The 144179-nt window shown below is 36.3% G+C and overlaps 5 protein-coding genes across 7 annotated transcripts; 3 read left to right on the top strand and 2 right to left on the bottom strand.

Annotated features, from left to right (window-relative positions):
- The first annotated feature begins 28823 nt into the window (after positions 1-28823).
- LOC147406014 (uncharacterized) lies at positions 28824-59667 on the top strand. Its single transcript, XM_086433938.1, has 7 exons — positions 28824-29538; positions 31680-31814; positions 38220-38590; positions 54607-55351; positions 55468-55564; positions 55668-55722; positions 59186-59667. The coding sequence occupies exons 1-7, from the start codon at positions 29046-29048 to the stop codon at positions 59246-59248; spliced, it is 1959 nt and encodes a 652-aa protein (XP_086290064.1). The 5' UTR covers positions 28824-29045; the 3' UTR covers positions 59249-59667.
- A 3479-nt stretch (positions 59668-63146) lies between these two features.
- On the top strand, positions 63147-88189 carry GEX3 (gamete-expressed 3). 3 transcript variants are annotated; one of them, XM_086433935.1, is made up of 10 exons: positions 63147-63299; positions 83850-84037; positions 84546-84875; positions 84978-85224; positions 85336-85620; positions 86027-86113; positions 86686-86718; positions 86798-86857; positions 86930-87072; positions 87154-88188. In XM_086433935.1, the coding sequence occupies exons 1-10, from the start codon at positions 63290-63292 to the stop codon at positions 87805-87807; spliced, it is 2037 nt and encodes a 678-aa protein (XP_086290061.1). In that variant the 5' UTR covers positions 63147-63289; the 3' UTR covers positions 87808-88188. The 3 variants fall into 3 exon arrangements, with proteins under 3 accessions (XP_086290061.1, XP_086290060.1, XP_086290059.1); XM_086433933.1 differs by lacking the exon at positions 63147-63299 and adding an exon at positions 80963-81258 and having other exon boundaries at positions 87154-88187; XM_086433934.1 differs by lacking the exons at positions 63147-63299; positions 86686-86718 and adding an exon at positions 80960-81258 and having other exon boundaries at positions 87154-88189.
- Positions 88190-88935: 746 nt separating this feature from the next.
- On the bottom strand, positions 88936-90274 carry LOC147406012 (Cyclophilin-like peptidyl-prolyl cis-trans isomerase family protein). Its single transcript, XM_086433937.1, has 2 exons — positions 89308-90274; positions 88936-89200 (listed from the first exon to the last, which is right to left on the bottom strand). The coding sequence occupies exons 1-2, from the start codon at positions 90168-90170 to the stop codon at positions 89098-89100; spliced, it is 966 nt and encodes a 321-aa protein (XP_086290063.1). The 5' UTR covers positions 90171-90274; the 3' UTR covers positions 88936-89097.
- A 1458-nt stretch (positions 90275-91732) lies between these two features.
- LOC147406011 (uncharacterized) lies at positions 91733-108299 on the top strand. The gene is made up of 4 exons (XM_086432466.1): positions 91733-92203; positions 107661-107737; positions 107933-108068; positions 108163-108299. The coding sequence occupies exons 2-4, from the start codon at positions 107678-107680 to the stop codon at positions 108297-108299; spliced, it is 333 nt and encodes a 110-aa protein (XP_086288592.1). The 5' UTR covers positions 91733-92203; positions 107661-107677.
- Positions 108300-112567: 4268 nt separating this feature from the next.
- Positions 112568-119585, bottom strand: LOC147406010 (methylcrotonoyl-CoA carboxylase beta chain, mitochondrial-like). Its single transcript, XM_086433932.1, has 10 exons — positions 118857-119585; positions 118663-118782; positions 117032-117466; positions 116834-116924; positions 115137-115378; positions 114887-115051; positions 114665-114739; positions 113364-113495; positions 113016-113072; positions 112568-112924 (listed from the first exon to the last, which is right to left on the bottom strand). Exons 1-10 carry the CDS (start codon positions 119064-119066, stop codon positions 112721-112723), a joined length of 1731 nt encoding a protein of 576 aa, XP_086290058.1. The 5' UTR covers positions 119067-119585; the 3' UTR covers positions 112568-112720.
- Between the last annotated feature and the right edge of the window lie 24594 nt (positions 119586-144179).

The following is a 144179-nucleotide window of genomic DNA, read 5'->3' as shown; positions in this document are numbered from 1 at the left end:
TCTAAATAGATTCAAATAGAAACCATCTTATCTTTAGAGGAACACAAGGGGATAATGAATTTTCTCAGAAATTTCAAAAGACTTGTTCGCGTGGGCCTATGAGGATATGTTAGGTGCAAGCTTGGGTGTTGTCTTACACGGATTAGATATTGAATAGATAGAATGATATCAAAGAAGATCTTACAAAATGTATCAGTGCTAGACTTCTCAACATGGTAGAGCTCCCAGAATAGATTACCATTATTAGATTAATGAAACAGTTGAAGCAATAATGATCTCTAATAATGGGTCGTACATCAAAGCTTAGGTTATCACTTTGTATTCAAAGTTCGAGATTCGACATCACATTATCTCTCTACCATCCTCAGATTAATGAAAAGGTTCAAGCAGCCAATAAAATATCTCAAAACAATCATCAAGGAAATATGTCAATCACACCAGGATTAGTTAGAGAAGTTACCATTCACACTAGGGGCACATCATACTTCAATACAGTCTTCCACTGGAGCTATTCCCTACTTTCTAGTGTATGATATGGAAGCAATCTTACCAGTTGAAATGTAAATCTCGTATCTCAAGGCCTTCAAGGAAAGTCAATTGTCAGAAACAGATTGGGTTCGTCAACGGTATGAAGAATTAAGTTTGATCGAAGAAAAATGACTAAGAGCTTTGTATCACATGCAAGCTTATCAAAGAAGAGTTGCCCGTGCGTTCGACAAAAAGATCAAGGCCCGTCACTTACAAGTCAGGGATTTAGTACTCAAAGAGAATCGAGCACCTATCTTTGACCCTAAAGGGAAGTTCAACCAAATTGGGGGGATCTGTTCATCGTCAATGAAATATTAACCGAAAAAAACTGTCAGACTTCAAGATCATGATGAAATCGAATTACCAAAGCCAACCAACCTTGACCAGATCAAACGATACTACATTTAAGGAGGCCATCTTTGACCGAATCAATTTTCCTGCTACCCAGTTCAATATCTCCGTTCTCAGTCCCTTGCAGTCTTTTAAAAAAAATGTTGCCTTTTTCTTTCTCAGCCCGTTCACCTAACCTAGGGGAGGGAAAAATTCGAACTATGTTTTTGTCTAATTCAAAGATTTTGGGGTACGTAGGCAACCTGAGAAGTTACTTCAGGCCCGACCACATCAAAATAAAAAAATAAATTCCCCGATAAAGAAAAAAATCTAAAAAAAAAAATTCAAAAGAAAAAGAAATATCATCCAAAATGGGGAAGAAAATTCAAGAAAAAATTTTAAATGAAATGCCACACAAGGGGCATTTGGATTTTTGAGCCTCAAAATTCCTTTCTTTTTATACCCAGTCCTAAGCTTACCTATAAAAGTCCTCCTAAGTACCGTACGAAAAGTCAAGGAAGATAGCAAAGCATGATCAGACAGTAACTCTAAAAGTTCAGTGAAGAAGAAAAAGATTAAAAAATGATGAAGCCTGCTAAGTTGAAAATCCGAAAAGGGCGACTTAGGCAAAAATTAAGGCAAGCTCACAAGGTTGAAAATCTGAAAGGACAACTTTGACAACAATCAGAGCCAAGAAAAAAAAAGCTCGCTAGATCGAAAACCTGAAAAGGCGATCTAGGCAAAAGCTAAAACAAGCTCGATAGATTGAAAACCTAAAAAGGCGATCTAGGCAAAAGTTAGAACAATAAAGAAAAACAGAAGAAGATCCCAAGCTGAGAGCTATCCGAGCTAAAACATCATAAGTCCGAATAATCAAGTTCAATACTTAGCTTAAACCAGGCATAGACTCAGAAGCCACAAGTATCTTGTCTACGATCGATCTGAAAATTCTTACTTTCCCAAGTGAACCAAGGGAGATAAGAGTGAATTCTATGATGAGTCTCGAAAGGAAATAATTTTGTTTTCTTGAGCCTACTCAAAACCTTCAATAAAATTAATCAAAATTAAAAGTTGAGTCTTTACTGCGCTTGTGGTAATCAAATATTTCAAACCTTTATACAAGGGGCATTTTCTTTCCTCTTTATACTAGGGACATTTTTTTTTAATTTTTGCATGATGTGTTCAATTATCTTCAATGTCATCTTCATTGTCAAACCAGGGGCATTTTATGTTTGAGCAATGTTAATCCTAAAAGAGAACCCCAAACTTAAGGTTACCCTCTTGATAACAGTTTTTCAAAAAAACTCATGAGATTCAAACTCAGGTTTTAAATTCATAAAACTTTTAGATAAAACCTTGAGGTTCAAACAAAAGCATTTTGGATCTCACATAGGAGATAGGACATTCATTCTGTCTCAGATCTCTTCATTTCCAGATCCAACCCCTCTTTTCCAGATTCATTTTCAATCGTTCTTTCCTAGATTTATTCCTTTAGTCTAAGTTTTACTCAATCAATTACCACCGAGGGTTTTCTTGAAACTATGCTCAGTTACTGCCGAGGGTTTTCTCGGAACTATGCTCAGATGCCGCGAAGGATTTTCTTGGAATTATGTTCAGATGCCGCCAAGGGTTTTCTTGAAATTATGCTCAGATACCGCCGAGGGTTTTCTCAGAATTATGCTCAGATACCGTCGAGGGTTTTCTCAGAACTATGCTCAGATGTCGTCGACGGTTTTCTTAGAATTATGCTCAGATGCCGCCAAGGGTTTTCTTGGAATTACGTTCAGTTGCCACCGAGTGTTTTCTTGGAACTATGCTCAGATACCGCCAAGGGTTTTCTTGGAATTATGCTCAGATGCCGCTGAGGGTTTTCTCGGAACTATGCTCAGTTACCGCCGAGGGTTTTCTCGGAATTATGCTCAGATGCCGCCAAAGGTATTCTTGAAATTATGCTCAGATGCCGCCGAGGGTTTTCTCGGAACTATGCTCAGACGCCGCCAAGGGTTTTCTTGGAATTATGCTTACATGCCGCCGAGGGTTTTCTCGGAACTATGCTCAGATGCCGCCAAGGGTTTTCTTGGAATTATGCTCAGATACCGCCAAGGATTTTTTTGGAATTATGCTCAGATACAGCTAAGGGTTTTCTCGAAACTATGTTCAGATGCCGCAAAGGGTTTTCTTGGAATTATGCTCAGATGCCGCCGAGAGTTTTCTCGGAACTATGCTCAGATGCCACCAACGATTTTCTTAGAATTATGCTTAGATGCCGCCGAGGGTTTTCTCGGAACTATGCTCAGTTACCGCCAAGGATTTTCTTGGAATTATGCTCAGTTACCGTCGAGGGTTTTCTCGGAACTATGTTCAGTTACCGCCAAGGGTTTTCTTGGAATTATGCTCAGATACCGCCGAGGGTTTTCTCGAAACTATGCTTAGTTACCGTCGAGGATTTTCTCTGAATTATGCTCAGTTAGCACCGAGGGTTTTCTCGGAATTATGCTCAAATGCCGTCGAGGGTTTTCTCGGAATTATGCTCAGTTACCGCCGAGGGTATTCTCAAAATTATGCTCAGTTACCGCCGAGGGTTTTCTCGGAATTATGCTCAGTTTATACTCAAATTATGCTCGGATTTTAAATCACACACTTGTACAGTTGTTACATAATTCAAGGAGAATTTTCTAAAATTCAAGGATCTGACACTGTCAATGAGAGTTTGCACTCAAGGACCTGATAATTTTTTAATTCGGGGAGAGCTTTACCTCAAGGATCCGAACCACTTGATGAATTGTAAAATCAGGCTGCAAAATGAACTGCCATTAGCTTTGGCATTCAGATATCGTACTATCTACCAAAATAGATTTGCTATCTAGTTTGCTTCAACCCTCTGCAAAAGAGGGGCATCTGTAGACACCCCATTTTTGCATCCGCCTAATTAATCAACTCGTCCACCCGATCGCAATGATTCCTAATGATGGATGTGTATTCCATTGTTTTATTTTGTTACCAGATGTGTTTCAGAAATCCGAATGAGGTATCTCGAACTGACGAAATCTTAAAAACCACGCTACGCTAGGAAAATACGACCCAGAAACATAGAAATCATCATCTTGCAGACCAAAAAGAAGCTTCACGATAAAAATTACTAAAAAATTATCAAATTACTAAAATACCCCTAACCTCAAAACAACCCTAGAGCCTACGTTACGCTTAGGAAAACTCTTGCAAACACATAAAACAACAAATCGAAACCAAATAAATCATTTCGTCAATTTTAACAGAATTCGATAAAATTATGAAAATGCCCCTCATAAAGTTCATGACCATTTCACACAAAAAATTTTATAAATGACACAAACTAATATTTCCATTGAATTCCTTACAAAAAATCGATTCTAAAACATCCTAAAACATTAAAAACCGACTTAAAATGTGAAAAGTCCTCTCCGGGGGTAAAACGATAATTTCACAATTTTCATAATTAAAAAATTTAAAATTAATGAATAAAATATTAAATAATTAAAGTAAAATATTAATGAATTAATTTAAAATTTTGAACCAAAGAAATCGATTAATCGGGCTCTGAGGTAAAATTGTTGAGGGTTCGTGAGATATTTCTTTAAGGACCCCTCCATTTGGGGGTCCAAAGAATTACAGATATAATAAAGGGGGGTTCTCCAAAAATTAAAGTCAATCAAGCAAGATTGAAGTCAAAATTAAAGTCAATTAAGCAAGACTGAAGTCAAAATTAAAGTCAATTAAGCAAGACTGAAGTCAAGATATTAAAAGTCAATCAATTAAGACTAAAGTCAAAATATTAAAAGTCAATCAAATAAGACCAAAAGTCAAAATCATAATAGAGTTCTAATTAAATAATAACTCTATCTAATAGAGTTCTAATTAAAATACAATTCTACCTAAAACAATTCTAATTAAAACAAACTCTACTTAAAACAATTCTAACTAAAACACAACTCTAACTAAAAGAACTCTAATTAAACACTAACTCTATCCAAATCAACCCTTAAAAAAAATCTATAAATAGAGGTCGTCACACCCTATTTTCGTATAAAATCATAAATCTTAAGAGAAGTAGGTCTAAAAGCCCCCCTAGCCTCCCATAAACCCTAGTTTTGGAGTCCCAATTCCTTATCTAACATCCCTCCTTCGATTTTAGCCTAAAGAACATCTAAAAGCCCTCCAAAAATACCCCAAAACCCATAACAAACTTGAAAAATCCAGATAAAAAAAGGAGATACTTAGCCTCGGAGATCAGAAATCAAATCCGGAGACAAAACGAAGCAAGGGAGTACGGTACAAGGAGTAATTTTTGTCAGATCTGAGGGAACAAAGTCTTTGCTATCGGAAATGTATAATCTCTTATTTTTTTATTTTTTTATTATTATCTAGGTTTTTTAACAATGTAATTTATTTGGGAAGTTAGTAGAGACCGGCTTTGGCCGGGCGGGGTTGGTGCCTAAGACCTTCCAACCCCGTAACATGATCCCCGAATTCAGTTTTTTCTGTTCTAGATTAGTCCTTTATCTGTTTAAAGTCATGGATCGGTTCCTAGATCGTAATAATTAGGTGGCGACTCCCAAACCTCAAGGGTCAAAAGCGGATCCGCGTACCCCGCGGATCGAAGGCGCTTTCAGCTGCCACAAGTAAATGAAAGTCTGATGGCCCAAAAAAAGTCATACATAGAAATGAGAATAATCATGTCATCGTAATTGCATACCCTTTAGCATATAAAGTACTTGTTTAAAATGTTTTAAAAATTGTAGAATTTAGTAGAATTTTATATTGGATTCTTTTGAAGATTGTTAATGGTGCTCTAAAAATTTGGGTGTGATGAAAATAAAAGCTATTAGTCAATTATAGTTAGATTGGTCAAGTGAAAATTAGATTCTTATGTTTAGGATTATGAGGGAATTATGTTAGATGGACATTTGTTCTGTGCCAAAATTAGATTATTAAATTAAGGATTAAGGTTTTTAGTTTGAATAAATATCATTTTTTTATTACAATGTCATTGTGTTTTATGATGTGTCGTCATTCATGGGCCCAAATTAGAATTAAAAAGAAGGAGAGTTTTCAAAACATGCTTAATTTAAACTCTTGAAGCTCAAGCATAAACAGAATAAAAGACATCTTACACAATAAAGACTTGATATGCTAAAGAAAGCAAGTACAGTTGGAGTGTTTGAAAATAAAAACGCTTATCTGTGTCCTATTGTAAAATCTTGAGTTTTTTATTCGTATCTCGAGAAAAAAAAAAGTTAAATTTTGAAAAAATCCTGAAAGTGGGACTTATGTAAAATTATAGGATTTTGATCTTATCATTTTTAATGAAATTTGACCTTACCATTTGATTCAAAATGGTCGAAAAACATATTTTAGCCTATAAGCACGCTCAAATGCGAGTCCGAATAGAAAAGTTACAAAATCATTGATTTTTTAGTCGAACTAGGCTAAAATAATGATTTTTTCTAGAGTAAGAATTTTTAAAATTCGATCACACCATTGGATTCGTAATGAAAAATTATAGAAGAATCGACTATTTACTAGTCATTTTTGAAGTCCAAAAAATTAAATTATCGTCAAAAACGAAAACGACGTCAATTTTAAGGTCCAATTGGGCTGAAATAGTAATTTTTTGCTAGAGACATAATTTGTTAAATTTAACCACACCATTAGATATGGATTGAAAAATAAAATAAAATAAAGTATTCATTCGTCACTTTTGGAGTCCGGACGGTTAAATATCGTCGAACAAAACAATAGATAAAATATCAATTTCATCCCGTACTTATATAAATATTTTTTTTTAATCAAAAATACTATTCACCATCATCTAATTTCGTCCAAAATCAGCCGTGACATTTAAAAAGAAATTTTTTTTCGACTTTTAAATTCTGATTCGCCGCGAATGGTACGCCTTCGACTTTCGACGCAAAATGAAAAATTATCCGCAGTCTCGTTCTCTACCACACACCCAATTTTCTTTCATTTTCTCTCATTTGTCACCTTGTATCGTCAAAAATCAGTCGTATATATATATACGAGGGTTTCGAAACTTCGACACTAGATTTCATTTATTTTGAGGTCAAACTATTATCCGTCGTAGAAGGGAGAAAGGACGACGACATCGAAATCTTTAAAATCATCGGGTTAAATTTAAAAATTAGTCATCCAATCCGTTTCGATTTCTGCATACGTGCTTCAATTCTGTAATCTAGAGATTTGTAAGGGCTTTCAATTTCTATTGATAACCGTAGATTGTGAAAACTGTATTTAAGATTTTTATCAAAAATTCGTATTGGCGAAGTAGGTGTAGAAAATGAGTGAGGACTATCCGGTAGGTCAAATAGACGTCTGGAGTTCGTTACTTAGTGAGTATTGGGGTTTTACCCCCTAGTAGTGTTAGTTCGTTCATGTAGTATTATAGGTCTTATATTGAGCATTATGACTTTTATTAGAGTGAAGAATGTTTGTATAATCTTGTATTTTATTTATCCTTTCTTACTCTGATCTATCGTATATTATTAAATGTATATAGGCTTTCGCTAATTATTATATTTTGTATGTATATACAGGATATTATGAATGTTGTTTATCAGGTTGAACGCCTTGGAATGCTAACATAAACAAAACAGACCATGCTGAAATTTTGAGGCGCTACCTAGCGTCTCAAGATCTGACATGGGATTTTGTGTTAGCTTTTGGTGAGACACCACAAATGGTATCAGAGCATAGCGTTAAATCCGTATGGGATACAGATATGCTATGTTTATAGGTGTTAGTTGATACCACAGATATTATAGCGATAATTATAGAGTGTCACTAAGAATTTGGTATCCGAGCTCGTTAGTAGTTCCGTATTGAAATTATGAGTTCTTCCGTGTCTAGAAGTCTATAGAGCCTCATAAGTCTATAATAGGATTATAGGTTTGTTATGTTATTAATGGAAATGGAGTCTAGTACTAAGTTCCAGGCTATAGTAGCAATTCATAGTTACGTAAGAATGATTTTGGTCTTATTCTGATAAGTGCCTTGTTACGAATAAACACAAGTGAGATGAATGGACTAGGTTGATGCTGAAACGTAATAGAGACAAGACAAATTCTAGATCAGACAATTGACCCGATAGCACAACTAATGTCATTTATGGGACATATGGTTGAGTCTCATGTCAAGTTTAGGGAGGAAATATGAATAATACAACCACCACCACCTCAAAACGAAATGGAAGAAAGACAATTAATATCTAATAAGAGATAAACAATAATGAAACTAGCAAATTCATAGGAACCATACGTGAGGAGTGAGATGATAGACATACCAACTCAATGGATGGAAGAATTTTATAAGAAACAATAACATATACTACTAAATCAGTCGAAAGAAAGAGTTGTGGTATATTATGAATGTGGCAAATCGGGACACAAAGGAGAGTAATATTTGGGTCGATGTCAACCGATTAAGGATGTGTGGCTCAAAAAGATGTTAGACAAACAAATTCAAGGAACAATAAGGTCACCAAATTTTAATAAAGTTGATATAACGTACTCGTGCCCCCAAACAGACAAGACTGACGATCGGAAACGAAAAATGGTACAAGACTTACCACAATTGCAAGGTGCACCACTAAATCCAAGAAATGATGGAACGTTGCACTTCTTCGTAAAAGACATATACTATTCTACCTCAAGGACCACTATCACATATCGTGCCTTTGAAGAATGAGATAATTTCCCAGCCCTAAAGATAGGTAAATCCAGATATGTGATTGTAGAATTTTTAACAATTACGTTCATTAAGATTTGGAGGCTTTTCTTATCCAGTTGAGGTCAATGAGTAGGTTTTGAAACCTGAGAGATTTTGAGTGTCATGTAGTACCCGAGAGATCAGTGGGTGGCGGTGACTACATTCTAGTTGGATAGGGATGTCAGTCATTAGTAACGTTTTGAAAAAAATGTATTGAGAGATGGATCGTTTGAGTCGGTGGACTTCGAGAAGATGTTTGTTGATAGATTTATATCTGAGACTGCTCGAGAAATCAAGTACTATGAATTTTTGAGATTAATGCAGAGTAATCTATCAATTACAGACTATGATATGATGTTCACTAGGTTGTTACGATATGCGCCCGAGCTTATCTTGACAAATCTGCAGAAGGTTGTAGATTCTTTAGAGGACTATAACCCTACCTAAGAGCCAAGAGGTCAACGATTGAAACTACCAATTATAGAGATACGATGAATCGAGCTTAAAGGGTAAAGCGAGAGGAGATGGAATTACAGACTTCTAGAGGGCAAATCAGTCGACCTTAGATTTATTTTCTTCCCAAATCAGATTTGGACAAGATGCCAATATATTCGAAGTCAATCTCCCCCGTATCAATGTATCCACAATATAGAACTCCTCCACTACCGAGTTGTAAAATTCCCCCATTACTGAGTTATAAAGTACTTGGAACTCTAATGATGCCAATAGGGTCAAAGGAACCAACAAGGTAGGTTAAGAGCCTACATACTCCAGTCCACCAACTACTCACTTCACAAAAATCTATGAAGACAGGATCGTTGACATGTTACACGTGTGGTCAAGTGGGACATATCAGGATAGAGTGCCCTCTATCACAGTCGCGAGCAAAGGTGTGACCCAATAGAAAATACCTATCTCCGACAAAGTTTTAGAAAGTACAGTTTCTAATTATAATGTTAGAACGTGGAGTTCTATTCAATACTGGTTCATCTAGATCACATAATTCTATTGCGATTTTGAACACTTGCTAGAGCTAGAAACTATTTACATAGGTCGAGTAATGTAATTATTTACACCACAGGGAGACTATGATTGATAGAAAGTTATTAAGGTGGTATGGGCAAAGAATGTTGATGAAATATGTACGATACGGTAGAATAGAAAATGGAATATTGTATTGAATATAAAAATAGTGGCGTATTGAGAAACTTTAAGATGTTTCTGATCATTTTTAATAAATAATAGAATTTTGAGAAAATCTTGAAAGTTGGACTTAGGGATAAAACTTTAAGATATTTCTAATCATTTTTAATGGAATCTGACCTCACCATTAGATTCAAAATAATTGAAAAACATATTTTATCTTGTAAGCAAGCTCAAATACGAATCCGAACAGAAAAGTTGTAAAATCCTCGATTATCGAGTCGAATGAGGTTAAAATAATGACTTTTTACTATAGTAAAATTTTTTTAAATTTGATCATACCATTTGGTTCGTAACGAAAAATTATAGAAAATAGACTACTTGTCATTTTTGATGATCAAAAAGTCGAATTATCATCAAAAATAAAAATGACGTCAGTTATAGAGTCACATCAGACTAAAAATGTAAATTTTTGCTAGAGATAGAATTTGTATAAATTGACAACACCATTAAATTCGAAACAAAAAATTAGACAAAATAAAATATTCATTTGTTACTTTTGAAGTTCGGACGGTCAAGTAATCGTCGATCAAAATAATTTCATCCAAGACTTTATATAAATAAAAATTTTAATTTTTTTCACTATTCATCTTCCAAAGTCGTCCAAAACCAATCAATGGTTTTTTCAAAAAATATTCATTTTTTCTGATTTTCTATCACAGAATCGTCGCAAACAGCTCGTCGTCGACTTCCGACGCAGAATGGAGAAACGTCCACAGTCTTGTTCTCTACAAAACTCACCCATGTTCCTTTCGTTTTCTCACCTTTTTCACCTCGTATCGTCAAAAATCAGTCGTATATATATACGAGAGTTTCGCAACTTTGACCATGGATTTCATCCATTTTGGAATCAAACTGTCCTCCGTAGTAGAAGGAAGAAATGATGATGGCGTCGAGATCTTCGAAACCATCGGGTTAGATTTGAAAATCAACCGTCTTGAAATTCAAGTCACCTCGATTTTCATGCCGTTTGCTTGGATTTCCACTCACGTGATTCAATTTCATCGCCTAGAGATTCTAAGGAACTCTCAATTTCTATTACTAATCGTAGATTGTAAAAATTGTATTTAGGATTTTATCGAAAATTTGTTATAGATCTAAAAAATATAGAATTTTATTTCTTTATTTCAAATTCAAGTCAGAACTTGCATATTTGATATGTTTAATTATATTTTATAACAAATTATATGTGGGTAGGATATTTCACTAGGTTATTTTCGTCAGTTGAGTCTTGTGCACCGTTCGGACCCTATTTTAATATAAATTTTGTAAATTTTTAATTTAAATGATAAAAATAAATTTTATAGTTGAAAAAAAATATTTAATATTCAATTAACTCAAATTGAGTTGATGAATATTAGAAAGTGGATATTTTGTTTGAGAGATTGAAAACTATAAAAAAAAAAAGGAAAAAGGATATGAAATGAGTCACACCAAAGTGGTGATGTCTGCATTTACATTGTTGTGTTGTGTGTAGGTTGGTGAACGGATAACCAGAGATAATGTTACTGGTTGCATGTTTATTTACTTTCTGTTACCGTGAGGCGCTGTTTAATTTTCCATTATGTTATTTATTTTAGGTCGGGTGACCACAATTGCATGGTAAGAAACTGGCTATCCATTATCAACCTTGTATTGTTAATTTCTCTTTTATTTTTAAATAAAAATTTTATATATATGTAACTATTTTGTAAGTTGTTAAAGAGTCTATGAATGTCTGAAGGGATAGTGCGTCATATCATCCTGAGTGGTGTACTATCGTAGGATGTATGGTATGGACCACCAAACTTATACGTGGTATAAGATGCGTATGAGAATGGAGTCACAATTAGAATCCAAGTTTATTCCTCTCTATCTTTAATAGTGAACTTGTAATGTAAAAGTGGTCGTATACGAATGATTTGTATATTTGGGAATCACATGCACGCCGGATAGGCATGAACGAAGATGATGAGTCAATGATCACTAACAATCTATAGTAGTCGAATGTTCTTACATATAAAAAAGAAACCCATTGCTTACGGTTACGTCAAACGGCCAGCCTGAACCGGATAAATGGTCCCACAAGTGAGGTAAACAGCGACCATCCACAAAATCAGGAACTAATACTTATTATGAAACATCATATCCTGACTACAAGCGATCCAGTCCTGAATTCCAACTCTCTAATTCCACTACTCTACCATTGTGTATTATGTATATGTTATCTTATTTTGATATATAAAATAAAATGTATATTTAATGTTTCCATTTGATCAATTAGATTTATATAAAATGAAAATGTTATAGTAAGTACTGTTGATTGATGTAATGTGAGTTTTAACATGTTTAGTAGTTCATCCATGGCTTTATATGTATCAGTTAATCATAGTTTCTTCTGTAAAACTTTACATATTTTAAAATAATTCAGTATGTTTATTCGTTAATGTTAGGAGAGGTTAGTAACATAAATTGTTTGCTTCTTTACTAAGAAATCATTAATGCTCACCCTTTAATTATCCATTTTTTTAATTTCAGAAAAGTTGCAAAATCATCGATTTTTTAGTCGGAACAAGCTAAAATAATGATTTTTTTCTAGAGTAAGAATTTTTAAAATTAGAACACACAATTAGATTTTTAATGAAAATTATAAAAAATAGACTATTTACTTGTTATTTTTAGAGTAAAAAAAGTTGAATTATCGTTAAAAATGAAAACGACATCAATTTTAGAGTCCCACTAGGCCGAATAGTAAATTTTTGCTAGAAACATAATTTGTAAAATTTTATCACACCATTAAATCTAGAATGAAAAATTAGACAAAATAGAATATTCATTTGTCACTTTTGGAATCCGGACGTTTAAGTTATCGTCGAATGAAACAATATGTAAAATATCGATTTCGTCGCGCACTTATATAATTAATTTTTTTAATCAAAAACACTATTTATCATCATCTAATTTCGTCAAAAACCAGCCATGACATTTTAAAAGAAAATTTTATTTTTTTTCGAACTTTCAAACTCCGATTCGCCGCGAACTGTCCGTCTTCGACATTTAACGTAAAAGGAAAAAATCGTCTGCAGCCTCGTTCTCTACCAAACCCACCTAATTTCCTTTCGTTTTTTTTTTCCACCTTTTATCATAAAAAATCAGTCATATATATATATATGGGGATTTTAAAATTTTGACCATAGATTTCATCTATTTTAAGGTCAAATCGTCCTCCATCGAAAAAAGGAGAAATGACGATGGCATCAAGATCTTTGAAATCACCGGGTTATATTCAAAAATCAGCCGTCTCGACATCTAATCTGTCTCGATTTTCGTATACATATTTCAATTATGTCGCCTAGAGATTTGTAAGTACTATCAATTTCTATTGATAACCATAGATTGTGAAAATTGCATTTAGGATTTTTATCAAAATTTTGTATTAGGATTAAAAACTATAGAATTATTTTAGTTATTTCAAATTCACGTCAAAATTTGTGTATTTGATATGTTTAATTGTATTTTATAACAAATTATACGTGGATAAGATACTTCACCGGGTTATTTTCGCTAGTTGGGTTCTGTGTACGGTTCAGACCCTGTTTTGATGTAAGTTTAGTAAATTTTCAATTGAAATGATAAAAATAAATTTCAAAGTGTGAAAAAGGATTTAATATCGAAAAATGAATATTTGAGTGAATGAATTCAAAAAATGGATGTTTCATTTGAAAACGTAAAAAGATGCAAGAATAAAAAAAAAAAAAAAAGGGGGATGAAATGGTAAAATGTAAGAGTCACACCCGAGGGGTGATGTCTGTATTTTACATTATAATATTGTGTGTAAGTTAGTGAAGGGATATCAAGGGATAATGATTAATTGCATGTTTATTTAAATTTTATTGGCGCAGAGGCTCCGAGTTTTGTTATTTATTTTAAGTCGGGTGACTACAGTTGCATGGTAAGAAACTGAATATCCATTCTCAACCTTATATTGTTAATTTCTCTTTTATTTCAAATAAAAATTATATATATAGCTATTTTGTGAATTTTTAAAGAGCTTGCAATATATTATCCTACGATGTACGGTGAGGACAAACCAAACTCATATGTAGTATGTGATGCGTATGAGAATGGAATCACAACTGGAATCCGGGTTTATTTTTCTCTATCTTAACTAGTAAATTTGTAATGTAACGGTAGTCGTATACGAATGGTTTGTATATTTGTGAATCAAATGCACGTCTAATAGGCATAGACGAAGATGATTAGTCAGTGATTACTAATAATCTATAGTAGTCGAATGTTTTGACACATCGAAAAGAGACCCATTACTTACGGTCACGTAAAATGTCTAGCCTAAACCGGATAAATGGTCTCGTATATGTGGTAACAACGACCAACAACAAAATCAAGAACTAATACTTTATTATAAAAACATCATATCTGATTGGGAGTGATCCAGTCGTAAATCCCAACTCTTTAATTCTACTACTCCACCATTGTGTTTTATGTATATGTTGTCTTATTTTTTATATATAAAATGAAATGCATGTTTAATGTTTCTATTTGGTCAATTAGATGTATAAAAAAAATGTTATAGTGGGTACTGTTGATTGATATAATGTGAGTTTTAAAATATTTATGTGCTAATCCCTGGTTATATGTACTAGTTAATCATAGTTTATTCTGTAAAACTTTGTATATTTTAAAATAATTGAGTATGTTTATTTGTTAATATTACGAGAGATTATTGGTAGAAATTATTTACTTTCCTTCTATGTAACCATTGTTACTTACCATTTTCTTCTTCATTTTTTAGTTTAAGATTTGGAACTTGGCAAGACAGGTGTAGAAAACGAGTAAGAATTATCGTATATGTCAGATAGACGATCAGAGTTCATTATCTGGTGAGTATTAGGATTATATCTCCTAGTAGTATTAGTTCGTTTTGGTATTTATCCGTAACAAGGCATTTCTCAGAACCATGCTAACATCATTCTCATAGAAGCATTAACTACTAGTACAACAAAAAATCTAGCAATGAACACCATTTTTATTACTAACAGAATGAATCTAGAATACTATCCTACATTATTAGGTTCTGTAGACATCTAGACACGAAAGAACTCGTAATTCCAATATGGAACTACTGGTGAGCTCGGATACCGAATTCCTAGTGCACTCTATGATTATCGATCTAATATCGATGGTATCAGCCAATTCTCTAAAATACTACAGATCTGTATCTCATACGTATATAATACTATGCTCTGATACCATCTGTGGAGCCCAGCCAAACGCTAACACAAATCCCCATATCAGATCTCGAGGTAATAGGTGGCACCTCGAAATTTCAGCATGATCTCCTCTGTTTATGCTAGCATTCCAAGGCGTTCAACATACACCTGATAAACGACATACAATCCTACATATATATGCAAAATATAATACTAGCGAAAGCCTATATACGTTTAATAACATATGAAATATTAGAGTGCGAAAGAATAACCAGAATACAGGATTATACAAAATTCCTCACTCTAACAGAAGTCCTGAAACTCAAGATAGAATCCATAAGACTATCTGGAGGAACTGACACCACTAGGGGGTATAGCCCTAATACTTACTAGGTGACGGACTCTGGTTATCTATCTGACCAACCAGATGATCATCATTCGTGCTTTATACTTACCTCGCCAAGCTCTCTGAATCTAAAACTAAAAAATAGATAAATAAAGTGTGAGTAACAATGGTTACCCAGTAAGGAAACAAACAATTTCTGCCAATAACCCCTCCTAGCATGAACAAATAAGCATACTAAATCATTTTAACAATATAAATTTTACAGAATAAACTACGATTAACTAGTACATATAGCTAGAGATGAGTAACTAAACATTTTAAAACTGACATTACATCAATCAACAGTACTCATTATAATATTTTCTTTCTGTACAAATCTAATTGATCAAATAGAAACATTAAACATGCATTTCATTTTATATATCAAAGTAAGGCAACATATACAAAATACACTATGGTGGAATATTGGAATTAGAGAGTTGGGATTCACGACTGGATCGCTCCCAGTCAGGACATGATGTTATAGTTCTTTTCTAGATTTTAGTTCCTGATTTTGTAGCCGGTCGCTGCACTTACCACGTTTGGTTGACCATTTATCCGATTCAGGCTGGCCGTTTGACGTGACCGTAAGCAATGGGTCTTTTTTCAATGTGTCAGAACGTTCAACTACTATGGATTATTAGTGATCACTGACTAATCATCTTCGTCTATGCCTATCAGATGTGCATTGATTCTCAAATATACAAATCATTCGTATACGATCACCTTTACATTACAAGTTCACTGGTAAAGATAGAGAGGAATATCCTGGATTCTAGTTGTGACTCCACTCTCATACATGTCTCATACCACGTATGAGCTTGGTGGTCCCTACTGTACATCCTAAGATAGTACACCACTCCGGATGATATTACGCACTATCCCTTCAAGCATTCACAAACTCTTTAACAACTCACAAAATAGTTATATATATATATATATATATATATATATATATATATATATATATATATATATATATATTACTTTCATTTGAAAATAAAAGAGAAATTAACAATACAAGGTTGAGAATGGATATCCAGTTTCCTACTATGCAAGTGTGGCCACCCGGCCTAAAATAAATAACAAAATGGAAACATAAACAACGCCTCGCGCTAACAGAAAGTAAATAAACATGCAACCAGTAATATTATCCATGGATACCCGTTTACCAACCTACACACAACACAACAATGTAAAATGCAAACATCACCTCTCGGGTGTGATTCTGACATTTTACTGTTTTCATACCATTTTTTTCCTTTTTCGATTTTTTTATAGTTTTCAATATCTTCAATAAAATATCCATTTTCTGATATTCATCAACTCAATATGAGTTCATTGAATATTAAATCACATTTACCAACTATAAAATTTATTTTTATCAATAATATTGAAAAAGAATACAAATTTTATATCTAAACGAGTTCGAACAATGCACAAGACCCAATTGATGGAAATAACCCGTTAAAATACCCTACCCACATATAATTTGTTAAAAAATAAAATTAAACATATCAAACATGCAATTTCTGACGTGAATTTTTAAATAACAAAAGAATTCTATATTTTGGAAATACTAATAGAAATTGAAAGTTCCTTACAATCACTATGCGAAGGAATTGAAACACGTGCGTGAAAATCGAGACAGATCAAACTTCGAAGCAATTGATTTTTGAATCTGTCATAGTAATTTTGAAGATCTCGATGCCGTTGTCCTTTCTCTCTTCTGCGACGGAGGACGGTTTGACCTTGAAATAGATGAAATCTGAGGTCGAAGTTTCGAAATCCCCGTATATAAATACAACTGATTTTTGACGATATCGGATGAAAAAGAAAGTGAAACGAAAAAATGTTGGGTGGATTTTGTAGATGTCAAAGTTACGAACGTTTCTCCCTTTCGTATTGATCGTCAATGGCTAGTCGTTTACGAGAGATCTGAGGTGGAAGTTTAAAAAAAAATAATTTTTTTTATATAACGCGTTGGCTGTTGGATGAGTTGGAGAAGACGAAGTGTAAAAAAATTATTAAAATTTTATTTATATAAAATTTGGGACAAAATTGGTTCAGACTCCAAAAATGATGAATGAATACTCTAATTCACCTAATTTTTCGTTCCGAATATAATGGTGTGGTCAATTTCTACAAATTTTATATCTAACAAAAATTTACATTTTTGGTCTGAGATAATCCCTAAAATTGATATCGTTTTCATTATTGACGATAATTAGACTTTCTGATCTCCAAAAATGACAAATAAATAGTCCATGTTCAATAATTTTTCGTTACAAATCTAATGGTGTAATCGAATCTTAATAATTCTTACTCTAGCAAAAAGTCACTATTTTAGCTTGATCCGACTCGGTAATCGAGAATTTTGCAATTTTTATATTTGGACTCGCATTTAAGCGTGCTTACAGGGTAAAGTATATTTTTTAATCATTTTGAATCCAATGGTGAGGTTAGATTCCATTAAAAATGATCAAAAACATCCTAAAATTTTACCCTTAAGTCCCACTTTCAAGATTTTCTTAAAATTATATTATTTATTTTTCCTTGAGATACGAATCGAAAATTTGGGATTTTACACGTCAACCAACGATGATATGTCCAATAATGATGAAGTTCATGACGTAGATACTGTAGATAATGATTTATTGTTAGATATTTTGGTAACATGTTTCATTGTTGTAATACATCAATACGTTGACACCTTTATTTATAAGTAACCACATAGGAATTCTTGTTATACTGTAGCAGATTATGTGTGTGAGATCATTGAAGGACTTGGTAACAGATGCAATGATTTATTTAGGATGGAACGTCATGTTTTTCTAAATTTTTATGACATTTTAGAAGGGAGGAGTTTGATAAAAGGCGAAAAAAAGATCTTAATCCAATAACAAATTGCAATGTTTGTCTATACCGTGGGTCACAATGAAAAGCATAGGGTACTGAGTGCTACTTTTAAACATTAATTGGATATTATTAATAAATATTTTCATGTAATTCTTAGAGGCTTAATTATAATTTCAAAGTTTTTTATCGTTTCTCCTAATCTCAACGAAGTCTCTATGCATATACGAACCAATGATAGATATTAGCCATATTTCAAGGTATTTTCTCAATAATTTCCTTCATTTATCATTATTTATAATAACATTAAATATAATTATTTATATTTGAATTATGTAAATATAAAGACTGTGTTAAGACGATTGATGGGACTCACATTAGTGCACATATCTCGTTCGTGTATCAAAATAGATTTCGAAGACACAAATGTATAACACAAAATGTTATAGCCATTTGTGTTTTTGATATAACATTTACACATGTTGTAACTAGATGGAAAGGACCAGCTAATAATTCTCGTATGTTACTGGATACTATTGTGAAGCCATAATTATAATTTTCACATCTTTCTTTAGTTTAATTTTTTTAACTAAAGATAAAATACAATATTGAAAATGTCATTATTAATAAGTTGTTTTTTTTTTCAAAGCAAATATTATTTGGTTGATTCTGGATATCTATTGATAGAAGACAACATTGCACGTTACCAGGGCACAAGATATCATTTATAAGATATTAGAATAGAGTCAAGGTCAAAAACAGATAAAGAATTATTTAATTATATGCATTTTTCACTTAGGAATGTCATTGAGCGATGTTTTAGAGTTTTAAAAGTCAAATGAACAATTTTGAAATAAATGTCACGTTACAAATTCTAATACACAATGAGATATTACATAGACTTGTATAGTACTCCATAACTTCATAAGGAAGCATGTAATTGCAGATAAAGAATTCTTACGTTTCGAGGACGGACAAATTATGGAAGATGAAGGTGGTGCACTTGAGCATGATAATAATAATAAGCTTGTAGATCGTTGATCTCCTATTATCATAGAGAAGACAAGGAGTTGAATAACTAATGCATTATATGATGTTTATGATAGAACTTACGAACTTTGATCTATTTTGGATTTGTTATTAATGAAAATTATATTTATCTTTTTGTATGGCATTATAACACTTTTGATTTCCGTATAATATGTATTTGTTTGAATGTTAATATATATGGGATGTGATATGGATGTTGGATTGTGTATGGGATGTTATGTAAATGTCGGATTGTGTATGAGATATTATGTAAATATTAGATTGTGTATTATGCAAATATTTTTTTTATCAGAAAAATTTCATATGTCCATTTCGATAGAATTATAAAATTTATACATTTATTTAAATTAAAAATAATGAGCTTGTAGATCATCGATTTCATATTATCATGGAGAGGGCAATGAGTGAAATAACTAATGTATTATATGCTGCTTATGATATAACTTAAAAATTTTGATCTATTTTTTAATTGAATATTAATGAAAATTATATATATATTTTTGTATGACATTGCAATACTTTTGATTTCCATATAATATGTATTTGTTTGAATGTTAATGTGTATGTGATGTTATGTGGATATCAGATTGTGTATGTGATGTTATGTGAATATCAGATTGTATATAAGATGTTATGTGAATGTCGAATTATGTATGGGATGTTATGTGGATATTAGATTGTATATTATACATTTATTTTCTTTATTAGGAAAATTTCATATGTCTATTTTTAAGAGGAGATGCTGCCAAAATTCCGATAAAATCATAAAATTTATATATTTATTTAAATTAAAAATAATTATTTTAATATAAATTTATTATATATATATATATAGTGTAATTATATATTTATTGTATTCTAGTCTTTTTTTGTGCATTCTGGGTGCATTACCAACATTAAGGGTATTATGATCATTTTACCAGAATCTAGCAATAAAAAGCTGTAAAACGAATACGTTTTCCTGACTTCTATGCTTTTGTAACGAACAAGCTTCTATCGAATATGCCTTTTTAGGCTATAAGCTTCTGCTTTTTCCAGAAGTCTGCTTTTAGAGCTAAAGCTGACTTCTGTAAAAAACAAACCCTTAAATATAATGTCAAAAGGATCATTTTGACATTATATTAAAATGTCTTTTATAAAATATCAGAAAGATCCTTCTAACATTAGATTAAAATGTATTGTATACAATGTCAGAAGGAGTCTTTTAATATTGAGTTTCTTCATTATATTGAAGTGTTCATAAGATCAAATATATAAATGAATCCTTCTTGACAAATGTTGATTCTTGTAATAATGAGTCCATAGGATGAAAACATACACTTGAATCTTTTTTAAATAATAATTTTTTTTTTAAATTGAATGTCAGAAAGATTTTCTGATATTGTATAAAACACATTTCAATCTCATGTCAAAAGAAGCCTTTTGACATTAAGTTTTTTTTATTATATTCAAGTGTCCAAAGACTTAAATGTACAAAGAAATTTTTTATGACAAATGTTGATTATTGTAATCATGACTCAATATGATGAAAGTATACATTGGATGCTACTTATATGTTTTTAGGGATGTTAATGTATATGATTAAACCCAAAATCTAATGTGATAGCTTCATGTTTGGATCGACTTTTTTTTTCTTTTTTATCATAAACACAAAATACTTAGAATTTTAAGAAAATTGTCCGAGTAAAAGGTTAATCATGAAATATTGTAACAATTTTTTCCTCCACCTCAAGTTTTATTTCTTCGACATTCAAAGAATAAGATTTCGAGATTTATTTAAGAAACTTTCTCGAATTAATTAAATTGATTATTTTCATTAAAATTGATAAAATAAAAAATAGGAGATGAGAATCCCATGATTTTCTTAATTAAAATATGTAAAAAAAAAATCCTTAATTAACAATACCGAAAGAATGTAATTAAGCTATTAATCAATAAAAATAAATAAAATATATAAAAAAATATATAATTAACCTTAAAATAACATAGAATTTAGTTGAATTATTACAATGTAGCTAAAAATCTCATGATTTTGTTGATTTAAATATATAAAAAATAAAAAAAATGGTCTAAACCAATGTGAAAGGATTTAATTGAGTCATCAACAAGTAAAAATGTATGTTAAAATATAAAAAAATAAAACATAATAAAGAATTTAATTGAGTTATTAATCAATAAAAAATAGTTTTAAATATATAAAAAATAAAAATAATTTTAAACAAAATGAAATTTAGTTGAAATATTAATCAATCACAATGTATACAAAAATAACCCTAAAACAAAAAATAATGAAATTGAACTACTAGCCAAATAAATGAAAGTTTAAATATGTAAAAAAAAGATTACTTAAGAGAGGAGATCAATTTAGAGAGTCACTAGAGTAAGAGTGAATTGATCAAGAGAGAAGATGAAGACGTGATCTTAGATTTGGGGATATGGACTTTGGTGTTGTTGAAGATCCATTCAAGCAAGAGAGTAGATGAAAATGTCTCAGATTTGGAAAGATGAGAGGAGACGACGACGTCTCAGATTTGAGAAGATGGAGAAGACGAAGAGCAGGTTTTTGTTAGTGTTGGGAAGATTAAAAAGAATCCAAAGATTTAGTTGGATTTTGATTTATTGTTAAGGTTAAAATAATAAATGCATATGTAAAACAAAAAAAAGGTATTTTCGATAAATAAATTTTATTTTTATTATTTTTATCGTTTTGGTAAAAAATATTAATTTCGAAAAAGGTAAATTATCATTTTCGGAATTAATTGCTACAATTTACAATTTTGGTAAATGATTATGAAAATTTTACTATTTTGGTAAATTTCTCTAACAATAATATTGACATTGTGGAGATTATATTTATTTATAGACAGTTTTTAGTTTTCAATTTATTGTTGAACCTTAATAGTACTACCATCGAACCTCTATTTAATATACAACCATTGAGGTTTGATATTGCAGGCTTTTTTCTCTACTTATGGAAATATTCTGTTATAAATTTATCGGCAAACCTATACAATACTACACCCGAACCTCTACTTGATATATAATCATTGAGGTTTGATGCTGCAGAGATTATTTATTTAAAGAAACATTTTGTTGTAGTAATTCTTTGAGGTTCGACGATAGGTAATGTTGAGCCTCAACTGTAAGTTAGATTCCAGTGTCAAGTTTCAACATTGGGTAACTTTTATAATCTAAGACCTAAAAAATATGAAATCATTGAGATTTTTGCTACCATTTTCCATTTATATAACTATGAAGGATACATATCATCAAGGTCTACAAGATTATATAACCGATTTTAAAAGAAATAAAGAAAATAATGATTATGAAAATCTCCAATGGATCATGAATTGAACACGAGGTCCATAAGATTAATGATAGATTTATAAGATTAACGATCTTTCCTCAAAGCTAAATCATCATTGGTGAACTTTAATAACTGTTTGGTGGGCTTTGGAGTGAGAATGAAGAGATCTCTCCCTTGTTCAATTGTGAAAATGGTTAGGAGAGAGAAAGTTGTTGTGGCGCCCCGCCAAACGCTAACACAAATCCCAATGCCAAACCTCAAAGTACTAGGTGGCACCTCGAAATTTCTGCATGGTCTCCTCTGTTTATGTTAACGTTTCACGGAACTCAAACCTGATAAACCAATTTATAACAAAACCTGTATATAAAGCTGTAAATACAGGAAATGAACAGCGAAAGACTAATTACATCTAACATGTAAGTAGATCAGAGTGCGGAAGATTTAATCATATACAGGCTTACAAAATACTCTCACTCTAACATAGGCCTAAACTCTCAATCCAAAAACTAAATACATCCTGGGTGAAACTGACAACGCTAAGGGATGTGGCCCTAGTGCTCACCAGGCAAAAGACTCTAGTCGTCGATCTGACCGACCAAATGCTCCTCAATTTCTGACTCTGCGCCTGTCTCGATAACTGCAAGTGTTGAAACTAAAAAAAAATAGGAAGGAAAGGGTGAGTAACGAAAGTTACCCAGCAAGTCCACAGCCAATTCCTACCAATAACCCTTCCTAAGCATGATCGAATAAAGCATACTGAATATTTTTAATACATGCAAGGTTTTACAAGATAAAATACGATCAACTGGTACATATAGCCAGGGATGAGCAACTAAACAGTTTAAAAATTACACATAACATCAATTATCCATACTCATTATACATTTTCCATTTTATGCAAATAATGTTGACAACATTAAAATAATAGACATGCTTCTCAGTTTGTAATTCGAAATATAACAACAGATACATAATACAAGTGGTGGAGTATTGGAATTAAAGAGTTGGGATTCACGACTGGATCGCTTCCAGTCAGGACATGATATTCCCCAATAACATCGTAGTTCCTGATTTTGTGGCTGGTCGTGTCTACCACGCTTGCGGAACCATTTATCCGGCTCAGGCTGGCCGTTTGACGTGACCGTAAGCAATGGGTCTCTTTTCGATGTGTCAGAACGTTCGACTACTACTAGATTGTTAGTGATCACTGACTAATCATCTTCGTCTATGCCTATCAGGCGTGCATGTGATTCCCAAATGACACTCCACTCGTATACGACCACCTTTACAATACACGTTCACTGGTAAAGATAAGAAAGGAATGGACCCGGATTCCAGTTGTGACTCCACTCTCATACGCGTCCCATACCACGTATGAGTTTGGTGGTCCCTACCGTACATCCCAGGATAGTGTACCCCTCCGGATGATGTGACGCACTATCCCTTCAGGCATTCGCAAACCCTTTAACAGCTCACAAAATAGCTACGTATATATATATGATTTTTCATTTAAAATAAAAGAGAAATTAACATAACAGGGTTGAGAACGGATATCCAGTTCCTACCATGCAACCGTGGCCAATCGGCCTAAAATAAATAACAGTACTCAGCGCAAGCGCTAACATAATCGGAAATAAACATGCAACCCTTTCATTAATAACCTGGATATCCTTCACCAACCTACACACAACATACAATGTAAAATGCAGACATCACCCCTCGGGTGTGATTCTGACATTTTACCGTTCATTCTCTTTTCCCATTCTCTCAACGTTCTCATTTTTCATCATTTCAAATCAACCATTCATTTTCAATCTTTCAAAGTCATTCTTTTGATCTTTCCATTGAAAACCACCGAAGTTTATTAAAAAACAAGGTCCCAGCAATGCTCGGGACCAAAGCTGTTAAAAATAGAGAAAGCTGGTGAAAATTTGGCTAAGTGTCAGAAACTCAATTTTTCAAAGTTCTCGAAATTAAAAACGGGTTTTTCGAAATGAAAGTCTCGATCATGAGATTCGACACCATATAGTTTTTGAAATCTAATTCAAAGTTACGCGAAAGTTATTACACTTTGAAAACTTGTCGAAAACGTCGAAAATTACGTTTTGTTCTTGAAACCAAAATTCAGATTTTGATCCTTTGAGATTTGGATTTTAAAACCATTCCCATTGTTCCGAAATGGGGGGTAAAACCTTAATTTCATTAAAGAACTTAAAGTAAATGGAAAGTAAAAATTAAATGGAAAGTAAAAATTAAAGAGGACATTTACTTAAATGTTTTTAATGAAATGAAGGGTGAGAAATAGTGTATAAGGTGTGAGGAAGTCAAGCCAAGAGTCAGAACACTGTTCTGATCAAAACTGTGTCTGTCGGTGGCTGAATCAGGATTCTGTCGGTGGAACCAACAGAATACACATCGGCAGATGTCGGTGGGACCGACGGTCCTGCCGACAGTGTAAAATTTCTCGCGCTGTTTAGCTTCGTCGGTGGCAGAAGCTCCATTCTGTCGGTGGGACCGACAGAATGCCTTCGGTAGGTGCCGGTGGCACCGACCCTTCCCACCTACAGCCTGAACCTCACTCGCGATTTTTGGGTTTTTCAATCCCTTTTTCGATTTCTTCTTCCATTTTTCGAACCATTCGACCCACCCACGATTTTGTTATCAAAATTCGATAAAGCATAAACAAAACACCTACTTCTACCATGAATTTGAAATCAAACACCAATTTCTACGATTTAAATGCAAACAATAAGTTTTGTTTCAAAACCCTAAGTGCACATTTCGGAAATCTAAAGCTACCAATAAGAATTGGAAGTCCCTTACTTGCTTGTGGACGCCAATGGTGATGAATCAACACTAAGGATCAATGTTAGGCGGCTCAAAGTTCCGAAAGTGGTTGAACTCGGGTGCCAACGGAGTGGTTGGTTGTGAAACCCTCTTTGAAGGTGTTCTCCCCGCTTCCTAATGACCAACAACGACTCTCCTATGATATGGATGAGGTTCCAAGTGATTATATAAAAACCCACTTGCTGATTCTTGTGGGAGACCAATAGAAAAGAAGAGGAAATGGAGGTTGGATGGGGTGAGGACGTAGAGCTCGACAACGCCGACGACTTTGCCTTCTTCGTCGAGGTTCAACTCGGGCTTGATTGGGATAGATCTTGATAGGAATGGGTTCAAACCCTAGGTCAAAATAAATGGCTGAGTTGAGTTCTTTAGAGAAGAAGAGGAAAGAATGAAATAAAAGAAATCAGATTCCTTTTTATAATAAAGTTGAGGGCATACTTGTAATTTCCCCCTTATTTCTAGTTTCGATCGTAACTTAACTATTCGGACTCGGAAAACGACAAACGAATATACCATTTCGAATAATTTTTCGATTCGGATCTAATGGTGTCATCAAATCTTTTCGATTCTCGCTCTAACGAAATTCCACTGTTTTGGGTCCCACTTAACACGAAATTCGAGGATTCTATAACTTCTCTATCCGAGTTCGAATTCGGACTTGCTTACAGGCTAATGTATATATTTCGATCCTTTTGAATCTAATGGCGAAGTCGGTTTCCTTCGAAATTAATCATAACAAGATCCGAGTATTTTACTCCAAGTCTCTCCTTCGATATTTTCTTCCAAATCTCACCATTTACTTTCCTCGAGATATGAGTTGAAAATCCGGGGTGTTACAGTTGTAATTTACAAAATATTTTAGAAATGTCTAATAAAGAAATGTAAGCGAATGACATTTTTGTTAAAAAAACACATTAGTTATTGTAGCATATGTAACTTTTTTGAGTGTTAAAAAAAGTTGGCCCTTTGTATCCATTGCCATAAGTGAAACACTTTCTTTATTAGAATGTAAAGATTTTAAGCTTTATCAAGGGTTGTTTTTCTCAGATGGATTACCACGTCACCACTCCAACACCACAACCCAATAAATTTCATTAAAAAACTCAAATCCAAAAAGCAAATTAAAAAATAAATAAAAATCATTTGAGCTTGTTCCAAGGTATTGAAAATGGATGGCTACTCACCTACCCCATAACTCCCAAGCTTAAAATTAAAATTAATGGTAGAAAATAATGTGTTTTGAAATTTTTTTAGCAAGTTCACAGAATTTTGTTCTCTACAACACGAAAGCTTTGGATTATGTTTTTGGATGCCACAAGGTGAGTCCAAGGACCCGTAGTAAGGGTGAAATCCTTACTTATTACACCCCAAGTTCTTAAATTATTGATCATACCCGAGTGAATGATTAAAAAACAATGTCAAAACATCATAAAGGTTAATTTATTATCTTAATATTACAAAACATGATAAAATTCATTCAAATAATTTCAGTTGTTGTTTATAATTAGGATTAGGCTTATATAAAATCCAAAGCCTAAAAATAAAAATCTAATAAAAAAATGAGATAATTTCTAATGACACCCCAATGTTTACTTATTTTCAACCATTCATTTATTTTTTAATTCAGTGAATCTCTATTTCATGCGTTGAATATGATGAAATTCTGATTTCGATACACAATTCATTTTAATTACCAAAACATACCAATACAGTGAATTCGTTACTTTTATAATCTATGAATTTGTTAATAAAATATCAACGATTTTGCCCTATTAATATCTCACTAGTAATTTATCAACAAATTCATTGATTATAAAAGTGACAAATTCACTGGAAAAGCATATTTTGGGAATTAAAATGAATAGTGTATCAAAATCAGAATTTAGACATAAGTTGCCCATGTTTTTGGGGGAAAATCCTTTGTTTATTTGTAATTGGAGTATAATAAGTAAAAGTGGGGGTGCCAATAACAGATCTCATTATTAATTTTTTATTGTGGTAAATCTAAGATTTTTGAAAGCTTCTATTGCCACACCAATTTTTGCTAATGCCGCTCTTTCAATAATTGAAAAAGACATGAAAAAAGGGAATAAAGATTATCACTACCCATTTAATCGAAACCGGAACCGAATACTCCAATTTCAGATCCCTTCTTATTGGAACCGTTTAGAGTTGGGTCTAAAATGGAATCGAACAGATAGGAACCAAAATTGTTAGGTTCTATCCAATGGGTACCTCGTAGGTACCCGGAACCGATTTATTTTATCATTTCTTTCCATATTACAGATGATTTAAGGTATTTAAAAAATAAATAAAAATAAATGTATGTTATATAAAATTCTTCAATTTTTATATAAATTATCAATTGAAACTTTAAAGAGTTACTCTTCTAAAAAATTATTACTTTTAACAAAGATAAAAATTAATTTTCGAAAAAAATAATTAATTCGTATCTTAAGTATAACAAATTATAACTAAGTTAACCATTTTGTTGATGATATGTTAAATTTTTGAAAGAAATTTGTTTTTATAATAATTTAAAATACTTTTTTTTGTCATTCGATTCTTGAGAATCAGAACTGATGGGTACCTGTGATTGTTGGTGATTCTGATTTCGATTCCATTTATTTTGAAATCGAACCTGCAACCAACAAGAGCTTGAATCAAACTAATATGATGGTTATGGCTCTAACTAGGGGTGCAACTTAATTCGGTTTAAACTGAGAATCGAACCAAACCATGAAATTTAGATTGGTTTGGTTCGGTTTAGACTTATACTGGTTTGGTTTCAGGTTAAAAAAATGAAAAATCGATGAATTTGATTCGGTTCTCGATTCAAACAATATAAAAAATCGAACCAATATTTATTTAAAATAAAATATTAAATATATATTTGATTTTTAATTTTTAGCAAAACCCTTATATCTCTCTTGTCTCGTCTTTGTGACCTGTTGCCAACGGCAAATCTCTCTCTCTCTCTCTCGCTGCGGTTGTGACCTGCGTCTTGCGTCTTGCGATCTACGATTGTGACCTGTGACAGGTTCCCCCCTCTCTCTCTCTCACTGCGGCTACGGTTACGATTTATGATCAAATCGTAAATCTCTTGAAAGAAATGAGAAAATCTCTTAGCAACCCATAGAACCGAATCGAACCGAACCAAATTAAAGTAAGGTCGGTTTCGGTTGGATCACTTCTATAACAATTCAATTCAGTTATGATTCTCATATGATGGAGCCGATTTTTATCGGTTGGATTCTGATTTCGCTCTAACCCGAACCAAGTTGCACCCGTAAGTCCGAACCGAACCGGAACCGAACGATTGACACCCCAAATTATCACGTATTTTTTTTTCCATCATTGAATCATCGTTCTTCGGTTTCTACTCTGCAACTTTTAAGCCCTTGCTTCTCAGATTCTCGCTTTCTCTGCAACACTACGACACTCTTAGAATAGATTCTTTGCAACTCAAACGAAACCCTGGACTCTTCACATTCCAGACCAGAAGCTTTAATGGAAGAAAATGCCATTTTCATATTAGAATCGAAACCCTAGCGGTACCCCTCCATTAATGGATGCGCGCCGAGCTTCGAGGATGGTGATCGACCCTAAAGTGCGTCAGGTCGGATTCTTTGCACCTCCCGATCGGATGCAGTCCGTTCCGGCAGAGTCCACTTCTCCGCCGGTGGCCTCCGACGTATCTCCTTCCGGGAACTCTCTCTCACCTGTCATGATACCTCCTCCACGTCACGCTTCTGATAATTCTTCTTCATCTCAGGCTTTTCAGTCGTCACGTGCAATGCCTCCCATGTCGCCTCTCCGTAGGGTTTCGATTCGAGATAACAATCCTTTGTTGGAATCACCATTATTGGAGACGTCTCCATCTTCATCCTCAAGAAGTAAGATCGAAGATGATGGAGAGTTCTCTGAGGATATTTCGTCATCAGGTTGGCTCAGGGCAGGCAAAGTTACTTCATCCTTACCGAGCAGTGGATTTGATAGGACCGAAGAACCAAGCAATTTGACGACTGTTTCGGTGGTGAAAATGCCGCCTGGTGTGTCTGGTAAGTAAGAACTTTTCTGTATATTCATTATTTAATTGCGATTGTCATCTTAAATAAATATTTTGATCAAAGTTTACTATTCAACGAAATATTTCCACCGAATTCTTACATTCTATATCTAAAATTTAATCACCAAGTTGTTTCGTTAAATGAATAGTGATTTTCTATGGAAAGATAAACATAAAGAAACCCTCGGTTAAGCTTCATGTCAGAACTTGTGGCAATGAAAATATTTTGGTATATTTTGTGGAACTGTGTCAAAATTTAATACCATATCTCCGTAATGACAGGTATTGTAGAATTTTTTAAATCGGTTCAAGAGGTTATCTTTAGTATCTTGGGTTTTGTGTGTTTGTGTAAGATGTTTGCTGCTAGTAGAAATTCTTTTCTCTCTCTCTCTCTCTCTCATTTAAAATTGAAGGCAATTGACGGAAGGGTTTTCAGGCATTTGGTTTGCATTGGCAGTTGTGGAGCACACCATTTGTATACTCAGTGCTTTCCTCTTGTTGGAGCAAAACACAATGCTACTAGCCTCACAAGTGGGTATGGTCACATAAAGGATTGTAGTATGAAATTACATGGAAAAAAATTATAACGTGGTGCCCTGTTTTCGAAATGGTTGAGTTAGGGATGATGTCTCTGATTAGCCATCAATGTGACTACAAATGCACCAACAAGCTCAGCTTTTGAGATGGCTTGTGCAGCTTGTTCTCCCAAAGTATACACTATACTTTTAATTATGAATGAAGGATCCATCTGGGGATTGTTACCATTCGTTGTTTGCTTGGAAGGAAAGGAATAGAAGAACTTTGGGAAAAGAGGAGAGCTTTCACGATATATAATGTCAGTTAAAAGATACCAATTTGGTCTAAGAATCATGAGGATTTGAAGAAGTATTTTATCCAGTTTTCTTTTAATTCAAGTGGGAGTCATTATTTAGGGGATGATGGTTTTTTGTAGTCTTTGGCTTTGGTTAAGTCTTATTTGTATTTTGTTTTTCCCTTTTATCAGGTATCCTTGACCTTTGTCTTTTTGTTTGTTTCCTTGGGGCTTTGGTCATGTATTATTTTTTTGGCACCTATACAAAAAATTATTAGACCTTTTTGTTTTCCAGATTGATATTAAGGTTTCAAATGTGACAAGAGTTTGCCATTACAGGTGATTGTGAAAATGGGATAACAAATATATTATGACGTTTCAAGATATTCCATAGATCCCTGTCAAGTAAGACTGTCGAATTTGGTTACAAAGTTAAGATGGTTGTTCACTTCAGTCATATCCTTTTAGGAGTCCTTAGCTTTTCCCTTGTTCAATTTTCTGGCATCTGCCATTTAAGGTCGTTGTTTTCCTTTAAAGGTGCATTTCTTTATTTGGTTGGCACCTTTAGATTGGATTCTAACAGGTTGAAGTGATGAGTATGGACAAAAGAGATTGAAGATGGCGTATTTTGGAAAAACAAATTCAAGTTTTTTTTTTAAACTTATTAGTTGGAGGTGAGGGTATTTGGTCATTTTTCATCATTCTATTGAGAAAGACCATAGTCAAAGGGGCATGCTATTAATTTGAAATTTTAGGAAGGTATCTCTAGTATTATAAAATATTTGGAGGGGCTGTAAAAAAACAAAAGGTAAAGCAGTTTGCTTTTAAATTCGTTGCATTCGCTGTATTTTACGAACCGAGAGCGAACGGCAACGCGAATTGGTTCTGTTCTCTACCAACGAATTAGGTAACCCAGTTCTGAACTTCCTATATTCCTCTTTTGGTAATATATATATATATATTCTTATATTCATAAAAGAAAGTGATATTCCATCACCTTGTTATCGGTATGATGTGGTTTAGGAGAAGACTGTCGATTTTCACACTGCTTGTTGAATCATAATAATTTTTTATTGTACTTCACGGAAATTATTGTCTAACTTTTGAATCTGATGTCTACACCAAAAATCTTCAATTCTTTCTAGATTTTCATCCAAAAGAAAGACAAGCTGTAGTTATTTCGTGTTTCTGGTCAAAAGTAAAAAATGCCTGAAAAAATTCCATATAAATTTTTTTTGCGTGGCTATCTTCTTCCCATTTTTAGGGCCTTCCATTTATCTCATAATGAATTGAAGCATTTGATGATAAAAATAATTTTGTAGGAAAAGGTCGAGGGGGATCAGCAGAAGTCCAAAATGAATGTCCATCAAGTTCAAAGCCATTGAAAGACAAAACCTCCAAAGCTGAAAGGCGTGCCCTTCAGGAGGCTCAGCGAGCTGCAAAAGCTGCTGTTAAAGGTACAAATAGATCCTTTCCTTTATTCTTTTTTTAAATAAAAATAAAAATTATTGCATCGGAAGTAATTTCTGTTAGATATATTTTTTTTTTGAAAAGTATAATATATTTCAAGGAGAAAGAAAAAACAGCATACAAAGAGGCCGAGAAAGCCTCATAGAAAGTAACAAAGAAGAAGAGCAAACAACATCAATGATTACATAAAGAGTTCCATCTAAAAACAAAATCATCAAACGAAGTTCCCACGAATTCTATATTTTGTTTGGACCAAAGGTATAAGAAGCCCAAAATCTCTAAAAAACTTGTGTGAGAGCTTCTAATCTTGCCATTAAACACCCTGTTATTCCTTTCATTCCAAATCCCCCAAGCAATAGCTGAAGGTAGCATAGCCCACAGGTAACGTTTTCTGGTGTGAAAGACATTACTGGTCCACTCTTTCAACAACGATGAAAACTTATGAGGGAAAACCCAAGTCATACGGAATAAACCAAGGAAACTTGACCATAAATTATAGGAAAAAGGGCAATGAATTAAAATGTGATCAACAGATTCCCCTTCCATCAAGCAAAGGGGACAACAATTAGGAGTGATCCAACCCCGAGCAATCAAGTTATCCATCGTAAGAATTCTACCAAGGGAAGCCAACCAGACAAAGAAAGAGATTTTAGAAGGCACTGACCTAAACCAAATGATGGAAGCCGAGATGGTACTCTCAGCACTAGGAGTGAGCCATTTATGGAAGGATCTGACAGAGAATCTCGAATCCTTCGCTCTAATCCATTCCCACCTATCCTGTTCACTTTCGTTGCGATGAAGCGTATGCAAGAGATCGAGGAAAGATGTAACCTCGGTTAGCTCCCAATCATTAAAATTTCTCCTGAACCCCAAATCCCAAGTAGGATCGGACTCGTTGTGAATCAAACATTGCTGGATTGAATGATTCTTCTTAACAGAACAGACGTATAAAGATGGAAATTGAGAAGCTAGCGACGAAGGTCCGCACCAACAATCTTCCCAAAATCTAATTCTGTCCCCCACACCTGCTTTGAATCTAATCCCTTGCTCAAAATCCTTGCTAACTTTCAAAATTCCTTTCCATAGGCTACACCCATACGAGGTTTTAGACTCACCGCTATACCAACCTAGACTCCTCTCCCCATATTTAGCCATAATAACTTTCCTCCACAAACTACCCCTCTCCTCGCCAAACCTCCAAAGCCATTTTCCTAGAAGCGCTCTATTAGCTAATCTAAGACCCCTAATGCCTAGTCCTCCATTCGTCTTGGGCATGCAAATCACCTTCCATCTAACCAAATGATACTTCTTCCTACCACTCTTGTCATTCACAAAAAGTTCTTCATAAGTCTTTCCAATCTAATTTCAACGGACCTCGGAAGCGTGAAAAGAGAGAGAAAGTAGACCGGAATGCTCGTTAAGGTACTTTTGATCAAAGTCACTTTCCCTCCTTTCGAAAGATACTTAGCCTTCCACGTACTCAACCTTTTTTCCAATCTTTCAATCACACCATCCCAAATTTTGATACTATTGTAGGGTGCTCCCAGCGGTAAGCCCAAATAGGAAGTGGGCAAAGTATCATACCCACAACCCAAAGTTGAAGCCATTAAATGAACATCATTAACTTCTCCTACCCCAAAAAGTTTGCTTTTCTGCAGGTTAGTATGTAAACCTGACATAGCCTCGAAGCAACACAATAACACTCGGAGCACCCTCACTTGATCCCTCGAATCCTCCAAAAAAGTTAAGGTGTCATCCGCAAATTGAAGGTGAGAAATTAAAGGGCCGTCATTAATCCTAAAACCCGAAAGCTTACCTAAGTCAACCGCTCTTCTAAACAATCTCCCCAAGGCTTCAGCTACAATCAAAAACAAAAATGGAGATAAAGGGTCCCCTTCTGTTAGATATATAGTGTCTAACTAACTTTAAGATCACCTTTTGAGCATCTGTTTTCTTTGGTATGTATTTTTTAATTTTGTTCTGGATTTTTTAAAAGTGCTGAATTTTATTCTGTGCTTAATTTTGTTTCTATTAGCTAACCAATTTGTTTGTTGGAAAGTTTTTTATTTGATAAGAGTGCTAAAAAATAATTCAGAGCCCACACACACATTTTGATTTAATCATATTTAGGACCTTTTCTGTGTTCTTTTTTTTTTGCTAATCAAGCAAGAGATTTTAGAAATAAAAAAAGTATATATGAAGGGTAAATGCTCCCAATTACAAAGACATAATGTTAGGAAATTCCATCAGATCTCCAACATAAGTAGATTTCACCACAGAGGGTAGTTCAGAAGCTGAGGAAAAGAATTTTGTAAGTCCACTACATGACTCTAATGATGCAAGAAAGTATGCTACTGTATTGCTGGCCTATATTTATGGACAATGCTCCAAGAGATACATTAAAAGAACCATTAGAACCATTAATAACTTATTGGGTACTGTCCGGAGTATTTGAAATAACTGGAAAAAAATACCATTCAGATAATATTTCCAAAGGAGTTGCAAATGGATCCGCTAGTTCACCAATCATTGACGGTTCTAGAACCGCTAAACCTACGTTATATATGATGTGGACATCAAAGCTTGAAGAGTAGATTTTAATTTTTATTTAGATTTCTGTTTTAGGGCTTTGATTTTATGTTTTTTGAGCTTATTTTGATATATATTGGCCCATGATTTTAATATAATATTTAGGGACAGGTTGGTAACTTTAGTTTGTCTTTTATTTAAGTTTATTAGGGTTGGAAAATTTGGAGAGAGAAAGTTACGAAAATTAGGTTATTTATCTGGTGTTTTAGTTTGATTAAGACTCTTAGATTTATTTTCTTTATATAGATTGTATTAGGTTTTATTTTTTTTATAAAACAAAGATTTTGATGAATCAAGAATGAGTTTCTTTCATAGAGTGAAGTGAGTTCTCCATTTTTGATGTAATTCCAAGAACCCTTCATGTGATTCCAAGGTTTTATCTTTCTATCCCTTCTCTTTTTTCTTCTAATATTTATTTTTCTTTTTATTATTTTCTCTAACTTTATTAAATTCTTGATTTTTGAAACTTACAAACCTCAAATCTTAATACTTTTCATATTTCTTTAACCTTTAATCCTTCCCCTATAAACCTTAACCTGTAACCCTTTTCATCTATCCTACTGAATGTCGTAATTGCAAAAAAAATTATTTTACTTTTGGGTTTACTTTATCCTAGCTCAAATCCTTAACCCAATTTCCAACCAAATTTTCCTAAACCCCCATATTTTCCCCCTATCTTACCAAAATCCTTAACTCAATCCTAAAGCCAATTATCTAATTTCCCAAATTTCTTTTCTTCCCTTACCGTCCTGCATCAGATTTGGTATCAGAGCATGTTCTCAGTTTGTTCTCAGATGAACTAAACTCAAGGCAAGTAATGAAGATATCTATGAGCCTAATCTAAGCAATAGTGAGATTGACGAGTGTGAGGCCTCATTATTGTTCTTGAAGAAGAATTTAAGCTTGAAGAATTTGATCAACTGACACAGGAAATTGTGGAGACTACATTCTTTGATTTTGATACTGATTTTATCTCATAAAAAAGAAAATGCAGATAATGTTTTGGATAAATCAGTGAGTTATGCAAGTTTTGTTTCCTATAAAAAAATGAGAGTCCAAATTTGGTTCGATGATTTCAACATTTGGGAAGAGTTCAAATTGAAGACTCAGCTTCAGGATAAATTAAAGTGGAAGACCCTACCTTGGAATGCATTGATTGAAAAGCAAGTTAGGATCATATTACATGTGGATTATAGATACTTCATATGCTAGGGAATTACTACAATTTTATTTTGCCAGTGGCGTAATCTTCCTAGTCAAGGAGAATTGATGGGGACATCAAAACTTGAAGAGTAGATTTTAATTTTTATTTAGATTTCTGTTTTAGTGTTTTAATTTTATGTTTTTTAGGCTTATTTTAATGTTTTATTAGCCTATGATCTTAGTATAATATTTAAGGGCAGTTTAGTAACTTTAGTTTGTCTTTTATTTAAGTTTATTAGGGTTGAAACATTATGAGCGAAGTTACGAAAATTAGGTTATTTATTTGGTGTTTTAGTTTGATTAGGATTCTTAGATTTATTTTCTTTATATAAGATTGTATTAGGTTTTTTTAAGGAGTGAAGAATTTTGATGAATAAAAAGAGAGTTTGAACTTGATCTTTCCAGCAAATGGTGTAGTGTGAGGCCATTTTGGAGTGAATCTAATATAATGTTCTTTTCTTCTAATCTTTATTTTTCTTTTTTGTTTTTTATTTTATTTTCTTTTAGTTCCTTGTTCTTATATATATGTAGCATAGCAAGAAGTCCCAAATCCTTTATTTGGTTAGGAAACAAACTCTGCACTGCTTTGGGCCCAAGAAGTGAAGGGAATGAGCATGATTGCTTGATTTTCTAGAATTCTTGATTCTTGAAACCTACAAAACTCGACCCTTAATCCTTTCTTCATTCTCTTAGCCTTTAATCATTACCCTATAAGCCTTAACCTTTAATCTTTTCCTTACCCTACAAACCGTAACCATAACTCTTTTCTCTATTCAAAATCGAATGTCTTGGGAAAACATTCTGAAACTTCAATAATGGGATATTTCCCACACCAAATAATTTCATACATTCAACGTTACTATTGTAATTTGCAATCTTAGATTCTCAAGTGAGATATTTCCCTCACCAACAATTCTTGGATGATTCAGATGTGGTCAATAACTTTTGTATTACTACTAGTAGCCATTGATTCGACAAATCTCACACCACATTGGGGAAAAAAAAGCATACATGCTGTAGAAGTCAAGGAACAATCCCAAACACCACTAAATGCACAATATTACTATTGATTTATATAAGTCAGCCTCAATTGACCCTTAAAAGGCTTCTAAATGAGCCTCAATTGATTTATATAAATCATCCTTGGTGTGATTCCATGATTCTATCATTTTATCCATTTTCTAATCTTCTTTTTGCTTTTGTAACCTTTCTTGTATTTTTCTAGTTCTTTATTTTCTTGAATGCAAGGACTCTTGAATTCTTGAAACCCCTAACCTATTTGTTTTGTTTTCTTTACACAAAATTTTTTACCCTATAAACCTAAACCCCTAAATGCAAAATGTCTTAATTAAATCCCTCCCAAACCCTTTTGAGTTTACCTTAAACTTTTATGATAACCTATTGTAGCTCATATTGTGTAGTTATTTTCTTCAATACGTCTATGGTTTTAAATTTCGATTTCAATATCAATTTTATTCAATTAGGAAATGAAATAGTTTATAGAGATGCTTCAACCCATAAGGAAGTGTATTCAAATTTGAAAACGGTTGAAACATAGCGGAAATGATGCATTGAATTTGTAGAAAATGCGTAAAAAAATATGGAAACACTATAAATCATCTTACTAGTATAAACAACAATTTGAGTAAGAAAAGTATGATCACTGGCTTTGAGACTTGCTATAGTCAATCCAAGACACTTCCAAGCTAATAAATGGCTGGACTTGCACATTTAACTCTTCATAATTGATGTCAAGTAAGTACACAAAGAAAAATAAATAAATAAATGCTCTATGATAGAAAAAGCTCATAAGCATGTTCCCACTTTATTCATATCATGTGGATACCTTTTGAAGAATTTTGTGAGGACAGTGCACTCAAATTTGTTTAACAAATTATGTCAGCAAGAAAAAAAAATGTAAATACTTATTTGATATGATTACATCTAAACCATTACATTCATAAGGGCTTAGGTGCATAATGGCTTCCCTATCCTACCTTCTTACTTCAGAGCTTTAAAAGGTGTTTGACACATGTACCTTGAGGTTTCTTCGTGATGGGGGCTTTATCGAAACTTCTTGCACCTTATTAATTAACATGAAGCATATTGATAATCTACTGAGAATTTGATAATTATGGATGCCTCCTGCCTTGCGTACCTTTAAAAAAAAATACCTTGTTTCAAAGGTGTGCACCTTATGTGCATATGTTGATGTTGGCAGGTTGTAGTAAGTTAAAAAGTTCAATTATGTTTTATGTAAGTAGACCCTCTAATAGCCCCAAATAATAATAAGCTATTCTAGATAAATAAGATGAACAAGAACATCTCTTTCTTCCATATTAAACGGATCTGTGTGTGCTTGTGTTTCATATTTTCCATTTTTAATAAATTTATCCCATTTATTTAAATTTTTTTTTTTTGGGGTTTACGTAAAAAAGTGTGCTCATGAGACTAATGTCTTGAATTCATTGTTTTCACATAATTTTCTATGAGATCTACTGGTTGTTTAAGTGCTGTAATGTCCATTAACATTTTTGTTTTGAGTTGAGTGGTGAATCATCTGACCAATGTGTGTGCGCCTTTCACGATGTTGATGGCAGTGGAAGGAGGTAAGGCTGCTGCTGCTTCTGGTGTAGTGCCTCCAGTGAATGCAAAACCAGCTAAAGTGAAGCCTCCTTCACAGAAGAAAGATGGTGTTCAGGTTGCAGCCGCCGTGACAGCTTCTGAGAAGAAGGGAAGTGATCGCATGTCTGAAAAAGATAGGAAGAAAGATGTCCCTCAACCACGCATGCAATTTGATGATAAACAGCGGGTGGAAAAGGCTAAAAGGCGGGCTGTAGTCAAGAAAACTGAAGCTAGAAACAGAGTTGAATTGTTTAGACATTTACCACAATATGAACATGAAACTCAGCTTCCTGAACTTGAGTTGAAGTTTTTCCAACATGATCCAATGCATCCTACTGTATACAAGGTATTTGCTAGTGACTTAATGCATACGTACCCAAAGTTTTACTTTTCACAGAAAAAGAACTCTCTTCTAAAAGGTTTCAAGTTTTTTGCTGTATTGTAAGATATTACTTAACATTTATCATAGTTTATGATTTTTTACATGGGAACTGTGGGGGGATAAAATCGGCATCTTGTCTGGACTCGACATGCATCTCTAGGCATTTATCATGTCACGTGGCTTTGTTTGATTTGGCTTCTATCTAATCGGGAAATAATCCCAACGGGAAAGGATTCTCTATTTATGGATAATTACCTTATATGGATAAGAGCAAAGCTGGCTGTTACAATTTGAAAAGATTAGGATTCATTTTGAAGATTAGGGTTTCTTTTTTATAAAAAGGGGTCAAACCACTGTAGGGGGTGGGGTGGCGGGAGGGGGGGGGGGTGGGGAGGGAGAGAAAATCATTTAACAGGGAGACTCACTGTAGTGGAATGGCTCCCCGAGCTCAAGGACAAAGGCACGTTTGCCAAACCATGTAAAAAAATCTTTGTGTTCTTTTTCTTTTCCACAGTTTTTTATTATTTGTTGATTTATTTGTTCCATCGATCCGAATCCTGATCTCGAGGTGGATGGGGGGAGGAAAAGAAGGGAGAGAAAATCATGTAACAAGGAGATTTACTATAGTGAAATGGCTCCCCAAGTCCGTGGACATAGGCACATTTGCCAAACCACGTAAAAAATCTTTGCGTTCTTTTTCTCTTTTCCACAATTTTCTATTATTTGTTGATTTATTTGTGCGATCTGGATCTGGATGATCCTGATCTCGAGGTGGATGTAGGGGGGGAGGAATAGAAGGGAGAGAAAATCATGTAACAAGGAGATTCACTAGTGAAATGGCTCCCCGTGGACGTAGGCATATTTGCCGAACCACGTAAAAAATCTTTGCGTTCTTTTTCTTTTCCATAATTTTTTTAGTATGATCTGGATTAGAATCCTGATCTCAAGGTGGATGTAGGGGTGGCAATGGGTCATGTCGTGTTGAGGTAAGGGTATAATGAAAATTTACCAAACCCAAATCCGACTCATTTAATAATAATGTCAAAAACTTAAACCCAAACCCAACCCAACCCATTTATAAATAGGTATACCTGACCCCAACCCATATGTAATCTGTTTAATAAAATTTTAATATTTATGAAAAAAAATAAGTTACATTTTCACCACCAAAAATAAAATACCATTACTAAAAACAAAGTCACACAGCCATAAACTAAGTTTAATGGTGAAAAATAACTTTCTTTTGAATTTTTTTTTTCAAAGTTCATATAATTTTGTCCTTTACAATCATGTGGCATCAAATCATGTTTTTGGATGTCATAAGGGGATGTGGTCAGAAAACTTTCCTTACTAACTTAGTAAGGAAAGTGTTTTTCATTATTATTATTATTTTGGGCTAAGCAAAGTCTATTTCATCATCACATAGACATACTAGCCTTAGTTAGTTAGATCTTAAATCTTACTAAGGGTCGTTTTGCCAAGATGGATATCCATATTAAGAATAAAACACTACATGCCTCTAGATTTCATATAAAAAATGGATTAGCAAAAACATAAATAGCTTAGTGAGGAAAATGTTTTTTCTTTTCCAAACTAAAAGCTTAACCATTAATTATTTGAAAAATATCTTAAAACACTTCCTATATTATATAGAATTTGAAAAAAAAGTATTATGAAAAAATTCTAGGAAATTCTAGTAAAAAAATGGGTAATTTAAAAAATTCTTAAATAATTGTTGTATTTAAAATTACACGTTAATAACAGAATAACTAAACGTGTCAAAACGGGTTAAGTGGGTTGATGTCCCTAGCCCAAATAATAATTGTGTTAGACAGGTTGACACTATTATGACCCAAAACCAATTTGGCTTGACCTAAACCCACTAATTTTGTGTTGTTTTCGAGTCATGTTAAGATTGCCACCCCTAGGTGGATGTGAAAAATTGCATCTACAAGAAGCATCCATTGCAGTTAAGCTACCAATATTGCATCCATCAGAGCACAATCTTCGATAAAAATTCCCTTAAAATCGTCGAACAATTTTCTCCACAAGATGTCTTTCGTCTAATGTTGCTTCCCTTCAATAACTTGAACGTTTCCTTCTCTTCAAAGGCCTCAACATATAACAAAAGGTAATGAATGCCACATGATCCTTCCTCTATCTTGGAAGACCCGAGTCTCCCAATTCTTAGATAACGAAAGAACTAGTTGTGGAAACAACCCAAATAGTGGAACCAAGATCACAATGAATTAGAATATGATCGTCGGGCTTGCCAAAAGATTTACACATGAAACATAAATTAACCAAGACAATACTAGACCTAAAATTAGTAATTCTTAAAATTTTATTTGCAGATGCCAACCAAATGAAGAAAACAACTTTTGATGGGATTTTTTTAATCCCAATAAAGACACTAGGGAATTCATTTGATCTGATACTTTGATTAGGAAATTATATAAAGATTTGATTGAGAATACCTTATCCTTAACTATGATAACATGAGATAGGATCTCCAATAATCTAACGACTAAATGAATAAAGCTCCTTCTGAACCCCAGATCCCAAAACACCTCCCTTTTTTGTCTCATGAAATTCTCAATCCAAAGTTGTTCCAAAAATGAAAGAGTGCAAGTTAGGAAACTGATCATACAATTATACATTGCTTATTGGTCCAAAAAGTTTGGTCGCATTTTCTAGCTCTTTCTGGATGGATTCGTTGCTTTCCTCAGTCAATTCAGACATTGTGCCATTCTTGGTTTCTGGGGGATTGAGTCATCTTCTAAGAGGACCTCTTACACTTTTCGCTATTTGTTGGGGGTTGTAGAAAGAAAGAAATACTAAGATTTTTGGCGGAAAAGCTCAATTCGTGCAAGTGACTGCAATCTTGATTCTTGGGCTTTTATTTTACCAGTGTAAAGTGTTTAAGAGAATTTAGGGGAGGGATTTTTTGATGATTTTGTGGGAAGGTGGGTTTGTAATCTCGAAGATATGTATTGGGGGGTTGAGCTGCTCTTAGTTACATAAAAAAAAAAGAAATTGACTATGCTAGGGTAACCGGCCATTCCATACGTCATCTCTAAAAGGAATCTTATCTTTTATCTTTACCCTAAAAATTATTATTTTCATAAACTCTAGAGGATTCTGGCATATCTCTTTCTCAACACCGCATCCAAATGACCTTGGAGCCCTTTTCACCCTCCATTTCTCAACACCGCATCCATATCCCACAGACAACAATGTTCATCTCTAACCTACATAGCCATTTTTCCATTAGTGCTATATTGATTTATCTTCAATTCCAAGCCCCCTTGTACTTTGGGGTGGCAATTTTTTATTTTATTTTATTTCATCAATGAATTTTACAATTACTGGATGTTTGGCATTAACGATTCGCATATAACCAATTCTAGACATTAATAATACATGGCCAGCTTCCTTTGATAATACCCTAAACCCTAGGGAAGTTGTTACCTCCTTGAAAGAGAGATATCTAACCATTAGATGATGGGGGCATAATTTCTGATTACCATCATACTATACTCACAGTATGAACAATTTTTTGGAATTGTCAATACTCAATATAATGTAAAGGTATGACTAGATCCAAAGAAGCTTTTTACCTTTCATGATTCGGTATAATTTATGTCGCACCAAAGAAAATCTTGGATAAATTTATCTAGTCTCTTCTCCATTTTTTTTTTTTTTTTGATAGATAAAAGGGACAATACAAGCAACAAGAATGGAAGGTTGAGATGACCAACCAAGAAAAAGAAAACAAAAAAGCAACTAAGTATTTGAGAGAATACAAACGCTTTCCCACCAGACTAAAAAGTCCTAAAAAATGACCCCTTTGAACTTGTTGAAGATCTTACACCAAAAGAACGAGAGACCAAGAACAGACATAAAGATCTCTTGGCTAGAAAATGCCTTTCCCTCGAAGGTTCTTGCATTCCTTTCCTTCCAAATTCCCCAAGTTATAGCAAAAGGTGTGAGAGCTAGTCCCAAATTGAAGCCATTCAACAAAGATCCCTCTTATTGAATCTAGGAAACAACACTCCACACCAAACCGAGCAAAAAAAGAGCCCACACCTCCTTTGCCGCAACACAACGCACTAACAAATGATTTACCGATTCCTCTTCTAGCATGCACATACAACAGACATTCGGCCCACAAAAGCCCCTTTTTCTTAATTGGTCAAACGTAAGAATCCTTTCTTGAACTGCTGTCCAAACAAAGAAGGCTACCTTAGATGGTAATCTTGGCCCCCACTTTGGAATATGAGGAAAAGTAGGATCTTTGCTCTTATTTAAGTAATTGTAAAATTCTTTAACAGTAGAAAGACCTTTAATGTTAGTGCTCTATACCAAATTTCCTTGTGCGTTATTGATAAGACCCAGCAATTCCTTAACCTCCAATACTTGCCAATCATTTAGGAATCTTTTAAAACCCAAGTCCCAGCTCGTGCCTCTAGAATCTATCGTCCAAAAACTAGCAACCGAAGGTTTCTCTTTCCAGAAAGAGCAAAAAGCCGCCATGAATCTTTCCTTCAACGATCCCTCTTTGCACCGCAAATCCTCCTAGAATCTAACCTTATCTCCCCCCTACCCACCTTAAAGGTAACCCTTCTTCTGAATTGAGGAAGAACCTTTAAAATACTTTTCCAAGAAAATTCTCCCATAGTTTGCAGCTATCATCTTTCGTCACAACCCTTCCCACTCTACTTCAAACCTCCAAAGTCACAGTCCTTAACAAAGCCCCATTCAAAGACCCCAACTTCCCGAAATCAAGATGTCCCAAACTCTTGACTGTGCAAACAATTTTCTGACTCACTAGATGTAGTTGACTCCTTCCTCGTCATGCCACAAGTCTCTAAATAAGTTATCCAGTTTCAGCTCCACACTCCTAGGGATTGAGAAGAGAGAAAAATAATAAACTGGAATACTATACAACACACTCTTGATCAAAGTAAGCGTTCCTCCTGTAGAGAGGTAATTGGCTTGCCAAGAGCACAACCTTCTAGAGATCTTCTCGATAACCGACTCCCAAATAATTTTACTCTTTTAAGGAGCCTTCAAAGGTAAACCCAAGTAAGAATAAGGGAAAGATCCCACTTGACAACTCATATAAGCCGCTAGAAACTCCACATTCAAAACTTGCTCCACCGGGAAAACTTTACACTTCCAGAGGTTCACTGGTAGCCCGGTCACAGCTACAAAACAACATAATAAGCCTCCAAGGAATCTGATTTGATTTATATCCACATCCAAGAAGTCCAATGTATCATTCGCAAACTGTAATTGGGTAACTAGAGGTTTCCCAATACTTGACGAAAAACCTCCCAAATCCTCATTTTCCATTGCTTTTCCAATCATCCTTCCCAAAGCCTCTACCAATACCAAGAACAGAAAGGGAGATAAGAGGATCACCTTGGCGTAGACCACGAGAATCCTTAAAGAAACCTTCTAGGTAGCCATTGACTAGGATGGAGAATGAAGAAGTAGAAACACACTTCAAGACCCAATAGATTCACTTGTGCCCAAACCCCTTACGAATTAGAGTGTACTTTAGACAACTCCAGCTAACGTGATAATAGGCTTTCTCCAAATCTATCTTGCACGACAAGAGTTTTTAATCTCGAATCTAGACATTCATTTGCAACAAGAACCCCATCCATGGTTTGTCTCCCACTCACAAAGGCCCCTTGACTTAAGTCAATGATCTCTATCATCAACTCTTTCATTCTCAACGCTAACATCTTCGAAATAATCTTGTAAGTGGCACTCACCAATCTGATTGGTCTAAGATCAATAATGTCTTCCATCTCGCCTTTTTTGGCACCAAGGCTACAAAAGTAGAATTCGAACCCGATCCATGATGCCATGATCATAAAAATCCTTCCACCACTACCATCAAATCCATTTTAGTTGTATCCCTATAGAATTTAAAGAAACCCATGGTGAACCCATTCCGAATGGGGGTTTTATCTGAGCACAAGTTAGAAAGGGATGTCAAAACTTCCTCCTCTTCAAAAGTCCTTTCTAACCAAGACCTTTGCGTATTGGTAATGCAATCAAACTGTAACCCGTCGAGTGTTGGCCTAGCTTGGTGCTTCTTAGTATGCAGATCTGCGTAAAAATCTACCACGCCCTTCCCGATTTCCTCATTCCCTTCTACCCAACTCCGTCCCATTCTTATCTTGGAGATGAAGTTGGATTGTGAATAGAGTTAGAAAGTAGACCAGGGTATTAGCAAGAAAGCTTTTTATCAATCTCATCTTTCCCCTTTAGAAACGTATTTATCTTTTTTTCGGAATCTCTCTCTCTCTCTTCGAATTGGTCCAGAAGAGAACTATGCTGAGGATGGAGATCAAGGTCAAAGAGGTAAAGGTGGAGCGCAAGGTATTCGAGCTTAAGGATATTTGGGTTCAACGTAAAAAAGGGCTTGAGATCAAGGAGAAGGGAAGAAGAATGGATTCGACTATCCAATTGTTGGGGGAGGAGGCAAGCTGGGTTTCTAAACAACTCGAGTTAGCTAGGTCTTCATAAAAAATCTTCAAGGCTAAGTACGCTAAGGATGGGAGAATCTTTTTGATTCAGGGGGAGTTAAATCAGTTTGGCAGGTTCCTGAAACTTCAACAGTTCTCAGAAAAATTTCGGTTTCGTGGGATTGTGTTCCCAGAAGGTGGAGGAGGAAAATGTTGGGGGGAAGTAAGTACAGTTGTTAAAAGTTGTTTAAGTCCGGATGAGAAGATGAAGGCTCCAATGGATGTGGGGGGGGGGGTTAGCAATCAATGGGCAAAGGTTCCGTATATAACTCATGCCCCTTTGACAGAGTTTCCTGCTTCGTTAAGGGAGGAGATGAGCTCCAACCGTGAGGTTAAGCAAGCTCATAACAATGGCATAGTGTTCGGCAAATGGAGATGGGCCTTTATTTGTAGTGCGAGCTCTCTGGAAGCAGATTGGGAGAAGTTTTTGTCGTTAATGAAACTTGATCTTTCTCAATCTTCTAAGGTTAAACTATTAGATTGGAATCCACTGAACCGGATCTTCTTGTTGGGTAATAGAGAGGAATTTTTGAAGGTGAACTTAAGGAGAACAGTGTCGGCGGGTAACGTTTCTTTCAGTTTACGACCTTGGTTCGCGGACTGTAACGCTATAAGACCAGTGTGGAACGAAAAGGGTACTTGAGTTAGCATCAGTGGTCTTCCATTTCATCTATGGGTTAATTACGCCTTCCGTAAGATTGGTGCCCAGCTGGGCGGACTTCTAGAGGTGGAAATGAACACCCTAAGATGCGCGAGATTGACAAGTGCGAAGATTAAGGTTGGTTGCTCTCCATGGAGGATGCCTCGCGGACTGTATCTTTGGGTGGATGGTTTCCGTTACAAGCTAGGGGTAGAGGTGGACATGGCAAGTAAAGAGTATGAGGGGCAGGAGTCCATGGTAGAGTGGAAGCAAGGGGAAGAGGTTGGGAGTATAGGCTCAGCGAAGACTAGTTCACATGTTGCTGTAAGGCTTTGTCAACCAACAGAAGAGGGAGAACTGTTGGAGAATAAGGTACTTGAACTTAGTGTAAGGGATCGGGCATTATCAAAACATGGGGGAGGTTGCGTGCGAAAATATCAGAAATTCAAAATTCGATCAAGCTTAGGGACACGTGTCAAAAGAAACGTTATCATCAAACCACGTCGACGAGATGATAAGCATGCGCGTACGGTTCATTTATTACGTAGGGCGGCTAAAAATCTCGAATTTATTAAGTGGCTGCGTGAATATGGGATAGTGGATACCTGTAAGCCCAAAGTTTTTGATGAAGGGTCTAAGTGGAAAGAGGCCCATGGAAATGATAGAAAGCCCGCAGCAGCTGATGGATTGGGCTGCGGTGGCCCAGAGAGAGCTAACAGAAGTTTGAAGGGCTCAAACCCAGGTTGCGGCCCAGGCCCTATTGGTAAGTATAGACGACAGGGTAAGGAGCCCAAACGAACTGGCCCATCCGTTAAATGGATCGGGCGGAAGATAGCCCGTGGTCATTTTAAAAGGGACGTTGGGTCTAAGAAAGTTAAGAGGATATGGATGAAGAAAGGAGTTCAGTCGATTTCTTCTCATCTCTCATTGTCAGAAGAGGGAGGCAAGTTCAAGGCAAGGGGCCAAGAGGTTTGGACGGGTTTCGAGATTGAAGGCAGTCCGTTGACGATGAGTAAGTTACAGGAGTTTGCTGGGCAGGATAATAGAGAGAATGGACGACAGTTATACAGTGGAGGGGTCCTGGAAGAGGAGACGCAAACGGATAGGTGTTCCGACTCAATTCGAAGAGAGATCCAAGCAGATCCTGATGGTGATACCTATTGTCTAAGGGAGGTTAGTGACCAGCGACCACTAACAGAAGGTTCGTTCGAGCATGTGGGATCAGATGTTGTCAAAAAGATTGAGGTTGGGCATTCCAAAGCTTGGTCGCAATCTGAGAGTGGAGAATTAGACAGAAATACTACAGAGATTATGACACCTTGGCAGATTTGTTGTAGAGATTTGAATAGAGAGGGTAAAAGTCAGACGACTGACAGAGTTATGGGTAGTATGGAGTTGGGACAAGCCTCCTTGTTAATTAAAACTTCATATCCTACAAGGGAGATTAGCGAAGCCATAACGACACCAGAATTATGAGGAGCAGTCAAGAAATAATCTCATTTCAGTGAAAAGAATCCAGGATAGACTTCGAGCTGAGCTATGGAGACATCCAGTTATAACGAAAGTTCCCGAAACCCCTAGCAACAGGATTGTAGAGTGCTGGAACACAGGTAACTTTTTGGTGATAAGCCTATCTGGTCCTTTCTGTCCTTCTCAGGTATTTTCTTTACTTCCTGTTGGATTTTTTCGTCAAAGTGGTCATATCTTTTCTGCGTTTGCGTCGTTGTCTTTTCCTTTGGATGTCTCGTTGCTTGGTTGGTCTTTGTGGTGCTGGTTCCTTGTACAGGTCTCAATCTTCTTTAGCTGTAGTCGATTTCCTCCAATCCTTTCAGCTTATCAGAGAGGAGGAAGGTAGAAGGGAGAACAGGAAAGATGGCAGTCCGTTAACTCTGGAATCATTACCATCTAACCAGAATCCAGGGGAGGTGGAAATTGTTAATCAAACAGAAACGTATAAGGATGGAAATTGGGCCGAAAGAGACAGGGGTGAACCGACTGTGGAAACTAGGGAGGAAGGGATAGTTAGGACAGAGTTGGAAACGGTTGAATGGCTTGTAAGTGAAGCTCTAAATTTGGCGGAAGAGTTTGGTTTAGTCCCAGAGGTAGAGGACAGAGAGTCCTCATTGATTCTTAGGGTGGCTGTCGGAGATTTAAGGGAGAGAACAATTCTGGAAGAGGAGCTAAATCGCATCAATCCAGCATACGGAGTGGAGGAGAGGCATGAACAAGTGGTACATGAGGACACTCAGGAAATCCGAAGTTATAGGGATGGAGAGAATAATGAGTTGGTGGTGGTAGCACCCTTGGAGATGACAAGGAGTTTAATCATAACAAGAGTGGACAAGGTGTTGGTCAGAGAGGAGAAGAGGTAGATTAGTTGTGTCCGTTCCGGGTTTTGTTAGGTGTCCAATGTCGCTTAAAGTTATTTCTTGGAATGTCAGGGGGTTAGGTGATAGGAGGAAAAGGGCAGCGGTGAAAGCGTTCATTAGAAGTAAGGATCCTCTCATTGTTACGCTTCAGGAATCAAAACTAGCCTATTGTGATGATAAGATCATAAAAGAAATTTGGGGAAGAAATATTGATTGGATAGCTCTCCCGACTTTAGGCTCAGCTGACGGGATCATTATGATGTGGAATAAGGATCGGATTCAAGTGACAGATAGCTTAGTAGGGGCCTTCTCGATCTCGATTTTGTGCAAGAAAAGGGATGAAGACTTTCAATGGGTGTTCTTGGGATTTATGGTCCAACCATCATTAAGGAAAGGAAGCAGTTTTGGGAGGAGATTGAGGATGTGGCGCGATATTGGGAGGAACCTTGGGTCCTGGGCGGAGATTTTAATGTCATCAGATTTACTCATGAGAAGAATACGGGTTTGAATATTACTAAGGGGATGAGAAGTTTTAATGAGTTCATCAGTAGATACCGTTTGATGGATTTTCCTCTCTTGGGTAGACGATTCACGTGGTCCAACAATCAAGATAACGTCAGGATGTCCAGACTAGACAGGTTTCTGGTTGATAATGTGTGGGAGGAAAAGTTTCCAAATGTGATTCAGTCGGCTAGCCCTAGCCCAGTTTCTGATCATACTCCCATCTTCTTAGAAGCAGGCCACCTTAGACAACACCCTCTCCCTTTTAGATTTGAAAACATGTGGCTAGTGCAACCCAACTTCCTTGAGCTCGTCAGGAATTGGTGGAATGAGTGCCCTTCTGTTGGGAATCCGGGTTGGGTGTTCAAGAAGAAGCTCAAATTTTTGAAAGAAAAGTTGAAGACATGGAACAAAGAGGTTTTGGGTAGAGTGGAGGTGAAAAAGAAAGAGATTTTGACAGATATTGAAACCTTGGATAATAAGGAGGAAGAAAGATCTTTGGATTTGGAGGAGAGAAGTAAAAGAACAGAATTGAAGTTGGAGTTCCAAAGAGTGGCACTGATGGAGGAGATAAGTTGGAAACAAAAGTCGAGGGTTAAATGGCTAAAAGAGGGGGATAATAACACAAATTTTTTTCATAAAGTAGCCAATTTTCATAGAAGAAGTAATCAGCTGGACAAACTCTATATCAAAGATATTTTGGTAGAAGGAGAAGAGGAAATCAGAGTAGGGGTGGTGAATTTTTATAAAGATCTATACAAGGAAAAGGAACCATTGAGACCGAGGCCGGACAATCTTGAGTTCAATTCTTTGAGTCAGGAGGAGAGGGTGTGGTTGGAAAGACAAATAGGAGAGGAGGAGGTTAGATCTGTTCTGTTTTCGATGAGTGGGGATAAGGCTCCGGGTCCGGACAGTTTTAATATGGAATTTTTCAAGCATTGTTGGGATATCATATCGCATGATTTCATGGAGGTCATCAAGGAATTGCAAGACAAGAAATGCTTGGATTATAGCCTTAATAGCACTTTTGTGGCCCTGATCCCCAAGAAAGCTGGGGTGGATAAGCTAGGAGACTTTAGACCCATTAGCTTGGTTAGCTCGGTTTACAAAATTATTTCCAAAGTGTTGGCATCGCGGTTGAAAACAGTTATCCCTAGTTTGATTAGTGATGAGCAAGGAGCTTTTATCAAGGGAAGACAAATTCTAGATGGGGTGATGATGGCAAATGAGTGTTTGGACTCTAGGATTAAGAAAAAGCAAGCGGGGTTGATTGGGAAGATTGACTTACAGAAGGTTTATGATCACGTAAGTTGGGACTTCTTAGAGTATATGATGGGGAGGATGGGTTTCGGAGGGATGTGGATTAGTTGGATAATGAAATGCGTTACAACGGTGTCTTACTCGATTTTGGTCAATGGGAGTCCGGCCGGGTACTTTAGAGGTTCGAGAGGGTTGAGGCAAGGAGATCCTTTATCTCCCTTTTTGTTTCTTATTATAGCCGAAGTCCTAGGTAGGTTATTTAAAAGGGCAGTTGAGTTAGGTAAGTTGTCGGGATTTAGGGTGAATAACGGTCCTTTGATTTCTCATCTTCAATTTGCGGATGATACATTAGTTTTCCTAGATCATTCGAAGGACCAGGTGAGGGTGCTTCGTGTTTTATTGTGTTGCTTTGAGGCTATGTCAGGATTACATATTAATTTGCAAAAGAGCAAGCTTTTTGGGGTAGGCGAGGTGAATGATATACATTTGATAGCCACAACTTTGGGATGTGGGTACGACTCCCTCCCCACGTCCTACTTGGGCTTACCTTTGGGAGCACCCTATAATAGCATTAAAATTTGGGATGGTGTGATTGAGCGTTTGGAGAAAAGGTTGAGTACGTGGAAGGCTAATTATCTATCGAAAGGAGGGAGAGTAACTTTAATCAAAAGTATCTTAACAAGTATTCCGGTTTACTTTCTCTCGTTGTTCACACTTCCAAGATTCGTTGAGATTAGATTAGAAAGGCTCATGAGGGATTTTTTGTGGAATGATAAGAGTGGCAGGAAGAAGTATCACTTGGCCAGATGGAAAGTGATTTGCAAGCCGAAAAAGAATGGTGGGTTGGGCATAAGGGGGCTTAGATTAGTTAGGAAAGTGGCTTTGGAGGTTCGGCGAGGAGAGGGGTAGTTTGTGGAGGAAAGTTATTATGGCTAAGTACGGGGAGACAAAATTTGGTTGGTATAGCGGTGAGTCTAAAGAGTCGTATGGTTGTAGTGTTTGGAAAGGAATTCTGAAAGTGAGTAAGGATTTTGAGAAAGGGATTAGGTTCAAAGCGGGGTTGGGAGACAAAATCAGATTCTGGGAAGACAGTTGGTGTGGAACTTCGGATCTGGCGACTCAATGTCCGTCTTTATACGTTTGTTCTTTGAAGAAGAACCGAGCTATCCAGCAGTGTTTGATTCGTAATGACACCGGTTCTACCTGGGATTTGGGGTTTAGGAGATGCTTTAATGATTGGGAGCTAACTGAAGTTACATCTTTCCTTGATCTCCTCCATACGATTCAACTCAACGATAGCGAACATTATAGGTGGGAATGGACAAGGGCTAAGAATTTGAGATTCTCTGTCAGGTCCTTCCACAAATGGCTCATTCCTTTTTCAGAGCGGTCTATTGCGACTTCTATTATTTTTTTTAAGTCAGTTCCTTCTAAAATCTCCTTTTTTGTTTGGTTGGCTTCCCTCGGGAGGATTCTTACAATGGATAATTTAATAGCTAGAGGTTGGATCACCCCAAACTGTTGTCCTCTTTGTTTGAGGGAAGGGGAATCGGTTGATCATATTTTAATTCACTGTTCTTTTTCTTATAATATTTGGTCAACCTTCCTAGGTCTTTTCCGTATTAGTTGGGTTTTCCCTCGTAAGTTCTCTTCCTTGCTTGTAGAATGGACCAGTATTGACTTTCACGCCAAACAAGGTATTCTGTGGACTATGCTTCCTTCGGCTATTGCTTGGGGGGTTTGGAATGAGAGAAATAACAGGGTGTTCAATAGTAAGGTCAGAAGCTTTCAGGCAGGGTTCTTAGAGATCTTGGGCTTGTTATATTTGTGGTCCAAACAAAACTTGGACTTCGCGGGGAGTACTTTTGATGACTTTGTTTTTAGATGGGACTCTCTGTGCAATAATTGAGCCTGTAATTGTTCCTTAGTCTTTCTTTTCTTGTTGTTTTGTGGGAGGCTGTCTCGGCCTCTGTGTACTTCGCTTTTCCTCTTATCAATATATTATACTTAAAAAAAAAAAACGTATTTATCTTTCCACGCACTTGGCCTACGACTCATCTTGCCAATGACGGAATCCCAAATAGCTTGACTTCTATATGGAGCCCCAAGGGGAAGACTTGTATATGTCAAGGGTTGGGATTCCATTTTACATCCCAAAATTCCTTCCAAGGTAGCTATGCGAAGCTATGCGAGTGATTGGCCCCTCACCCATCAACTTAGATACGTTTGAATTAATTGGTAAACACAATACTAATTCAAAGCATCACAATAACCCCTCGAAGAACCTTACGTGTTCAATGGAAGCATTTGAGAATACCAATGTATCCTCAACAAAATGAAGGTGTGTGATCTTGGGCCATTCTTTCCAATCTTAAAACTCCCTAATTTCCATATGTATACTGCCCTACAAATGACCCCCCCAAGCGCTTCAGCCACAATGTTGAATAGGATCATAGAGAGAGGATACTCTTGCCTTAGATCTTTTGAATTTCTAAAAAAATCCAATCGGGCTCCCATTAAATAGGATAGAAAAAGAAGCCAAGGAAACACATTTCATCACCCATCCTATCCATTGCATGCCAAAACCCTTTCTTATCAATATATATCTCAAGAAGTCCCAATTGGCATGATCATATGCCTTTTCGAGATCCAGCTTGCGTACTTGGCCCGACGCTCGCCCACACTTACTCAAGTTGATACATCATACATTCATTGGTTATAAAAATACCACCCAAGATTTGCGCCCCTTTTATGAACACCCCTTGTTCTTGACTAATTACTGAAGAATCTATCACACATTTCAACTAGTTAGTCAAGACTTTCGATATGATCTTGTATGAAGCACCAACTGGGCTGATTAGGTGGAAATCTTTGATTTTATTAGCTCCTAACTTCTTTGAGATTAATGACACCAAGGTGGCATTGGAACTGCAATCAAGGAAGCATCCATCTTGGAAATCCTTAATCACCATTCTGATGTCCTCACTAATGGTATCCCAACGCATCTGAAGAGTTCTTTGTAGCAATTGTAATAAAAATATTGCATCGAAGAGTTGGGGCAAGGTTAAATTTGTACCAAGGTTAAACCTCATCTACCGGCAATGTTTCAACCAGGAAAAAAATACAAGACTCTCAGCCGAAACATTCCTAGAAAAATTTAAAATATTTTCAAAAAATCAATGTTCATTTTAATTTTTTAGTCCGGTTTCAATTGAAATTGGAATGTCTTGGCCTAAACATTTTGGGATGGTATGAATCTTGAAACCATGGTAAGGACACAAAAAAATGGAAGGAATAATAGAAATTGATGGTCAAAAAATTCTTTGAAGTGACTGTGGTTATAATCTTGGTTTTATTCTCCATAAAGATGGGGAAATTGAGGGATATGTTGTCCATAGACCTAAAGATGGATGATTAAAGATGAAGTGTGTTTTTGGATTGCTATTGATTGATGCATCCAAATCAACTTAAAAAGAGACTTTCTAAGGAGGAAATTATGCCAATTTTACTTTTAGGGAGCTGAAAGTTGAGGAATCAAGAAACACGTGCACCAATTAAGCAGCCTTCTCGGAAGTGCCAAGAAGCAACTCTTTGTTGGGAGTGGGAGTGTCACTGAAGACCAGAAATTGAACTATTTTATGACCGAAAGTGGGGATCGGGATGTTGGATAGAAGATTTCTGCTACTACAAGCATAGACAAAGCAACACCCAGATGACAATTTTTATAATAAATTTTTCTTTTTTGCTTGATATGCATATCATACACACACGGCCTATCGCTCTAATGCCTAGTACTTAATCATCTGGGTGTGACATTTGCATATGCATTAGAGGTCTTGGTTAGGCGTGGCACTTGCCTAGATGATGCTCTGATTACATTGAAAAAGACCAAGAAAGGTTAAATTAGAAAAGAACACATTATTAAAAGTGCAGTAGCCAAGTATTGAACTAAGGGAGAGAGAATTGAGAGTTTGGTCATGTACAATGAAGATCGATAACACTCCAAATGAGAAGGAATGTGCAAGTTGAAACTTCTAAAAGGGTGAGAGGGGGGCAAGACAGGATGTAGATTGTGGTAGTTGGCGAATTTAAGGATGTTCTAATTACGATATGACATTGCCTAGGATAGAATTGAATGCTGGAACAAGATTCACTGGTGATGATGGGGATGACAACGATGATGATGATGGTGTATATAATGGTTGTTACTAAATATCCTATCACTTAATCCATTATTTTTCTTGTTTATTTTTTTAGATTAATTTGAAAAATAATGCGAGTCCTCAAATCCTATTTTGGGGTTTTTCCAAATTTGACACTTTGTAGCCATGTTGAATTCTGACTCTCGCCATATCACGCTACATAGGAAGATAAGTTGCTTGTGTTTCTGGGAGTTTCCATTCTCTCTCTTTTTATTTTTTATTTTTTATTTCTATTTTGGTATCCCATTACTCTTTGTAATGCTAATTTTCCTAGAAGATACTAATCTCTTAGAGCATGATTTTCTATTGAGTGGTTTAAAGTATTTAAATTGTCCGAAATGCCCAAAATCAGTTATATGTGGTTTTGTTATCATAGTTATATACCAGTGTGAATGGAACTTAACAAATATTATATATTTTACTATATGCCCATATCTAATGCCTTCTATGCAATTATGTTCAGGTTGGATTGCAGTATTTAGCTGGAGACATATCTGGCGGTAATGCTCGTTGTATTGCTATGCTCCAAGCATTTAAAGATGCCATTAGAGATTATTCCACCCCACCAGAAAAAGTTCTTAGTAGGGATTTAACAGCAAAAATCAGTAGTTATGTTTCTTTTCTAATAGAATGCAGGCCCCTTTCAATCAGCATGGGGAACGCAATCAAGTTTCTGAAGACTCGCATCACAAAATTACCTTTGACCCTTTCAGAATCAGAAGTAAAAGCAACTCTTCAGTCAGATATTGATCATTTTATAAGTGAGAAGATAACACTTGCAGACAAGGTGATAGTTCAGCACGCTGTAACAAAGATTAGGGATGGGGATGTACTTCTCACATATGGGTCTTCATTTGTGGTTGAAATGATATTATTATATGCTCATGAAATTGGGAAACAGTTCCATGTTGTGCTAGTAGACTCGCGTCCAAAGCTTGAAGGGCAAGCATTACTCCGTAGGTTGGTGGCAAAGGGCCTCAGATGTACATATACCCATATAAATGCCATCTCTTATATCATGCATGAAGTCACACTGGTATTTCTAGGGGCTTCTTCAGTGTTATCTAATGGAACAGTTTACTCAAGGGTTGGTACTGCATGTGTGGCTATGGTTGCTCATGCATTTCAAGTTCCGGTCTTAATATGCTGTGAAGCATATAAATTTCACGAAAGGGTACAACTTGATTCGATTTGCTCTAATGAACTTGGTAAGTTTGCCCCTAAAACGGTTGATGTTGGAATGTATCTTCAGAATATTATTAGTGGTTTCGAGTTATTCTGGGACACTTTTCATGTTTGAAGCATTTGTTTTATGGTTTTGCAGGTGATCCAGATGCCATTTCAAAGGTTCCTGGAAGGAAGGATGTAAATCATTTGGCTGATTGGGCTAATAATGAAAACCTGCAACTTCTGAATCTTATGTAAGTTTTTGGAATTTATGCAAAATACAAGGTCCACCAATTTTATTCCCCCCTCCTAGCCGATCATGCATGGTCTTATCAATTTTTTTTAATGTGGTAACAGGTATGATGCAACACCCTCAGATTACGTCTCAATGATTGTCACTAATTTTGGCATGGTAAGTTTTACTATGGTTTCAGAATTCCAACTTTTGAGGTTTTTTATTTATCAATAATGTCTTAAGAAGTACTTGTCAAAATGGATGGATATTTTCCTATTAAGCATTCTATTTGTTGGTTTGGAAAACCTAAATTTCATATAGTGATACAACAACAGTTAATTTCGAAGTAGTTTGAAAACCTAAATGATATATAGGGATGGAGCTCTGTTTTTCAAGTGAAATGTTTTGATCTTTGAAGAAATTGGTGGAAGAAGTGTGAAATGATTAGAAAACCTAAATGATATATAGGGAGGGGGGGTGTGTGGAAGTCACCACCGACTCATGTTCTACTTTGAAGGTAACTGGCACATCAGATGAGGTGAGTGCTCCTTCAATATTTGATAAGCTAATGGCCTTGGCAATCCTATAGTTGTAGTGTGTGGAAAGTCTTGACTAAAGGTTTTACAGAATTTGCTAAAGGTCTTACATTCAAGTAGGTGATAGGTGATAGTGTGCGGGGTCTTGACCATGCCTCAAGAAGTGGAGGGCTTGAATTCGAATTTCCTTTAAAAAATTACCTGGTGCGTGTGGGTGGGTTGGGGGGACTGCATTTGCCTTGAGGATTAGTCGGGTGCTCTAATAGGCCTTAGATATCTCAGTTCGGTAAAAAAAATGATAGTGTGTGGGGGGAGATCAAGTCATGTTATGATATTGTCGCGCCCCAAAATCCTAACACTCATCCCCATGATTTAGTGTTAGAATCTCGAGGTGAGATATTTCTCATACATTTATAAACACACATAACTTAACAATTTCAGACAATGATATGATATATTGTAGCGGCAGCATAACTAAATATGATACATAAAAAAAAGCAACAATCTTTTCTCACAATTCCCTTTATTTATATATAACAAAAATAAATAATGGCTCCTACTACCAAGAATATACTAACCTGCTCTCTCAATATAAACTGACCTACTATTTATTGACGCTCACAACACACAAACCTATTGTTCTCGAAACTGCAACAATCATAAAGCTGATCATCGATCATTGGAACTTCCTAAAACTGAGATGATTAGTAGGGTGAGTAACAGGGTAGTTACCCAACAGAAAACATATATTTCAAAATCATAATCCTAATATGCAAATTAATCACACTAAAAACAAATTTAAAAATATGCAGGTTTTATTTCAAATAATATCAACTACGAAAACAATTTAATTAACATGTTGGAATAATTTTATTTAAATAATTTAATTGAAATACTGTAAAAGTAAATATCAATAAATCATCTCGGCATCCACATAATATACAATCAATGAAAGTGTGTTAGAATAGAGGTTGAGTATCACGACTGATATGAATATCTTAGTCAAGATACGTATGTGCTCCAATACTTAACCTGTATGGAATCCCACCATTAGTTCCTGATTTTGTGGCCAACAAGGTAAATCAATGAGGGTAGTTGTATATGTTCCAATACTTCACCGGTGTGGAACACTACCGTTAATTCCTGATTTTGTGGCCAACAAGGCCAACCAATAGGGTGTAGTTGTTTATCCGGCTCAGGTTGGCTCTTTGACCAGGCAGTAGTGAAACATGTCTCTATAACATGGGTCAAATCCGTTCAACTACTCTAGACTGCTAATGATCATTGGCTAGCCAGCTTCGTTTATACCTATCGGGTGTGCAAACCTCAAATAACTCTAGTCTTGTATAGACACACGGGCTATATCTAGGAAAATAAAGCACACCTCGTGATTACGGGAGCTAAATCTAGGAATATAAAGCACACCTCGCAACCATACGAGCTAATCTAGTGTACTTGGGTAGACCATACACATCAACAAGTACAATAATACTAACACTTAACATACAATCGGGATCTCTTTTGAAAAATCATTTTTTCCCCACCAATCCAAACCTTGAAATTCTTTTTCAAAATTAATAAAACCATTCTTGACATCACAATAAAATTTCTTTCAAAAATCCTCTTTTCTTTCAAAAGAAATTTTAAAGAACACCTTTTAATATTAAAACTTTTTGCTACATGTTGATGTCAACAAACAAAATCCCTTTAACATAAATACAACATCGATAGATCCAAATTCTAAACTAACATGCATGAATTTTTTATAAAATACATACATTAGACATAAATTTTGAAATAATCATTACTTTAAAACAAAAAAAGTTTTTAAAACAAATCTACGACTACAATTAAGAAATTGGAAGTTCCCTATCTTTTCAGATGCAATTCTTAGCTTTTGAGCTTGGCGTCCTGAATCTTTAATCAACTAGTCTTTCTTTTTATTCACTTTCACGTCCTAACGAGATCAACACCTAAATTAAAAGTCAAGAGACAAACAACTTAAAGAGTCAACTTCTCTTAATAAGTTTACAAAAAATGAATATGAATTAGCTCTTTATATTCATAAATATTCTTCTAAAATATCATTTTGGGTCAATTAACTTAAATCATCAAATCAAACTCACGTAAACCAATGTTTCTCGACAGTCCTAAACCCACAAACAATATATGATTGACTCACAAACTATCTCATCACAACTTTGATTAATAATAAGCACATTTCATAAAATTCAATCCTCAAGATATGCAATAAAATTTTAAGGGCATTACAAATATCCTCCCTCATAAACAGAGTATTTGGTACTTAATTTCTTGATCTCTAATGTAGAGGGAACCTCTTGGGATTGGTTTCCATAAGATTTCAATATATATTTTTTTTTGATAGGCAATTAATGTAAATGATTGGGAGATGGATCTCACTGTTAACTTGTCTCATATCAATAACTACCAGATTAGTCCTTTGGAAGATGACAAAAGGTTGTGGTCATGGAGTCGGGATAGAATATTCTTTCTTCTCTTTCTATCCAGCTTTGACCCAAAGTCTCACATAACTGATTTCCTGGCTACCTTTGGGGATCCAAAATTCCTTCTAAAGTTTTTACTTTTATTTTTTACCTTCTTAGACAGAATCATCATTGTTGATCACTTGCTTTCTCCCTTAAGAATTATTGTTGACTTCTGTTCCATGTGCAAAGCATTTCTCCATTGTGATTTAACAAGAGTTTCTTCATTTTAAAGTTTGAAATTAGTTGCATGTTACCACGTTTGGTAGGAGAAGGGCATTTCAGACATTTTCATTGAAGTCAAGTGCCTCATTTACTGTTGTTCTAAGTTAGGTTGGGATTGTAGGGGTTTCGTATTTTTGATGATCTTCTGTTAAGATGGGATGTGGCTGTTATGGATGGTTTGTACCTACCTCTCCCTTACATTTAGCTTTTAGTTTCCTTACTTTGCCATTGGAGGTCTCCTCAGCCGTACAGTTATATTTTTTTTGCAATCATCTTTCGTTTTATTATATACTTGGATTAGAAAAGATAATGTGGGAAAGCATATTTTAGAATGGTTTTGAATTAAGGTAAAATATGTCTCTGTGCTTGTTGCAGATCCCACCCACAAGTGTACCTGTCATTGTGCGAGAATATCGGACAGAACACATATGGATATAGATGAACACTGCATCGTGAATCTCTTTAACGAAGTATGAGAGCTTTCTAATTTTTCTTTGCATGCTGAGTTCACGGACAGGCCTGCGATTGCATGCTTAGGATAATAAGACCCTATAAAATCTTTAGGGTTCAAGGGCTCATCTTCCTCTTTTCTTTTTTGGAATAATATTTCTCATGTCTCATGAAATTAGCTGGTGATTTGGATTTTTTTTTTGCAATCCAAGTCAGTGAGCTGAAGAGTGTGATTTGTTCGCTTCTCTGAGCAGTTTTGGGGATGATTTTATATTTTTAAATTGTAATCCGAGTTTATTTTTCTCCCATTCGGAATTCTGCACTTGACAGCCTATTATCAATCACAGTACTAGTTAAAACAACTGATGAATTATTCTATCATAGAACTTACAGGATTGATTCCCCCCCTTTTTGATATTTACATTTAAAGTAGTTTGATATTGGGTAGTTTCTGTATTTTGTTCAGTAGTTCTTATTTTATATTAATAGTTGGTATTATTAAAAAAAGAACCACTCACTAACAAGTCAATTGATGACTAGGGTTGGATGAGTTTCAAAGTTAACTCATTGAGTTTTAAATCCCGACTTGGAGACGACAGTGTCAGGCGAGTATGTTGGTTGTTGAGCCCAATCCAGATCTATGAACTAGAAAAAAGAAAAATAAGAAGAAATTGAAGAAGAAAATCTCAGTTGTCGGGAATGATTTGCAATTGGGTTGGACTCACCTTTCTATTCAACAACTCTTGACAATAGGCAAAGTTAACCTATCTTATCTATCACCCAAGATACCTTTCTATTACCCTACTATCACCCAGTTAAATTTTCTAGCAAGAGGGAAGGCCGTCGTATCATAGTTTTTGAATATATATTGGAGGATTGACTTCTGATTGCCAAAATTTCTAAAGTATCTGCTACTCGAACCCTACATTCCACGCTTGGTAATGAAGCTCAGATTCTCTCTATCCATCGATCCAATTACCAAGGAAGATTAGCCCCTAATAGACTCTTTATCACGAATGAATGTCAGTAGGTTAACATGCCTTAAATTAAAGTTTTCAAGGGCCTCGACAGTCACCAAAGAACCATGAGACTCTCTACACCTACATACTCTTTGCACCTCCTTTAAATTCCTCCCATCTCAACTCACCACCTCTACTGAACCGCATTCTTGTCCTCTTTTCACCTACCAACTAACTAATTTCATTTCTTCTTTCTTATTTGCATCCAAGAAGGTTTCAACAAGGGTTTAAAAGAGGTTTTGTCATACAAGAAGCAATACCCTTAGAACTTAAGATAAAATGACCATGGAAATCTCTAACAATCAAATTTTATTTTGTTTCTTTATTAAAATAAAACAAATGAAGCTCTAATTGGTAGGCAAGTACCGAAATGTTGTAATAGAGATTTAGTAATTAACTACCTTAACTAATTGACTCGAGGGAAGTGTCAGCTCTCTGCTGACACCCGTTTTTATCAATCCCTAGGGAAGCCAGCTATCATAGCGGGAATGTGTTAGTCTCGTTGACACTACCTTTTACTCAATCCTAAAGAAGGTTTTTTATTTTGTCATAGGATGACCCTCTGTTGTCACTAACGACATAAAGGGTGTTAGCCTTGGAGATCAACCTTGCCTACCTGACACAACACCTAGGCTAGCATCCGTGGCCCAAACAAGCAAAGAGAGAGGGGCCACTCTTTCTACCTGCTACTCTCATCTCTTCTTCGCCACCACCAAATTTCACCTCTACCTGTAACGAACCAATGGTGCTGTCTTGTCTTTTTCCCAACCCAACAATGCTTTTCAAGGTCACGTGTTGGGTTTATAAAGCATTGAATTTTAGTCAAACCCCTAAATCTAGCTAGGTAATCTTAGTTGACCATTTTGACGACTTTACTGGAGAGAGGATCTATAATGCCCCATTTTTTTAATGCATATCTTGAGAAAATTCATAGGTTAAGCAAATAGAAATATTTTTTAAAATTTGATTATAATAAATCCGACTAGACCATTAGATCTGCACAAAAAAATGAATCAAATAGACTATAAAATCGTGAAAATCGAAGTTCGGGACATAGACCTATTAAAAAAAAAAAAAAAAAAAAAAAAAAAAACAATTATGTTAATGACCGTACGTCCTTGGGACATTATTAATACTAAACCTAAGAAAAAATTATAGATTTTTCTATTCTCATGTAATCTCATTTATGAAAGAAATCCCAGACAAAAACCCTAGCCTCCTTTAACCTTTCAATCCAATTTCCATCCACCCAAAGTCTCTTTTAGGGTTCGTCGTAGGAAAATAAATCGTCCGACTTATCGTAAGCTTTGAGGAGAACTGAAAAGTTAGGATTTTCAATCACTCCAAAGAGGGAAACTTTGCAACAAATCAGATTTCTGTGTTCTTCGGGGATTGCTCAACGTAGATCTAAGGTAGGAAATCTCAAAATCCTTCTGATAGTCGTAGGTTTTATGCATACAATTTTTGAATAAAAAAAACTATTAAGTTTATATTAAATTAGGTAAATATATGAACTTTTTCGAAATCCATGATTAGAATACTCGATTTAATGACTGTTTACTCTCCTTTCATCTCTACTGAAAAACAAAAAAGCTTCTCAAGGGATAGGATCAAGGGCTGGTCGAGCTAGCTCATATATTGACCTTCCTCTCTTGCATTGACTAAGCCCCGTTTGCATTGAATCTAATTAGACCATTGCAAATTACTGAGTATAGACACCCCATTTTGCATCCGCCTGATCTGACAATCCATCACCCGGTTGTTGTGGGTTTCTAATGATAAGCGCAAAATATACAAAAAGCTGAAAGCTTGTAAGAAATCATTCCTTAATTTTTCACGATTTTTTATTTGCAGGTTCGGTGTAGAAATTATTCACGCTTAGGATCGTCACATTCTATACTTAATTTAATAAGTACATACTCTTAGGATTACCACACTGGGAAAATAGGAGTTCAATACTTAGAAATAATCACATTGAAACCAGAGGAAGCCACACGAAGAAATTCATAAAAATTGACAAAATGATCAAAATACCCTGTATTCAACCCTCACTTAGAAATTTCATTTCAATAGGAAAACGTGACTTTGAAACAAAACTAAATTTTTGCCAATATTTACGTATATCGAGAAAAATCTAAAAATCCTTATGCTTAGGACGATAAAATTTCACATAAAATGACGATTGCCACTACGTGGAATGACATCCATTGCCACATAAAATAATAAATTTTCACATAAAATGACGACATGTGACCACACAAAGTAACAAAAATCGAGAAATTGAAACATTTATTCAAACATTAGAACCTTAAAATGAAATTAAAATTCCAGTTAAAATTAACAACCATTAAAAATACCCAACCATTAAAATCCGAGCCAATCGCACAACTTAGACAACCGATCTAAATTTTAAACCAATCAATCCAATCGATAACCATGAATCAAGTCTCTAAATCGTCGAGCAACAAAATTCAACCATTGATCATTGACCAATTAAGTGAACTAAAGCCCCGATCAAACTTAAATAATCAATCAAACCAATTAACATAGGAATTTTGTTCAATTTAATTTTTTTAATATACTAAACTGATCATCATATCAATTGATCTTTAAATCAACCAATCATCAAGCACACCAAAAGCACATGAGAAGTATGGGATCACCCCATCCATTCTCCACATCATACAAATGTGATGAACCCTCCTCAATGGATTAGCCAACAAAAGGAAACAAGGAAAAAGAAGAAAATAGAAAGAATGGGAATTCATTGGATCGACATCCCATAATAAAAGAGAGACATGCATATACATAAGATTTTGAATCATGATGATCTCCATCAATCACTAGAACTCTAGTTGATCCTATATAGAAAGGAGAGAGAAGGTGAGTTTGAAAAATTGAAGAACACATAGACAAAGGTTCACGATTGGGGATTTGCATATATCAGATCATTGGCCCGTGGATTATGAAAGACACAACTTCAACTATATTTGGATCATTGATTTGATTTATGGCACAAGGTAAGTACCCTAAAGTTTTGATTTTTAAGAACATGAATAGATTTCTTGAGATATATGAATGATTTTTTATTTTGAAAATTATAGACTAATAGTTATGTGAATAAAATACTTTGTTTGTTATAAATCTCACACCATTAACACAGACCTTTCGGCCTCTCTTCATCCCTTCTTAACAACATTCTCTCCCTCTCCCTCCTTTTCTTTTTTCTTTCTCTCATTTTTCTCAACCTCACCTCTCTCTCAGCCTCACACTCTCCTGTATAGCTTCTCAGCTTCACCCCATCTCTTCTCCCTCTTCTTGTTCCTTCTCAGTTTAGCCATGGCAGCAACCATCTTAGCTTCACTCCCTTCTATTCTCTATTTTCTTTCTCCTCTTGGTTCAGCTATGGCAACAACCACGTCAGTTTCACCCATATCTCTTCCTTCTATCCATTTCCATCTCTCTCACACCTCAACACCACAACACTTTCACCTCTATTCAGCCTCACACCTCAAATACCCAACACCCCACAACAACCCCCATCCTTGATAGCAGTCATGCACACCTTCTCTTGCCCCCTTCTCTTAGTCCCTCTCTTGCTCTCTCGATTGATCTAGCCATGGCCGTAACTCCCCATCTTGCTTTATTTCATTCTTGGATAAGCCATTACAATAGCCATAATAGCTACCATCTTCTTACTCTCAACTTTTTCTTCTCTCTCCTCATTCTATTCGGCCTCACCCTATCACCATCTCGGTCTCTATTCTCAACTCTTTCATCTCTGTTGGACTTATTCTCATAATAGAAATGAAGCATTCGACTTTAAATTTTTGAAGGAATCTTGGTAGTCACGTTTTACCATATAGTTGATATACGCAATCTGAATGAAGGTGAGATTTAGTTCTTTGTATCTTATTATAAAATTATTAATCATTTTTATTTTTTGGTAGGTGCAATTGAGAACAAATCATGCGAGGGTTGAGTACTTCGTTTTATACCTTGGCTGTTCCTAGGTCGCTAAAAATCATCGAGGTTTACGAATTGGAACATTATTTTATGTGGGTATTTACTCCAATGCAACCATATGAAATATCCATTAGATTATGTCTCGAATCAATTCGTTGGTTTTGGAGGCTATTTCAGATGAATTTAATTGGAATAATTTCCATTTAGATGGCTAATGAATTGACGCTGGTTTTAGTCCACGTGGAGGTCTTAAAATAAATATTTTTTTTTTCGTAAAACTAACACGCGATTAACCTTAGATTTTAGTACATGGGGAGACTTCTCAAACAATGTTCTCTTTGTAAAGCTAATCAGTGAGAAAACTCATTAATTTGGTGCATTTAGAAAGATTGCAATGATTTTGATTTCCAAAAAATAACACACAAGTCGACTCGTTGAATTTTGTGCATGTGGCCCATAAAATAAAATTTTGTTTTCATAAAATTGGCTAGTGAGTTGACCTATTGATCTTCATGCACTTGGTGCATAAATTGATCTCATCTTTCTCAAAATTCACTAAGCGCAAATCAATTTATCAATGCAAGCCACGTGGATCTTGCTGTTAATCGGAAATTAAGGTTTTTTTGGGATTCCCTAATGTAAATTGTGATGAATTTGTCGTGGAATCATAGTCATAAGATTCGATTTACCAACTTTGTATAAATTGATGATGATGTTTGGGTCCGAATTCTTGGACCTTTACCTTGACCATAGATCCCCCAATTGTGACTTTTCAAGTATTAGCTTGACCCTAGTCTTCAACTTGTTGACCATAGGATAATCTTTAATCGTAGTAGATATCGATTATCTCGATCGGGCGGTTTAGTGCCTAACACCTTTCGAAACTCGAAACTCGAAACTCGTAACTCGATCCTTTGTCCATTTCTCTTATTTGTTTATTGGCTTAATTCCATATTGGAGTTATCTATAGTTCCTAGACCTAAACTAGTTGCGACTCCCCATTCTCAGAAATCCCCTAATAATTTTTCAAGACGTTGTCAATGAGATTCCAAGCTTGCCCAAACATTTTCACCCCTCTAGGTTAAAATTTGATCGGGACATGGTGGGTACTTCACGCTGCGTGGTGAAGGCCCCACCTTGGCTAGTGAGGTTTTATGTTTTGACTTGTTTGATGCCCCACATTGTAAATCAAATTCGAATGGAACATTTCGTTTTGAAATGAATGGTTTAAATGAAGAATGAGAAAATGGCTTTTAAATTTTGCAAAAATAATGGAAACTGTCCAAATTTTGAAGGATCGCATTATGGATGCGATGTCCTTGATTTTAAAATGACAGTGTAAACTCTATTTGTTTGGTGTGGTGGTGAGTGGATATCCAGGGGTAAATTTTACTTTTTATTATCATAAGACGATGTTTGCATTTTTATTTATGATTCTATTACCGCGAGGTGATGTGAATTGTTTTATTTTTATGGGTTGGACTGTTGTATGGTAGGAAATTAGATATCCATTCCACATACTTTTATACTTTATGTTTTCAAAATTGGATAGCCATATGTTCGCCTGATAGGCTTTGATAATGATGATTAGTCAATGATCATTAATATTGTAGAGTAGTTAAACATATTGAAAATTAGTGAAAGGACCTGTACCTTATAGTCATAGAAAACGACCAACCTGAACTAGATAAATGGTCACATAAGTGTGATAGGTACAATAACCGACCACAAAATTAGGAACTAACAACGGGATTCCACATTGGTAAAGTCTGGAACATATTTGGATCCTGACTAAGAGGTGTCCAATCATGGTTTTCAACACTCTTAACGATTACTCTACCACTGTTTACATTTATTTTATTCATGCTTTATTTTTATTTTTATTAAATTGGAATCTATCATACAAACTATTTAAATTATGACATGTTAATATTTTTAGTATGACTGTATTTCTTTATGCTTCTTGTAAATGAAAATAATTGTGTATTAATTTAAGCCGTATATGTTTCCACACCGGCTGGGTGGTACCATGCATGGACTAGCATACGAGGAGCTACCTTGCAAGAAGGGTAGGTCAGAACAGATACCTCCATGGTCTGGTTGGCAAGGCAACATAACAATAAGCAGGGCCAAGTCTGCCAAGTAGGACAGGCCAGGTCATAAGAAAATCGTAAGACTGATACGTGCACGTCAATCTTAAAGATCCTGGAAGAGATCTCTGCAGTTAACTACGATCAATTCAAGAAATCCCGATTAAGTAAACAACTCCGTAGAGTCAGTAGAGATCCCATGACTATAGCCTATAGAAGGGGAAAACCTTATGGACAGCTAGGGGGATAAATAACACAATAAACACTATTGAGATGGATATATATATATAGGGGGAGGAATTTGAGGCTAACCAATTTTTACTGAGACTATTCCTCTACTTCTCTAACTTGAGCATCAGAGAGATTTTGGTAGGTACCATGCCGCCACAAGAAGGAGGTGCTAGGAACAACTTCAGATCAGTGCGATTGGATTCATCAGAGTCGTTCACCGGATTCTGACTACACAGAACTGGCATCATCAGTGGGAACACCAGTAGCAGATTGATTTCAATTGAAATAAAGGTGAAATCTACAAGAACGAATGAAGTCAATGCACCCCCCACCAGTAGCTCCAGTCGTAGATGTACAACTCTTGACGATATTAGATGCCATGAGAAAACAACATGAGAAGATGTAGAAAAAGATGGATAACTTAGTTGGGTAGAACCGACATTTGAGTTAGCGTCTCATAACCAGTAGTCGACGAACAAGATTAGGAAGGAGAAAAAGATGATGAAAAGTGCTGACGTAGGCATGGTAGTGGCGAAAGCTATTCAGGGAATTCAGAACTTTCCATTTACAGTAGAAATTTTAGTCGAAGAAATCCCGAAGAAGTTTGTGCCACCATGTTTCACCCTTTATTCAAGGACAAGAGACCCAGTGAAACATCTTTTCCACTTCCGACAGATGCTCGTGTTGTGGGAGAAGAAGGAAGGGTCGATGTGCAGATTGTTTCCCTCGAGTTTGTAGGGAAACGTGCTGACGTGGTTCGACAAGTTTCCATACAGATCCATAACTTCATTCGACGAACTCTGTACTGCCTTTGTAACACGATACATCGACAACAAGAAAAATGGTGGGGAAGTCGACGCTCTGCTCAGCATGAGGTTCTGATCTGAGAAGAGCCTCAGAGAGTTCACAAAGAGATTTAGAGAGGAAGCAATATCCCTAAAGAGTTGTGATGAGAGAACGGCTGTAGTGGCGTTCAAAAATTCTTTACCATCTGACTCGGGGTTGTATAGGTCCCTTATGAAAAAGAAATTGGAAACTCTAAGCAAGTTGTTTGAAAGAATGAAAAAGTACATTCACTTAAAGGATGACCCTCAGAGATCCACTGGGAAAAATAAGGTGATACATAGTGTGAAGAAGCCTAGTAAGCAGCATCAACCATAGCAGTAGAGCAGGAAGAGGCCGTTTGAGCAAAATGGGAAGGGGAGAAGATGAGGAACATATTTTGTTATGCCTTCCAACGAGATCTTGCCACTCATCGCACACAAACCGTATTTCGAATGACCTGCACCACTTTCTCAAGATCAGATAAACTACGATACAAGATACTGTAAGTATTACAAGGTGTGGGCACATACCACCAATAGATGCCAAGTCTTAAGAAGATTCCTGCAAAGGTTGGTAGAGCAAGGCAGGTTGAAAGATCTACCCATAAGGCAAAGAAAAGACCTACCTCGAGACATGAATCATATGGCTGATTAACCACCTATTGAAAGGTAGCAGTGATACATGTCATCTTTAGAGAGGAGAGTGGAAAGTCAGGGCAGAGTAGGGCCAGTGAGAGGATTAAGAAAAGAAGAGTCAAGCACCTGGCTTATGTCTTTACAGCAAGGAGTGGGCCAAAGGAGCAGAAAGGACCTTACGGGGAACAAACATTGGCGTTCACCATGAAAGATCTAGAGGGGGTAGTAAGGCCCCTCTATGACGTGCTCGTGGTAACACTGCAAGTGAGTACCTTCACGCTCAAAAGGGTGTTGATCAACAACGGTACCTCTGTAGATATCTTGTATGCTTCGGACTTCTTGAAGATAGTCCTTAACAGAAATGTGTTCACTTCAATGGGGTACCGTTAATTGGGTTTGATAGGAAATCCAGTCAGCTTTGGGGGGAAATAATGTTACCTATGCAAGTAGGACCAGTTACCTTGATGACCAGGTTCATGGTGGTTGAGACGAGTTCGCCATATAACACCATTCTAGGGAGATGGTGGACACATGAGATGTGAGCGGTTCCATCCATGTACTACCAAGTCTTTCGATTCCCCACATTGTAAGGAATGTGGGACGTGCGAGGCGATCAAACGGTTGCACAAGTGTGTACGTTGGGTAAGGAAGAGTTATTAGAGCCTAAAGTCCAGCAATAGCAATTACAGTGGGGGGAAACCAAGTCTGCTGGACCCTCATGCCTAGAAAGCATTCAAATGGTAGATGTGGGAGAATGAAAGCAGATTGGAGTAGAAACGGAGTCGGAGTCGGAAGAACTGAAGGAGTTAACGAATTACTTGAAAAGGAATTGGGATGTTTTCACTTGGTCCATAGAAAAGATGTTAGGGATCAACCTAGAGGTAATTTGTCACCATCTGAATGTAGAGTCAACCTTCAAGCTGGACAAATAGAAACCAAGGTGGCTAGCAACGCAGTTAAGGGAAGCGATGAATGAAGAGGTAGGTAGGCTGATCAGGGCAGAATTCATTAGGGGGGTGCCGTTCCTGGAATGGATAACAAATATTGTGGTAGTGCCTAAGAAGAATGGGAAGGTTAGAGTCTTCATAGACTTTACAAACTTGAATATGGCCTATCCTAAGGATAGTTTCCCAATGCCAAAGATAGATTAGCTAGTAAATGTAACTTCCGATCACGAGAAACTGTCCTTTATGGGTGGTTATTCTGGGTTCAATTAGATACAACTCAGCCTACTAGATAAAGAGAAGACATCATTCATTACAAAGCAGGGGCTCTATTGTTACAGAGTGATGCCCTTTGACTTAAAGAATGTGGGGGCTACTTATTAGAGATTAGTGATAGAGCTTTTCAGAGACTTGTTGGGCAGGATAGCAGAGGTGTATATAGATGATCTATTTGTCAAGAGTAAGACGAAGGAAGACCATGTTGGTGCTTTGGAAGAAGTCTTCTCCCGAATAAGAAAAGTGGGGATGAAGCTCAACCTAGAGAAGTGTACTTTTACATTAACTTTAGGGAAATTCCTGGGTTACCTGGTCACAAAGAGAGAAATCGAAGCCAATCCAGATCAGATCAGAGCATTACTAGAAATGCCTTCCCTAAGGACTCAAAAGTAAGTCCAAAAACTTACATGAAAAGTAGTTGTCTTGAATCGCTTTATTGCTAGATCTTCTGACAAATGCAGACCCTTGTACCAGTTGTTACGAAAAAATTCCAAGTTTGAATGAATAAAAGAGTGCGAGCAAACTTTTTCAGAACTGAATAGATACCTCAACAAGCCACCCATACTCTCAAAGTCAGAGGTAGGAAAAGAGTTGGGATTGTACTTGGCCACTTCAGAGTATGCACTGAACTCAGTCTTGGTTCAGAACGGAGTAGCCGTAGAGCAACCTTCATGGATGTAGAGATGCGTTACTCAAGACTCGAGAAGATAGGGTTAACCTTAGTCTATATGGTGATACGCCTGCGACCATATTTCTAGGCGCATCGAGTATAAGTTATCACATAATTTTCTTTAAAATCTGTATTGGGAAAAATGGAAGGATCAGGTAGAATGGCAAAATAGGCGGTGCAGTTGACAGAGTTTGGGCTTGAGTTCAAACCTAGAATTTCACTAAAGGGTCAAGCGGTATCTAACTTCTTGGCAGACATCCCAGTAGAGGAGAAAATAGATCTATTGGTAGAAGAGTTGGAACATGTGGATGGTGAATATGAATTGCGAGGCGGCCCATAGATAAACTTCGGATGGGTCACGAATAGAAAAGGCAATTAAATCAGGGTTCAGAGCGTCAAACAACGAGGCAGAATACAAGGCAATGTTACTCAACCTCGAGTCTGAGGCAACAATTTACAACGACTTGCAGTTAGTGGTGAATCACATCAATGGGACATTCGAAGCCCGGAACCCTCGGATGCAGCTTTACCTGGAGAAAATCAGGTCCGCTATGCATCACGCAGGAGAAGCCAAAGTAAAGCATATAACCCGAATAGATAACACACATGCAGATGCTCTAGCTTAGATCACTTCGATGCTGGCTGGATAAAACAAGAGAGAGCTATCGTTGGGCTACCAGGAGTACCTGACGATAGACAAGCCCAAGCTAATTAGCTTAGTAACAATTACAAAAGATCAATGATAGATAAACCCAATTCTAACCTTTCTGCAATAGGGAGAGTTGCCCAGTGGTTCAAAGGAGGCTAGGCAAGTTAAGAGCCGGGCAGTAAGGTATGTTGTCTTAGATACGACTTTATACAGGAAATCCACAGGGGGTCAACTCTTGTGGTGCCTAGTTTCGGAGGAAGTTAGAGAGGTATTGAGCGAAATTCATGAAGGGGACTGTGGAAACTATTCGGGGCGCGATCTTTGGCACATAAAGTACTCTCTCAAGGTTATTTTTGGTCCTATCTATAGAAGGATACAACGCTGTATGTGAAGCACTGCGATAGTTGTCAAAGGCACGGAAAGATAACTTGACAGCCAACAAAAAAACTAAATTCCTTTGTCATCCCATGACCCTTTGCGTAATGGGGAATTAATTTAGTAGGTCGGTTCCTCGGACACCAGGCAATTTGACCTTTTTGCTGATAGCGACAGACTATTTCACTAAGTGGGTAGAGGCACTCCCTTTAGCCAGAATTCGACAATAAGAAGTCCAGAAGTTTATCTGGGAAAACATTATTTGTAGGTTCAATTTGTCACGCACCATAGTATCTGATAATGGAAGATAGTTTACAAGAGAGTAGATTAGAGAATTTTACAGTGAGCATGGAATAACACAACTGTTTTCCATACCTTAGAACCCACAGGGCAATGGGCAAGCCAAGGCTACAAATAAAGTATTAATAAACACTTTGAAGAAGAGGCTAGGGGAAGCCAAGGGTAGATGGACAACGATTTTGAATGGAGTCTTATGGGCCTACAAGACAACCTCCAGAACTTCTATGGGAATGTCATCGTTTTCCATGGCCTACGGAATTGAAGCAGTGATACCTACAGAAACAACTTCCCCACAGTGCGATTCAGAGTAACCCAAACTAACAGAAACGACAAATAAATGGTTGCAAAGCTAGACCTATTAAAAGAAAAACGAGACACGACACTAATAAGATTAGAAAATTATCACAAAAAATTACAAAATTACTTCAACAAGAAAGTCCGCCCTCGATAATTTCATGAAGAAGACTTAATGCTATGATGAGTGTTTTAGAATACGGAAGAACAGGACAACGACAAGTTGGGTGCAAATTGGGAATGGCCATATAGAATAGCCATAATGGGTCAAAGGGGGGCCTACTACTTAATAACAATGTCCAGTCATGAGTTGCCTAGACCGTGGAATGCATATAACTTAAAAGGTATTATTAATAAATGTTTTACCTTAGTTGTTCTAAATCTATATGCAGATATTAGCAGGAAATTGGGATCCAGCTTGTATATGGGCCTATGTGGGTCTTCTCTGCCTTCATTAGCAGAATAAGAAGTTGGTTGGGGCCCAATTTTAACACGAGTAACAAAAGCATTGTGTGGATCCAGCCCAAATTCGAACCTACGTGAATCTTCTCTGCCTTCATTGGCAGAATAAGAAACTGGTCGGGGTCCTACTCTGTCATGAGTTTCAAGGGTACTAAAGTGGGATCCAGTCAGGATCCGGGCCTACGTGGGTCTTTTTTGCCTTCATGGGTAGAGTAAGAAGCTCGTCAGGGCCTAACTCTAATATGAATAACAAAAGCACTACGTGGATCTAGTCAGGATTCGAATTTATGTGGGTCTTCTCTACTATTCTTGGCAGAGTAAGAAACTGGTCGGGGTCCTACTCTTTCATGAGTTCACTAGCAGGAAATTTAGCCGATTGATAAAGTAGAAAAGTTAGAGCAGAATTATAGCATGCTTCAAGGACAGTGACTCAATTAGTTGTTTGAAGAGTTAGCCTAATAAAGGTTCCACTTAAAGTAACACTTACTTATGGTAGAACTAGGGGGGAAGAATATAATAAAAAATGAATTGGTTGTTAAAGTAGAAATGGAAGAAAGTTGACTGTTAAAGTAGAATAGTGTGTGAGTAGTCTAACCAGCGTGAACATAACATCAATGAAATGAGAATGACGAAATGTTGAAATGTGCCAAATTAGAAAGTAGGTTAGAAGGATGTGTGTGCAACATGAAGTGGCTAAAAAGGGTAAAGGTATAGATGTGGCAACAAGTGTACAAATGCAAAATTTTTCCACTAATAGTAAAGAGATACTACAAGGGAGAGATCATAAAGTTGGGATAGTACAAAGAGCAGTAACATAGAAACTGGGAACATATCATTGTTCAGTAAAAGGAGACTGGCTAGCTGAAGGAGAAGTCTAAGTAACCGTAGTAGGAGAATCAACTTCAACAGTAGTGCTTGAGGGGTTAACGGCTTCACCCTGGTCTTTGCCAGGAACGGATGATTGGTCGGAAAAATGGGCAGGGGGTGGATCACTAGACTGAGCTGAGGAATCCACTGTTGGGGTAGGATTCAATTCTAAGGTAGCACCAACCTTCAAAAGGTCGCCAGGAGCTCGATCAAGGATAACAATGGGGTTTCCCCTCTCATTTAGTTGGAAAGAGGGAATACGCCTTAGGCGTCCTATCCAGGATATGTTCTTGATAGGAGATACCAAAGGAGCATCGTCCATGTCCTCTTCATCATCTCCCTCTTCCTCTTCGTACTAAAGCTGAGCAGCCTCAAAACCTTCATGATAGGCTTTTGTAGAAGCCTCCTTTACCAGTCGAGAATACTGGGCTTACAATTGCCCTAGTAACTTCTTGGTTTCAGCCTCATCCTCTTTAGCTTGAGTAGCCTTGGCTGAATCAACACTTGTTCTCAAAGAACTTAGTTCGAGCTCTTGACGCTACATTTTCTTTTGGAGCTCTATTAGCTCTACGTCTCTTCGTTGTATTCTCTATTTGTAGCTGGCCAGCTCCAGTTGAAGAGCACCCTGGAGGTCTGCCAACTTCCTATTAGAGGCCTCCAAGGTTAGGTTTGCCTTGGAGAATTGGGTCAGATTAGCCTCCATCTCTTCTCTAGCCTCTTGGGAAAATTGGCTAGAAGAGGCTAGCTCAACTTAGAGCACAATTATTTTCTCTCCCTACTTTTTAGCTAGGATAACTAATTGGTTCTTGGCCTCACACCACTTTAGGAAGCCAGGGTCCAATAAACATAAACCTACGAAACAAAAAGAAGAACATGGACAAAACAACCAAAGCCCAGGTCAGCGTTGGCCCGGTTAACGACATCCCAATCCATGGGTGAGATAGACTGGGAGAGTAGGGAAGCAGCGGTAACGGGGTCTTTTACCCTGCAACTTTTATTGTAGACGTGATAAGGGGGCCGAAAGATGTTACTCTCATTCCCACCTTGGAAGAAGGCCCCATGACCTATCCAAGCAAAAGTAGCTGCCTCCAGAGGAGTCTTGCACAGGGAAGGGCCTTCGTGCTCATACTCATTTGAATGAGAAGGACTTCTCAAGCTTTTCCTAACCAACCGATGCCTCTTTCGTAGTTGAAGATCAGGAACAAGGCTACCCTCCCTAGAGGTGGCAAAAATCTGCCCTACCTGCATCTGAGTCTCCGCAGGAGGCTCCGTAGAAACAGCTATAGCACTAGTAGTAGCATCAGTAGCAACCACAATAGAAACATAAGCAGAGGTAGAAGTAGGACCCCCATGCACCACAACTAGCTGACCAGCCTTTCTAAAAAGGCTAGAACCTCGAAAAGTTTGGTTCCTCATTTCTTTCGCCTTTTGGCTGGGACAACATGAGGAGCAGCCCTGATGGCAGGGGAACATGAGAGCGAGAACTCCAACAGGTTGATGTCCATCGCGTCGGAGGACCCTGGCAGAATCCCAGAAGGGGAAGAGTTTGAACCAGAATTGATTAAACATTTCAAACCCTGCCCATCCGGAGAAGAGAGAGCTAGATTAGTGGGATCCCATCATTGTGGGGGAGGTTGAAGGGGAGTAGAGGCGAGAGGGAATGGATCAAGAAATTCTATTATCCACCTAGCCGGCTGAAGGGAACTCTTCGTGCAGGTGGTCTCAAAACATCAGCAAATAGATCTTCCATCATCGCCTCCTTTACAGTCCTGGTTCAGGGGTCCACTGCCACGAGCAACCGATCTTTGGACGTTCTGCGTTGTTCCTTCTAGGCCTCCATAGCCACAAGAGTGGAAGAGTTTGTAAAAAAGTAAGGAAATAGTTAAAAGCAAAGTAAGCCAAAAATAGAGAAATTGACAAGACACAACTAGTAGCCTCGAGCTAGTATTATCTTGAAAAGTCTGAGGGACCTTGAATCCCTCGTGAGGAGCACCAGGGGAAAATTCCCAATCCCTAGAAATGTGGTCTCTATGCCATCCTGTATCAGAGTTAGGGAGAGAGGAAATCAGGGTCACTACCGCACTCTTGGAGGACAACAAATAATACCCCGGACATTGGGGGATGGCTTTCAAATTGTATCAGGAAAGGAAATTGTTGGGGGTGATACTCATTTTCTCCGCAGTGTCTACCAGACAGTAGAAGTTCCCAGATATTTTGCTTGGGGCCCGATTTATCTTACTTAGTACCTCTCTAAAGAAAGTAGGGAGAGGGGGAGTTAAAGCCAACCTTAATTTGGCTAGCATAGACCAAGATCTCCCCTTGGTGGCATTCACCAAGAGTATTTGAATCTTTACCAACTTGAATGTGTACAGAGGCGGGAATGTAGAGACTCCGATGAAGTTGGGACACAATAATAGCCATTGTGAATATAGGTATGTAGAAGAAAGTAGACAGAGAAAGAAGATTACCTCAGTGTGAGAGAGGTAACTGTAACAACGAAGTAGAGAAATAAAAGTAGAGGTTCTTCATAGAGAAGCACGATGACAAAATTTCAGAGTTTTAGCATGATAGCAAGAAAATAACGCACTAAATCCCCTATTTATAGGAAGATGCAAAGGAACACGTACACCTGAAAGGACAACTTGAGCCTATTGAAGCATCCCAAGATGGGGAGTAGTGTAGAAGGTAGTAGGACACGTGATCGAGCTGTAGACATGAGAATGTTCGCCATGAATCTCAATTCTACATTGTTTGGAGTCGCCACCATTCTTTTTTGGAAATAGGTGCAAATGGACAATTGAAATGATTTTGAAATTAGTTTTGTCATTGTAGTGACTCCCACACATGGAAATGACGTGGTTTACCTAAGATCTAGGTAAGGAGGTCTGATCAAAAGATGGGGAAGGTGTTAGGCACCCCATCTTCTCCACCAAAGGTGGTTACCTTGCTTAGCCATTCTTTTTTGTAAAAAACTTAAGAAAATAAATAAAAATGCATGAGAATGCATGCTAGATGTAGTGTGTGCATTGAGTGAAATGTTCCCTTAAAAATGGGTTTCAATTTCAATGTGACATTAGGGGCATCCTATGGAAAATGATAATCCATATAGCCACATTATATTTGATGGATCTGAATGTTGGTTTGAGCTTTTAGAGAGACTCCATGATAGAGTTCCATTGAGGCCGCAACCTTGATGTATGTATGTATGACTAGAAACTTAGTGTTTCACCTTATCAAGAGGGAGACATATTTCTTCATAATTGCCATACATATGTAAGTATATGCATTGTGTACAACATGATGCATGAGATATATACAAAATGGGAAAGATGGTTTTAACCCCCACCCTTTCGATCGAACCTTAGTCCAATCTATCAGAAATAAGAGATGGTGTGCATTACATCCTAAGGAATTTCTAAAAAAAAAATAAAAGAGAGGGATAAAAGAAGAAGATGCAAGCTAAAAAGTAAACCTAGGCTACACCCACCTTGTCCCTTGACGTTCTTGGAATGATTATGAGTCTTGAGATGACTTTGAAAGTTGAATGCTTTAATTGAAGATAGATGACGAGAGATGTTGGGATTGTTGGTTGAGAATAGAGAAATTAGGGGAACTCTTATGTTGAATGTTGGTTTGAGAGAATGTTTGAGAGGTGAGTAGAAATTTTTGTAGAGCTTGGGGTAGAGAAATGGAGGCTTGAGAGCATGAATTGTTCATGGAAAATGAGATTATTTATAAAATTTTTGAAAAACTTTTAGGGATAAAGTGGTCCAACCCTAAAAATAAAGAGAATGGATATAAAGTTTATATTATTTCTTTTGGATTTTTCATTTGTATGAGGGTAAATATAACATTTGTGAAGAAATCTAAAAAACATTCTTTGATCTTTGATTTTTTGGTAACTAGAGGTGAGAGAACCAAAAATATTTTTGGAGGGTGAATAGGGAGTGACATGTGTAAAGGTGAAGTGGTAGGTAAAAAGTAGACCTTAGTTTATTTGTAAATAACTCATAAAATAAGGGTGGATGTATGTTTTTAAAATAAACTAATATGAGAACAAAAATATTTTTAGGAGGGTGAGTAGGAGAGTGGCATGTGTAAAAGTGAAGTGGTAGGTAAAAAGTAGACTTCGATTCATTTGTAAATAACTCATAAAGCAAGGGTGGATGTATATTTTAGAAATGGACTAATGAGAGAGCCTTATGTATGTACTTAAAGATTTCTACCTTTTAAAAGTATGATTGAAAGTTTTCTCAACTTTATAGATTATTACCAAAGACCAAATAAACTTTTTAGTTTGACCATCCTTTTTGGGAAGGGTGTTATTGGATTTTCATAAGGGGGAGTTGACTATTTAATTAAATTGAATTATTAGGTATTGGGAGCTTATGAGAGGCCACCATGTGTCATCTTTTGAAGGAGTGTAAGAGAATGGGCTTGGGATTGGGCTTTGGGGATGAACTTGAGCTATGAACTTTGGGTTAGGAGATGGACTTGATTTATGGATAATGGTATTATGGACTTTGGGTTAAGGACTTAGGGTGACTTGGCTTGATTAGGATATAGACTTTGTTTATGGACTTGGGTTAGGGTATGGGTGATGGATAGGTTAATGGAGAATGGGTATAGATTTGAATTGGTTTATGAGAGTGGGTATGGAACTAAAGTGGATTAGTGACAAGGTTTGGGCATGCAAGACTATATGACATGATGCATATCTGCATGTATACATGAAGATGATGCCAAGTGACAATGTGGGCCCGTTGAGAGGCTTAAGTTTTAAATTGGAATTAACTTAAGGAAACTTTGGTTTTCCTTAGCGGGTTCGTGCAAATTGGGATGTTTACATGGGCATAGATGAAGAGTGATCCATCTAAGCTGTCAAAGAAGATTTGAAGCGACGTTGCATTGATTCAGAAATAATAGACACAATTATGAGAGATCAAGGCAGCCAATAAGAGAATAGAAGTATGTCTTGAGGAGACGAAAATACCTTAAACCTCCTCGAGAGGGGATAATTGTAAAGGGAAATAATTACGTATTAATCTAAGTCGTACACATGTCCACACCGGTTGGGTGGTACCAAACACGGACCATCATACGGGAACGATGCCCTACAAGAAAGGTAGGTCAGAGTAGAGACTTCCATAGTCTGGCTGGTAGGGCAGCATAACAATAAGCAAGGCCAAGTCTGCCAAGCAGGGCAGGCTAGGTCATAAGAAAATCGTAAAACTGATACGTGCACGTCAATCCCAGATATTCCAGAAGAGATCTTTACAGTTAAGTACGAGCAATCCAAGATATCCTAATTAGGTAAACAACTCTGCAAAGTCAGTAGAGATCCCATGATTATAACCTACAGAAGGGAAAAATCCTATGGACAGTTAGGGGGGATAAATAACACAGTAAACACTATTGAGAGGGATCTTTTTGGAAGAGGGACTGGAGGCTAACCAGTTTTTACTGAGACTATTCCTCTGCTTCTCTAACTTGAGCGTCAGAGAGATTTTGGTAGGTACCACACCACCACGAGGAGGGAGGTGCTTGAAACGACTTCGGATTAGTGCGATTGGATTCATCAGAGCCGTTCATCGGATTTCGACCACACACTTATTATATTGGAAAACCTCTATGTATTTTAACTATACTATAATGATTTTGCCCATGTTAGGAGACTATTAGTTTGAGATAGTGATTTACTTGCTGAGTAACTTCTCCATTACTCACTCTATCATTTCAGTTGCAGATTCTCCCCCAGTTGAGGAATAATTAGAGGAGTCTCCATTGGAGTATCACCTCGTAGGTCACATTGATGATTATAGTTTGCTTCTAGGCAATAATTGGAATTACTTTACTAGATCTATTTTAGTTTAGGTGTTAGAAATGTTTCTGATTTATTTATTTTAAGAGTAGTGTTTGATGTCAGTGTGGGATTTTGCCAACTTTTTTTATTATTTTTGTGTGTAAATTTTGGAGCTCTAGTTTCTAGATCATATTACATCTTAGTCATCTTGTGGATACTTACACACTTTTATTTCATATTTATTAAAATTTTCGCTGCGATATTATATGTCGTCACCATATTTCTTATTTTTTTTATTATTTTCATTATTGGGAGTGTGTATTTTAGTGCCTTGGATTTAGCATAGAATCATGGGTATTAGTGTTAAAATTTGGGGGTACCACAGAGTGGTATCAGAGGTCAGCATTATGTCCGTCTAGGACGTAGGTAGCTCTGTTATAAAGATCTAACAGATGCAACAGAATAGTATCAGAGCACGATATTACGTTCGTATGAGACATACTTTTATCTAAAGATTCCCATAGTTCCTTTACAGTAGTAATTGAATTGTACACATTATATAATGTGTTATTCAGTCCATTAATGATATAATTCCTACATAGAAATTCTGCATGTTTCCATGCTTCAATAACAGTAATTGTGGTTGTGTCAGATTCGTTCTTTTTGAGAACATGAGGATCCTCTTGGAGGAATTTCGCCAAGTTCAATGTTGTTAAATAAAACAACATCTTTTGTTGCCACCTCTTGAAGTCTGTGCTATCAAACTTCTCAGGTTTCTCTTGTGGAGTATGTATTATAGAATTCATTTTCTTTTTTGAAAATCTAATCAACACATAAATATTAATAAATCTATCTTAAGATTGTTAAAACCTGTGACATTATATTACAAACAATAAACATAAAAATGATGTGAAATAAAGTAACAAAGTATATTCTAAATACCATAAAATATATTATCTTAATGTTGAAATGAACGAGGCTTGTATTGGACATAATAGCCTTTAGACAAATTTCGCCCCTATGATGTGCCAACAATCTTTGGATGTTTGTTTCCCAAGATACAACGTTTTACACGTGTACAAGACAACACTCTAAGTGTACACGTACAATTGAACTTGTATTGTGATTAGTACTCTCAAGAACACACAAGGAAATCTCTTGAAAATAAGAAAGACGCTATGCAAATAAAAAACTTGAAAATTGAATGAATTCGAATGAGGAAAGTAATGTGAATTTATAGTAATGTTGATAAGAGTTGTGGCTTTTTGAACATACACACCTGTCAATAGAGTTTAAATTCAAAGATTTGCACCCCTCCCTGCACGCGCATTGCATGCACACACACACACTATGGTTTTCGGACCAATGGGTCCAAATCCCTTTTAGAACCCATGGGCCCTCACGTGTGTGTGGACTTGACCCATATCTTTCTCACATGTGAGAGCTTCTATATAAGAGTTACACTCTTTAGTTGTTTTTATTCGATATGGGACTAAAATTTTACACCACAACTTTGAAAAACAAACTACGTAACTCTTACTATTACTTTTTTACTTTAACTTTAACTTTTGCTTTTACTTTTCTTCTACTTCCATTCAAACATTAGGATAAATCCTACATTATTCCAACGGTTGTTGATGGAGTGCCCTAAACAAACACTAAAAGATGGGAGCGCTCTTATCAAAAACTTAAATATTGAGTTGCCCATAAAAGTTGGAGGGCCCTTAAAGAAAAGTGGTGTGTATTTAAAATTTCACATTTTATATGGTCGGTGTTTCATTGACCACATCATTCCTCCAAATGACAAAAGAACTGCAAACCACAACAAATAGCTCTGAGTCTAGTTACCTTTTTCACTTTAAAAGGGCTACCAATGGATCACGTTGGGAGTGATTTGGGACCAACTAATAAAGACTAAATCCGAACTCTTCTTGGATGGTGTTTTTATCAGATCACATTATTAGGATCTAAATCCAATCCAAAAAACAGTTGGATTGGATAATATCCAAATTTTCATACAAAATATAGATAAAGTTCATATATTTACAAAAAAAAAAAAAACAATATATAATTTACATACCTTGTCACATTTTATTGTATTGGGACAGATTGATCCAAAACCAATCCACTAAGGTATCAAAATGAATCCCAAATTCTTGATCTAGATCAAAAGTTATCAAATCCGAATGGATCAGATTTCGGGTCATGTCCAATCAATTGACAACTCCACCCTCAGTGTAACCCGGCCTTCAAACCAACTCCATTACAATGAATACAGGATCCATTGACCTAGTTTCTCAGGCCCGAGGTGTCCCATTTATTTATTGGACTTAAAACTAAGCTCAGGCCCAATTGTTTTTGTGGTCCAACTCCAAACCCTGTTTGAAAGTAGTCTCTCCCGCCACAAAATAAATGCGGTTACTCAAGTAACTGTCTCTTCAATTTTGTATAAACTCTCTCTCTCTCTCTCTCTCTTTTTCTCTCTCCAAATGCCAAATACATTCTTTTTTCTTCTTCTCATTCTCCTCCGCACGGCTGTTTCCCAAACATCAGAATTCCAAAAATTTCTGGGTGATCCACATCCAGTTGTCTGTAAGTTATCTCTCATGCGATGGATCAGATATATGTTATACTGTTAGATTTTTTTTTTTTTTTTTTATAGTTTTTGAATCTGATTTTAGAAGATTAGATTAACGAATTATATATATACAAAGGTTTCTCCAAATGTTTTCAGGTCTCTCTCCATTATAGTTTCCCAGATTCTTGAATTAAAACAAGCAAATTATTTTCTGGAAATTTTGGTTGTCAGTGAGAGTGTTTAGGGATTTAGTTTTATGGTGACAGAGCATCAAAAGATTGAACCAAGCCATTCCAGCCAGAACTGAAGACAACCCATTAAGCTAAACTAGACCCTTTAAATAAATAATTGCTTATTCAAGTTGCTTCCATGTAAACTGATCAAGAATTATACTATTGTGCTCAAAATGAGAGTTTACTGCTGTCGCGATTAATGCATCTTGCTAGAATTAGCCAGCCTCATATGGCATTGGTATGAATCCTCTTTTAGGTTGTTTTTGATAACCAATTAATTCTGTTGGTTCCATCCTATCCTATATAAATAATGAAAGAATAATCACCTCTGTTTTGTTTTGTTTTGTTGAGACACAGAGTATCAATTCTGATGTTTAGTAATTTTTGTCATTGTAACTGATAGATTGATGTCAATTGCAGCAAAAATTAAAATACAACAAAGCCTTGTTTGTTGCTAAGGATCAATCAAGACCCTTTAAAGTTTATCAGAGGTGTAATAAAATTTCCAACAAGCAAAGCCCAAACCTTGATTTGGTGGGATGATACTGATATGGGAGTCTCTTTGCTTTGCTTGATAGAGGATCTTATATGGGTAGTTTAGGCACTGCAAATTAATTGTGGGCAATTAACCATTATTATTATTATTATTATTATTTTATATTATGTATTAGGGTATTTTAGTCATTTCAAAAGTAAGAAGGGTAGAATAATATTTCTATGATCCCAATAAATCTATATCTTCAACCCTAGATGTGATTTCTAGGGCAATATTGGTGTGATATCAATATATCTATCTCTTCTTCCCATCCTCCACCATTGTTCTTCTCAAATCCCAGATTGTTCATCTATTCTTTCTTCAACATACTCGAAACCCTAGAAACCTTTTCTTATTGCCTCTTTTAATTGTTTAATCTACAAAATACCTATTTCTGATTTCTTTCTTTGAGCCTTTTTGTTTTTCTTTAACCCAATCTTTGGAAATACAAACATTAAACCCTAGAAAATCCTTATTTCCTCTAAAGGTCTTGTAGCGTGTGATCTTTCAGTTTTTCTACACCCACCTCACCTTAGTTTAATATTTTCTCTATTTGCAAATTGTGTGCTGTTATGTGCCTAATTGTAGGGATGAGAGTAGAGTAGTTTTAAGTACATATAATGTATAGAATATATTCTTGATAAGTGGTAAATAGTTAAAATAAGTTGGGTGCATGGGATCATAATCTATATTGTGGGAGAAGTTGGGCTGTGGGTTATGGGATAGTTCCCTGAATGAATAGGATAGTGGGTAGCTTGGCGTAGTGGGTAGTTATGGTAGTGTTTCTCTTGTATTTAAATTTATTGTGAGATTAATGAAAATATGCAGAGAATTATTATTATTAAAAGTCCTTTGGGATTTAGAGATTCACCATCTCGAATTGGTGGCTTAGAAGGTCCGATCTCCCTTGAAAGAGATTAATCTCAATATTTTTCTTCTTTTTTATTATTTTTGTGGTCCAATCTAAGTAGGTACGTAACATGTGCATGGGAGATTTTGGATGAAAAGGTGAGGGATATCACCTTAAGATTTTAGAACCAATTTTTTTAGATTTCACTCTTTTCTCACATCATTTAAAAAGACATGAACAAAATGAGTACCTCTTACATGAGTTTGCCTACCTTTCGTTAACTGAAATTTCAATCTCCCAGTGAGGGGAAAATTATTGTGTATCTTTGACACATTCTCTATTCACTTGAACACTCTTTTCATATAATACCCAAACCCACCAGGCATGTTAAAATAAATAAATAAATAAAAGGGGTACATGGGAACCTAACTGCTCCCTAATCTGGACGAATCTTTACATGACTCCATATTCTTTAGAATCACCGAAAAGAGTTCTAACTTCCTCTGAAATTTCACATCATTAGGATGTTGTTAGGCAAGGTTTTGACGAAAGGTAGGATGACAACCCGTTCCTGTGTGACAGAATAGTCCATGGAAGGAGGTTGCTGTCCTAAAATTTTTTCCTAATAACATCTTTTTGGACCAATTCCATGTTTTGATTGTTATTAGCAAGGTATTAAATTTCGATTTCAATGTCCATTTCGGTCATCCTGGAAATGGAAATATTTTGACCAGTGTGGAAATCAATTCAATTATTTTCTCATTTCATACCAAAAGTATTCCATAAAATTCTATGCCACGGTCCAACTAGAACCCTAATTTATGCTCTTTTTATCAATATTTTAAGATTTACAGTTTTATTTTTTATTTTTATTTTTTGTTCCAAGTGTTTCATTAGTAATTTTCTCATGAAAAATGTTCTTAGCTGCTTTTAACTCATGCCTTAAAATGATCAATGAATCTCATAAGACAATCCTTTTCATTTCAGCTCAAGAGCCCCTCAGGAAGGCCACTTATAGGCTTTCAAAACCACTGATTGGAGATGATGGAAGGATTTACACTTGTTCTGAAAGGAATTTTTTTGCATTTGAAAGCAATGGTTCTATTGCCTGGACCATCCACTTGAACTACTCATGTGATGTCAATATAGCTCCAACTTGTGATGAAAGAGGGAAGGTAATCTCATTAAAATGTATGAACATGTGTGCACAAGAAAATTCTACTTTTCAGCATAATGGGATCTTTCACTTGTAACTATCTATCTGATACCAATATAATAGAGATTGACCTTTTAATGTGTTTTACCAGCAGTTTGAAGTGTATAGCATGTATTTTCTTCTTTCTTTCCTTGGTATAAGTTCTATCCCTATAATGCGAGAGAGATTTCTGACATGGTGACACTTGAAAACCTCATCAATTCAAAGATTTAGTATGATAAGAGTCGTGCTTAAAATTGACATCGATTCACACATAGTTGACGTGGAGGTGGGCACTAACCATAGATGCTTTTCACTCATATCTTGATGAAAAGCATTTATGGCTCCGTTCACACATCAAGCCATATACATTTGTCTATGTGATCAACCAGTGTAACACTGTATGTTTGAATGTTGGCTTCCTACCCCATTTCCTTAACTTGTTTTCTTTATATCTGTAATAAATTTATTTTTCAGTACATCTGCAGATATATGTGATTGCTGAAAACAGAATTCTTCAACTTAAGCCATCAAACATTGGAACTTCTGAGTCTGCAGTAGAAGTTTTCTTTGGTGACAAATCAACTACAAAAGAATCAGATGAAATTATTGGGATCTCAATATGCATGTTGAGTTCATATATGTTCCTTAGTATAAAAAACCGGGGACTATTAGCATACACGCTGCGAGGACAACTTCTATGGAGTGCTGGACCTGTGCTCTATCAATTTGGTTACCGCCAAGGTTGTAAGAAGAACATTACAGATTGTTATTTTATTTCAGCACCTGTCATTGATCAATGTGAAGGTAGTATTTATGTAAGTTCACCACAAAACCCCCACTCTGCGTTTTTTTTTTTTTTTTGTGTTATTATTTTCACAATTTTTTTATACAAGCTGTAAGAATTTTTGCAATAGCAGATCTCAAACACTGAAGGAGAGCTCTATTCTTTGTCTATTCGAAGTCCTCACTTCAAATGGATCCAGGATTTTAGTGCATTCGACAAATTACTAACAGTAACTCCTGGAAACAATGGCCTTGTGTATGTTACGATCCCAGTTAAAGCTCTTGTGTTGGCACTAGATGTTTCAACTGGAAATATTTTATGGCAGAAAAAAATCGGTCCATTAAGTAGAACAGAATGCTCACCAGTAGTAGATTCTAATGGTAAATACTTGCCCAATACAATATAGTCCATTAATGAGTCAGCCTATGTAGCATTCGTACTTCAACTAATTAACAAATCTCCGCATTCCATTATTTCAATTATCATCACAGGTTGGATATCGATTGGCTCATTGGATGGTGTCTTGTATTCATTCTCTCCAAACGGGGTTCTCAAGAAATTTCCTAAGGCGATTGTGCTTGATTCGGTGGTTCAAGTTAGCCCACTTCTTGATTGCTCTGGATATGCAGTTTATATTTCTCAGACAAAGATGGAGGGAAAGATTAGCCGCACAATTGACGAATATACTTACATTTCAGCAATGAAACCTATAAATGTAGTATTCACTTTATTGGTTCCTGCTACTGGATCCATTTACTGGAATGGAATCTATCCTGGTAAGTTTTTAACATCAATTTTGAACTTATCGTGAATATATATGGGTCACATTAGGGAGACAACACGGAGACAACCTCTATGGTGAGGAGATCATCCTCACAAAAAATCAGCTCAATCTAAAATTTCTATCCCCATCAAAAGTGGTTTAGAATTGTGGACCGTCGATTTTTTTATCATTATTTTGTAAACAGTTTTGATGGAATTAGAAGTTTCAGATTGGGCTGATATTTTTTTAAGGATGATCTCCTCACCAAAGAGATCATCCTCACAAAAAATCAGCTCAATCCACAAGACTTTTAAGTTATATAGGACAAATTTTGTCTCCCTATATATGTATTATAGAAACAATAAGCTTCTATAAAAGCACATGTAATACATTTTAAAGTGGTTGGCTGTGTTTATCAGGTAAATTCTCATTGTTTTTGTCCGAGAGTGATCTACAGCATTTTGCACTGGATGAGCGGATTCTGCTTGCTTTTATAAATGCTGAAAGTAAGATTCTTAAGATAATAAATTGAGCCGCTTAATGCAAACTCTTCTTGCATTTCTGAATTGGTTCAATCAGAAATTTAATAATCAATCAAATGCCATTATGAAAATATCGATTTGCATACAGTAGCTTGAAAAGAATCACTTTGCATCAATTTTCAGTTTTTTTTTTTTTGATGGGTAAGGTGGGGTTGATTGAAGCTGTTATACCAAAATTCATTGGGGTTGTTAAGTCAAGGATTCAAGACTATTCTTGTAAATGGTGGATAAGGTTTTAGATAACGATGATCAGGATAGGAGGAGAATAACCAAGAGGAGGAAGGATTATCTAGAGAGAAAGGGATGAGAGAGAAGGGAATGGAATTAGGGTTCCCAAAATCTGTTCCCTCCTTTGATGCCCTAATTTCTTATTTATAGGCAAAAGGGGAATGAAATGCCCTCCCCTCATTTTGCACCATCTATAATTCTTACGTGAAAATTGTACAAACTATGGGCTACTTTTGCGTTTTAGCTTTTTGTCCTCCAGTGATTAACATTGTGAACGTTTCCTTTTTTTTTTTTTTATTTTAATGCAGAGATGGGGAACCCCCTGCCATGTCGCACCACACGTAAAAACACTCATAATTGCCTTTCAGTTTCCGTAACATTTTGATATGCTTTGTATCCGACCTCCTCTTTTGTTACCAGGTCAGAAGTTTTCATTTAGCTGCTCCCAAGCAAGCCCGAAGCATCTTCGCATCTACACAGGTGAGTTGTTGTCTCATTTAAATAAATATGCCGGGAAGTATGACTTTACATCATCCTAAGGCTTCCTTGCAGGCAATGAAAGGGCAATACTACTGTTTCTGTTATTCCAGACTTCAGTCCTAATAGTATTAGGAGGATTTATATGGTTTTGCTGTATATTTTGGAAGAAGAAGAAACTTAAAGATCAAGGCCTTGGAAAATTCCTTGAAAAGAGGGTAAGCTGTAATAGCACACCGCACATTATAACAGCAGTCCATTGACAAGTATATATTTCTGACCTTAAAATTACCTTTCAGCACTCCCTTCGAGTGAAGAAGAAAGCATTTGATAGGACAATTACAAAGCTTGAACAAAAGGCTGCAGACGAAGCCATGGCCAATGAAGTAGTAGAGAAATTGGGAGATATGGTGAGGGAGAGACAAGGCATAGAGAGGAAGCTTTCAACAACCTATAGCTTGGGTAGGGACAGAACCAAGTCACTCTCACGGTCACTCCTCCCTTTATACGATGGGAAGTCGAAGAGCTACTCTTTTCAAGGTAGGAAGAAAGAGAGTGTAACCATCTTTCACACATTAAGTGATACTTCTTCAAGAGAAAGCAGTACTAGCAGTAGTAGCAGTAGTAATAGTAGTAGTAGTAGCAGCAGCCAAGGAGATGCTAATTGGTATAACTATGGAGATAAGGAGTCGGCTGCTAAGGCAAAGCCACCTTTTGAAGTTGGGCCTTCTTCTATTAGTGCTGGGGTGTGCGAAAAACGGTACTGGGAGAGTCCATTGGGGCCTGCATCAGCTTCAAAAGGATTTACAAACCCATTGTTTGTCACGCATGCTTCTTCAAGGCAATCGAGTGAAGGGCCAATGCAAGAGGAAGAGGTGATGGAGCTCATGCAAAAGGGCAGTGGTAGGAGGATTTGGTTGAAGAAGAGGAGGACCTTGTCTTCAACTAACTAGAGAAAGACCTAACTAAGTTTATTGAGATGTTAATCAAAATATTGTTATATATATTGACATACTTGGTATGATTTTAAAACATTTTAACTACTCAACAACTTGCATGTAAGCTTAGCATGATTTATCACTCATTACTATGTGAATTATGATAACCTTGTTCCTACTGAGTAACTCCCATTACTCACCCTACCCCACACTATGGAGTTCGCATCAAGGTAGAGTACCGAGTTGGTAGCGGTTGAGGAGTTCATTGAAGAGTATGCCATTTATGACTAGCCTTTACTTTAGTTTAATAACTCAAGCTTTAGGAAACAAAAACACTTCTTGATGTTATTATAAACAACACATGTATGTTACCTTTTGAGGTGAAATGAAAATGATTTGAGGAAATCGTTTCCTCTATGAGTTTATTGAAATTGATTCTGAAATGTAAATTGAATTAAATTTGTAGAGCCAATTGGTGATTATGAATGATTTAATTTGAAGATTTTGTTAGTGGCATTCAGGATTTGCATGAATCCTCGTAGTACGTGCAATGATCCCAAGCATGGCATTACACCCTCACTCCTCAAATCTTCAAAGCCATTTTCCCACTATGCCCTCATCCATTATCTTTGTATTCTTAATACCTAAACTCCCTCCTTTTGGCTCCATTAAAAAACTAAATGTGAAATAAAAATTACGAGAGAAATTATATTTTCTTGCATCGAAGTAAATACCAATTTGTATCGCCACTGAAGGTACTGATAAGGATTATATTCTAGCTTTTTGTCAAGAAACCGGAGAAAATGGTTGGTTTGCATTGTTGAGCTTGAGAGGTTGCATGGGAGGTTTAAAAATATTGCACTTGAGGGCAGCTAAAAGTTTTAGAAAAGTAGTCGAACACTAATTGATAAACTCTAATATGTCAAAAAAATGAAAACTCTTACAGCTCTGGAAAATAAAAAAGTGATTCCTTACATGATATGGGGGCAAACAGAGCCCCCACCCACCAATCAAGCTCCAGCCCTTCCAGATTAGATCAGGCCGTTATGTCAGTTAAATAACCATTATAGTATATGGTCTAGGCATGAAGCAATTATTTTTATCTAGAGACTACAGTGGTCATCATCCAATATTCTTGGCTGCTAGAACAAATCCAGCCAACTTTTCTTGTTATTTCAAGACAAACCCAAATTGTTTTTAGAACATTGCATTTGGTTTGTTGTTGACATCAATAAAAAAATAAGTCTGTAAAATAACTAAAATCTCTCTGTTTTCTAAACCAAAAAACATAAAAAATACCTGAGTTTAATCAATCAAACCACAATTGGTGATGACAACCTTGGAATAAGGTCGATTAAAGCCTCTTTCTGCAACAACAGCCCTCTTGTCACCAATCAACTTGGCTACCCTGGCTCATCAAACAAGATGACATGTATATTTAGCATCACCATTCAATCTGGCATTTGGAAAAGAATTTGATCATATCAAACATAACACAATAGGATGGCAATTCACCTGAAATAAGGGGAACTTGTGTTCTCCTGCACAGTCTTCACCTTGGCAATCCTGTCCACCACTTCCATCCCACCCAAAACTTTTCCAACCACTAGTGAAGACGCATCCAACTCTGGAGAGTCACTTGTAGTAATTATAAACTCAGTCCCATTCGGTGCTGTCCTAACTTCCTCTTCGTCAATTTCCAACTTTCCTTTACGTGCCACCAGCTTCAACTTTGGTGGTGGTATTGATGGATCCCTAACAACTAAACTTACGGACCCCATTGAATTCTTGGTCCCTGGGCACTTTTCATTCATCTTCTCCCACTCTCCAATCAAATTATCTACCTCTAAGTTACTTCCTTTCTTCTTTGCAAGCTCAACATCCACACCATATGATCTCACCCCTCCATGTTGTATGTAGTTTGGCATGATCTTTACAAATTCTTTTCTTCTATAACTTATACCCGCCACTCCACTTACAAGATCGGAAAACTTCGCAGTGCCAACAGGCACATCAGCTCCATAAAGACCAATTGTAATGCGGCCAGCTGGTTCTCCATCAATGGATACATCCAAAAATGCCCGCTTTGTCAGATTTTTATCTGTGCAACTGTTGGTTATCTTAGAATTCAATTCTTCTTTATCATTCTTCATAAGATCATCATCAACATCTTCTGCTCGTGCTTCGGGGATCTTAAATGGGTTTATTATGAGGTTGGTTGCGGTCGATACAAGTAAAAGCGAGGAACAAGACCCAATGCTAATTGCGAGCTCCCTTCGAGAGATGGTGGGGATGACTTGAGTTTTTGAATGAGGTGATGGAGGTGACTTAAGAATTTGAGCAGAAAATGGCAAAGTTTGTGAGAATGATTGCTTCATTTTCTAGAGTTTGTTGAGCTCTGCATCTCTTATTGCTTCTCTCAACTGTTACAAAGAGTTAGTAGATAAGAAGTATACAGATCACAGAATTCAATCCATTCATTTTTAAGTGGCAAAGCTGATGTTGTGTGACTGAAAGCCCCCAGTGCAACCTAGAAAGAGAATAGTGGACGGTATTAATGGGCTCACGTTGGGATGGGCCTCAATCCCAAGCCCAAGCCCATCAAAGTGTGCAGTTAAGATTGATTATCATCAAGTGGTGGCCTATCCAAGTCGTGCCAATTAACAAAGTGCCTTAAACAATGTTGTTGTGTTCAAACATTAATGTTTCAACAGTTGAACGAAACAGTGTCTTAAAACCAGACCACACCAGTTGTTCGACAGATTTTGGGGTGGAACAGTTCTGTTAACGAACAAAAAGGATTTATTAATGATTTTTTATTTTTAATTTATGCGTAAGCCTGCTTGACTTGAACCCAATAACTCAAAGTTAGCTTGCAATGTACAAACCAACCGAGATATGAGGTCTAAGCCCACATTATTGATGATTTAATGTTATCTTTTTATGAAAATAAATGAAGGTAATTAAGATCGAGTATAAATATTTTTTAAAATCATCTACCTTCTTAAAAAGCAAATAGGAGCTTTTATTTTTCTTACATTTCTTTTGAATCTTTAAAAAAAAATTGTGGAGGGATAAAATCCCTAACCTCTAAGACAGCGACATGTGTCAGTACAGACTATGTAGTTTAATGGGGAACAAAATTCCTACCTGAAGATTTGTAACACTAGGGTAAGGATCCGAGAAGATAGGTTCAAAATAAGGTTGGGGAAACTTATTTCTGTATGCAGAAAGAATTCTAGTTCTAGAATTCTCGAGATTTGAGCGTTATAACTCAAGGAGGGCTAGAGGATTTCCCACGAATCTTATCCCTAAATAAAAGGGGATAAGGAGGAGAAACGTAAAAAAAGAAAAACTCATTCCTTATAAATAAAGAGGGAGCCACATGCATAGGGATATAATTTTCTATCCCTAAAACCCTAGATTTTTGTGCATTCTAGTTTTGACTTTGACATCAAAGACTCTGTGGAACAAAGAATAGGGAGGCTCTGCAAATCACGAGGTAGTCACAAAAAACACCTCTACAAGAATAAAGACTAAAACTCTTTTCAAGTAGTCTAAAACAAATAATTTTAAATAATAAGAAAATAATTTATAAGAAATACTAAACATCCTAACAAGCTTGATAGAAAACTATCATTAAGTAACTTCAAAGTTTGAAATAATTATCATCATTTACAAATAAGTTAATATTTTAATTATATGTAAAAACATTAATATATTTATGTGAATTAGTCCAATAAAATTTTTAAACTAATTCGACAATTTTTTGAAAAAATTAATTAAGGAATCTTGACGGAAGGATTTCTTTCTAGTAATTTTTTTTTCTCTTTTGCGCCAATCTTTGAGATCAACATTTTACAACTGTCATGATCAATGCTTATAAATTGTCAAGCTTGACATTTAAACATGAATCGTCAAAATCAATAACTCAATTTTTAACAAATTAAATCTTTTGTAGTTAGATTCACCCAGAATGCCACTTGACCTTGGTTAGGAACGGGACTCTTGATTGGATCCCCTACTCTATTTAATTTTTAACAAAGAGAAGTAGGGGAGGGGAGAGAGACAGCCCCAACCCCCAAACGTTTGAGCAGAGCGCACAGGAGGGAGCGGAGCGACGAGCGAGGGTTCATTTGGAGATCGTTAAGCGAGTGATCGTTTTGTGTGTGTGTGTGTACGTTGAAAATTGAATCACAATTCACAAAAAGAAAAAAAAAATAATAAATAAATGATCAGTTGTTTCGGTTATTGTTGTTGTTGTTCTTATTGTGTGTCCGTGAGAAAGAGTTGTACTTATGTGATGCAGGAGGGGTCGTAGGTTCTTGGTATTCCATGGGACGTCGACACTGATGGTTTGAAACAGTACATGAGCAAGTTTGGGGAGCTGGAAAATGTTATCGTGATGAAGGTTTATTTTTTTAAAACTCCTAATTGGCCAATTTAACGATTTTGAACCTCTATTCTTCTTAACAAGGTTTTGTTGTATCACATGATGGTGTTTTTGCCTAATTTCATTTTTTCTAGATGGCGAGATGATAATTTGTTTCTGCACAAAGGGTGGGTATGCTACATTTCTCTGTTGAATTTCACAAGTGATTGTTCTTATTGGATTCTGAACTAATACGCCATTTGGTTTGGGCCTCTGCTGTATGTTTGCAACTTTCATATGTAATAAAGACAAAGAAAGGAAAAAAAAACAACCATGTGCCTGGGTTGTTACATACATGATCACACAAAACTTGTTTTCTAAGATTTGGGGGTTGAACAATTTTTTCTTGTGGATTCATTCATGCCCATACTTGTTTCTTGGTGACATAATACTTAACTATCTAACTAGGGCAAAAACATGTGTGTAAGGCATGATTCTCTTGAGAAGCCTAAAATGTGGCACTTCCATACATGTGTATTATAATATACTGTTTTAGTTATGTTTAAACTCAAGGAAATTTTAATTGAAAAATAGGAAAAAAAAATAATATTGAAAGTACAAGAAAACATTTCTATACACCATAAGTTAATAACATTAGGTTTCTAATATCAAATCATTTTTGTATTTAGCTATTTAGTAAGTTAGTTTGTGGAGGATTAATGGCACCAACACTCCTTCAAAAGCCTTTTTGTTTAATAATTTATTAAATTAGAGGGGTTATACTACCCAATGTGTTATGATGTGTGTTGTGTATGCCCCTGCGTTGGTACGTGCTCCACATGGTAGCCTTGAAGTTTCGTGTCCTTGTTGCATAGGTGTTCAGTTAGTGGTGATGACCGTTTTTCCAATATACCCATATTTTACTTTTGGTGCCAAATATGTATTTGGCTGCCTCATCTTCTCCTGGAAAATGTTATTTTCTTGTGTGGCCCTTAGAAATCTTTATTGGTCCTAGTATGACATCATGGACAAGCACATTCCTCAAATTCTATTCTTGACAGTAAGTTAGGATTCTCAAGTGACATAGTTTTATGACCTTAGTATCTTTATGAAATCCATTTGTTGTCTATATACATGTGTACAATATTTTTCTAAATCATATCGAAGCTCTTGAAGACTTCCTATGAAAAATATTGTAAATAGAGTTCCCACATTTTTTCTTCTTTTGCAGTTTTATCATGAGGAAGTCTAGAAAGCCAACCTTTCTAGCAGAAATGAAAATAAAAGAAAGAAAGAGTGAAACTATCATGATTAGTGTTGTTAAATAGCATATGCGACCAACATAGGCTGTGCCCATATTGGTCTGCAAATGCTTTTTTTTGAAAAATCAAAAAAAAAAAAAAAAATCATGTAAGACTCATAAACATGTATATAATATAAAAGACCAATAAAACTTTATGAAATTCAAGTAAAAAATCTCAAATCTTTATTAAAATTGTAAGTTAAAAATTAAAAAATTAAAAAAATACAAAGTATAATCTTTAATAAATCTGATTTGCATCATATTCCACACAACCATCCCTAATCTATTGGGGAACAACATTTGCATTAGGACCGCCGCCTTTACCATCATCACTTTCATTCCCAACATCATCTGAATCGTCACCTTCTTTTACATACATCTCTTCCTCTTCTGTTTCTTTATCATCTGATCTCACTAACATCTCATTTACTCTCAATGGTTCTTTAGCTTCATCTTCATCCTCTTATTCTTGTATCTCATCTTGTATTCTTGAATGTCCTCCCCTTCTCCTTTAGCTTGAGCTTTCCCCAAGTGTCGGTGTAAAAACTGTTTGCTCAACTTGGGCCCAAGTTAAGTCTTCTCCTTCAAACACCAACTCTTCTTGTGCATCGCTAAGGCACAAATGATTTTCAATCAATTCTTCAATGGAGATAGGGTCGTAAAATCTCGGATTGTCCTTCCTTTGAATTTTTCATGCAATTTTTAATTGTATTGTACGAAGATCAAATCATTGAGCTTCTTCTACTCAACTCTATTTCTCTTCTTTGTGTGGTTCTGTTCAATGCATGACAAATTTTAACTTAATTAATATTTAATACTTAATACTTAATAAGTAATTAGCAATTAACAATTAATCACTAATTAGCAATTAACAATTAATAACTAACAAGTAAAAAAGTTAAGTTGTTAATTTGTTATACCATTTCGAACATGCTCTAATTACATTTCCATCTTGATGCCGAATATGTTAGGCCAAGTATTCTAATAGCCAATCTCTTTAAGACCGGATCATTTATAATTTGATCAACTCCATAAGCGGACTACCAATCGGCTATATGAAGGGTAGGTTGTTAGCAACTTATAAGTTATATGTATTTTAATTTTAAAAACAAACAAGGATAAAATATATATTTAATTTTTTCTAATTATTTATATTTACTTGGAATCTTCGTAGTTCTATGTCTCTTTACAATCTCCCTTATGAAAATTCCTTTGCAGTTCTTGTATCGATTTAGTTGCGACGAGATCCTATCTTGTTCTTTCTGCGTTGGAATCATTTTTTTCAAGACATCAAGGAATCCAACCATATACGTTGAATCTGTCTCATCAAAATTGGCGGATTGGAAGTATATGGTTGGATTAAAGATGTGGGCAACTGAATATAAGACATATAACATTTGGTTGCCCTATGTAACACCTCGAGTTTTTAATTTGTATCTCGAGGAAATCTAATTGTGAATTTCGATAAAATTTTAAAAGAAAGACTTAGGGTAGAATACTCGAATTTTAGTCTGTTCATTTTTAATGAATTTCTACTTCGCCATTAGGTTCAAAATGATCGAAATATAAACTTTAGCCTGTAAGCACGGTCAAATTCGAGTTCGGATGAGAAAATTATAAAATCATTAACTTATGTTGAGTGGGACCCAAAACAGTGAAGTTTCATTAGAGCGGGAATCAGAAAAATTTAATATCACCATTAGGTCCGCAACGAAAAATTATTCGAAATAGAATATTCATTTGTCATTTTTCGAGTCCGAATAGTCGGGTTACTGTTAAAAATAGAAACAAATAGAAAATGTCAAAAATGCCCCCAGCCCTTGTTTAAAAGAAAGATAACTTTATTTTATTTTATTTCTTTCCCTCTTTTCTAAAGAACCCATATCAGTCATTCCTCTACCCTAGGGTTTCGACCTATTCTCGTCAACATTCCTTGTGATCAAGCTCGTGTTGATCGTCGACGACGAAGAAGGAAGGATCGTCGCCACTGTCGAGCTCCACGTCCTCATCTCATTTGACCTTTATTTCTTCCTCTTTTTCTTGGTCTCTCAGAAAAATTAGCAAGTAGGTTCGTTTAGACCCACTTGGAGTCTCATCAAAATCGAAGGAGAGTCGTTAAAAGAGGAAGGATACCTTCAAAAAGGGTTACACGACCAACCCGACCATTGGCACCCGAATTCAACCACTTTCGGAACTTCGAGCAGCCAATCATTGACCCTTTGTGTTATTTCATCACCATTAACAACCACGAACCAAGTAGGGGACTCTCTATTCTTATTAGTAGTCGTAGATTTCGAGAAAATTGCATTTAGGGATGTTTCGAAACTTATTTTGTGTTTAAAAAATTGTAGAATATTATTGTAATTGTTTTCAAATTTATGCTAGAACTAATGTATTTAATGTATTCTATCATAATTTAAATATTGGATCCGTGGGTGGGTTATTAGAATTGAAAACGAGTGAAAAACTCTTAGAAATGATGAAAAAAATGGAAAATTTCGTAAGTTTTCAGCGTTCTGACGGTTCCACCGTAAGTCGCTGTCTCCTGGTCACGGTGCCACCATCAATTCCAAAAAGTGCCCAAATAAAATTTTTGATATTTTTTTTTAGATTCCTTATGCTATTAACATGCAAAAACCACTACTTATGGGCCCCATAACTCTTTCAAATGAGCCGGGGAAAAATTAAACAAAATTTCGTCAAAACGAGAATGTTTCAAGAATTCATGTGATATCTTTTGCATTACTTTGAATTAAGTTACAAAATTACGTAGCCCTGCTCATGTTGTTGAGGGCCTTCATTTATAAAAATCAAATTTCAATTTTGACAACTTTGAAAAATCGAGTTTCCGACACTTAACCAAATTTTCACAAGCTTTTCCAATTTTGGCAGTTTTCCTTTGCATACCTAGTGGGATCCCGTTTTAACAAAAATTTGATAATTTTTCGATCGAATGATCAAAGTGAATTTGAAAGCTTGAAAAAAAAAATTGGTGTGAAAAGTCGAGAAGTGAAAACACGCAGAATGGGAAAATGATGAATCGGTAAAATGTCAGAATTACACCCAAAGAGTGATGTCTATATTTTACATTGTATGTTGTGTATTGGTTGGTGAAAGGATATCCAGGGATAATGAATAATTGCATGTTTATTTAGATTATGTTAGCACAGAGGCTTCGATTACTGTTATTTATTTTAGGTTGGGGGGCCACAGTTGCATGGTAGAAAATTGGATATCCGTTCTCAACTTTGTATTGTTAATTACTTTTTTATTTTTAAAGAAAAATAATATATATATTGGTGTATCTATTTTGTGAGTTGTTAAAGAGTCCAAGAATGCCTAAAAGGATAGTGCATCATGTCATCCTGAGTGGTGTATTATCCTAGGATGTACGGTAGGGACCACCAAGCTCATACATGGTATGGGACGCGTATGAGAGTAGAGTCACAACTGGAATCAGGGTCTATTCCCTTTTATCTTTACTGGTGAACATATATTGTAAATGTGGTCGTATACGAATGGAGTATTTATTTTGGAAATCACATGCACGCCTGATAGGCATATACGAAGATGATTGGTCAGTAATCACTAACAATCTAGAGTAGTCGAACTTTCTGAAACATCAAAAATAGACCCATTGCTTACGGTCATGTCAAACGGCCTGCCTGAGCCGGATAAATGGTCACCAGTGTGGTAAGCGTAGTTACCGGCCACAAAATCAGAAACTAAATACCAGATTAATGTTGTAACATCATGTCCCGACTGAGAACGATCCAGTTATGAATCCCAACTCTCTAATTCCACTACTTCACCATTGTGTAATATGTATCTATTGTTATATTTTGAATTATAAACTGCAAATCATGCTTGTCATTTCAATGTTGTCAAGTTATTTGTATAAAAATGAAAATGTATAGTGAGTATCGATACTGGATGTATGTGGATTTTTAAACTATTTAGTTGCTCATCCCTGGTTATACGTACTAGTTAACCATAATTTTAATAGTAAAGTTTTGTATGTATTGAAATTATTCAGTATGCTTATTTGTCCGTGCTAGGTGAGGTTATTAGTAGGAGTCGTTTGTGGACCTATTGGGTAACCATTGTTATTCACCCTTTCATCCCATTTTTTTATAGTTTAAGATCCTACAGTCGGAGAGACAGCTTTAGAGCCAGCAAGCAAGGATCATTTGGTGGGTCATACTGACGACTAGAGTCCATTGCCCGGTGAGCATCATGATTACTTTCCCTCGGAGTCCGTTCGTTCCTAAGGGGTGTATGTAGTCTTTTTGGATTGAGTGATAGGTCTATGTTAGTAGGAGGTCAAATTTTTGTAATCTTGTATATTTTCATGTTTTTGCACAACTCTAATCTAATTCTATGATGTTCGCAGTTACTGTCTTCCGCACTTTGTATATTTTGGTACATTGTTATATGTAGGATTTGTTGATTATCTGTTTTCTTTATTTTGAATTCCATGGAACGCTAACATAAGCGGAGAAAACTGTTCAAACTTCAAGGTTCGACCCCGGGATCTGTGTTAGCATTTGGTGGGGCGCCACAGATGATATTAGAGCCCATTAGTAGTTTCGTATTGGGATTACGAGCTCTTCCGTGTCTAGAGTCCATAGAGCCTCATAAGATTAAGATAGGATTCTAGGTTCCTTCTGTTAGTAATGAAAACGGTGTTCATTACTATATTCCTATCTAAGGATATTAATTAATTCTTTCATAAGAATGACTTTAGCCTACTGATAATAAATGCCTTGCTGTTGATGAACATAAACGAGATTAGCGGACGAGGTAGAAGCAGAGGCCGAGGGAGAAGCCGAAACACAGTCGAGGCAGGGCAAACATCGGATCAGACCCTTGATCCGATAGCACAGATAATGTTGTTTATGAGACAAATAGCTGAGTCCCAGAACAAGTTTAGGGAGGAGATGTTCGAGTCACAGGCTAGACTAGCCGAGGAGGTGGCTGAGTTGAGGGAGCGCCAGGCTTCTTCACAAAGGACCAACCCTATTCCACCCTAGGAGCCACAGCCACAGGTTGTACCGTTGAGGCTGCGTGAACTCCCCCACCCCAGACTCAAACATACTCGGGGATGTGGCTACAAAACTTCCAACGACTACGTCTACTCAAATTTGGAAGTTCTTCCAACCTGGCTGAGGTCAATGAATGGGTTTTGAGGATTCGAGAGATTCTGAGCACCATGCAGTGCTCGAGAGACCAGTGGATACCGGTGGTTGCCTTTTAGTTTGACGGGGATGCTAGCCATTAGTGGCGTTCTGAGAGGAATGTTTTTGGGGGATGGACCTTTTGAGTGGGTCGATTTTGAGAGGATGTTCCTAGATAGATTCATATCCGAGACGGCTCGAGAAATTAAGCATCAGAAGATTTCAGGTTTGGTGCAAGGTAATCTATCCGTTACGAATTACGAGTTGAGATTTACCAGATTGTCACGATATGCACCCGAGCTCATTTCGACCGATTTGCAGAAAGCCCGTAGATTTTTCAGAGGAATACGACCTTACTTGAAGGCCAGAATGTCAGTGATTGAGACCACCAGCTATAGAAACACGATGAGTCGAGCTCAGATGGTTGAGCGAGAGGAAATGGAGTTGCAGATTTCAAGGGGGCAGATCAGGCGACCCTAGGCTTCTTTTCCTCTTAGGGTCGATCCGGCCAAGAGGCCGATGTTTTCAGGACCGAGTGCTTCTGGACCCACATATCCGCAGTATTGAGCTCCTACTCCTTCGAGTTATGGACCAGTTGGGACTCCAGTGAGGTCAATAGGGCCAAGGGGACCAACCAGACAGATTCCGAGACCACCCGCCCCACAGAGACCTATACAGACGGGACCTTTAACATGCTTTGGGTGCGGGCAGACGTGACATATCAAAAGAAACTGCCTTTCATCACAGTCACAATCATGGGTGATTCCTAAACCCCAGGGTAGGGCGTATCATCTGATTCAGGAGGAGATATCAGTTTCAGACGAGGTGCTAGAAGGTACAATTTTGATTTCCAATATTAAGATTTAAGTTCTATTCGGTACCGGTTCTTCTAGATCATATATTTCCACGGAGATTGCACGGTTGCTAGAATTAGAAATTTCTGACACGGGCCGAATAATGAAACTGTCCACACCGTTGGGAGATCGACAGATAGCTTAGAAATTATGTCGGAACTGTGTAATTAGGATTGAGGACCAGGAGATGAGTACCGACCTCATGACATTAGATTGTTCCGACTTTGATGTCATATTGGGGATGGATTGGCTAGTACAGAACCATGTCCACGTGGATTGTTTCACGGGATCAGTAGTTTTTAGAAGGTCGGGATATCCAAAAGTCAAGGTTCGAGAATCCAGGTATAGGAGAAACGGTCCTTTATACAACCAGTTAAGAACTTTGAGTGTAGTGGAGTTAGAGACATCACTAGATATGGTAGAGGTAGTTAAGGAATTCGAGGATGTTTTTCCAGACGAATTACCAGATTTACCTCCAAGTAATGAGAGAGAGTTTTCTATTGATTTGGTACCAGGCACAGGGCCTATCTCCATTGCACCATACCGAATTCCCCTGTAGAAACCCCGAGAGTTGAAAGCGCAGATTGATAAGCTTACTAACTTGGGTTTATTCGACCGAGTTCCTCACCCTGGAGAGCACTGGTTTTGTTTGTCAAGAAGAAGGATGGGTCACTCCGATTATGTATCGACTATCGAAGGTTAAATCAAGTGACCATCAAGAATAAGTATCCCTTTCCGCTCATCGATGATCTGTTTGACCAACTGCAGGGTGCCCAATACTTCTTTAAGATCGATTTGCGATCTGGGTACCACCAGTTGAGGATCCGGGAGGCGAATATTCCAAAGACTGCATTTCGGACCAGGCTAGGACATTTTAAATATCTAGTGATGCCTTTCGGTCTAATAAATACACCAGTAGCATTCATGGATCTGATGCATCGGGTATTTTGGGAGCACCTTGACAGGTTTGTCATTATGTTCATAGATGACATCCAAATTTACTATAAGTTGAGGGAGGATTACGAGAGATACCTCATAATCATACTACAGATTTTACGTGAGCATAAGCTATATGCCAAGTTCAGCAAGTCTGAGTTTTGACTCTAGAAGGTGATATTCCTAGGACATGTGGTGTCCAATGAAGGGATAGCAGTAGACCCCTCCAAGGTTGAAGCCGTATTGTCGTGGAAACATCATAAGACGGTGACGGATATTAGAAGTTTTCTTGAAATGGACGGCTACTATAGAAGGTTTATTGAGGGATTCTCCACTCTTGCAGCACCGTTGACGAGATTGATGCAGAAAAATGTTCGGTTTGAGTAGGTGACAACTGCGAGAATGCATTTCAAGAATTGAAGAAAAGATTGACGACCGCTCCAATTTTAGCATCTTCGATTCCAGGTAAAGGCTTGGCGATCTTTACTAATGCTTCTGGAATTGGTTTGGGAGCGTATTGATGCAATTTGGGAAAGTAGTGGCATACGCATCTAGGAAGTTCAAGAATCATGAAAAAAAATTATCCGGTCTATGATCTTGAGTTAGCAGCTATAGTGTTCGCACTACGCATTTGGAGATATTATCTATACGGGGAGAAGTTTGAAGTATTCTCTGATCATAAGAGCCTCAAGTACATATTCTTGTAGCAAGAATTGAATATGAGACGACGACGTTGGATGGAATACCTCAAGGACTACGACTTTACCCTTGAGTACCACCTGGGGAAAGCCAATGTGGTTGTTGACACATTGAGTAGAAACATTGTAACTCATATGATGTTGAAAGAATGACAATTGCTTGAATAGGTTGTAGAAACAGTGTTTGAGACTCTAGGAGAAAAGTTTAGATCGCACATATATCTGGGTACATTGAGAATTGAAAATGAGTTGATAGCACGAATTAAGGAAGTCTAGAAAGTAGATGAAGATGTGGGAGGATATGAGCTAAGAGCTAGGGACCTGATCGACCTAGATTGGTCGAAGGGATCAGATAAGGTTCTCAGATTTCTAGGTAGGATGTGGATACTGTAGGACTCGCAATTGAGGTCCGACATATTAGGCGAGGCATACCGTTCCCGATACTCGATTCACCCAGGAAGCACGAAGATGTATAAAGATCTACGAAGGAATTTCTGGTTTCCGGGTATGAAGAAGGTAATTGCAGAATATGTAGGTAGATGCCTAACCTGCCAGCAAGTCAAGACAAAACACCGCCACCTAGCAGGTTTACTCCAACCATTACCCATAGCGAAATGGAAATGGGAGCACGTGACCATGGAATTTGTAGTGAGGTTACCGAGAGTCAATGACGGGTCGGATGCCATATGGGTGATTTTGGATCGATTTACAAAATTAGCACATTTCATCCCAATCCGAGTCTCATTCAGTGTCGATAGACTGAGCTAGATATACATAATTGAGATAGTACGACTACATGGAGTGCCAGTTTCTATCATGTCAGACAGGGATCCCAGATTTACTTCTTGATTTTGGGAGAGTCTGCACAAAGCAATGGGTACTCAGTTGAACTTTAGCACAGCGTTTCACCCTCAGTCTGATGGACAGTCTGAGTAAGTAATTCAGATTTTGGAAGACATGCTACGAGCGTGTGTTTTGGATTTTGGGGGAAGTTGGAAGCGTCACTTACCGTTGGTGGAGTTCTCCTATAATAACAGCTTCCAAGCTAGTATCGGCATGGCACCATTCAAGGCTTTATACGGTATGCCGTGTCGATCATCGATATGTTGGGCAGAAACAGGAGATGCCACGGTATTGGGGCCCGAGATTGTTGAGGAAACTAGTGAGATAGTACGCATTGTACGAGACAAACTAAAAATTGCTCAGAGTAGATAGAAAAGCTATGCAGACAAACGGCGTAGACTTTTGAAATTTCAAGTTGGGGATCAAGTATTCTTGAAGGTATCACCCCGAAGAGGGATATCTAGATTTGGCGTGAAGGGCAAATTAAAGCTGCGATTTGTAGAACCATTCGAGATAGTTGAGCTGATAGGTCCAGTGGCTTACCGATTGATTCTACCCCTACAGCTTGAGCAAGTTCATAATGTGTTCCATGTGTCCATGCTGAAGAAGTACTTGCTAGACCCTTCACACGTGGTCGACTTGCAGAATTTAGAGGTAGATGAAGACGTATCCTACAATGAAGATGCAGTATAGATACTGGACAGGAGAGTAAAGCAACTCAGATCAAAATCTTTACCTCTAATCAAGGTATTGTGGAGGCACCATAACGTAGAGGAAGCCACATGGGAAAAATAGGTTGAGATGTAGGCTAAGTATCCAGAACTATTCCGAGAATAAGATATGATTTCAACTTCGAGGACGAAATTTTTATTAGGGGGAGAATGTAACATCCCGAGTTTTTAATTTGTATCTCAAGGAAATCTAATTGTGAATTTCGATAAAATTCTAAAAGAAAGACTTAGGGTAGAATACTCGAATTTTAGTCCATTCATTTTTATCGAATTTCGACTTCGCCATTAGATTCAAAATGATCGAAATATATATTTTAGCCTATAAGCATGTTTAAATTCAAGTTCGGATTAGAAAGTTATAAAATCCTTGAATTTCGTGTTGAGTGGGACCCAAAATAGTGAAGTTTCGTTAGATCAGGAATCAAAAAAATTTGACATCACCATTAGGTCTGTAACGAAAAATTATTCGAAATGAAATATTCATTTGTCATTTTCCGAGTCGAATAGTCAGGTTACCATTAAAAATAGAAACAAGTAAAAAATGTCAAAAATACCCCCAGCCCTTGTTTAAAAGAAAGACAACTTTATTTTATTTTATTTCTTTCCCTCTTCTCTAAATAACCCAAATCAACCATTCTTCTACCTTAGGGTTTCGACTCATTCTCGTCAACATTTCTCGCGATCAAACTCGTGTTGATCGTCGATGAAGAAGGAAGGATCGTCGGCACTGTCGAGCTCCACATCCTCATCCCATTTGACCCTTATTTCCTTTTCTTTATCTTGGTCTCTCACAAAAATTAGTAAATAGGTTCGTTTAGACCTATTTGGAGTCTCATCCAAATCGAAGGAGAGTCTTTGATTGTGTTGAAAAAGGAAGGATACCTTCAAAGTGGGTTTCACGACCAACCCGACCGTTGGCACTCGAATTCAACCACTTTCGGAACTTTGAGCCGTCAAACATTGACCCTTTGTGTTAGTTCATCACCAGTAACAACCACGAACCAAGTAGGGGACTCTCTACTCTTATTAGTAGTCGTAGATTTCGAGAAAATTGCATTTAGGGATGTTTCGAAACTTATTTTGTGTTAAAAAATTGTAAAATATTGTTGTGATTGTTTCAAATTCATGCGAAAACTAATGTATTTGATGTATTCTATCATGATTTAAATATTGGATCCGTGGGTGGGTTATTAGAATCGAAACGAGTGAAAAACTCGAAGAAACGATGAAAAAAATAAAAAAATTCGGGAGTTTTCAGCGTTCTGATGGTTCTATTGTGAATAGTCACGGTGCCACCATGAGCCACCGTCTACTCCAAAAAGTGCCCAAATAATTTTTTTGATATTTTTTTTGGATACCTCATGTTATTAACATGCAAAAAACACTATTTATGGGCCCCATAACTCTTTCAAATAAGTCAGAAAAAAAATTAAACAAAATTTCGTCAAAACGAGAATGTTTCAAGAATTCGTGTGATATCTTTTGCATTACTTTGAATTAAGTTACAAAAATTACGCGGTCCTTCTCAAACTGTCGAGGCCTTCATTTACAAAAATCCCTTTTCAATTTCGACAACTTTGAAAAATCGAATTTCCGACACTTAGCTAAATTTCCACAAGCTTTTCCAATTTTGGCAGTTTGCCTTCACATACCTATTGGGATCTCGTTTTAACAAAAATTTGATAGTTTTTTTATCGAATGATCAAAGTGAATTTGAAAGCTTGAAAAAGAAATATTTGGTTTGAAAAGTCGACAAATGAAAACACGACAGAATGGGAAAGGGATGAATCAGTAAAATGTCAGAATTACACCCGAGGGGTGATGCCTATATTTTACATTGTATGTTGTGTATTGGTTGGTGAAAGGATATCCAGGGATAATGAATAATTGTATGTTTATTTAGATTATGTTGGCACAGAGGCTTCAAGTACTGTTATTTATTTTAGGCTGGGGGCCACAGTTGCATGGTAGGAAACTGGATATCCGTTCTCAACTTTGTATTGTTAATTACTCTTTTGTTTTTAAAGAAAAATAATATATATATATATATATATATATATATATATATATATATTTTTGAAGCTATTAAAGAGTCTGAGAATGTGCCTGAAGGGATAGTGCATCATGTCATCCTGAGTGGTGTACTATCCTAGGATGTACGGTAGGGACCACCAAGCTCATACGTGATTTGGGACGCGTATGAGAGTGGAGTCACAACTGGAATCCGAGTCCATTCCCTTCTATCTTTACTAGTGAATGTGTATTGTAAAGGTGTCGTATACGAATGGAGTGTTTATTTTGGAAATCACATGCACGCCTGATAGACATAGACGAAGATGATTGGTCAGTGATCACTAACAATCTAGAGTAGTCGAACGTTCTAAAACATTGAAAAGAGACTCATTGCTTACGGTCACATCAAACGGCCCGCCTGAGCCGGATAAATGGTCATTAGTATGGTAAACACAGCAATCGGCCACAAAATCAGGAACTAAAAGCCATATTAATGTTGTAACATCACGTCCCGACTGGGAATGATCCAGTCGTGAATCCCAACTCTCTGATTCCACTACTCCACCATCATGTAATATGTATCTGTTGATTATATTTTGAATTATAAACTGGAAAGCATGCTTGTCATTTTAATGTTGTCAAATTATTTGTATAAAAATATAGTGAGTATTGATAATGGATGTATGTGGACTTTTAAACTATTTAGTTGCTCATCCCTGGCTAGACGTACCAGTTAACCGTAATTTTAATAGTAAAACTTTGCATGTATAGAAATTATTCAGTATGCTTATTCGTCCATGCTAGGTGAGGTTATTAGCAGGAATCGTTTGTAGACCTACTGGGTAACCATTATTACTCATTCTTTCCTTCCATTTTTTTTTAGTTTCAGATCCTGCAGTCGAAGAGACAGCTTTAGAGTGAACGAGCGAAGATCATCTGGTGGATCATACTGACGACCAGAGTTCCCAAGGGGTGTATGTAGTCCTTTTGGATTGAGTGATAGGTCTATGTTAGTGGGAGGTCAAATTTTTGTAATCCTGTATATTTTCACATTTTTGCGCAACTTGATCTAATTCTACGATGTTCGCAATTACTGTCTTCCGCACTTTGTATATTTTGGTACATTTTTATATGTAGGATTTGTTGGTTATTATTGGTTTTCTTTGTTTTGAGTTCTGTGAAACGCTAACATAAGCGGAGGAAACTGTCCAAACTTCAAGGTTTGACCCCGGGATTTGTGTTAGCGTTTGGTGGGGCGCCACAGACCATCTCTTTTTTATAATATCAATTACTTTATTATAATTTCTTTCTTTATATTGATTATTTTCTTTAATTTTGTTAATTGCTTTTTCCATAGAGTCATAAATATAATCCATTGGTGACTTTTTATCGCCATCTATTAATCTAAGCACAACAATTCTTTGAAATCTTTAAGTGCTTTAAAAACAACCTTCCCAAAGTTTTGGGACATGATAATGTGGGCAACTAATTTGCGTTTGGGTTTTTTAAACCAGGGTCCATTGTTCTAATTAGTTGACACTGGTCACACTACAAAGCTTCTAAGTCCTACCTTTTTTTCATGAAGGCTTTGTAGTGTCATAATGGCAGTAGCAAAAAGTGTTATTGCAGGTCTAAGTAAATTATCATTTATATGAGCACACATTCTTTGTACAAGTAAAACATGTTTTATACATAAAAACAACTACTTTTCTAGCTTTAACTACCATACGTATGTGCAATTTACCTAAATCTTCTAATATGAGATCTATGCAATGTGCCGCACATTGCAACCAATATAAGTGAGGTCTCTTAGCCATTAAGAGACGGCCGTCAGCCACATAGGCAGCTAACGGTTATATAGGCGACGATATTGTCCATTACAACTTGGAGTACATGTTCTTTACCAATTATGTTATCTAACAATTCAAATATATATATAAACCAAGTCAACCATTGTTGACTCAAGTCAAGTCAATATGATCAAACAATTTTGACTAAGTCAAATTGACCAAAGTCCAATTTTATAGGAAATTCTAAAAGAATTAAAAAAAATTTATAGTAATATCTAGATATTATTTGATAATATTTAATATTGTGTTAGCTGATTTTCTTTTTGTTGTTTCATATTCTACTCAAAAAAGAAAGAGGAAAGTACGAAGGAAAAAGGAAGAGAAAAGAAAGAAGGAAGTGAAAGGAAAGAAGGAAAGGAAAAGAAAGAGAAATTAACAAAAAAAGGAAAGAAGTTACTTCTACTTTTATAATGCGTTAAACATCAGTCTTTCCTGTAGAATCGTTACAGTAACATTGGTAAAAGTGATACATTGGATCTAAATAAGTGACATTAACAAGTAAAGAGATGCACAAAGACACAATCTGACAAAAGGCATATGCATTTCAGCTTGTCTATTTAGGTTGGAGAAATATGATGTATGCCTGGATGTTTTAATGAAACATCTAACATAGGCCATCTTCTGGCTTTTAAAAACTGCATGATCCGGATGAGTTCATCAGTATTTTGTTTATATTTCCATCTATGTTTAATGCATAAAATATTATCTAATCTGGCATGGCTTCATGTTGGTGGCAAGTTTTTCTTGTTGCCATCAGATGCTTGTCCTAGACTGCTTTAGTTTGATTGATCTTCATATTGTACATGAAATTAGTGTGGGGGACGATCACATACTACAACAAAAATGGGGGAAGAGATGGATGTGGAGTTTTGCTTTCCACTTTGTTTGCTTTAAATGCCTACCAACTTCTGTAACGGTCTACATTGGATCAATTCCTATGTGTGCATGTATTCTTGTCATTGATCATTGAGTTAACCATTCCATTTCATACAAAATTGTGGCCCTATGACCTAGATTTTAGATTCAATTCTAATTACTTTATGGTTGCTGGCTTGAAAAGTAAAGGCGTTTTTTACTTTTCTGTATTGCAGATTCTGTGGACACCTTGATGGCAGAAACTTATGAATTGGGAGGTTCAACCTTAGTTGTGGATCAAGCAACACCAAAGGCAACTCATTACGACCACTACTCTTCAGCACGACTAGATCTGCTTTTATCTTCTAGAGGATAATCCTTTTCTAACGGAATACATATTTTCCTGTATTTGTAACAGTTTTCTTTTTCTTTTTTTCCTGATCCATGACAATTTTGCAAAATTTTGTTAACAAAAAATTGATGTCTGAGTTCAGCTATATGATGTCAGGATGAGGACATACGGCCACCTAGCAGAGTAGCACATGGTGGATATGGTGCATACAATGCTTATATTACAGCGGCAACTAGATATGCAGCACTTGGTGCTCCTACATTATATGACCAACCAAGTTCGGTTTGTGGAAGTGAGTTTTTTTTTTTTTTTGGTTGGTGTGCTTGTAATTTTTGGGAGTATAAATGAAATGTGCAGTTAATTTGTCGATTCTGTTGATGATTTAGGAGGGGTCTCTGACCCAACTCGAGGGGTGTGCAAAAAGATTTTTGTTGGTAGACTTCCGCAGGAGGCAAATGCTGGAGATCTTCGCCAGTACTTTGGTAGATTTGGCCGTATCTTAGATGTTTATGTTCCCAAGTAAATAAAGATATTTTCACTATCCAACTGAAGAGTTAATTCAAGGTAATCAACTGAGACATGGTTGCTCAATGATTGCAGGACTGAAAGATAACTGGCCATCGGGGTTTTGGCTTTGTAACTTTTGCCGAGGATGGTGTTGTAGAGCATGTCTCTCAAAGGTCTCATGAGATCTGTGGACAGGAGGTAATGATTGTTTTTTTTTTCTTAGGTTTAAGTGTGAAAGCAGGGTTTTGATCCCAGCTCAGCAGGCCTTGGAGCAAAAGCTAAGATATCTTAAATTGCCCAGTTCCAAGGACATTGACATAGTTGACATAGTTTTTTCTTTCTCAGTTTCATGTGGCTTGTCAAAAATGTGAATTCAGACACAATGTACTTCCAACCACTTAGGAGATTATCATAAAAGAAGTTACATAAGAAAGAAACAAATCGCTCTGTCGTATTTGTTGGATAAGTAGATGACTTAGTTGGGACACTTATAAGCAAAAGGAGGCTCCTTAGATTTTCAGTGGAAGGCCATTGCTTATAATGGTTTCCTCTGACAATCCTATTCCATTTGAATTATGTAAATCTTGTTATAACAATCAGTTTGGCAAGAAGCTTCTTGTCCCAGTTAACATGGTCCCTAGTAGCTCTATTCACATCTATAAATATTTATTAGAACCTCTTTACTCATTGATGATTAAACACAAAAAAATGATTAAAGAGACAGAGAGTTGGAAACAATCAAGTAGAATTTCTATAGAGAATTAAAAGACAAATATATAAATCAACATTCAACAATATAAAGAGAAATGGCAGTCCGTTTAGCAAGCAATTCAACAGAAGAGAATAAAAAGAGGAAGATGGAGATCTTTTTAAATAGGAATCATGTGTTGGCTTTTGTTTTAGAAGGCTTATCAAATAAGTTCTTCTAAAGAAAAATTTATGTTAAAGCTCTTTATGCTTTCGGTGTGTTTGCACACATGATTAATTTAACTAGATCAATGCTTGACACTTTCTATAGTGCCAGAAATTCAGAGGATTGGTACAGAGTAAAATGGAGAAATAGAATTCATTTTGCAACCCCAGAAGTTGGGTGGGATAAGGTGTAGATGAAGATGCTGTAAGTGTTGACACAATCAAATTTTTTTCTTTTTCTTTTTCAAGGTGCCTTGTTGAGAGCCAACTGTCAAATATCATGATGACGGAATCTTTGCACATTCCAAGGACTGTTGACACAAAGAAAAATGCCGACATGGCTAGAACCCTTATTCTGAAGTTCCTGATAACAAAGCAAAATTAACCTTTTGAAGAGGGATAGGATATTACTAAATCATATCCTGTGAACATAACAAAGCAGCCTCTGTGAATTTCACAGCCTCAAGAAACTTCTGAAGCAAAATTATCCTTTTGAACCGATGTGTTCAACTCGATTCGTTTAGACAATTTAGTTACTAGCTTCCTGTCAGCAAACTTGTAAGTTGTTGGTAATTCATCTTTCACATCCACAACTGATTCCATCTTCCTTGGCCTTGCTGCAAAAAGCTGGTTCCTTGATTGTCCTAGAGGTTGCAAGAAGTTGTTTTTGTATAGAAAAGCTCTCTTACGATGTCATTGTGTAAGATGCCAAGCCATTTCTTTGTGTGTTGTCTGATTCATCAAAAACTGTTATCATTGTTGCCATTATCCCTATTGGATCTTGGGAGCTTAATCCCAAAATCGGCGAATTCAACTTAGCAAGATTGGATACAAAGTACGGGGTCTTGCAGCTACGAAAGAAGCCCTCATGTACTTTTTGACAGCCTTAATTGACAAACATTGCCATGACAATGTTCTTTGGCCATCCAATATCTTGTTTCCTTTCCACCTGAGAATTCGTTTTTCGATGATGTTCATTTTTATTTGTTTTAAACTTTTCATGCAGGTTGCCATAGATTCAGTTGCACCACTTGATGCGACTGGTACAGGTGAAACCTACCCAATACAGAATGCTGAGCCATATGGGAGGTATGGTGGTCCCATTCGTGCTTATGGCAGGATGTATGGGAGTCTAGATTTTGATGATGTAAGTATATATAGTTTAATATATATGGGCAATAACGTAGCCAGTGTTTTGTCCTATATGGGCTAAAAGTTTGGGAATGGGCTGATTTTTTTGTGAGGATGATCTCTATGGTATGGAGATCCTCATCACAAAAAAAAAAATCAGCCCATTCTGAAACTTCTAACCCCACTTTACAAGTTGAAGAATTGTGGACTATCAATTTTTACCGTTTTTTTGTAAACCACTTTTGATGGGGTTAGAAGTTTCAGAATGGGCTGATTTTTTTGTGAGGATGATCTTTATGGTATAGAGATCATCCTCACAAAAAATCAGCCCATTTTGAAACTTTTAGACGTATTGGACAAAACTTTGGCTGCCAAACGCTAGCGTATATATTTATAGGCATGTATGGGGGGCTTGGTTCAAGGGCCATATACAAAATCAAACATTGTGCCAAACATTTTTCAATATATGGGTTAGAAGTTTTGGAATGGACCGACTTTGTGAGGATGATCTCTTGGTTTACAAAAATTGGTCGGACCACGATTCTTCAATTGTAAACTGGGGTTAGAAGTTTCGAAGCTTGCAAGAAGTTGTTCAGCAAGATGTGCTTTTGATTTGGCTTGTGGTTGCTGATTGAGCTCATTTAGACTCTGATCCAGAGTTTGGAAGATGTAGCATAGTGAGGTAATTCTGAACATTGAATTCCTTGCCTTGCTTTTCCATGTTAAGTATTTAAAGCTGGGAGACAATCAGATACGTCAGGCCATAAGTGAATTAAAATAAACCAACTTTGCATTGGTCTGCATCCATTGATGTTGACCGTTATAAACAATGCCCTTTATCAACTTATGAGATTATGCTCCTTTGAATTTTTTATGTTTCTGGTCAGAAGATATGCAATGTAACTTAAGAGACATGACATACTGACCTTTCTTACTATGGGATATAACAGACTAACACAATTTAGTTTCCATTGATCGAAGTTCACCAGATGGTCAGCTGGAGTCGACCATGAATGATGTGTGTGGTCCAGCAAGGATTTGATTTAGTCGAAAGGAAAATTTAGCTGAAGTCAATTATAAAGCTAGATTTATGGTTTGGTTTGGTTGGTAGGATCTGAACGACAATGATTTGGATTCACAGGTATGTTGACGTGGTTTGTTGTACTCTACGAATCCAAAATTAATTGTTTAACGAACTGATTTGCTTCGTAAGTTGGTATAACCATAAGATCATGAGTGAAGGAGGGTTTTATGCCCTTGAGGTGGTTACTCAAAAACTATTTTGTTTTAAAGTCTCGGCAAGAGGTTGGAGAGGACCCAATTTGGTCATTTTATGTTAATCTCTTGCAGAAGAGTGGTCAGGGGTATGTCATAGGTACCTACCTCTATCAGCTGAACAGCTTGGCGACACTGGCTCTCCAAGTGTCAATGACACTGCCCATACTAGAAAACACATGATCTCAACCGTTTCTCCCAATAATATTTGAATTGATGTACATCTACTGTTTCTCCCAATAATATGCCCGTTTTTGCATGAAGAATGATGAGAAAACACATGATGTCTACCGTGCAAACATGAAATCCAAGAGTCAAGATCTATATGAATCCATTAAAACAATTTACATGGACACCTATTTCGAGGATAATTCTCAGCCATTGGATTTTATGTTCAGATGGTGTTGGGATATGGTTTTTTTGTCCATGAGTCAGCTCCTCATGTTATGTTCTATCGAAGAGAGTTTACTGAGAAAAAAACAAAATGAACCAGTCATTGTTAGGGTCTGAATGGGTTTGGTAATAAACTATCAAGTGGAGCCATTGGGCATACATATATTTTTTTCCTTGTGTGGGCTGCATTTAGAACACGAACACGTGGGTCATAGGGGTAATAAGTGCGAGTTTTGAGAGTTAAAAAATGTATATAATAAAAGTGAAAATAAAAAAAATAGCCACAATAACACTGCTCAAAATTTCAACCAACCCATGTTTATTTATTTATTTTGTGACAAGACTTTGACATGATTACGAATATTATAGTAAAATATAATACCCCGGTGAGCTTATAATGTTGGCAAGTCTACTTATTTCTTAATGTTACCTCTCATCCTATATCCTATGATGAATCAACGTGTCACACAGCCTTTCATTAAACTTATGTATTTTATGCATGTACAAGACCACTACTGGATGAGATGATGGAATCAATCAGTTTTGTCCAAACCGAAAACAAAATTCATCATCTCCTCTGAGTAATGTTGGTTCTCCCTTATAATTGAACTCTCTAGAAAAGGCATCAATTCCAATATCTATTCTAATTTATCAACCAGAAACCAATTTTCTGGCAATGAAACTATTCTTATTAGGAACGACACAACACCCATGAATCTAAAGTATTTACATTCTAAATACACCATATTTTGTTTCTTCGGGTGTGTGCTTCTTTGAAACAGATAGGCAGAAACCTAAAACTTTCCTAGTGTCAGAGGGATCGATGATGCCATCATCCCAGAGCCTCGCAGTTGAGTAGTAAGGGTTTCCCTCTCTCTCATATGCCTCGACAACCTTGCTTTTGAATTTATCCTCTTCTTCCTTGCTCCACTGCAAGAAATACACACATGAAACAATACTCCATGGTTTTCAGACTTGGATTCGAATAGTTGCCTTCGAAACATTGAGAGCAGAAATTTACCTCTACTCCTTGTCGTTTCTTGTTGCTTCTTTCTATTTGGGCCAACACGCCGGCAGCCTTCAAAATTAACAAACTAGAGTAAGCTTACTTCCATTGAGATAAACATTAGATCACATCGTGTGCTACAAAAAGAAAAAAAAAATCTACAGGAAAACTAGAACATGCTCACTAGAATTGTGGAAAAATAGCAATTTCTAAATTAAAGTGATCTGAGGAATATAGTTTGTTGCTCCTTGCAATAATACACTTGATTAAGGTGTTTGGTCCAAGAGGTAAGATTCAACAAATTGTCATTGAATCTTATATATGATCGAATGAAAAATGTTCAGAATACAGTAAAGAAGTTACCTGAGGGCCACCCATCACAGATATTCTGGCAGTGGGCCAAAGGAACAAGAAATTGGGGCTATATGCACGCCCACACATTCCATAATTCCCTGCACCAAAGCTACCGCCAACTATAATTGTTACTTTGGGGACCTGTAGAATTACACCTTTTAAATTCAACCAGATAACGTATAGAAGTTCAGAACCCAATCTACTTACTATTACCCAATAACATAATGGCAATATAATAAAGAAGATATTCGACGTAACATCAAAGAAATGTTTACAGTTTAAAAAAAAAAAAAAAGAGGTGGGGGGGGGTGGAAAATGCCAATTCATATCTACATATTTAATGAAAAAGATTGAGATTTTGGCAAGTTGCAGATGAGAACACACTTGAAATTTGATTCCTCAAAACAACATTGGCTGACAACCAAGGCTAATTCTTTGACCAGAATTCATTTGTTTACTTTTTTTGGTCAATTAACCATGTCACTTTTTACAAAAATTCTCTACCAATATACATAGTGAGATATTTGGGTACCAAAGTACGTGTATAACCTTCTGAGTTCAGTGAAATACAGGAGCACCTATATCAAGATTATGCTTTCCTCTTTACTTGAATAAATGTTTATGATACTGAGTCACAATCTAGTGCCCTACAGGCAATAAACACTATTACATGAGCTGAGACAAGTTGGTCTTACAACAGTATCTATTGCCCGACTAAATTAGTCATTTGATTCAGATTTGCTATGAAATGATAATGGATAATGTTTTTTCCTCCTTCCATTTTTCCCCACAATGAGAAGTTTTTGCCTTATTTTACACTTGCATTTCTGTACTGTACGTGGTCATTCTGTCCCTTCTGTTTGATTCTGAAATTAAACAGGGGAAAAAAGTCAACTGAGTCCCAAATATCTCCACGGGAGAATCAGATACCCCAGAGATTCAGACCCTCAAAGCTGATAACAAAATAAAGGGGCCATTGAGATCCATTCCTGAGCTATTTAGTTCGTTTCATGAATAGCAAAACCATTGATAGTATTTTCGTAATAATAATATTATTGTGGGAAACAAGGTCAATGCCTTTATGTCTACTTGTAACATAATGGCAGTTTTGGCCTTGAAACTTCAAGCACGTTTAGCCCTAAACAAAGGATAAACTTCATGCGTTGTCCCAAAGGTTCTGTTCTCGCATGATATTTCTATTAACTTTGGAAAAAATGCTTCTCCCTATTAAATCATAGTTTCAAAATGAAGCCAAAGTGGCTCACTAACTGACGAAAATGGATGTTGTCAAAGTAAGACAAGAGTATGACCTTCGCACAGGAAACTGCCATCACCATTTTCGCTCCAGCTTTGGCAATACCACCTGCCTCAGACCTTGAGCCAACCTAAAAAATCAATGAATTTGGTCAATTAATAAACTTATAATTTACTGATTTTGATGTGCATAACTCTTCTTACTCGAATTCCTATAACACGGGCATGATGGAAACTGTGACGGCAAAAGATAAGAGTAAAGGTTATGAGTGTGTTACCATAAATCCAGTAATATTCTGAAGAAACACCAAAGGAATGTTACGTTGAGCACATAACTCAATGAAGTGGGCCCCTTTTAAAGCAGATTCAGTAAATAATATGCCATTGTTTCCAATAATTCCTACAGGTTGCCCAAAGATCCTTGCAAAACCCGTTACAAGAGTCTGCATAAATGTAGATAGGAATTAGGATTCTCAGTTGAAAATGAAATATACAAATCTTAAGTTCAAGTTATATAAATGCTCTCACAGTGCCATACAACTTCTTGAATTCATCAAATTCACTTCCATCAACAACACGAGCAATAACTGATCGGATGTCAAAAGGCTGTTTCTGGTCTGTCGGTGCAATAGAACGGAGCTCCTTTACATCATATAATGGATCTTTATAATCACGGATAATATTCGACATTTCATTCATTATCCCATGTTTCCCAGCCATGTACAAGTTCTTAACAATATTCCTCCCGATAGCAAGTCCATGCAATTCATCTACAATCAGAACACAATGATCATAAAAAGGAATTAAGCATGGAGCCAAATAAGAAGACATTTTCCGTGAACATATGAAATGAGAGAGTTCCATTTTACCCTTATATCTTTCTTCAAATCCTTGACTGTCAACGAGAATGAATTCCATGTCATGGAATGCGAATCCCCGACTCTTATAAAAGTGACTCTAATCTTTATATGGGGAATTAAAAAATAATAATAATAATAATAATATATATATATATATGGGGACGGTTCAGCAGCCTAAAGTTTGCCAAGTTTGGTGCCAAACATTTTTCAAAATATGGGTTAGAAGCTTTGGAATGACCTGATTTTTTGTGAAGATGATCTCTATGATGAGGAGATCATCCTCACCAAAAATCAGTCAATTCCAAAACTTCTAACCCCATCAAAAGTGATTTACAAAAATTGGACGGTTCACGATTCTTCAACTTGTAAACTAGGGTTAGAAGTTTCAAAATGAGCTGATTTTTTGTGAGGATGATCTCTTCATCGTAGAGATCATCCTCACCAAAAATCAGCCTATTCAAAAACTTCTAACCCCATCAAAAGTGATTTACAAAAAATGTTTGGCACCAAACTTGGCAAACTTTAGGGCTGCCGAACCGCTCCCTATATATATATTATTGTTTTTTTCCCGTCACGATCAACTTTGATTTTCTTTTTTGAGGCAGAGAGAAAGAAATAATGTAGAAGCTGAGCCTCTTCTCAAGTAAGATGTGAATTTCGTTTCTCTTTCATTTTTTTTAGGTAAGTGGGTGAATTTGGTTACTCTTACCATGGTTGTTCCTATCGAAATAAATGAGATGGTTCACCTGTGTAATCAGTTGTCCTGAAAGGCAAACAGCAGGCCTTTGTCTGAACAGTAAAGCTTACTTCTTGACTCTTTGCATGACTTTTTTATGTTCCTCGGTAGTTCAGTGACATATTCTATTCACTCACTATGAGCATCACTCGCAAAGTACTGAGATAAATCAGCTGGTTAACGGGGGAAAAAAAGTAAGGAGATAAATCATGCATGGGTTCCTTTTATTAAAACAGTAGCAAGGAAATAATCATTGCTTGTTAGAGACTCCCCTTTACTCTCCTGATTGTTATCGTCATCATTTCTCTTATTTTCTGGAATTGCTTATCCTTTTTCACTGTTCTAATTTTCTGCCTTCCTCAATTCATTACATAAATAAAGAAAGATTAATAGTCCGTACTATTTTATGTGTTTTCGGAATTTAAGTTGTTATAATATGAATATATTGGGACTAATTTCCTAATTTACTGCCAATTGATCCATCAATTCAACCTATGATGGGAAGTTCAATCAAAAGCACAGCAAACACCATAAATGCAGGAATCTATGGAAATTGGAAAGATCTTCGTAACATAACTGAACAATCATTCAAGGCATAAAGTATAGTTAAAGTATAAGAAAGAATATACCTTCAGCAAAATGGTCTGAAACCCCTGATATCTTACAATGCATGGTTGCACCCCCTAAATCCTCAGCAGAGACCTCCTCTCCTGTAGCAGCCTATCAAAATTACTCTTTTAGATATAACCTATATTTTTAATGCATATTTCCTATGCACAGCAAGACTAGAAATTTTTACGTACAGAATTTCGGATGTAAGAACTAACCTTCACAAGAGGAGGTCCAGCTAGAAATATGGTACCATTGCCTTTCACTATTACACTTTCATCGGCCATTGCAGGTATATAAGCACCTCCCGCTGTACAAGACCCCAAAACCAGAGCAATCTGAGGAATACCCTCAGCAGACATTTGTGCTTGGTTATAAAATATTCTACCAAAATTATCCTTGTCAGGAAAGACATCGGCTTGCCTAGGAAGGTTAGCACCTCCACTGTCAACGAGATATAAGCACGGCAAGTTACACTGAGAAGCAATCTCTTGCGCCCTAAGGTGTTTCTTAACAGTAATGGGGTAATATGTTCCTCCCTTGACAGTGGGATCATTAGCTACAAACATGCAAAGTCGTCCATGCACTGGTCCTATTCCAGTGATTATCCCGCCAGATTGTAAGGGTTCGTCGTACAATTCATGGCCTGCAAGCTTCAAAGACCACACAATATGTTGCTTATCAATCAAGGCATGTTTAAAGAAATCAAGGGTATTTCATGATGATAGTGAGATACATATGTGCAAGGGTAAAGCAAACATGAAGTTTTTCATAATAAAATCCACCATATTTTTTAACATTTTCATGTTCACTATCCGATTGTTTTGCCATTCTACCAATGCAAACCATATGGTATAGATGACACATCTCTCGAACTACTAACTTCCCAAACATATCAATTGGATAGTTCTGAACTTGAATAAATTGCATTCTTGGAGACATCTACACTAATGAGCGACTTCTAAACGAACATCCAATACAATGCAATTTGACAAGCAGACAAGACCATCTAATAATAGCAATATAGGGTCGGGCAGTGGATCAATTGGATACTCTGACTAATTTGTGTCCACAATGATTGTTGGGGGGACGAATCCTATGGCAACTATAGCATCCCAGATTTTCATCCCCACTAATAAAAATAAATTAATCTTAATCTACACTAATGGAGTCATGGTTCCAAATCTCTGTTCAACTTATCATCTCATTCACGGACAAGTCAACTCGTCTTAGACGAGATAAACTATTTAACTTGGTTTACAATTATTTATCCATATACATATGTATATGAAAATAAGTATATATATATATATATATATATATATATATATATATTATTTTATTATTATTATTTTTTTTCACAAAATGAGGTCAAATAGAAAATGTTTAATCACATTTTATTTAGATAATATATTTAAATTAAAAAAAAAATATATTTACTATCTTAATAAAACATACAAAAACTCATTCATATTGCGTGATGTCACACAGTTGAGATGCCTTGTCTATCCCTTTCTATCATGGATGATACCAAGATGACTCAGGGTGAGTGATATCAGTCTTGGACGAGATTTGAAACCATGAAAGGAGTGCATTCGTTTCTGGATCCTGGTAAGTCATTCCATGCTCTAAAGGGTTACCATGACATGATGTTAAAGCATCAAAATTCAATTCAATCTCTCCCTTTTTTTTTCCACCTTAAAGATCCATTGTCACCAAATATCATTAATTACCATCAAAATTATGTTTTTTTTTTACGATTGTTCAAATGTTAACGAATGCTTCATGAACAAGAATTAGCCAAAAGACAACAAGAGAAAAAGAAGAGTGAGATGTAACTAATTCAAACCTGAGAGAACTCAAGAAACGATGAACCAGGATCAATCAAACGATTGATCCGTTCTCTTGGGAGAAGCTTATTCCGACTATTATTTCTCCGTACAGCTTCTACACCACCGCCATTGAGAACCTGAAACAAATGAAATCCCCACTAAATTATATTATTTCTATATATATATATATATGGAGAGAGAGAGTGGTGACCTTATCGATGTGAGTTTGGAGTTGAGAAATTTGTTGTTCTATGACCTCAGAGTTGCGAATAAAAGCATCAGAAGACCTATCGATGCCATCAGGTAAGACTCCCAAACAATATTCTCTTTTTGGCAGAAAAACTGAAATGGAGTTTCTCCATGAAAGCAAAGATGTTGATGTTGATGTTGATGTTGCTTTCTTAGCAAAAACCCTAATCATTTTTACAACCTGATTATCTCAAACTTTTCTATCCGAAAAAACTGCAGATTTTTATCGTCTTCCAGCTTTCGCAGTTTTATCTACACATATAATTTGATAAGTATTGAGTCCGGCCCTCGCACGCTTGTTCGTGGGAGAGAGATTGGTTGGTAACCGTTTGATTAACAACACAAATCTCTATATTTTCTGCCACATAAGCAATCTGCCATGTCACACAAAATTCTAAAACCAAAAGAAAAAATAAATAAATAAATAAACGATTTGAGTTTCCGTTTCCCAAACCCTAGCAGAGTCCCTTTCCTCCTTCTCCAGCGTGCTAATCAAGTTTCGACCTACAACGAAGCTCCGACAACGGTTCCAACAACTCTTCTTTATCACAAGACCCAATGCTAATTGCGAGCTCCCTTTGAGAGATGATTTAAGTTTTTGAATGAGGTGACTTAAGAATTTGAGCACAAAATGGCAAAGTTTGTGAGAATAATTGCTTCATTTTCTAGCGTTTGTTGAGCTGCTCTGCATCTCTTATTGTGTGACTGAAAGCCCCCAATGCAATCTAAAAAGAGAATAGTGGACAGTATTAATGGGCTCACGTTGGGATGGGCCTCAAGTCCAAGCCCATCAAAGTGTGCAGTTAAGATTGATTAGCATCAAGTGGTGGCCTATCCACATTATTGATGATTTAATGTTATCTTTTTATGAAAATAAACAAAGGTAATTAAGATCGAGTATAAATATTTTTTTAAATCATCTACCTTCTTAAAAAGCAAATAGGAGCTTTTATTTTTCTTACATTTCTTTTTTATCTTTTTAAAAAAATTGTGGAGGGATAAAATCCTTAACCTCTAAGATAATGACATGTGTCAGTACAGATTATGTAGTTTAATGGGGAACAAAATTCCGACTTGAAGATTTGTAACACTAGGGTAAGGATCCAAGGAGATAGGTTCGGAATAAGGTTGGGGAAACTTATTTCTGTAAGCAGAAAGAATTCTAATTCTAGAATTCTCGAGATTTGAGTTTTATAACTCAAGGAGGGCTAGAGGATTTCCCACGAATCTTATCCCTAAATAAAAAGGGATAAGGAGGAAAAACGTAGAAAAAAAGGAAGAACACATTCCTTATAAATAAAGAGGGAGCCACAGGCATGGGGATATGATTCTCTATTCCTAAAACTCTAGATTTTTGTGCATTCTATTTCTGACTTTGGCATCAGAGACTCTGTGGAACAAGAAATAGGGAGGCTCTGCAAATCATCATGAGGTAGTCACAAAAAACACCTCTACAAGAATCAAGACTAAAACTCTCTCCAAGTAGTCTAAAACAAATAATAAGAAAATAATTTATAAGAAATACTAAACATCCTTACAAGTTTGATAGAAACCTATCATTAAGTAACTTCAAAGTTTGGAATAATCATCACCATTTACAAACAAGTTAATATTTTAATCATATGTAGAAACATTAATATATTTATGTAAATTAGTCCAATAAAATTTTCCAACTAACTCGACAATTTTTTGAAAAAATTAATTAAGGAATCCTGACGGGGGGATTTCTTTCTAGTAATTTTTTCTTTCTTTTACTCCAATCTTTTAGATCAACATTTTAAAACGTCATGATCAATGCTTATAAAATGTTAAGCTTGACATTTAAACATGAATCGTCAAAATCAACAATTCAAATTATTGAATTGAATGAAAAAATCATGCGTGATATGACTAAAATAAAAGAAAAAATCATCAGAACTTTGAGAAACATTCAACGGTTAACCTAATAATAAAAACCTAGCACTATCACAATAAAACTATGAAGTAATTACAAGAACAATTAAAATACTGATAAATCTTGTTCCGACTTCCTAAATCGATTTAACGGAGATTTAGCCAACAATCATCGCAAGAACAATAAATAATAAAATAAAATAAAGTAAAAAATAAGATAGTGAAAGAAAAAAATATTTGTATCGCTTCTTGACTTGAAATTGACAGAACCTCTTGACAACTTTCGTAAAATTAAGTAAGAAAAATCTAAAAATCTAAACTAAAAAAAGAGAAGTTGATCTCCAAGGAGATGAGAAATCCCTCCGGGGGATTGGAGATTTTTACCCTTTAGTCTGGTCTCATATTTATAGAGAGACTAGATTAGGGTTTCTTAGGTAATTAGGGTTTCGAAAATATTTCGTGATTACAAAAATACTCAAGTCCTACTTCAATACGAATGTTTTTCATCCGTCAAGCCTCAATACAAATTTTGAGGCTTGACTTTCTTCGTTAACCGCGTCGTAGCTGTTGACCATGGCACTACGATATAATCTTGATCAATTGACTTGAGTTTTGATCCATAGTCTTGTTTTGAAGCTGAAAGCGCCCTCGATCCGCGGGGTGCGCGGATCCATTTTTGACCCTTGAGGTTTGGGAGTCGCCACCTAGTTATTGTGGTCTAGGAACCAAACTGACTCTAACATGGATAAAAAGAATTAATCTACCATAAAAAAATTTGAATTCGGGGATCAAGTTACGGGGTTGGAAGGTGTTAGGCACCAACCCCGCCCGGCCAAAGCCGGTCTCTACTAACTTCCCAAATATATCACATTGCTAAAAACCTAGATAAAAATAAAAAAATTACATACCTTTCCGATAGCAAGGATTTTGTTCCCTCAGATCTGACAAAAAGAGCTCCTTGTATTGTATTCCCTTGCTTCGTTCTGTCTCCGGATTTGACTTCGGATCTCCTAGATCAAGGTATCTCCTTATTTTTGGATCTGAACTCATCAAGTTTGTTGCGGATTTGGGGGTGTTTTTGGAGGGATTTTAGGTGTTTTCTAGACTAAAATTGAAGGAGGGATGTTAGTTAAGGAGTTGGGACTCCAAAACTAGGGTTTATGGGGGGTTAAGGGAGCTTCTAGACCTACTTCTCTTAGGGTTTATGATTTGATACGAAAATAGGGTGTGAGCACCTCTATTTATAGAATTTTTTTAAGGTTGATTTGGATAGAGTTAGTGTTTAATTAGAGTTGTGTTTTAGTTAAAATTGTTTTAGGTAGAATTATGTTTTAATTAGAATTGTTTTAGGTAGAATTGTTTTTAAGTTAGAACTCTATTAGATAGAGTTATTATTTAATTAGAATTCTATTATGACTTTTGGTCTTATATGATTGACTTTTAATGTTTTGACTTTAGTCTTATTTGATTGACTTTTAATATTTTGACTTCAGTCTTGCTTAATTGACTTTAATTTTGACTTTAGTCTCACTTGATTGACTTTAATACTTTGACTACAGTCTTGCTTGATTGACTTTAAATTTTGGAGAACCCCCTTCCATTATTTCTTTAATTCTTTGGACCCCCAAATGGAGGGGTCCTTAAAGAAATATCCCACGAACCCTCAACAATTTTACCTGAAAGTCCGATTGATCGATTTTTTAGGTTCAAATTTTTAAATCAATGTTTCACTTTAATTAATTAATATTTTATTTATTAATTTCGAATTTTTTAATTATGAAAATTATGAAATTACCGTTTTGCCCCCGGAGAGGACTTTTCACGTTTCAAGTCGGTTTTTAATGTTCTAGGATGTTTTAGAATCAGTTTTTCGTAAGGAATTCAATGAGAATGTTGGTTTGTGTCATTTATGAAAATTTTTATGTGAAATGATTGTGAACTTTATGAGGGGCATTTTCGTAATTTTGTCAAATTCTGTTAAAATTGGTGAAATGATTTATTTGGTTCCGATTTATTATTTTATGTGTTCGAGAGAGTTTTCCTAAGCATAACGTAGGCTCTAGGGTTGTTTTGAGGTTAGGGGTATTTTGGTAATTTTTTAGTGATTTTTATCGTGAAGTTTCTTTTTGGTCTGCAAGATGATGATTTCTATGTTTATGGGGTCGTATTTTCCTAGCGTAGCGTGGTTTCTAAGGTTTTGTCAATTCCAGATACCTCATCCAGATTTCTGAAACACATCTGGTAACAAAATAAAGCAATGGAATACACATCCATCATTGGGAATCATTGCAATCGGATTGACGAGTTGATTAATCAGGCGAGTGCAAAAATGGGGTGTCTACAGATGCCCCTCTTTGGCAGAGGGTTGAAGCAAACTAGATAGCAAATCTATTTTGGTAGATAGTGCGATATCTGAATGCCAAATCTAGTGACAGTTCATTTTGCAGCCTGATTTAGCAATTCGTCGGGGTGTTTGGATCCTTGAAAGTAAAGCTCTCCCCGAACTAAAAAGTTGTCAGGTCCTTGAGCGAGAGCTCTCACTGACAGTGTCAGATCCTTGAATTTTAGAGAATTCTCCTTGACTAAAAAGTGCAAGTGTGTGCACTGTGTGAAATTGAGTAAAATCTGAGTAAAACAAAACTCGAGAAAATTTGAATGATATTTGAGACAAATCTGAGCAAAAGTTGGGAGAAAGTTAATTGTCCTACTCTACCTACTCTAGGTGAAAGAGTAATAAATTTATATTTTTTTGAGAGTCTTATTCTACCTACTAAGAGTGAAAGAGTAATGCACTAAATTTTTTTTGGGAAGTTCTACTCTACCTACCTGGAGTGAAAGAGTAATGAACTATTTTTGTTTTTTTTTTTTTTGGAAGTTCTACTCTACCTACTCGGAGTGAAAGAGTAATGAACTAAGCTTTTTAGAAGTCCTACTCTACCTGCCCAGGGTGAAAGAGTAATGAACTAATTTTTTAGGAGTCCTACTCTACCTGCCCAGGGTGAAAGAGTAATGAACTATTTTTTTTTTTTTTGGAAAGTTCTACTCTACTCTACCTACTTGGAGTGAAAGAGTAATGAACTAAATTTTTTTTGGGAGGTTCTACTCTTCCTACCCGGAGTGAAAGAGTAATGAACTAAGCTTTTTAGAAGTCCTATTCTACTTGCCCAGGGTGAAAGAGTAATGAACTAATTTTTTTGGGAAGTTCTACTCTACCTACTCGGAGTGAAAAAGTAATGAACTAATTTTTTAGGAGTCCTACTCTACCTGCCCAGGGTGAAAGAGTAATGAACTAATTTTTTTTTTGGAAAGTTCTACTCTACCTACTCGGAGTGAAAGAGTAATGAACTAAATTTTTTTTGGGAAGTTCTACTCTTCCTACCCGGAGTGAAAGAGTAATGAACTAAGCTTTTCAGAAGTCCTACTCTACTTGCCCAGGGTGAAAGAGTAATGAACTAATTTTTTTGGGAAGTTCTACTCTACCTACTCGGAGTGAAAGAGTAATGAACTAATTTTTTAGGAGTCCTACTCTACCTGCCCAGGGTGAAAGAGTAATGAACTAAATTTTTTTTTGGAAAGTTCTACTCTACCTACTCGGAGTAAAAGAGTAATGAACCAAGCTTTTTGAGAGTCCTACTCTACCTGCCCAGGGTGAAAGAGTAATGAACTAATTATTTTGGGAAGTTCTACTCTACCTACTCGGAGTGAAAGAGTAATGAACTAATTGTTTTGGGAATCCTACTCTACCTGCCCAGGGTGAAAGAGTAATGAATTAATTATTTTGGGAAGTTCTACTCTCTACCTACTCGGAGTGAAAGAGTAATGAACTAATTGTTTTGGGAGTCCTACTCTACCTGCCCAGGGTGAAAGAGTAATGAACTAATTTTTTTTTTGGAAGTTCTACTCTACCTACTCGGAGTGAAAGAGTAATGAACTAATTTTTTAGGAGTCCTACTCTACCTGCCCAGGGTGAAAGAGTAATGAACTAAATTTTTTTTTGGAAAGTTCTACTCTACCTACTCGGAGTGAAAGAGTAATGAACCAAGCTTTTTGAGAGTCCTACTCTACCTGCCCAGGGTGAAAGAGTAATGAACTAATTATTTTGGGAAGTTCTACTCTACTTACTCGGAGTGAAAGAGTAATGAACTAATTGTTTTAGGAATCCTACTCTACCTGCCCAGGGTGAAAGAGTAATGGATTAATTATTTTGGGAAGTTCTACTCTACCTACTCGGAGTGAAAGAGTAATGAACTAATTGTTTTGGGAGTCCTACTCTACCTGCCCAGGGTGAAAGAGTAATGAACTAATTTTTTTTTTGGAAGTTCTACTCTACCTACTCGGAGTGAAAGAGTAATGAACTAATTTTTTTTTTGGAAGTTCTACTCTACCTACTCGGAGTGAAAGAGTAATGAACTAATTTTTTAGGAGTCCTACTCTACCTGCCCAGGGTGAAAGAGTAATGAACTAATTTTTTAGGAGTCCTACTCTACCTGCCCAGGGTGAAAGAGTAATGAACTAAATTTTTTTTTGGAAAGTTCTACTCTACCTACTCGGAGTGAAAGAGTAATGAACCAAGCTTTTTGAGAGTCCTACTCTACCTGCCCAGGGTGAAAGAGTAATGAACTAAATTTTTTTTTGGAAAGTTCTACTCTACCTACTCGGAGTAAAAGAGTAATGAACCAAGCTTTTTGAGAGTCCTACTCTACCTGCCCAGGGTGAAAGAGTAATGAACTAATTATTTTGGGAAGTTCTACTCTACCTACTCGGAGTGAAAGAGTAATGAACTAATTGTTTTGGGAATCCTACTCTACCTGCCCAGGGTGAAAGAGTAATGAATTAATTATTTTGGGAAGTTCTACTCTACCTACTCGGAGTGAAAGAGTAATGAACTAATTGTTTTGGGAGTCCTACTCTACCTGCCCAGGGTGAAAGAGTAATGAACTAATTTTTTTTTTGGAAGTTCTACTCTACCTACTCGGAGTGAAAGAGTAATGAACTAATTTTTTAGGAGTCCTACTCTACCTGCCCAGGGTGAAAGAGTAATGAACTAAATTTTTTTTTGGAAAGTTCTACTCTACCTACTCGGAGTGAAAGAGTAATGAACCAAGCTTTTTGAGAGTCCTACTTTACCTGCCCAGGGTGAAAGAGTAATGAACTAATTATTTTGGGAACTTCTACTCTACTTACTCGGAGTGAAAGAGTAATGAACTAATTGTTTTGGGAATCCTACTCTACCTGCCCAGGGTGAAAGAGTAATGGATTAATTATTTTGGGAAGTTCTACTCTACCTACTCGGAGTGAAAGAGTAATGAACTAATTGTTTTGGGAGTCCTACTCTACCTGCCCAGGGTGAAAGAGTAATGAACTAATTTTTTTTTTGGAAGTTCTACTCTACCTACTCGGAGTGAAAGAGTAATGAACTAATTTTTTAGGAGTCCTACTCTACCTGCCCAGGGTGAAAGAGTAATGAACTAAATTTTTTTTTTGGAAAGTTCTACTCTACCTACTCGGAGTGAAAGAGTAATGAACCAAGCTTTTTGAGAGTCCTACTCTACCTGCCCAGGGTGAAAGAGTAATGAACTAATTATTTTGGGAAGTTCTACTCTACTTACTCGGAGTGAAAGAGTAATGAACTAATTGTTTTGGGAATCCTACTCTACCTGCCCAGGGTGAAAGAGTAATGGATTAATTATTTTGGGAAGTTCTACTCTACCTACTCGGAGTGAAAGAGTAATGAACTAATTGTTTTGGGAGTCCTACTCTACCTGCCCAGGGTGAAAGAGTAATGAACTAATTTTTTTTTTGGAAGTTCTACTCTACCTACTCGGAGTGAAAGAGTAATGAACTAATTTTTTTTTTGGAAGTTCTACTCTACCTACTCGGAGTGAAAGAGTAATGAACTAATTTTTTAGGAGTCCTACTCTACCTGCCCAGGGTGAAAGAGTAATGAACTAAATTTTTTTTGGAAAGTTCTACTCTACCTACTCGGAGTGAAAGAGTAATGAACCAAGCTTTTTGAGAGTCCTACTCTACCTGCCCAGGGTGAAAGAGTAATGAACTAATTATTTTGGGAAGTTCTACTCTACTTACTCGGAGTGAAAGAGTAATGAACTAATTGTTTTGGGAATCCTACTCTACCTGCCCAGGGTGAAAGAGTAATGGATTAATTATTTTGGGAACTTCTACTCTACTTACTCGGAGTGAAAGAGTAATGAACTAATTGTTTTGGGAGTCCTACTCTACCTGTCCAGGGTGAAAGAGTAATGAACTAATTTTTTTTTTGGAAGTTCTACTCTACCTACTCGGAGTGAAAGAGTAATGAACTAATTTTTTTTTTTTGGAAGTTCTACTCTACCTACTCAAAGTGAAAGAGTATGAACTAATTTTTTCTGGGAAGTTCTACTCTACCTATTCGGAGTGAAAAAGTAATGAACTAATTTTTTTCTTTTTTAGGAAGTTCTATTCTACCTGCCCAGGGTGCAAGAATAATGAACTAAGCTTTGAGGGAACAAACGGGGGATTAACCTCGCATTTAACTTTTTTTTTTAATAAAAAGTTGGATTTTATGAAGGTCTGGTAAATATTTTAACTCTCTTTGAATCTGAGGAGTTTTCAAAATTGCTATCAAGAGGGTAACCTTTAATGCAAAGTTAACCTTATCCTTTTGGGGTTGAAATTGACCAGGCATCAGAACAAAAATGCCCCTAATTTGACAAGGAACATTGCACTAGGGATAATTGAATATAATTTGAAAATAAATGCCCCTAGTGTAAGAGGGGAAACTGTACTCTTTAGAAAAAAGGAAGTGCCCTTGTTATGAAAGTTTGAAATCCTTGATTACCGCAAGCGCAATAAAGGTTTAACTTTTAATTTTGACTTTTTATATTGAAGATTTTGAGTCAGGCTCAAAGACATTGGAACAAAATATTTCTTTCTGAAATTCATCATAGAATTTGTTCTTTCTCCCCGTCGGTTCACTTAGGGATATGAAACTCTTCAGATCAATCATAGTCGAGATACTTGTATCCACTAAGTCTATATTTGGTTCAAACTGGATATTGAAACTTGATCATTCGGATTTCTGATATTTCGGCACGGGCTATCTTTTCAACTTTTCAACTCAACGGAGATTTTCTTTTATTTTTTGATAGCTCTAAGTTTTGCCTAGATTGCCTATTCAGGTTTTTTATCTAGCGAGCATGCTCTAGCTTTTGCCTAGATCGTCTTTTTAGGTTTTCGATCTAGCGAGCTTACAAATTTTTTTTTCTTTGCTCTGATTGTTGCCAAGGGCGTCCTTTTAGATTTTCAACCTTGTGAGCTTACCTTAATTTTTGCCTAAGCCGCCCGTTTCGGGTTTTCAACTTAGCAGGCCTTTTCATTTTTTTATCGTTTTCCCTTCTGAACTTCTGGAGTTGCTGTCTGATCATGCTTTGCTATCTTCCTTGACTTCTCGCACGGTATTTAGGAGGACTTTCATGGGTAAGCTTAGGACTGAGTATAAAAAAAATTTGATTCGCATTCTCAATGTCTCCAAAATCAGCGAGTCGACTCGCAATTTGTTAATCAAAAGAATCCTAATTTTTTGGAATTGCCACATGTATTAAATCGGTGATTTAACCCACGTGCCTAATTTTAAAAAAAATTCGATTCGAATTCTCAATGTCCCCAAAATCAACGAGTCGACTCGCAATTTGTTAACCAAAAGAATCCTAATTTTTTTGAAATTCCACGTGTATTAAATCGGTGATTTAACACACGTGCTTAATTTTTTAAAAAATTCGATTCGAATTCTCAATGTCCCCAAAATTAGCGAGTCGACTCACTAACCAAAAGAATCCTAATTTTTTGGAATCGCCACGTGTATTAAATCGGTGATTTAACCCGCTTGCTTAATTTAAAAATAAAATCGATTTAAATCTTCAATGTCCCTAAAATCAGTGAGTCAACTCGCAATTTGTTAATCAAAAGGATCTTGATTTTTTTTGGAAAATCGCCACATACATTAAAATCAAAGAGTTGACTCATAATTTTTATCAAAGAAACTCGATTTTTGAAATGCCATGTGTATTAAAACCAACGAGTTGACTCAAATACTCAATTTCATAGAATATTTCGATTTGAAATTTCCAATGCACACAAAAAATCAACGAGTCAACTTGTTGATTTTTATTCGATTTAATTTATATGTACAAAAATAAAATGAGTTGATTAATATCAACATTGATGAGTTGACCCAATAACCGCAAAAATTGACAAATCAACCGGATAAATATCAACAATGAGCCGGTCCACCATCTTGATATTAACAAGTTAACCAATCAATTTATCAACAAAATGTGCGAATCGATCCACTAATAATTCGAAATCGTAAAGATTGCCATAGTGCCACGCCTACCCTAAAAATCGGTGAATTGATTCAAAAAATTAAAAAAAGAAAACATAAAATATATATAACCTCTATCCTACCAATAAGCAACATAAACAAAAGAGAAAAATTACACAAACACTACATCCTTAATCCTACCCATATATGAAAAATAAATCAAGGAGAACATGAAAAGAGAGAAAAAAGAAAAATAAAAAAATAAATAAGAACTAAAAAAAATAAACTCACCTACGTGGGGATGACAAGGGTCGATTCCTTCAGGTATGATCTCCAAAACTTGTGACTATTCGTTGTGGAAGATGAAGGTAGTGAAGAGGCTGCAACAGACCTTGAACTGACGAGAAGTGAGGTAATATCGTTTATTTGTAGGGGATACGAAAACTAGAGAAAGGCTAGGAGATGGAGAAGATGTTATAGGAAGTGAGGAACGTGAAAAAGAAATGATAAGGGGCTGCTATAGGGCTGTAGCAATGGCTGAACGTTGCTGTGTTGCAGGTTTAATAGAGGTGATGGAATGGATAGTGAGAGGCTGTGTTGCAAGGGGCTGGGCAGTGAGTTAAGAAGACGATGTAAAACATTTTAAGGGGCTGTATTTGGACATGTAATGAAGCTTCATAAAAGAGTTGAGGCGTTACAACAAGGTTAGGTGCGTTTGGGAATCAGCAATGTTGCAGATTATGTAGAGAATAAGAAGTTGCTGTTTTTTATTTTATTTATTTATTTATTTATTTATTTTTTTTAAGAGATGAAGATGATAAGGAAAGGTAGAGATGCAAGGCTAAAAGATGAATGAATATTATATAAGGAAACGTGGAGATCAAAGACGTGAGAGAGAGAGATGAGTTGCTGATTTTTTTTTTTAATGGCTCCAGTCAAAATGAACACCTTTCTCTCTGGTTTTTCTTCTTCTTCCTTTCTCCAAAAAAACGTGGGACAACAAGGATAGATTTGGAGAGAGGGAGATGAAGTGAAGATGAGGGAGATGATGCAATCAATGGTGTTGAGGCATTGTAAATGGCTGTTGTTTTTTTTAATAGCTCATGCTCCTCCCTTTTTCTCTAATGGTTGCTGGATTTTGTTCTCCTCCTCCTTGTTGATCATAGTGGCTCTTTCTTTATAGGTAAGAGAGGGAGAGATGGAAGAAGAAGTGGAGCTGAGACGTGGGTAGAGGGAGTGCGTTGGAGAAGAGAGTCATGGAGGGAGTTGGAGAAGAAGACAACTACAAGAAGAAAACGTGGGGAGTATGGCCACGTTTTATTTTTATTTTATTTTTTTTAATTTAATTTTTTTCTCTTTTTTTTTATAGATAATAGGGTGTGATCCGGTGCTACTCGCCTTAATGGTAGTCTATTATCATTAGTTGATTTTTATTCATTTATTTATTTAGTTGAATTTGAATTTTGGATTTGTCGACATTTTAATTTGAAATTTAATTTGATATTTTAAATTACATTTGAATTTGTATTTGATTTTAAATTTTGAATTTCGATTAGAATTTAATTTGAATTTTGATATTAAATTTGGTTGTTAGTTGATTTGATTTTAATTTTTGATTGGTTATTAGTTCGATTTTAATTTTATTTTTACATTTTAATTGGTTGGGTGATTTTCAATTTGATTTTAAATTGAGTTTTAATTGTTTAATTTGAATTTAATTTTTAATATAAATTTTGAACGGGTTGATTAATTGAAAATTTTATTTTGTTGATCAAATTTTTATTATTATTATTTTTAATTTGAAAATTTTTTGATTGGATTTAATTGTTCGATTTTAATTTTAGTTGTTTGATTTTAATTTTAATTATTTAGATTTTTTAATTTGAATTGTTTAATTTTTAATTTGAATTTTATTTTTAGTTTAGATTGGATTTCGATTTACATTGTCCTAGGGATCGGAATCTCTAAATGGTAGAGTTGGATATTGAGGGGTATTTTGGTCTTTTGGCGATTTTTACAAATTTTTCTCGAACTTCTCTTTTTTCATCAATTGGGATCTCGTTAGACTCGAAATCACATTCTGAGTGCAATGGAGGTACCTTCGAGATTTTTCGAAGGTCCGAGGTATATGAGGGGTATTTTCGTCATTTTGATGATTTTTTATAAATTTTTATAAATTTCTCTGTTTTCATTGATTTGGGTCTCGTTAGACTCAAAATCACGTTCTGAGTGCAATGGAGGTACTTTCGAGACTTTTCGGACATCCAAAATTTATGAAGGGTATTTTCATCATTTTTGTGATTTTTACAGTTTTTTAGGGATTTCAACGTGAGGTTTCTTTCAGTCACTGTGTGAGTATTTTTAAGTTCTAAAGTTATATTTTTCTAGCGTAGCGAGGTCTCTAAGTTATCGAATTGTGTAACGAACCTATGCGTATGTGCTTGCTAAATCAAGTGTAAGATGTAGCGATCCTAAGCGTACGTAAATTTCTAGGTCGAGTAGTGACGAGTAGGGGGATAAAAAACTAGAAACGGAACGAATCAAGCCTTCGAGTTCTTTTATATTCATCATTAGGAATCCACCACAATCGGGTGACGAATTGTCGAATTAGGCAGATGCAATAATGGGGTGTCTACAGATGCCCCTTTTTGGCAGAGGGTGGAAGCAAACTAGATGCCCAATCTATTGTGGTAGATAATGCGACATCCGAATGCCAAAGCTAGTGACAGTCCATTTTGCAGCTTGATTCGGCAATTTGTCAAAGTGTCCACATCCTTGAGAATAACCTCTCCTTGGAAAAATGTCAGATCCTTGAATTTTGCTCAGATCCTTGAATTTTGAAAAAATTCTCCTTAACTAATGCAAATGCAATGTGGGTGCATGTGTGTGCCATTGTGTAGTGATGATTTTGAAAATGCGCATCTCCATTCTGCACATTCATGCTGAGAAGATAGCAAACTGTGTAAGGTCAACATAAAATTCGTGCAACATATTTTTACAGAAAATCAAATAAAACTGAGTAAAATCTAATAATAAACTGAACAGGTCTGAGTAAAATCTAAGTAGATCTTAGTAAAATCCGAGATGACACTCGGCGGTATCTGAGCAAATCCGAGAAAACCCTCGACGGTATCAAAGCAAAATCCGAGAAAGAATCTCAGCAGGTCTGAGCAAAATCTAAGTAAGTCTGAGTAAATTCCGAGATGACCCTCGGCGGTATCTAAGCAAATCCAAGATGAATCTCGGCGGGTCTGAGCAAAATCTGAGTAGGTCTGAGTAAATTCCGAGATGACCCTCGGCGGTATCTGAGCAAATCCGAGACGAATCTCGGCGGGTCTGAGCAAAATCTGAGTAGGTCTGAGTAAAATCCGAGATGACCCTCGACGGCATCTAAGCAAATCCAAGAAAACCCTCGGCGGTATCTGAGCAAAATCTAAGAAAACCCTCGGCAATGTCTGAGCAAAATCAGAGAAAGAATCTCAGCAGGTCTGAGCAAAATCTGAGTAGGTCTGAGTAAAATTCTAGATGACCCTCGGCGGTATCTGAGCAAATCCGAGAAAACCCTTGGCGGTATCTGAGTAAAATTCGAGAAAGAATCTCGGCAGGTCTGAGCAAAATCTGAGTAAAATCTGAGAAAACCCTCGGCGGTGTCTGAGCAAAATCCGAGAATGAATCTCGACGGGTCTGAGCAAAATCTGAGTAGGTCTGAGTAAAATACTAGAGTAAAAATCTCACTCCACAGGAATCATTTTTTTTTTTAAATGGTCAGGTCAACATTTGAACCTCAGGGGTTTTCAAAAAATGCTATCAAAAGGGTAAACTTTAATTTCAGATTTTCCTTATCCTTTGGGGTTGGAATTGATCAGGCTTAAGAACAAAAAAATGCCCCTAGTTTGATAAGACATTACACTGGGGATAATTGAACATATTTTGAAATGACGTGCCCCTACTGTAAGGGGAAAAATAAATACGTTTCCAAACAAAAGGAGAGGTGCCCCTAAATATGAAAATTTGAAGTCTTAGATTACCACAAGTGCAATAAGGATTCACTTTTAATTTTGATTTTATTGAAGATTATGAGTCAAGCTCATCTGTTGGGAACAAATATTCACTTTTGAGATTCATTTTGGAGATCACGTTCTTTCCCCTTTGGTTCACTTAGGAAAGTAAACTTTTCCAGATCAGTCGTAGACGAGATACATGTGGCTTCTAAGTCTTTGCCTGTCTTAAACTGGGTATTGAAGCTTGGTCATTTCAGATTTTTGATGCTCTGACTCGGCTCGTCTTTTCAGATTCTCGGCTCAACGGAGATTTTCTTTTGATTGCTCTATCTTTTGCCTAGATTGCCTGTTCAGGTTTTCAATCTAGCGAGCATGCTCTAACTTTTGCCTAGACCGCCTTTTCAGGTTTTCGATCTAACGAGCTTATAATTTTCTTTTTCTTTGCTCTGATTGTTGCCAAGACCGTCCTTTCGGATTTTCAACCTTGCGAGCTTGCCTTAATTTTTACCTAAGTCGCCTTTTCAGGTTTTCAACCTAGTAGGCTATCTTTTTTTTTTTTTTTTTTGGAGTTATGGAGTTACTGTCTGATCACGCTTGTTATTTTCCTCGACCTTTTCATGCGATACTTAGGAGGACTTCCATAGGTGGGCTTAGGAATAGGTTAAGAAAGAAAGGAGATTTGAGGCTCGAGAACCCAAATGCCCCTTGTGTGGCATTCCTTTAAAATAGTTTTCTTTTCCTTCCCCATTTTGACAATTTTTCTTTACGAGAGAACATATTTTTTTATTTTTTGAACTGGTCGGGCCTGAAGTAACTTCTCAGGTTGCCTATGTACCCCAAAATTTTGGGATCAAACCAAAACGTAGTTCGAACATTTCCCTCTCCTAGGTTAAGTGAATGGGCTGAGAAAGAAGAAAGTTTTTTTTTTTTTAATGGCTGCAAGGGGCTGAGAAAGGAGATATTTAACTAGGTGACAGGAAAATTGGTTCAACCGAAAACGGCCTCCTCAAATGTAATACCGCTTGATCTAGTCAGGGTTTGTCGGTTCTGGTAATTCGATGCCATCGTGATCTTGGAGTTTGACAGCTTTCCCAGGGAGTACCTCTTTGATGATGAAAGGACATCCCCAATTGGGCTTGAATTTGCCTCTAGGATCGAAGATGGGTGCTCGATTTTCTTTAAGTACGAGGTCTCCAACTTGTAAGTCGCGAACTTTAACCCTTTTATCAAATGCCGAGCGACTCTTCTCTGATAGGCTTGCAAGTGGTACAATGCTTTAAGCAGTTTTTCATCGATTAAGTTCAACTCTTCATGCCGATGACAAATCCAGTATGCTTCGAATAACTGACTTTCCATTAGAATTCTGAGGGACGGGATTTCCATTTCAACTGGCAAGACAACTTCCATTTCGTACACTAATGAATAAGGGGTGGCTCTGGTGGAAGATCGTATCGAGGTACGGTATGCCCAAAGCGCAAATGGTAATTTTTCAGACCAATCCCTATGAGATTGACACATCTTCCTGATGATTGTCTTGAGATTCTTATTGGCTGCTTCAACTGCTCTGTTAGTCTGGGGACGGTAGGGTGATGATTTGTGGTGTCCGATCTTGAACTTTGAACACAGGGAAATAAATTCAGCTTTGAAGTGTGACCCATTATCAGTGATCAATTCAGAAGGTACCCCATATCGACTGATAATATGTGTTTGGAAAAACTTGGCAACTTTGGATGCAATGAGAACAACATATGAAGTGGCTCCACCCATTTTGTAAAATAATCAATGGCCACGAGAATGTACTCATGTCCATTCGATGCTTTAGGTGTGATTTTGCCAATTATGACGATACCCCAAACAGAAAATGGCCACGACGAAGTGAAACCAACTAACTGAGATGGAGGTACATGTATGAAGTTAGCATGTACTTGGCATTTATGGAAGGTCTTGACCAAGTGATAACAGTCTGTTTCCATTGTTAGCCAATAATATTCCTGTCTCATGATTCGTTTGGTTAACATCTTCCCACTCATATGCGGTCCACAATCTCCAGAATGCAATTCTTCCATTAACCGTTCAGCTTGATTTTCATCAACACATGACAAATGAATTACGTCATAAGACCTCTTATATAAGTTTCCTGCACACAGGATGAATTGGGATGCGAATCTCTGTAGCGTTTGTCGTTCTTTCCTTGACGCTTCAACTGGGAATTCTTGTTTTTCCAATACTTTCTGGATGTCAGTATACCATGGCTTTCCGTCAGGGAGTCGAGCAGCGATGTCGACCTGATGGCAATAAGCAGGTTTATCCTTGATTTCGACAGTGATAGGCCTTAGTTCCATTTCTGAAGGCAAATGGATCATCGAAGACAGAATAGCCAAAGCGTCAGCGAATCTGTTCTCTTCCCTTGACAGATGTTGGAACAATATGGCTTTGAACTTCCTCACTAAATTTAGCAGGTACTCGTGATAGGGTTTCAATTTCACGTCCTTAGTTTTCCATTCTTCCAACGACTAATGTATAATCAAAGCTGAATCTCTAAATACTTCAATTTCTGTGATACCCAGATTCAAAGCAGCCTCGAGCCCGGCGATGCACACTTCGTATTCAGCTGTATTATTAGTATTGGAGAAAGCTAACTTAATAGCAATCAGAATGTGGCATCCTTTAGGAGAGAACAAGACTGCCCATATTCCGTACCCGTTCTGATTCGCCGTTCCATCAAAGTATAACCACCATACTCTATCTCGCGATTCTTCTTCAAGGTTCAGGATATTTTCATCTGGGAATTGATCGATAGGTCTTGTTCCTTCTACCACTGGGTGATCAGCCAAGTATTCTGCTATTGCTCTTTCCTTGACAGACTTCTGCGTAACATGCGTAATATCGAATTCTGATAACAACAACAACCAACGTGCAGTTCTACCTGTCAATGCCTGCTTCTCGAAGAGATATTTTAAAGGGTCCATCCGAGATAACAAAATAATCGAATGAGAGAGCATGTAGTGCCGAAGCCTTTGAGTAACCCATACTAGTGCTAGGCAAGTCTTTTCGAGAGCTGAATACTTTCGTTCATATTCTAACATCTTCTTGCTGATATAGTAGATGGCCCTCTCTTTGTGATTGTCCTTATCGTACTGTGCCAACATGCATCCCATAGCTTCTTCCGTGACTGACAAGTAAAGGAGGAGAGGTTCACCCGGGGTAGGTGGAACTAAAATGGGCGGATTTGAGATATACTCCTTAACTTGGTCGAAAGCTTTTTGGCATTTTTCATTCCATATTGTCGGCTCGTTCTTCTTGAGAAGCTTGAATATAGGTTCACACACATTGGTGAGCTGAGCGATAAATCTGCTGACATACTGAATTTTGCCTAAGAACCGAATCTGTTTTTCAGTCTTAAGAGGTGTCATTTCTTGTATAGCTTTGATTTTTCCAGGGTCTACTTCGATTCCCCTTTGACTGACTATGAATCCAAGTAATTTTCCAGAAGTCAATCCGAACACACATTTTTGAGGGTTAAGGCGTAACTGGTATTTTTGGATCCTTGTAAGAAACTTCTCTAATGCAGCTACGTGTCCCGATCGTTCTTTGGATTTCACTATCATGTCATCCACATAAACCTCGACCTCCTTGTGTATCATGTCGTGCAATAAGGTCGTAGCTGTTCTATGATAGGTAGCCCCAGTGTTCTTCAAACCGAAAGGCATGACTTTGTAGCAAAATGTTCCCCATTGCGTGATGAATGATGTTTTTTGCATGTCACGAGGGTCCATCTTTATCTAGTTGTACCCTGAGAACCCATCCATAAATAAAAGCATGGCGTGCCCTGCTGTATTATCGACCAATACATCTATGTGAGGCAACGGAAAGCTATCCTTTGGACTGGCCTTATTTAAATCTCTGAAGTCCACGCACATTCTCATTTTCCCATCTTTTTTGGGAACTGGGACTACATTAGCAATCCATTCTGGGTACTCCACCACTTCCAAGAATCCAGCATTGATATACTTAGTGACCTCTTCTTTAATCTTCAAAGTCCATTCTGGCTTCATACGTCGGAGTTTCTGCTTTACTGGCCGAGCATTGGGATGCAATGGAATCCGATGTTGAATGATATCTATACTTACTCCTGGCATGTTCTCATAAGACCACGTGAATACGTCCTTGAACTTTTTGAGCAGATCTACTATCCCTTCGCGTTCCTCGGGAAATAAGGTGACTCCAATTTGAATCTCTTGAGGATTTTCTTTAGTCTCGAGATTGAATAGTTCTGTTTCTTCCATTACAGGTTGAGCTCGACGTTCATCTTCTTGTTCAAGTAGTTTAATTAATTCGATAGGAATTTCTTCATCAGAAGATTCATCATTCGAAGTCAGATTATCAGTTAAATCATTATTGTACTCGGGGTAATCAGAAACTTCTTCTATTTCATTAAAGATAGATTGGATGACAGGACTTACTACAGACCCGACAGACTCATCATGACCAGACTCGACATAAAGCAAAGGACTCATTACATGGTAATTGGAAAGGGACCCGACTGCGGGTTTGATTACAGACTGTGGGTTTTGAGCACCACTTTTGACTGACAAGACTGACACATTTCCTTCTTCGAGAAACATCTGAGCAATATAGAGTGAATCCACAGTTGTCTGCCAATCATCTGCTCCTTCGAATTCTTCAGATGTTCTATCTTCTTCCTTTTCAGGCCAACCCATCCCAAAGAAAATCTCAAATCCTGGTTGGCGAGTACCCGTGACGTGGTCGATAAAGGGTTCTGAAAAACCACAATAAGGAAAATCTTCTCCTGCTTTCACAAAACGTCCATTCAGGGTTTTGCGATAAGGCTTCATGTTGATTAGGTCGATGACATGCCCTAGCCTCTTCGCCTTCGCAATATCGGGCCTAGTCTTCCTTGGTAGGTTCGTACCCTAATCCGAATGTCCCAACTACTTCTTGAATGGCTGGTACAGCTTTAATCCCTTGTTGTCTACGACCCAAACCCATGCCTGGGAAGAATCTCATGCTTTTGAACATGTTGACCACACAACAACTGAACGTATTATCGATAGGTACTAGCTCTTTCGTAGAATCGTCCCACTGAACAGCATGAATATTTTCAAATTCAAATCCGCTGAGTTGTATTTCTTTTTGTTCGGGTTGAATTTCAAACAACGATTTATCCTTGGTTTCTATATTGTTCACAATCTCCATAATTTCGGTATCCCCATGAAATGTGATCACCAAACCGTCCTTGATGAATTTAATCTTCTGATGCAAAGTAAAAGGTACGGCCTTGATCTGATGCAGCCACGGTCTCCCTAGTAATAGGTTGAAGGATGACTGAATATCCAAGACTTGGAATTCCATAGGAAAGCCTGCTATACCCGTGGATATTCGTAGCTGCAAAGTCCCTAGTACATCCTTTTTCGTATTATCATAAGCTCTGACGCCTTGGCTAGTTGGTTTGAAGTCGTCTGTCTTGAACCCGAGGCAAGTCGCGATTTCAGAGGACAGATATTTAATGCACTTCCATTATCTACCAAGACTAGAGGGACTCTCATTCCGTTGCAATCAACAGTGATATGCAACGATTTTGTGTGGCTCGGCCCTTCTTTCTGGAGATCTGAGTCTGAGAAGGATAAACTATTTTCAGCATGGGTTGCCCCTACTATACTAGCTAGTTGATCCGGAGATGTGTCGAGGAAAACTTGGGCTGCGTTTAGTGCTTTGAGAACAGCTTCCCCATGAGCTGTGGAGGCCATGAGCAAACCCCAAACTGAAATGTTGGCCCATGCCTTTTTTAGCTGTTTGATCACGATATATCCTCTTCAATAGTTTCCTGAATGGGGTCTACTTTTTCCTTCCTTGCCAAGGCCGCTGGATTGTCAACACTAAGTTCCGATGGCTTAAAGACTCTCCCTCTTCGTGTCATGTGCTTAACTTCATCACAAGAGAGTGGAAATGGCTCGTCTTCGTCTGCCAATAGGTTAGGATCTTCATATGTTACAGAGAATGGACTTTTCGAGATCATTTGTGCCAAGAGGTGGCTGGTATATGATGGACTATCGTAGCGAGGTGGGGATAGACAGTATGATTCATCTTCAGTTAGATCAAATGGCTCATGGCTTGTGGCATAGACCTCATCATTGAAAGTTATTCTAACAAGAAAATAACTGGGTGGTTTGGCGTAGATTGGGTGGATGAGAGAGACTAGATCGAATGGTAGTTGGGTGTTGGAGATCATATTCAGTGTTGGTGGAGGTTGATATGCGGGTAGTGAATTGGTAGTGACATTTGGCGGTGTTGGGGTAGGAATAATGACTTTTTTTTATCATTGATGAGATTTTGGATGGCATGGCGTAGAGAGATGCAACGGTCAGTATGATGACCAGGGCTTTGATGGAATTCACAAAAGACGTTAGGGTTATGTGAAGTTGGTAGGGGATTTGGTAGAGGTCGAGGTTGGAGAGGGGTGGGGAGCCCTTTTTTTAATAGTTTCTGGAAGGCCGCAGTAAGGGTCATCCCTAGATTTGTGAACTGTCGAGGGGGGCTCTACCCAAATTTGCCTGGTTATTGGTTCTAGCTGGGGTAGTGGAAGTGTTGGCAATATAGGCATGGTTGATGTTGGGTTTGGAATTAATGAAAGGTTTTTTGGCCTTGTTGTCAGAAGAGTTGGAAAGGATCCCAAAGACAAAAGCACCCTCGAGTTGGCTTCCGGCTTGTAACAGGGATTCAAATGTGGGGAGATACTGGGTAACTAAATGTTGAGCATACCCCTGTAGACACCCCATTTTTGCACTCGCTTGATTAATCAACTCGTCAACCCGATCGCAATGATTCCCAATGATGGATGTGTATTCCATTGCTTTATTTTGTTACCAGATGTGTTTCAGAGATCCGGATGAGGTATCTCAAGCTGACAAAACCTTAGAAATTACGCTACGCTAAAAAAACACGACTCCAAAAACATAGAAATCATCATCTTGCAGACCTAAAAAGAAGTTTCACGATAAAAATCACTAAAAAATTATCAAATTACCAAAATACCCCTAACCTCAAAACAACCCTAGAGCGTACCTTACGATTAGGAAAACCCTTTCGAACACATAAAACAACAAATCGGAATCAAATAAATCATTTCGCAAATTTTCACAGAATTTGACAAAATTACGAAAATATCCCTCATAAAGTTCACAACCATTTCACACAAAAAATTTCATAAATGACACAAAATAATATTTCCATTGAATTTCTTACGAAAAATTGATTCTAAAACATCCTAGAACATTAAAAATCGACTTAAAACGTGAAAAATCCTCTCTGGGGGCAAAACGGTAATTTCAAATTTTCATAATTAAAAATTTCAAAATTAATAAATAAAATATTAAATAATTAAATTGAAACATTAATGAAATTAATTTAAAATTTTAAACTAAAAAAATCGATCAATCGGACTTTTATGTAAAATTGTTGAGGGTTCGTGAGATATTTCCTTAAGGACCCCTCCATTTAGGGGTCTGAAGAATTAAAGATATAATAGAGGGGGGTTCTCCAAAAAATTAAAGTCAATTAAGTAAGACTAAGGTCAAGGTATTAAAGTCAATCAAGTAAGACTAAAGTCAAAATTAAAGTCAATCAAGCAAGACTGAAGTCAAGATATTAAAAGTCAATCAATTAAGACTAAAGTCAAAATATTAAAAGTCAAAATCATAATAGAATTCTAATTAAATAATAACTATATCTAATAGAGTTCTAAGTAAAAAATAATTCTACCTAAAACAATTCTAATTAAAACACAACTCTACCTAAAACAAGTCTAATTAAAACACAACTATAATTAAAAGAACTCTAATTAAACACTAACTCCATCAAAATCAACCCCTAAAAAAGTCTATAAATAGGGGTGCTCACACCCTATTTTCGTATCAATCATAAACCCTAAGAGAAATAGGTCTACAAGCCCCCCTAGCCTCCCATAAACCCTAGTTTTGGAGTCCCAACTCCTTACCTAACATCCCTCCTTCGATTTTAGCCTAAAAAACACCTAAAAGCCCTTCAAAAATACCCCAAAATTCATAACAAACTTGAAGAATTCAGATCTAAGGAAAAAAAGATATACCTTGCCTCGGAGATCGGAAATCAAATCCGGAGACAGAACGAAGCAAGAAGTACGGTACAAGGAGCAACTTTTGTTGGATCTGAGGGAACAAAGTCTTTGCTATCGGAAAGGTATAATCTTTTTTTTATTTTTTATTTATTATCTAGGTTTTTAGCAATGTAATTTATTTGGGAAGTTAGTAGAGACCGACTTTGGTCGGGCGGGGTTGGTGCCTAACACCTTCCAACCCCGTAACATAATCCTCGAATTCAGTTTTTTCTGTTCTAGATTAGTTCTTTATCTATTTAGAGTCATTGATCGGTTTCTAGATCGTAATAAATAGGTGGCGACTCCCAAACCTCAAGGGTCAAAAGCGGATCCGCGCACCCCGCGGATCGAGGGCGCTTTCAGTGGCGACTCCACTGGGGACATTTGAGGATCAGACTTGAAAAACCCCAAGTATGGAAGTATTGCCAGTAGGACCTAGTTTTTTATTTTTAGTTTTTATTTTATTTTGATTTTTATCATTATTTTGGCTCTATTGTTGATCATTAATTGGGATGTTAAATATTTTTATTTGGCATATCTTTGTTATGGTTCAATTTGGGGTCATTCAGAATGACCCTAAATAATGCAGGATATCAAAGGTTAATGACATGGAGAATGACCCATTTTTATTTATTTATTATTATTTAAATTATTTTTGGGTCTGTATTATCCTTTATTGGTATCCTTCGTTTGATTTTGGATACTTTGATTTGGCATATAATATATTTTTTTTTTTTTTGTTCAATCGAGGGTCATTTAGAACAACCCTAAATAATGAAATATCCAAATTGACATATAAATCGAGAAAGGGATGATGGTGATTGGGATAGGGAGCAATCATTTTTATTTTTATTTTTATTTTTTATTATTATTATTAAATTTTTTTTTTGGCGTGTGGTTGTTTTTTTTTCCACGTGATGGATGATTTGAAAAAAAGAATAAAAAAAATACAGATTTTCTCCTGTTCCTCAAATTTTTATTTTTATTTTTTTCATATCGTTGTTTTTAATTTTTTTATACTATTGTTGCTGACAAGTAAAGTTTTAAAAAAAAAAAGTTGGATGGTGTACCTCTTTCTTTAAAAAAAAAAAAAAAACAACAAAACAAAATTTTTTATAGCTTTTAAGTGTGTTGTTGGCAAACAACAACAACTAAGGTTTTTTGTGAGTGGGGTGCTATTAACAAAAACTGTTTTTTCCATTTTCTATCTCCTTCTTACATGAACTGAAAGGGCAGCAACCATACACGTTAAAAGCAAGGAATTTCAGAGAGAGAGAGAGAGAGGAGCGATCGAAGTATTTTTCTCTGATTCGGAGATCCAACGTTTTCTCATCAAAACTTCTTTGACTCTTTCTCACGCAGATAATTTTCTCAGAAGAATCAAGATTTCGTTTTGAATCTCTAAGGCTGTAAATATCGTTCTAGATTTCCATACGTTTTACGTCTCTCCCAAATTTGGTTTATATTCATGTATTCAAATCTGGTACAGATTTATGTCTAAGGTTTGATTCGTTTTTTGAGGGGTTTCCGAATTTGTGATCTTTAATTCCAAAAACAAGAGGGATTTAAATTTGAGATCTGGTTGTGTCATCCATGGCTGTTTTTTTCCTTGATTTCTATTTGAACCATCTGATTCCATCTCCATCAAAGGCCAATGGAGACAGAAATATCTCCTGAATCGAACTCTCCAACATTCTTAGCATTCTCGGATCCGAAACCAATGGAAGAGATTGATATAGATGGAAACAGCAAGAGGAAAAAATGCCTCCTCTCTCTCTCTCTCTCTCTCTCTCTCTCTCCTCTACCATCAATTCATCTTTCCAGGACTCTCTTGGCAGCAACGTATTAAAAAAAAGAAAAGAGTTTTGAAGTTATTTTGGGGCAGCAACTTATATAAAAAATCTTAAGTTATGTTGCTGGCAGCAACATTTATAAATAAAAAAAAAACGTATTGAATTTTATCATCTGGCAACAACATATATTTAAAAAAAATACCAAAAAAGAAGTTTTGAAGGTATTTTGTGGCAGCAACTTATATAAAAAATCTTGAATTATGTTGTTGGCAGCAACATTTAATTTAAAAAAAAAAAAAACCTTTTGAATTGTATCTTGTGGCAGCATCACATGTTTTATAAATATAAAAAAAAAAGGTTTTGAATTCTATGTTGCTGGTAGCAACATATATATATATATATATATATATATATAGGAAATGTTCAGCACCCTAAGTTTTACCACACACTTTAACAACGTTTTTTGTCCTACATGGGTTAGAAGGTTTGGAATGAGCTGATTTTTGGTGAGGATGATCTCTATGATTAGAAGATCATCCTCCCCAAAAATCAGCCCATTCCGAAATGTTTAGCCCCATGTTTGCACGTTGAAAAATCGTGGACCGTCTATTTTTTGTAAATCAATTTTGAAGGGGTTAGAAGTTTTGGAATGAGCTGATTTTTGGTGAGGATGATCTCCTCACCATAGAGATCATCCTCACCAAAAATCAGCTCATTCCGAAACTTCTAACCCATGTAAGACAAAACGCGTTTGTTAAAGTTTGTGGTAAAACTAAGGGTGGCGAACGGGACACATATATATATATATATATATATATATATATATATATTATATATATATATATATATATATAATATATATGTGTGTGTCCCGTTCGCCACCCTTAGTTTTACCACACACTTTAACAAACGCGTTTTGTCTTACATGGGTTAGAAGTTTCGGAATGAGCTGATTTTTGGTGAGGATGATCTCTATGGTGAGGAGATCATCCTCACCAAAAATCAGCTCATTCCAAAACTTCTAACCCCATCAAAATTTATTTACAAAAAATAGACGGTCCACGATTTTTCAACGTGCAAACATGGGGCTAAACATTTCGGAATGGGCTGATTTTTGGGGAGGATG

Source organism: Akebia trifoliata, chromosome 3, assembly GCF_017979445.1.
Source record: "Akebia trifoliata isolate Shusen 1 chromosome 3, ASM1797944v1, whole genome shotgun sequence".
Lineage (NCBI taxonomy): Eukaryota > Viridiplantae > Streptophyta > Magnoliopsida > Ranunculales > Lardizabalaceae > Akebia > Akebia trifoliata.
Note: the sequence above shows the minus strand (reverse complement) of the source record. Positions and strands in the feature narration are given on the sequence as shown.

Bases quoted from the DNA above. Each gene is read 5' to 3' on its own strand.
- LOC147406014 (XM_086433938.1), top strand. From the start codon at position 29,046: ATGGATGCGCGCCGAGCTTCGAGGATGGTGATCGACCCTAAAGTGCGT. The intron at 31,815-38,219 runs GTACAAATAGAT...TGTTGATGGCAG, and splicing joins TGCAAAAGCTGCTGTTAAAG to TGGAAGGAGGTAAGGCTGCT. The intron at 38,591-54,606 runs GTATTTGCTAGT...AATTATGTTCAG, and splicing joins TGCATCCTACTGTATACAAG to GTTGGATTGCAGTATTTAGC.
- LOC147406010 (XM_086433932.1), bottom strand. From the start codon at position 119,066: ATGATTAGGGTTTTTGCTAAGAAAGCAACATCAACATCAACATCAACA. The intron at 115,379-116,833 runs GTATATTCTTTC...TTCTGATTGTAG, and splicing joins TTCAGACCATTTTGCTGAAG to ATGAATTGCATGGACTTGCT. The intron at 115,052-115,136 runs GTGAGAGCATTT...ACATTTATGCAG, and splicing joins TCAAGAAGTTGTATGGCACT to ACTCTTGTAACGGGTTTTGC.
- GEX3 (XM_086433933.1), top strand. From the start codon at position 81,156: ATGCCAAATACATTCTTTTTTCTTCTTCTCATTCTCCTCCGCACGGCT. The intron at 86,858-86,929 runs GTGAGTTGTTGT...GCTTCCTTGCAG, and splicing joins GCATCTTCGCATCTACACAG to GCAATGAAAGGGCAATACTA. The intron at 87,073-87,153 runs GTAAGCTGTAAT...ATTACCTTTCAG, and splicing joins GAAAATTCCTTGAAAAGAGG to CACTCCCTTCGAGTGAAGAA.
- LOC147406011 (XM_086432466.1), top strand. From the start codon at position 107,678: ATGGCAGAAACTTATGAATTGGGAGGTTCAACCTTAGTTGTGGATCAA. The intron at 107,738-107,932 runs GCAACTCATTAC...ATATGATGTCAG, and splicing joins TGGATCAAGCAACACCAAAG to GATGAGGACATACGGCCACC. The intron at 108,069-108,162 runs GTGAGTTTTTTT...TTGATGATTTAG, and splicing joins ACCAAGTTCGGTTTGTGGAA to GAGGGGTCTCTGACCCAACT.
- LOC147406012 (XM_086433937.1), bottom strand. From the start codon at position 90,170: ATGAAGCAATCATTCTCACAAACTTTGCCATTTTCTGCTCAAATTCTT. The intron at 89,201-89,307 runs GTGAATTGCCAT...TTGATGAGCCAG, and splicing joins ACAAGTTCCCCTTATTTCAG to GGTAGCCAAGTTGATTGGTG.